General features: G+C 43.1%; 3 protein-coding genes across 4 annotated transcripts; 2 read left to right on the plus strand and 1 right to left on the minus strand.

Annotated features, from left to right (window-relative positions):
* Window positions 1–462: 462 nt before the first annotated feature.
* On the plus strand, window positions 463–50,815 carry LOC115156695 (serine/threonine-protein kinase N2). Of its 2 annotated transcripts, none has more exons than XM_029704275.1 (22): window positions 463–806; window positions 15,836–16,136; window positions 29,555–29,709; window positions 33,058–33,187; window positions 33,508–33,653; window positions 34,095–34,308; window positions 36,200–36,385; window positions 38,093–38,202; window positions 38,667–38,810; window positions 39,034–39,109; window positions 41,579–41,735; window positions 43,530–43,668; window positions 43,947–44,095; window positions 44,470–44,545; window positions 44,673–44,764; window positions 45,823–45,999; window positions 46,653–46,715; window positions 46,803–46,879; window positions 47,564–47,706; window positions 47,986–48,093; window positions 48,289–48,369; window positions 48,612–50,815. In XM_029704275.1, the coding sequence occupies exons 1-22, from the start codon at window positions 786–788 to the stop codon at window positions 48,813–48,815; spliced, it is 2,949 nt and encodes a 982-aa protein (XP_029560135.1). In that variant the 5' UTR covers window positions 463–785; the 3' UTR covers window positions 48,816–50,815. The 2 variants fall into 2 exon arrangements, with proteins under 2 accessions (XP_029560135.1, XP_029560134.1); XM_029704274.1 differs by lacking the exon at window positions 463–806 and adding an exon at window positions 9,564–9,894.
* Window positions 50,816–52,532: 1,717 nt separating this feature from the next.
* Window positions 52,533–62,269, minus strand: LOC115156696 (transcription initiation factor IIB). Its single transcript, XM_029704277.1, has 7 exons — window positions 62,173–62,269; window positions 60,701–60,813; window positions 54,769–54,902; window positions 54,329–54,475; window positions 54,032–54,161; window positions 53,413–53,694; window positions 52,533–53,090 (listed from the first exon to the last, which is right to left on the minus strand). The coding sequence occupies exons 1-7, from the start codon at window positions 62,187–62,189 to the stop codon at window positions 52,957–52,959; spliced, it is 957 nt and encodes a 318-aa protein (XP_029560137.1). The 5' UTR covers window positions 62,190–62,269; the 3' UTR covers window positions 52,533–52,956.
* A 17,702-nt stretch (window positions 62,270–79,971) lies between these two features.
* Window positions 79,972–86,153, plus strand: LOC115156697 (volume-regulated anion channel subunit LRRC8D). The gene is made up of 2 exons (XM_029704278.1): window positions 79,972–80,963; window positions 82,269–86,153. Exon 2 carries the CDS (start codon window positions 82,271–82,273, stop codon window positions 84,821–84,823), a length of 2,553 nt encoding a protein of 850 aa, XP_029560138.1. The 5' UTR covers window positions 79,972–80,963; window positions 82,269–82,270; the 3' UTR covers window positions 84,824–86,153.
* The last annotated feature ends 14,820 nt before the right edge of the window (window positions 86,154–100,973 follow it).

Consider the following 100,973-nt stretch of genomic DNA (forward strand, 5'->3'; position numbering starts at 1 on the left):
AGAATTGCAAGAAAATTTGATTTAAAACTGCTATATTTTATTTGGGCCCCATGACAAAATGTGTAGAATTGCAGGAAATAAACTTTAAACCTGCAAAATTAGGGGTGTGAATAGCTTGTATCATGAACAGTGCTTGTGCCCATGGAAATAGGGGGGCCCTGAGTGAAAAAGTTTGGGAACCCCTGTAGGCTATCACTATACTACTGCCGCTTTTTATATTTGGTATCCTATAATAAATTATGAAGATGATGTCATTGACGTTTCCTGCACTATTTTCAGCTACTATATCATAGTATAACCTTCTGCTCATAATCTTCATCGTTTTAATCTAGTCCTAGAATTGTCAAATTATTCCGTAAAGATTTTTTACAGGGGATTGCGGGGTTCGTGTGTGTGTGTGAAATGTATGATCACGTGAGAGAGTGTGACTATAATCTGGCCGCGAGAGTGGGCTATGGGTTGAGTGAGTGCATAGCTCCTATGGGCGGACGCTGATGTATTTCCACACAAACCACCGCTGCTCTCTCCCAAAGCACTGGGACAGATTTATGGTGCTACTTCACTTATGTGGACTATAGAACAACTTTTCGTGCCTTGGCCTAAGCGAAAAAAGACACAAGGATTCAAAGAAAGGCATGGAAAGTCAAGTATTTCCAAGATGACCGATGGTTTGGTCACCGAATAAGTTATTTTTGTCGCACGAGAGGGAAACTCAAAACAAGGCTGTTTTTGGAGTTCCACCTCCCCTCTCTCCGTAGAGTTTGATTCAAAAGTCGAAAGCCAAGATGGCCGCCGATTCCGTGCAGGTAGGAAAAGTTGACAACTGTTACAATAAACGCGTAAAGTTGTAATGCGCGTTTTCCAATGTAGTAGACTAACTTTATTTTATCGAACATTCGCAGTAGGTTCAAATCTTGAGTTTTATCAATTTCTGAGGGATTTATCCACCCTTTCCCGAAGGACTGGGAATCATGGATTGAGGCCTGGAAAACAATTAGAAGGGGGAAAAAAATCCAGTTTTGCATTATTGTGCACTTGAGCACGCAACATCTGAACTACTGAATTCATCTGCTATAGATGATTTAAATGTAAAATATATTATGATAGTAAAATGTTTTTTTTTTTACATTTTGGTAAACAAAATTGTTCAGAACGAATTGGAAGAACATTTTCCATTTCATATCCCATTTTAAACCGAGACGGTAAAAGTAATGTTCCATTTTAAACTCCTTTGTAAACAGGGACACACTTGAGTCAAGTGGGCGCGTGGTAAAGCCCAAAGGTGTCTATTAAAAAAAACATGGTTTACTTGGTTGGAGCCTAGATTTAACGTAGTTGAAAATAATGATGTTAGCTAAGCATTCATTCCCGTAAACATGCTTGAATTTGTAGCTAATCATACAATGCAACATTTAGAAACCTCAAGTGGCTGACTGAAAATAAATGAGAAAGTTTCAATCTGTTTTTCGCCTCTGAACTGTAACAAATTAGTCAGAAGAAAGGTTGTGGTCACCACTGCTGTCACTGGGATGACGTCACCTGTCAAATCTGCCAATTTGTATCGGAAAAAAAAGAATACATGTCCATCAAACAACAATGTAGCCTTGAAGCATAATGATGTTTTCTGACCATGCAATTTAGTAACTTTGTATGGTTCCAAACATAACTAAACTCTCTCCTAAACATTTACATTTGAAGACATTAACCTGTGAAAATGTTGCCTTTGTTTGCAGTTTCTATAATTAGATTGAAGCTGGAACACTGTTTGGAACCTTATTTGCACCCATGAATGCAGACTAGTCTTTGCAGACATGATTTCACAAGACTCATATTCTTAAATGGGTGACGGCTGAGATTGTTTGGACAGTGAGTGGAAGGCTCTTGTATTTGTCAAGTTAATTATGCTGCTATCGGCCACTAAACAAAATAGTCTATTTGGAAACTATTCAGACCCCTTGACTTTTTCCACATTTTGTTATAACGAAAAATAAATAATAATCAATCTTCACAAAATACCCCATAATGACAAAGCAATTTATTTTACATATATATATATATATATCTTATTTACATAAATATATATCTTATTTACATAAATATTCAGATGCTTTGCTATAATACTCTCAATTGAGCCCAGGTGCTTTCCGTTTCCATTGATCATCCTTGAAATGTTTCTACAACTTGATTGGAGTCCACCTGTGGTAAATGTAAATTGATTGGACATGATTTGGAAGGCACACCTGTCTATATAGGGTCCCACAGTTGACAGTGCATGTCAGAGCAAAATTCAGTCCATGAGGTCAAAGGAATTGTCCATAGAGCTCTGAGACAGGATTGTGTCAAGGCACAGATCTGGGGAAGGGTACCCCAAAATGTTTTGCAGCATTGAAGGTTCCCAAGAACTAAGTGGCCTCCATCATTCTTAAATGGAAGAAGTTTGGAACCACCAAGACTCTTCCTAGAGCTGGTTGCCCAGCCAAACTGAGCAATCGGCGGAGAAGGGCCTTAGTCAGGCAGGTGACCAGGAACCCGATTGTCACTCTGACTGAGCTCCAGAGTTCCTCTGTGGAGATGGTTGTCCTTCTAAAGGTTCTCCCTTCTCTGCAGCATTCCAGGAACCAGGCCTTTATGGTAGAGTGTGATCTGATCAGTGTCTGTGTTAGTAGGCCATCAATAGAAGAACAGGAACTGGCATTAGCAGCACCAGCAGTTAGCAGTGCACGCATTGGGTTAGGTAAAGTTAGTCTTACATAATAACCATAGAAAAATAAATGAAAATGGATTGCAATTTATGATCCTAAGGGGAATATAAAGAAATTAAAATAATCTGGGATAATAAAAAAAATCTGTCATGAATAAAAAATGGTCAACGTCACCCTTTGTTTAGAGAAATGCAACGAGTTAATGAGTTTACAGCAGCAAAACAATGGATTTGGGGGCATTTTGGGTTCAATAGTGGTCCAATGATAGCAAACATATGACATTGACAAAAGCACCTGAATGAAATGGTCTCTCGCCAATCTAGAGAAAATAACAAAAGCTGAGAGAAAAATGTACAAATGGCTCATTAACACTCTACCAAAAGGCACCTAAAGGACTCTCAGACCATGAGAAACAATATTCTCTGGTCTGATGAAACCAAGATTGAACTCTGGCCTGAATGCCAAGTGTCACGTTTGGAGGAAACCTGGCGCCATCCCTACGTTGAAGCATGGTGGCAGCATCGTGCTGTGGGGATGTTTTTCGGCGGCAGGTACTGGGAGACTAGTCAGGATCAAGGCGAAGATGAACGGAACAATGTACAGAGAGATCCTTGATGAAAACCTGCTCCAGAGCGCTCAGGACCTCAGACTGAGGCGACGGTTCACCTTCCAACAGTACAATAACCCTAAGCACACAGCCAAGACAAAACAGGAGTGGCTTCGGGACAAGTCCTTGAGTGGCCCAGCCAGAGCCCGGACTTGAACCCGACCGAAGAGACCTGAAAATAGCTGTGCAGCAATGCTCCCAATCCAACCTGACAGAGCTTGAGGATCTATGGGAGAAATTCCCCAAATACAGGTGTGCCAAGCTTGTAGCGTCATAGCCTCGAATCTTCTTGGATCACTGCCAAAGGTTCTTCAACAAAGTACTGAGTAAAGGGTCTGAATACTTATGTAAATGTGATATTTCATTTAAAAAAAATGTTTTTTATACATTTGCAAAAATTTCTACAACTATTTTTGCTTTGTCAATATGGGTTATTGTATGTATATTGATGAGGGGGAACCCCCACCCCCAATTTCATCAATTTTAGAATATGGCTGTAACGTATCGAAAAGTGGAAAAAGTCAAGGGGTCTGAATACTTTCCGAATGCACTGTAACTAGTGTAGGAGTGACGAAGTTGTGTTATTGCCAATAAACTATGGCCACAACCTCTTGCTCATCAGTAGTTTGTGTCTTGTCGTAATCCTGCCAAGAAAGACAGGCGAACCATGCACTATTCCCAGGTCTCACTGCACAGTTTGGCTTGTGACGTAAGAGCAACACATCCAGTTAGACATGTACCGAAACCTTGATGACAAGTACGTATTTTGTAAACCTCCCGCTTTGGGCTTAATGTGTCAGTGTGTAGTTCATATGTGTATTGTCAATAAGCAGAATTGCTGTCTTACCTCAATTAGCCATGAATTCCCTAGTTGGAAAGCGGCTGTTTTCTAGAAGCTGTGCGGTGCCATTTTCCCAAAATGTTCCCCCACTTGGGCCAGCCCCCTAGCACTTAGAGTTTCAGCCAATGAACTTCTGCCCCTCACCATTTGAGTGACAACTAGAAAGACACAGCACACACAGCAGAGAGAAAGCAATGACGTGGTGTGCATATCTGCACATACAGTACCAGTCCAAAGTTTGGACACACCTACTCATTCAAAGTAACCACCCTTTGCCTTGATGACAGCTTGGCATTTTCTCAACCAGCTTCATAGTGCCCTCAAAGCTCATCACTAAGCTAAGGACCCTGGGACTAAACACCTCCCTCTGCAACTGGATCCTGGACTTTCTGACGGGCTGCCCCCAGGTGGTAAGGGTAGGTAACAGCACATCTCCCACGCTGATCCTCAACACGGGGCCCCTCAGGGGTGCGTGCTCAGTCCCGTCCTGTACTCCCTGTTCACTCATGACTGCACGGCCAGGCACGACTCCAACACCATCATTAAGTTTGCCGATGACACAACAGTGGTAGGTCAGAGACTGGGCCGTGTGGTGCCAGGACAACATCCTCTTCCCTCACCATGTTCAAGACAAAGGAGATGATTGTGGACTACAGGACAAGAGGACCGAGCACGCCCCCATTCTCATCAACGGGGCTGCAGTGGAGCAGGTTGAGACGTTGAAGTTCCTTGGTGTCCACATCACCAACAAACTAACATGGTCCAAGCACAACAAGATAGTCGTGAAGAGAGCACGACAACACCCATTTCCCTCTCAGGAGACTGAAAAGATTTGGCATTGGTCCTCAGATGCTCAAAAGGTTCTACAGCCGCACCATCAAGAGCATCCTGACTGGTTGAATCACTGCCTGGTATGGCAACTGCAAGGCCTCCGACCGCAAGGCACAACAGAGGGTAGTGCGTACGGCAGAGTACATCACTGGGGCCAAGCTTCCTGCCATCCAGGCTTCTTAACAGGTTCTACCCCAAGCCTAAACTCCTGAACATCTAATCAAATGGCTTCCCAGACTATTTGCACCCCCCTCTTTTACGCTGCTGCTACTCTTATTATTTATGCATAGTCATTTTAATAACTCTACCTACATGTACATATTACCTCCAATTATCTCGTCTAACCAGTAACCCCTGCATATTGACTCTGTACTGGTACCCATGTATACAGTTGGTTAGGACATCTACTTTGTGCATGACACAAGTAATTTTTCCAACAATTGTTTACTGACAGATTATTTCACTTATAATTCACTGTATCACAATTCCAGTGGGTCAGAAGTTTACATACACTAAGTTGACTGTGCCTTTAAACAGCTTGGAAATTTCCAGAAAATTATGTCATGGCTTTAGACGCTTCTGATAGGCTAATTGACATCATTTGAGTCAATTGGAAGTGTACCTGTGGATGTATTTCAAGGCCTACCTTCAAACTCAGTGCCTCTTTGCTTGACATCATGGGATAATCAAAAGAAATCAGCCAAGACCTCAGAAAAAAAATGGTAGACCTCCACAAGTCTAGTTCATCCTTGGGAGCAATTTCCAAACGCCTGAAGGTACCACATTCATCTGTACAAACATTAGTACTCAAGTATAAACACCATGGGACCAGGCAGCTGTCATACCGCTCAGGAAGGAGACGCGTTCTGTCTCCTAGAAAGGGACGTACTTTGGTGCGAAATGTGCAAATCAATCCCAGAACAACAGCAAAGGACCTTGTGAAGATGCTGGAGGAAACAGGTACAAAAGTATCTATATCCACAGTAAAACAAGTCCTATATTGACATAACCTGAAAGGCTGCTCAGCAAGGAAGAAGCTACTGCTCCAAAACCGCCATAAAAAAGCCAGACTACGGTTTGCAACTGCACATGGGGACAAAGATCGTACTTTTTGGAGAAATGTCCTCTCGTCTGATGAAAAAAAATAAAATAGAATTGTTTGGCCATAATGACCATTATGTTTGGAGGAAAAAGGGGGAGGCTTGCAAGCCGAAGAACACCATCCCAACTGTGAAGCACAGGGGTGGCAGCATCATGTTGTGGGGGTGCTTTGGTGCAAGAGGGACTGGTGCACTTCACAAAATAGATGGCATCATGAGGAGGGGAAATTATGTGGATATATTGAAGCAACATCTCAAGACATCAGTCAGGAAGTTAAAGCTTGGTCGCTAATGGGTCTTCCAAATGGACAATAACCCCAAGCATACTTTCAAAGTTGTGGCAAAATGGCTTAAGGACAACAAAGTCAAGGTATTGGAGTGGCATCACAACGCCCTGACCTCAATCCTATAGAAAATGTGTGCGAGCAATGACGCCTACAAACCTGACTCAGTTACACAAGCCCTGTCAGGAGGAATTCACCCAATTTATTGTGTGAAGCTTGTGGAAGGCTACCCAAAACGTTGGACCCAAGTGAAACAATTTAAAGGCAATGCTACCAAATACTCATTGAGTGTCTGTACATTTCTGACCCACTGGGAATGTGATGAAAGAAATAAAAGCTGAAATAAATCATTCTCTCTACTATTATTCTGACATTTCACATTCTTAAAATAAAGTGGTGATCTTAACTGACCTAAGACAGGGAATTTTTACTAGGATTAAATGTCAGGAATTGTGAAAAACTGAGTTTAAATGTACTTGGCTAAGGTGTATGTAACCTTCCGACTTCAACTGTATATCCTCGCTATTGTTATTTTACTGCTGCTCTTTAATTATTTGTTACGTTTTTTTTCCTTCTTAACTGCTTTGTTGGTTAAGGGCTTGTAAGTAAGCATTTCACTGTAAGGTCTACACATGTTGTATTCGGCGTATGTGACAAATACAATTTGATTTCAATTAACAGTCAATCATTACTTTAAGACATGAAGGTCAGTCAATGCAGTAGCAAAAACCATCAAGCGCTATGATGAAACTGGCTCTCAGGACCGCCACAGGAAAGGAAGACCCAGAGTTACTTCTGCTGCAGATGATAAGTTTGTTAGAGTTACCAGCCTCAGATTGCAGCCCAAATAAATGCTTCAAGTAACAGACACATCTCAACATCAACTATTCAGAGCAGACTGTGTGAATCAGGCCTTCATGGTCAAATTTCTACAAAGAAACCACTACTAAAGGACACCAATAAGAAGGAGAGACTTGCTTGGGCAATGGACATCAGACCGGTGAAAATCTGTCCTTTGGTCTGATGAGTCCATTTTTTTGATTTTTGGTTCCAACCGCCGTGCCTTTGTGAGACGCAGAGTAGGTGAACGGATGATCTCCGCATGTGTGGTTCCCACCGTGAAGCATGGTGGAGGAGGTGTGATGGTGTGGGGGTGCTTTGCTGGTGACACTGGCAGTGATTTATTTAGAATTCAAGGCACACTTAACCAGCATGGCTACCACAGTATTCTGCAGTGATACACAGTTCCACTAAGTGAAAACCAGATGGGATCGACAGGGCAATGACTCAACACACTTCCAGGCTGTGTAAGGACTATTTGACCAAGAAGGAGAGTGATGGAGTGCTGCATCAGATGACCTGGCCTCCGCAATCACCCAACCTCAACCCAATTGAGATGGTTTGGGATGAGTTGGGCCGCAGAGTGAAGGAAAAGCAGCCAACAAGTGCTCAGCATATGTGGGAATTCCTTCAAGACTGTTGGAAAAGCATTCCAGGTGAAGCTGGTTGAGAGAATGCCAAGAGTGTGCAAAGCTGTCAAGGCAAAGGGTGACTTCTTTGGAGAATCAAAAATATATTTGGGTTTGTTTAACACTTTTTTTCCCGGTTGTTATTTCATAGTTTTGATTTCTTCACTATTATTCTTCAATGTAGAAAATAGTCAAAATGAAGAGAAACCCTTGAATGACTAGGTGTATCCTAACTTTTGACTGGTACTGTACATGTGATGACATATACATTTATCGGGGACCACTTTTGGCTACTTTCAGAACTACTGGCTAAAAGGTAATATACAAAAGTATCAGAGAATCTCTCTAAACTGACCAGGGTTGTAAATTACACCTGTCATCTATGTATTTGTGATGGACCATCATTTCCAAGCACTGTAGTCTTTTAAATGCTTTAGCCTGGCCTGGAAGTGAGGTTGTTGACCTGATGTAGCCTATGTGACATTTCTGTTTTAAATGCAGCTATCAAACCAAATGTGTTGAAGCCGGTTTAGGGTAATACATTGTGTAAAGGTTGAATGGTGTTCAAGGTTAGTCAGGATTTAAAAAATAAATAACTAAAAACAGTTACCATCGCGCTCTACCATAATCCCAATAGTCTTGGTTTCTAAAGTCAGGCTTTTGGCATAAGTTAATGTCTGCCTTACCAGCTTTTCCATTGTCCCTCAAATTTAATTGAGCTTTTGTTGACATTTGAGTTGAAGACTATTTAGCCTGCTAATAGTGGAAATTCATACTTTTTATGTTAGCTTTGGTTTCGCTGCATGTTTTAAGGTGACATTATTTTAGGTGCGTGAGAAATAGGCTATTCTAACATATTAATGAGTAAGGACACAAGCTTTTATCATTTTCGATGATTAAAACTCCTATGCAAGCCTGTCAAATTTCAGTGTTCTCCTCGGTCAGTTCGATTTTCTTAGCTATTTTGTTGCTTAGAGGGAAGAATAAGGCTGGTCTGCGTCTTTGTATTGTGTTCAGTGGTAGCCTAGTCAAACAGAGTTACGGCAAAACCAATTGGGTTGAGCTGTCTTTTTACCTCTTCCAGGAGTTGAGTTGTTTACCTATGAGTCATACAAGGAGGCGGAGCCTGTCTCCCTCTGGACTGGAATGTACTATAGGCCTCAGCATTGCATATTTCCTCTGTAAAGCACCTTTATGGGAGGAAAGGGTGGAGTTAAAGATGGAGAAGTTTTGGCCACTAGCCAGCCAAAACAGGGAACTACCGTGCACTCTAATGCCAAACACACACTAAGCCAGTTTTTTTTTTAACTCTAACTGGGTCAATCAGTGCATATCAATTAGGCAAAATAAATGTTGGCTACTTTGACACAAATACAATAGCTCAACGTTATTCCATTGGCTGTTGGTTGAAACGCGGTGCTTGCTTGCACTACCAAAGTAGTGGACTAGATTCTTTCATTAGCCATACACTGAACAATTATCAGTACTAAAAGCTGTAGACGGCGTTGGGAAGCGACCTTGGCAAAAAATGACGTTACGAACTCTTTCCCAGGCTCCCAATCTTAACCTTACAAGAAGCCATTTACATGTAGCTGTACACAACTGCAAGCCACCTCCCACTCCCTCACACGTCGCTCCATGGGGGAGGCCATTGGACCGCTGGCATTTTTTTTTATACCAATGTTTATTTTAAGACTCAGCTCTCTCCCCGGAGTGAGATTAGGTCCCATTCTCGTCTCCTGTGACCTCACAGAGCGCGAGGCTAAGCAGGATTTTGTTGTCCCTCAGACGGTTTGTGTGTGTGTCTGTCTTTCTGTCTGTCTGTCTGTCTGTGAGAGTGGGAAGGGTTGGACATAGAGAGTATGTGTCCAACTGACTTTTGCTTTTGAGTCACCCAGACATGTTGCTGTTGTAGAGGATAACTGTTTTAGAAAAGAAGAGAACTTTACTTATGATATTGTCATGAGAGGAAGAACAAAGCAGAACTTCAAAACATGCATGGACGGGCTTCTGTTGCAGATGTGATGGAGACAAGGTTGATGGAAATCGATGATGTTATGGTAAGGAACATAGATTTGTGTAGGAATAGTAAACTATAGGGATGAGCATTTGAAATGATTTCAGTATTCGAATAATATATTTTTGGGGATATCCGGATAGTTGAAATATATTTGTTTTTTTAAAGAAGTTTTATTTTTGTATAACCAAATCTTTCCTTTTTAATGTAAATGGCATGTTATAGAAGGTTCCAGACACCTTTTTTGTGATTTCACATTTTAGAGAAACGTACAGCAAACAACTTCCTCATCCTTGTTCTGTAGTATGGGGGCCCCCCCAATTTTTTTTTTTTAGCAAAGGCTCCAAAAACACCCTAATACATCAGTTTGGAAACGGTAAAGCTCTCAGTATAGTGATACAAGTCTTTAGCTGTTGTATATATGAAATTGTGTCATTCCGAACTGCAATGTTAAATTCCATTTTGTTGCGACTACCTAGCTAAAGTAGCATTGCTAATTGAGGCTATTTTCCTGCGCTCCCCTTCCAGTGTCTACAACAGCTCCATTCATATGAAACAACAGCCTACCTATTGGTTGGTCTTTCTGATTTAGCCAACTTAATTCCGTAATTTTAATTACATTTTGCTAGTGTTGCACGGTATACCGGTACCACGGTAATATCATGGTACCAAAACGTCATGATACTTATGATACCAACATTTTAGAATACCGTAGTACCGTTTCATATGATACTACTGACTTTTTCAGACCTACCGATATAAAGAACCTGCTGGATTCTATTATAAAATGTTTATAAATTCAGTTTTGTTTGTAGATAATAATATCCACTTCACTTTCATGCACATATCACGTGTGGCAGCTGTAATCAGCCAGCTGCATCCCCTACATGCCCTTACCTAAATCAAATCAAATATATTTGTATTTGTCACATACACATGGTTAGCAGATGTTAATGCGAGTGTAGCTAAATGCTTGTGCTTCTAGTTCCGACCATGCAGTAATATCTAACAAGTAATCTAACCTAACAATTTCACAACAACTACCTTATACACACAAGTGTAAAGGAATGAATAAGAATATGTTCATAAAAATATATGAATGAGCGATGGCTGGACGGCATAGGCAAGATGCAGTAGATGGTATAGAGTACAGTATATACATATGAGATGAGTAATGTAGGGCATGTAAACATTATATAAAGTGGCATTGTTTAAAGTGGCTAGTGATACATTTATTACATCAATTTGTCATTATTAAAGTGGCTAGAGATGAGTCGGTATGTTGGCAGCAGCCTCTCTATGTTAGTGATGGCTGTTTAACAGTCTGATGGCCTTGAGATAGAAGCTGTTTTTCAGTCTCTCGGCCCCTGCTTTGATGCACCTGTACTGACCTCGCCTTCTGGATGATAGCGGGGGGAACAGGCAGTGGCTCGGGTGGTTGTTGTCCTTGATGATCTTTTTGGCCTTCCTGTGACATCAGGTGGTGTAGGTGTCCTGAAGGGCAGGTAGTTTGCCCCCGGTGATGCGTTCTGCAGACCTCACTACCCTCCGGAGAGCGTTACGGTTGTGGGCGGAGCAGTTGCCGTACCAGGTGGTGATACAGTCCGACAGGATGCTCTCGATTGTGCATCTGTAAAAGTTTGAGTGTTTTTGGTGACCAGCCAAATTTCTTCAGCCTCCTGAGGTTGAAGAGGCGCTGCTGCGCCTTTTTCACCACGCTGTCTGTGTGGGTAGACCATTTCAGTTTGTCTGTGATGTGTACGCCGAGGAACTTAACTTTCCACCTTCTCCACTACTGTCCCGTCAATGTGGATAGGGGGCTGCTCCCTCTGCGGTTTCTTGAAGTCCACAAACATCTTCTTTGTTTTGTTGACATTGAGTGTGAGGTTATTTTCCTGACACCACACTCCGAGGGCCCTCACCTCCTCCCTGTAGTAGGCCATCTCGTCATTGTTGGTAATCAAGCCTACCACTGTAGTGTCATCTGCAAACTTCATGATTGAGTTGGAGGCGTGCAAGGCCACGCAGTCATGGGTGAACAGGGAGTACAGCAGCGGGCTGAGAACTCACCCTTGTGGGGACCCAGTGTTGAGGATCAGCGGGGTGGAGATGTTGTTACCTACCCTCACCACCTGGGGGCGGCCCATCAGGAAGTCCAGGACCCAGTTGCACAGGGCGGGGTCGAGACCCAGGGTCTCGAACTTAATGACGAGTTTGGAGGGTACTATGGTGTTAAATGCTGAGCTGTAGTCAATGAACAGCATTCTTACATAGGTATTCCTCTTGTCCAGATGGGTTAGGGGAGTGTGCAGTGTGATTGCGTCATCTGTGGACCTATTAGGGCGGTAAGCAAATTGGAGTGGGTGTCAGGTAGGGTAGAGGTGATATGGTCCTTGATTAGTCTCTCAAAGCACTTCATGATGACGGAAGTGAGTGCTACGGGGCGATAGTCATTTAGCTCAGTTACATTCGCTTTCTTGGGAACAGGAACAATGGTGGCCTTCTTGAAGCATGTGGGAACAGCAGACTGGGATAAGGATTGATTGAATATGTTCCGTAAACACACCAGCCAGCTGGTCTGCGCATGCTCTGAGGACGCGGCTGGAGATGCCGTCTGGGCCGGCAGCCTTGCGAGGGTTAACACGTTTAAATGTTTTACTCACGTTGGCTGCAGTGAAGGAGAGCCTGCAGGTTTTGGTAGCGGGCCGTGTCAGTGGCACTGTGTTGTCCTCAAAGCGAGCAAAGAAGTTGTTTAGTTTGTCTGGGAGCAAGACATCGTGGTCCGTGACGGGGCTGGTTTTCCTTTTGTAGTCCATGATTGACTGTAGACCCTGCCACATACCTCTCGTGTCTGAGCCGTTCAATTGCAACTCTACTTTGTCTCTATACTGACGCTACCTGCTTCTCTCCGTCCGCTCTTCACGTGCGTCTATTCCTCCCGTCAGTTAAAAAAATATATAATTCAGCCTTGATGGCGAGCGGGGATGCAGACCAAGACCCTGATGAGTTTTCAGTAGATTTGTACATTTGTTACATTGGAGCAGCACACAAAGCCAGCAATGTTGATACATTATATAATTTCATCGCCTGTTATAACCAAGAGCACAGACCAGTCTGAGTACACTTTGCAAGTTCACTGTCATGCAGTCTCTGAGTGTCAGAGAGAGAAATGGAGCACCGCTTCGCAACAGGCATGCTTGCACCTTTACAGCAAAGAAAACGTCTTGTCTCTAAAAACTAAAATATGACCCATATTACCTGAGATGCCTTTTTTTTCTTTATTGCGCATTTTATATAATTTCACAAACCAAGTCGCAGGCCATTTTTTTAAAGTCATCCTGGGTCACTAATTATTGGTTTGATAACAAAACAACGTTGTTCAGTCATGTTACCTAGCTAGCTAACAACCTGGCAACTTGACAGTAGGTTTAGGCTAATTTGATTGGAACAGGAAGAAAGGAAAAGGGTCTGCTACTCATGAGATGTGCTTCAAAAGGTATGATTCATATAGGTCTAAAATATACTGAACAAACATATAAACAAAACATGTAAAGTGTTGGTCCTATTTTTCATGAGCTGAAATAAAAGATCCCAGAAATATACCATACGCAGAAAAAGTGTGTTTCTCTCAAATTTTGAGCACAAATTTGTGTACATCCCGGTTACTGAGCATTTCTCCTTTGCCAAGGTAATCCATCCACCTGACAGGTGTGGGTTATCAAGAAGCTGATTAAACAGCATGATCATTACACAGGTGCACCTTTTGCTGGGGACAATAAAAAGTACTAAGGAGTATTTATGTCTGTAATAAAGTCCTTTTGTGGGTTAAAACTCATTCTGATTGGCTGGGCATAGCTCCCCAGTGGGTGGACCTGGCTCCCAAGTAGGTGGGTCTATGTTGCTGGAGGGACCTCCTGACTCCATATACAGTGCATTCGGAAAGTATTCAGACCCCCTGACTTTTTCCACATTTTGTTACGTTACAGCCTTATTCTAAAATGGATTAAATAAAACATTTTCCTCATCAATCTGTCTATATAAGGTCCCACAGTTGACAGTGCATATCAGAGCAAAAACCAAGTCATGAGGTCGAAGAAATTGTCTGTATTGCTCTGAGAGGATTATATCGAGGCACAGATCTGGGGAAGGGTACTAAAACATTTCTGCAACATTGAAGGTCCCCAAGAACACAGTTGCCTCCATCATTCTTAAATGGAAGAAGCTTGGAACCACCAAGACTATTCCTAGAGCTGGCTGCCCGGCCAAACTGAGCAATCAGGGGAGAAGGGCCTTGGTCAGGGAGATGACCAAGAACACGATGGTCACTCTGACAGAGCTCCAGAGTTCCTCTGGAGATGGGAGATCCTTCCAGAAGGACAACCATCTCTGCAGCACTCTACCAATCAGGCCTTTATGGTAGAGTGGCCAGACGGAAGCCACTCCTCAGTGAAAGGCACATGACAGTCGCTTGGGGTTTGCCAAAAGGCACCTAAATGACTCTGACCATGAGAAAGCTCTTTGGCCTGAATGCCAAGTGTCAAGTCTGGAGTAAACCTGGCACCATCCCTATGGTGAAGCATGGTAGTGGCAGCACCATTCTGTGGGGATGTTTTTCAGCAGCAGGAACTGGGAGACTAGTCAGGCTCGAGGGAAAGGTGAACGGAGCAAAGTACAGAGAGATCCTTGATGAAAACCTGCTCAGGACATTTGCCCTAAGCATAAAGCCAAGACAATGCAGAAGTGGCTTCGGGACAAGTCTCTGAATGTCTTTGAGTGGCCCAGCCAGAGCCCAGACTTGAACCTGATCGAACATCTCTGGAGACCTGAAATAACTGTGCAGTGATGCTCCCCATCCAACTTGACAGTGCTTGAGAGGATCTACAGAAAAGAATGGGAGAAACTCCCCAAATAACGGTGTGCCAAGCTTGTAACGTCATATCCAAGAATACTCGAGGCTGTAATCGCTGCCAAAGGTGCTTCAATAAAGTATTGAGTAAAGGGTCTGAATACTCATGTAAATGTGCTATGTTTTTTGATGTTATAAATTTTCACCAAATTTTGAAAAACCTGTTTTTGCTTTGTCGTTATGGGGTATTTTGTGTAGATTGATGGGGGAAGAAATCTATTTAATCCATTTTAGAAGAAGGCTGTAATGTAACAAAGTGGAAAAAGTGAAGGGATCTGAATACTTTCCGAATGCACTGTAGGTTGACCTTTCATTGTAATTCCATTCAAGAAGACTCTCTAAACCTTCCCCAGTTAAGACTGGCCATAATGATGCAGGTCAAGGCCCGTACTAATGCCCAATTCCAAAACAACTCCAAGCTACTAACCCCTAGTCACTTGTGTAGATCTGAAATGATTGGATAGGTATGGGGCCAGAAGTTGTTCCACAGCCTTTAATTTGGGCTCACAATAGCCTAATTTCCCTAGTCGGATCATGTGGTAAAGGAAAAACTCCTGGCCAGCAATGGTGAACATTTCACCTAGCCTGTCAGAGGTCACAGAGCTATAACAATATTGCAATGTAATCATCCTATCCAGTCCTTTCATATCACCACGTGTGATTAAGTGGCAAAGGTGGCCCAATGACCTGTGTTCCATCTTTTGGTTCTTGTTAAAATATAATAAATCCTAGCCATTGACTCAGCTGACCAAAAAAACTGTTAGAGGTTTAGTGGGAGTGAGATTGCTCCTAACCCCAGATCTAGGGTCAGATTATCCTACTGAAAGGCCAAGGTGGGATGAAAAAATATCTGACCACTTATCAGTGGTTAGGGGGCTTACAACCTAACCACTACTTCAAGATGAAGTTCAGCTTCAGGTGGTACTAACCAGAAATGTAGTCTTGATCTCTTGAGAACCGTCGAGACTACATAAATGTTGTCTCAGTCTAGGGCTTCGGTCTTGACTCTATCTATACTACTATTCTCCTTCCAGAGCATCCATTCTAATCCCCACCTCTCTTCTCTGTTGTCCCCCAGGGTGATGCCAGGGGCCAGCTGGTGTCTGAGCGGCTGGGCCTGGGCCACAATCTGGACCTGTCGGACACCATGGTGCAGCAGAAGCTGGACGAGATCAAGGAGCAGATTCGCCGCGAGATTCGCAAGGAGCTGAAAATCAAGGAGGGCGCGGAGAACCTGCGCAAGGTCACCACAGACAAGAAGAGCCTGGCCTACGTGGACAACATGCTGAAGAAGTCCAACAAGAAGGTGGAGGAGCTCCACCAGGAGCTCCAGGAGCTCAATGCCCACATTGTGGTCAAGGACCCCGATGAACTGCTAGGTATGCTTCTTGTTCACTGGGCATGGAGAGGAATTAAGGTTGCAAAACTCTGGAAGCTTTTCCAGGTTTTTCAGAGATCCCGGTTAGAGTATTCCTAGTTAAAGGATTTCCTCCCTGCTTATTTTCTCCAGATTCCAGGAATCCTTCAACAGAAATTTCTGAAAAACCTGGGAATTTTGAACGTGAAACTTATTTTTTTGATATGAGGTGTATGCACTGAACTAAATGCCCCCCTCTTCCCTCCTCAGTCCTGTTTCAGTTCACATTGTGGTTAATGACCCTAACAAACTGCTAGGGACTGTATGGTCCACTGATTCATGGTGAGAAGTGAATTGGGTGGAGTACAGTACCCAAATTCACTTTAGTTTAGGGCTGGGCGGTATACTGTATTTTGCTACAGTATATACCAGTATAGAGGTATTTCAGTGTTTGGTTTGTTCAATGTGACACGCTACTCCGCCGTGTGTAGCGTTCATTTTTCTAGTTTACTCCGCTGTTTGAGTTGTCTATATCCTCTCGCTCTCTCTCCATGAGGCTTTCCACACAGACCAAGCCCCGCGCCGATCAATCAAGGATCGCAGTTAGTGTTGCTCGACCAGAAGACCGCTTGTTCAGTCTGCATGGTCAATGCAGTACATGCAGCATGATGGAAATGATGCAGACAATTACATTGATGGAAACTACAATCTATCTGCAACATTAAATCTGATCTACCCCCTATAATATAAAAAAATGTTAATAAAAAAGGTAAATTGTTGTAGCCGCTAATGCTAACCGCTTGTTAGTGGGCTAGCACGCTAATATATGTACTGATTCAGAGAATCGCAGCTAGTTAATAAAGCCTGATACTAGTGATGGTGGAGGCCTAAATCGGCATGTTTTTTATGCAACATTATATTCTAAATCAAAGAAGAAGAGATGAAGCATGAATAAGGTAGCTACATGAAGTAGCTAAGAGAACATTGAATGTAGCCAAAGGTTATAGGGTCCCCTAGGAAACGGTGACCAACACTTTGGTTCTTAATAACACCTCCCTGGCTTTTTCATTTGTTGTCATGTCACACAACACTGTATTCAAAGTGGCTGTTATTATATTCTAACTATAGAATTATAATAATCATTATATTTCCATGATTCCTACAGTTTCACCCAATTGTTTTGATCTAAATCGCAAGTCAAATTGCAATTGAAATATTTGGTTAAAAATAAGGCCTCTGTTTTTTTTTAGGCCCATATCGTGCAGCCCTACGTGGCAGTGTGGAAATGATCTGAAATGAGTGCAGGAAATGCAGAAATTGAAAATGCTGGGGGAAAAAAAATGTGGGTTGAAGTTTGATTGAAAAGTATAAAACAATCAGAATGCCCCATTTGAAAACACTTAGAATGTACTGAATGTGTTGCCACCCTAGGGTCATGCACTACTTAAAAAAAGCAAATTTAGCAAAACATAAAATGCCATCATAACGTCAAATCAAAAAATATAGTGATATGATATTTTGGCAGCATCCTACTTCAGCTGTGGTATTTCTTGGTACAAGGACACTCACTACATGATACAGCACATAATTACTCATTTGACAGCACCAACACAAGTCTACACAATGCATGACAAATGCACAGGATACACAAATAGGACCTACACACAATGAATGCACTCTTTTGTGGTGAGTCATCTTCTAGGAGCTGACACTGATACATCCCACATTCCTTATTGTGTTATTGCCTCCGTTAGTTACTTTCGAGGCTGTTGGAACCTGCTGTTGTGAATTTGTGCGCAACAATGTTATTTTTTTTTACCGTGTTACTGGAACTGGGGAAATTCATTATTGTGTTGCAGTGGATGGGCAGGGAATAGTTTCTCAAATTGATAATGGGAGAGAAGGAATGGGTTTCTCTGCTGCTATTGCATATTCTACTAGACATTGGAAATGGGGGGGACTTTTCTCTATATAATACTAGTCTTAAGTGGGAACAAATTTAGCCTGACTCATTGATCCCTTATCTGATGAGAAAGGGCTTTTGTTAACTGACTCATGGCCAGTGGAATGTCATAAGGCGTCTTGGAACTAGGAACTGACCTCAGGTCATCTCCTCAGCAGCCAAGTTCTGGTTAACGTCTGCTCTTGATAACTGATGTCAGATCAGCTCCCCCTTCACTCCCAACATAACCAGCAGAATTACAAAACATTAAACAGGTCTTGGGTCAGTTGTTAAATGGCATGATGTCACTGTATACATTACATGACCAAAAGTATGTGGACACCTGCTCGTTGTTACATCTCCGTTCAAAATCATGGTCATTAATATGGAGTTGGTCCCCCCTTTGCTTCTATAACAGCCTCTACTCTTCTGGGAAGGCTTTCCACTAAATGTTGGAACATTGCTGCGGGGACCTGCTTCCATTCAGCCACAAGAGCATTATTGAGGTCAGGCACTGATGTTGGATGATTAGGCCTGGCTCACAGTTGGCGTTCCAATTCATCCCTAAGGTGTTCAATGGGGTTGAGGTCAGGGCTCTATGCAGGCCAGTCAAGTTCTTCCACACCGATCTCGACAAACCATTTCTGTATGGACCTCGCTTTGTGCACGGAGGCATTGTCATGCTGAAACAGGAAAGGGCCTTCCCCAAACTGTTGCCACAAAGTTGGATGCACAGAATCGTCTAGAATGTTATTGTATGCTGTAGCGTTACCCCTCCCATGAGAAACAGCCCCAGACCATTATTCCTCCTCCACCAAACTTTACATTTGCCACTATGCATTGGGGCAGGTCGTGCTCCCCTGCCATCCGCCAAACCCAGATTTGTCCGTCAGACTGCCAGATAGTGAAGTGTGATTCATCACTCCAGAGAACGCGTTTCCACTGCTCCAGAGTCCAATGGAGGCGAGCTTTACACCACTCCAGCCGACGCTTGGCATTGCGCATGGTGATCTTAGGCTTGTGTGCGGCTGCTCGGCCATGGAAACGCATTTGTTGAAGCTCCCGATGAACAGTTCTTGTGCTGACGTTGCTCCCAGAGGCAGTTTGGAACTCGATAGTGAGTGTTGTAACCGAGGACAGACGATTTTTACGCACTACACGCTTCAGCACTCGGCGGTCCCATTCTTTGAGCTTGTGTGGCCTACCACTTCGTGGTTGAGCCATTGTTGCTCCTTAACGTTTCCACTTCACAATAACAGCACTTACAGTTGACCGTGGCAGATCTAGCAGGGCAGAAATTTCACGAACTGATTTGTTGGAAAGGTGGCATCCTATGACGGTACCACGTTGAAAGTCACTGAGCTCTTCAGTAAGGCCATTCTACTGTCAACTTTTGTCTTTGGAGATTGCATGGCTGTGTGCTCAATTTTATACACCTGTCAGCAACAGGTGTGACTGAAATAGCCAAATCCACTAATTTGAAGGAGTGTCCACATACTTTTTATATTTACACTGCTCAAAAAAATAAAGGGAACACTAAAATAACACATCCTAGATCTGAATGAATGAAATAATTTTATTAAATACTTTTTTCTTTACATAGTTGAATGTGCTGACAACAAAATCACACAAAAATAATCAATGGAAATCCAATTTATCAACCCATGGAGGTCTGGATTTGGAGTCACACCCAAATTAAAGTGGAAAACCACACTACAGGCTGATCCAACTTTGATGTAATGTCCTTAAAACAAGTCAAAATGAGGCTCAGTAGTGTGTGTGGCCTCCACGTGCCTGTTTCACCTCCCTACAACGCCTGGGCATGCTCCTGATGAGGTGGCGGATGGTCTCCTGAGGGATCTCCTCCCAGACCTGGACTAAAGCATCCGCCAACTCCTGGACAGTCTGTGGTGCAACATGGCGTTGGTGGATGGAGCGAGACATGATGTCCCAGATGTGCTCAATTGGATTCAGGTCTGGGGAACGGGTGGGCCAGTCCATAGCATCAATGCCTTCCTCTTGCAGGAACTGCTGACACACTCCAGACACATGAGGTCTAGCATTGTCTTGCATTAGGAGGAACCCAGGGCCAACCGTACCAGCATATGGTCTCACAAAGGGTCTGAGGATCTCATCTCGGTACCTAATGGCAGTCAGGCTACCTCAGGCGAGCACATGGAGGGCTGTGCGGCCCCCCAAAGAAATGCCACCCCACACCATGACTGACCCACCGCCAAACCGGTCATGCTGGAGGATGTTGCAGGCAGCAGAACGTTCTCCACGGCGTCTCCAGACTCTGTCACGTCTGTCACATGTGCTCAGTGTGAACCTGCTTTCATCTGTGAAGAGCACAGGGCGCCAGTGGCGAATTTGCCAATCTTGGTGTTCTCTGGCAAATGCCAAACGTCCTGCACGGTGTTGGGCTGTAAGCACAACCCCCACCTGTGGACGTCGGGCCCTCATACCACCCTCGTGGAGTCTGTTTCTGACCGTTTGAGCAGACACATGCACATTTGTGGCCTGCTGGAGGTAATTTTGCAGGGCTCTGGCAGTGCTCCTCCTGCTCCTCTTTGCACAAAGGCGGCGGTAGCGGTCCTGCTGCTGGGTTGTTGCCCTCCTACGGCCTCCTCCACGTCTCCTCATGTACTGGCCTGTCTCCTGGTAGCAGCTCCATGCTCTGGACACTACGCTGACAGACACGGCAAACCTTGCCACAGCTCGCATTGATGTGCCATCCTGGATGAGCTGCACTACCTGAGTCACTTGTGTGTGTTGTAGACTCCGTCTCATGCTACCACTAGAGTGAAAGCACCGCCAGCATTCAAAAGTGACCAAAACATCAGCCAGGAAGCATAGGAACTGAGAAGTGGTCTGTGGTCACCACCTGCAGAACCACTCCTTTATTGGGGGTGTCTTGCTAATTGCCTATAATTTCCACCTGTTGTCTATTCCATTTGCACAACAGCATATGAACTTTATTGTCAATCAGTGTTGCTTCCTAAGTGGACAGTTTAATTTCACAGAAGTGTGATTGACTTGGAGTTACATTGTGTTGTTTAAGTGTTTTTTTGAGCAGTGTGTGTGTGTGTGTGTATGTATATATGTATGTGTGTGTATGTATATATGTATGTGTATATATGTATGTGTATATATGTATGTATGTATGTATGTATGTGTATATATATGTGAGGTCGACCGATTTATGATTTTTCGATACCGATTATTGGAGGGCCAAAACCCCCAATACCGATTAATCGGCCGTTTTAAAAAACATATATTATTATTTATTTATTTATTTATTTGTAATAATGACAATTACAACAATACTGAATGAACACTTATTTTAACTTAATATAATCCATCAATAAAATCAATTTAGCCTCAAATAAATAGTGAAACATGTTCAATTTGGTTTAAATAATGCAAAAACAAAGTGTTGGAGAAGAAAGTAAAAGTGCAATATGTGCCATGTAAAAAAGCTAACGTTTAAGTTCCTTGCTCAGAACATGAGAACATATGAAAGCTGGTGGTTCCTTTTAACATGAGTCTTCAATATTCCTAGGTAAGATGTTGTAGTTATTATAGGAATTATAGGACTATTTCTCTCTATACGATTTGTATTTCATATACCTTTGACTATTGGATGTTCTTATAGGCACTTTAGTATTGCCAGTGTAACAGTATAGCTTCCGTCCCTCTCCTCGCTCCTACCTGGGCTTGAACCAGGAACACATCGACAAAAGCCACCCTCGAAGCAGCGTTACCCATGTAGAGCAAGGGGAAACAACTACTCCAAGTCTCAGAGCGAGTGACGTTTGAAACGCTATTAGCGCGCACCCAGCTAACTAGCTAGCCATTTCGCATCGGTTACACCAGCCTAATCTTGGGAGTTGACAGGCTTGAAGTCATAAACAGCGCAATGCATTGCGAAGGGCTGCTGGCAAAACGCACGAAAGTGCTATTTTGAATGAATGCTTACGAGCCTGCTGCTGCCTACCATCGCTCAGTCAGACTGCTCTATCAAATCATAGGCTTAATTATAACATAATAACACACAGAAATACGAGCCATAGGTCATTAATATGGTCGAATCCGGAAACAATCATCTCGAAAACAAATAGTTATTCCTGTTACTTTGCACAACCTTCAATGTTATGTCATAATTACTTAAAAATCTGGCAAATTAGTTCGCAACGAGCCAGGCTTCCCAAACTGTTGCATATACCCTGACTGCGTGCAATGAACGCAAAATGACACAATTTCACCTGGTTAATATTGCCTGCTAACCTGGATTTCTTTTAGCTAAATATGCAGGTTTAAAAATATATACTTCTGTGTATTGATTTTAAGAAAGGCATTGATGTTTATGGTTAGGTACAGTCGTGCAACGATTGTGCTTTTTTCGCAAATGCGCTTTTGTTAAATCATCCCCCATTTGGTGAAGTCGGCTGTCTTTGTTAGGAAGAAATAGTCTTCACAGTTCGCAACGAGCCAGGCGGCCCAAACTGCTGCATATACCCTGACTCTGTTTGCAAGAGAATTGACACATTTTCCCTAGTTAAAATAAATTCATGTTAGCAGGTAATATTAACTAAATATGCAGGTTTAAAAATATATACTTGTGTATTGATTTTAAGAAAGGCATTGATGTTTATGGTTGGAGCAACGTGTACCTAAGCGATTATATGCAACGCAGGACAGGCTAGATAAACTAGTAATATCATCAACCATGTGTAGTTAACTAGTGATTATGATTCATTGTTTTTTATAAGATAAGTTTAATGCTAGCTAGCAACTTACCTTGGCTTCTTACTGCATTCGCGTAACAGGCAGGCTCCTCGTGGAGTGCAATGTAAAGCAGGTGGTTAGAGCGTTGGACTAGTTAACCGTAAGGTTGCAAGATTGAATCCCTGAGCTGACAAGGTAAAAATCTGTCGTTCTGCCCCTGAACAAGGCAGTTAACCCACCGTTCCTAGGCCGTCATTGAAAATAAGAATGTGTTCTTAACTGACTTGCCTAGTTAAATAAAGATCTAAAATCGGCGTCCAAAAATACCGATTTCCGATTGTTATGAAAACTTGAAATCGGCCCTAATTAATCGTCCATTCCGATTAATCGGTCGACCTCTAATATATAATATATATGTTTTTGTATTATTTTACCTTTATTTATACAGGTTTTTTTCTGATTGAGAACATCTCTTTTCCAAGAGAGACCTGGTCCAATAGCAGCAGAGGGAACAATGTTTCAGACAAAACAACTTACATACACTAACACAACATTAAACAAAACTATAAACACACATACAGTGCAACAAAAACATTTTGTTAAAAACACAAACATCTTGACTAAAAACAGCTGGCCTAAAAACAATTACACTCTTCTATGATATATACATAGATCCAGTGTTTAAACTCCACGAACGAAACTAGATCATCACATTTTAAAATGTTAAGGAGAGAATTCCAGGACAACAGTGCTAAGTAACTAAAACTGTTTTTACCATGACCTGTTCTAATTTTTGGTACTGTTAGAAGCAAATCAGAATGGGATCGTAATTTATATTTATTTACTGACCTGACTAAAAAGGAACAGAGATAAAATGGCATTTTACCCAATATGGCCTTATAAATCAGTGTATACCAGTGTTTAAGCCTACGCAAGGTCAATATATAGTGTATGTCGAGGGCTCCCCTATCTGTGGCTGACCTGGGATTAGGCATTTGTCTTGGGGAGTGTTCCCCTGTCAGCGCTCCAGGAGTGACATCACCCTGCTTGCTATTCAGTGACTCAGCACTTGTCGGCCGGCCCAGCGTGGGCTGTGGAGAGGAGGAGGCCATTGACTGGTCCTGACCCTCGACCAAACCCCTCTCCTCTGGAGGGAAGCCCTGGTTCACAGGCACACGTGTGGCTACACACTCAGATGCACACGAGATGCGCGTACACACAGATGGTCAAATGTCAGTGTGGACTGCTTTAGTGACTGCAATACTCACACAGATGATCAAATGTCAGTTGGGACTGCAATGGTGACTGCAATACATTCTATATATATATATATACACACACACACACACACACACACACACACACACACACACACACACACACACACACACACACACACACACACAACATGGCTGAGTATCCACCATCTATATTTGCATCTGCTGACATTCCGTTTATCTGATGTTGAACACAGTTCAGTCATATTGTCTGAGGAACCTTGCGGACCCGTAATCATTCTCATTAGCGTCAGACTTTATGACTGGTGTTGCCTAGAGCAACTTGACGTACTCTTCTTTCATCTCCCCTATTTAAAGCAACCACAGAGATTCACTGCCAGCTTAATGGGTGATTAAATGAATCAGGCTGTGTTTGAATGAATCTGCGACCCCTGAGGCGTTATAAAGATTCTGCAGAGACCTCAATGTTTAACAGGATGCTCTTCTCATTAAGGTGTTGTGTGATAATTGAATGCTAACTGGTTAGTGCTGTTGACTGGGTATAGGCCTAGAGCTTGTCAGCTGTGGTGCCATTTCAATGTAGCGTTGCAGGGGGGATGTGATGCTATGGGGTCAAGTCAATTCCACTTTCTAAGCTTTTAATTGGACCTGTTATTGCTCATTTTTAAATTTTACCAGAAAAATGAAATTTAGCCCTCAAACTGTCACGAGCCAGGAAAAGCCAGTCAGGCAGTCAGGTTTATTTTCCCACGTGTATGATGAAGCAGTGTTCACTCGGTTCTCTTCGGGGTATAGAGGAGGTGTTCAGCTCAGCAGCCATTCGAGCCCAGGCACGAAAAGCAGTGAGCTCATGCCTTAGCACCGCAGCTTGACTGAAGTTATACACTTTTGTTTTTGTGAGTGAGTGGGTTGCACACACAGCTGGAGACCCAACAGCTCCTTGGGCAGGAGGAGAGCATGGAGCTCCTGGGTGGTGTTCATTTGGGTTCACCGTAGCAAAACACTGACAAAAACACGGCGGGACTACTTGAAGTCGTCCAGCACGAAACGCTTCATTTTCCGTAGCAATTTTCTTCTGTTTTGTGCCTAATGAACAAGACCCCGACTTTAACTGCTCTCACAACTGTGGCAAAACACCCTGAGAGACATCGGGGGCATTGAGCAAAAAGGGCCTCTCAGTCATACCATAAACAGGCATGTCGTATTTGCATGTACAGTACCGTCACATGTAGTTTTCAGCTAGTTCACGCTTGTTTTACTCCGGAGACTGCCATGGCGGGTTCCCCTAACTTCTGTACAGTTCGAAACAAATCCCAATGCTTTAAGTCATTTTGTCACTTCCTCATATTAGGGATGGGTAACTCCAGTCGTTGGGGGCCGGAGTGGTGACACTTGGTGCCTGCGCTCTCCAAATTCACCAAAGGAATGTGCTTTGTCTCAACAGACCTTTTTCCTGCTGAAACTCTTAACACATTCAAAAGCAGATACTGGAACAATATTTCTAACAGAGAACGTGGGGAATGGTCAGAGGCGATCTATAGAACACTAATGTAATTTTGTTTATTTTGTGACGTCATAAAAAAATGTATGCAGTAAATACTGTAACTTGGAAAGTATACCCACTGCATATATTTTACGATGCCTTGTGCATGTAAAATGAAAGATTATGAAAGTGTTTTTGTTAGGAGAGGGATGTGATTTGAGAAGTTATAAGAGTTGTTTTCCATGACTTTGCACAGTGAGTAATCACCGCCCCAGAGTGTGATCAGGGAGCGTGCCAGCCTGCCGGAACCGCCACTCTCGAGCAAACTGTATAAATGCGGAATGGTGAAGATGTAAGAGGTTAACTCTTCAGTTGTGTTCTGTGGGTGTCACCGAGTAGACTGATGCCCCATTTCATTTCTTCACATTCCAACCTTGTTTAAAACCTCTTACATCTAGACGTTCCGCTAGCGGAACACCTGCTCCAATATCCAATGATGGGCGTGGCGCGAAATACAAACTCCTCTAAAATCCGAAAACTTCACTTTTTCAAACATATGACTATTTTACAGCATTTTAAAGACAAGACTCTCGTTAATCTAACCACACTGTCCGATTTCAAAAAGGCTTTACAGCGAAAGCAAAACATTAGATTATGTCAGCAGAGTACCCAGCCAGAAATAATCAGACACCCATTTTTCAAGCTAGCATATAATGTCACAAAAAACGAAACCACAGCTAAATGCAGCACTAACCTTTGATGATCTTCATCAGATGATAACCCTAGGACATTATGTTATACAATGCATGCATGTTTTGTTCAATCAAGTTCATATTTATATCAAAAACCAGCTTTTTTACATTAGCATGTGACGTTCAGAACTAGCATACCCCCCGCAAACATCCGGTGAATTTACTAAATTACTCACGATAAACGTTCACAAAAAACATAACAATTATTTTAAGAATTATAGATACAGAACTCCTCTATGCACTCGATATGTCCGATTTTAAAATAGCTTTTCGGTGAAAGCACATTTTGCAATATTCTCAGTAGATAGCCCAGCCATCACGGCTAGCCATTTAGACACCGACCAAGTTTAGCCCTGACCAAACTCCGATTTACTATTAGAAAAGTTTGATTACCTTTGGTGTTCTTCGTCAGAATGCACTCCCAGGACTGCTACTTCAATAACAAATGTTGGTTTGGTTCAAAATACTCCATTGTTAAATCCAAATAGCGGCGTTTTGTTCGTGCGTTCAAGACACTATCCGAAGTGTAAATAAGGGTCACGAGCATGGCGCATTTCGTGACAAATGATTTCAAATATTCCATTACCGTACTTCGAAGCATGTCAACCGCTGTTTAAAATCAATTTTTATGCCACTTTTCTCGTAAAAAAGCGATAAATATTCTGACCGGCAAAGAGTGTATACGTACAAAGAGAGAGAAAATAAAAGCATGCTATCCCCTCGTGCACGAGCCTGAGTTTCATAGTACTGTGACTGGCCACTATCCAAACGCGCTACTTTTTTTCAGCCAGTGCCTGCAAAGCCACGATTCAGCTTTTTGCCGCCTTCTGAGATCCCATGGGAGCCGTAGGAAGTGTCACGTAACAGCAGAGATCCACTGTAATGGATAGAGATAATCAAGAAGGGCAAGAAATGGTCAGACAGGGTACTTCCTGTACATAATCTTCTCATGTTTTGGCCTGCCAAATGAGTTCTGTTATACTCACAGACACCATTCAAACAGTTTTAGAAACTTTGGAGTGTTTTCTATCCAAAGCTAATAATTATATGCATATTCTAGTTTCTGGGCAGGAGTAATAATCAGATTAAATCTGGTACGTTTTTTATCCGGCCGTGAAAATACTGCCCCCTAGCCATAACAGGTTAACATTATCTAGTCTAAATATGGCATGATTCCAACAATTGTAACCTTCTGCATCACTTCCAAAGAGGTACTTTTATTTTGAAGGCAAACTGCAAATTCCACTATTGTGCCTAATCCTTATTGTGGCTAACTTCACAACACATAGCCCGGTTAGGTCGAGCCTCACTAGCCAGATGAAGCTAGCTGGCTGCTTATAACTTTAGCTTTGGGCAACAGGGTTAAGTAGCTGGCTAGCTATTTATTTTCATGAACTGAAGTTCAATTTCAATAGACAAACAACAAGTCAAGTCAAATCAAATTTATTTGTCACATACAGATGGTTAGCAGATGTTAATGCAAGTGTAGCGAAATGCTTGTGCTTCTAGTTCCGACCATGCAGTAATATCTAACAAGTAATATAACCTAACAATTCCACAACAACTACCTTATACACACAAGTGTAAAGGAATGAATACGAATATGTACATAAAAATATATAAATGAGTGATGGCCGAACGGCATAGGCAAGATGCAGTAGATGGTATAGAGTACAGTATATACATATGAGATGAGTAATGTAGGGCATGTAAACATTATATAAAGTGGCATTGTTTAAAGTGGCTAGTGATACATTACATCAAGATGGCAAGATGTAATAGATTGTATAGAATACAGTATATACATATGAGATGAGTAATGTAGGGCATGTAAACATTATATAAAGTGGCATTGTTTAAAGTGGCTAGTGATACATTTAATTGCATCAAGATGGCAAGGTGCAGTAGATGGTATAGAGTACAGTATATACATATGAGATGAGTAATGTAGGGTATGAAACATATAAAGCGGCATTGTTTAAAGTGGCTAGTGATACATTACATTAAGATGGCAAGATGCAGTAGATGTTATAGAGTACAGTATATACATATTAGATGAGTAATGTAGGGTATGAAAACATTATATGAAGTGGCATTGTTTAAAGTGGCTATTGATACATTTAATTATGGCAAGATGCAGTAGATGGTATAGCGTACAATATATATATACATATGGGATGAGTAATGTATGTAAACATTATATAAAGTGGCTAGTGATAAATTGATTACATAAATTTTTCCATTATTAAAGTGGCTGGAGTTGAGTCAGTATGTTGGCAGCAGCCACTCAATGTTAGTGATGGCTGTTTAACAGTCTGATGGCCTTGATATAGAAGCAACCTAGCTAATACTTACTTACAAGGATTCCTAAATCATTGCTAAGAATAGTGAAAATTACAGCAGTTTCTACTGGTTTTTGTTTTCAGGCTGGTTGGTGCTAGCTAGGGACCAAGCTAAAGCTAGCTAGCTACCCCAGAAGTTGCGGTCGAACAAATAATGCTTTATTACCAACGCGGTATTGTAAACATATAGTTCGTGGCCGGTGTTTGCTTGTTTGCAGACTTTTTTGTACAGCTTTGACAGTGCTACTGATAGTAGTGGTGGCACGTGGCTTGCATGTGCAAATTCAGAAAGCACAACGTTCTAATAGAACTGGGTTATTTGACATGTAAAATTAAAAGCTTATTTAACATGTCAAATAGTGTTATTTGACATGCATCTTTTTTGACACGCAAAGACCCAAACGGTGTTCCATAGTATGTTGTGAAGCTAATAGCAGGGATGCTATTACTGTGTAACTCTGGTAGGACAACATCTGATCGATAGCGCACTTGGTAACGTTAGTGTGTACCAGTGCTCGACCAATCGCGAAAGCCAACATGACCCACGACAGAGAACGGTTGATTGTCAAGGGCAATGAATTCCATTATCTGAAAGTTTCTTACTCTTTCAAATGACTGCTCGACTTGTTGGCTGCTCAATCCACACAGCAGACATTGTGGGCTAGGTTAGGAATGCTGTGTTGCACGTGTAGCGGCAAATTTTACATGGCGTCATTACGTCATGTACCTACGTTATATAGGTATGCATGTCAGCTTTGACATCGGTTTTTCACATCGGCATTAAACGAGACATCGGGCCGATACCGATGTTGGCATTTTTAGCTAATATCGTCCGATTCCGATATGTTCACCGATATGTCGTACATCCCTTGCTAAAAGTATCGGAGAATCACTTTTTAAAGTTTTAATAGCCCAGCTTCATATCTTCCCTTCTGATCTTCTACCTTGTTTTTAGAGTGCCCTTTGACCCCGGACACCCCGGCCAGCGAGATAAGGATTTGCACCAGCAGCAGCCGCTTGGCCGCCCTGAAGAAGCAGAACGACATTGAGCTAAAGGTCAAGCAGGGGGCAGAGAACATGATCCAGATGTACTCCAATGGCTCCTCCAAGGTACGACCTCTAACCTTTTGACTTTCATAAAGTCATTTTCAGTAGGGAACTCAGGGGACATGTTCATTAGGGCTCTCAACTTTTTTTTTTTTTTAAATGAGTGTGTCTTATTGGTCAAGTCCAGGTAGTCCCTCCCTGCAGTCTCTTGTTCACTTGACCATTCTTGTAAATAATCAGGTAGGGTTTTTCCAAAGCTTAAGAGACCACAAAAGCCATTATTCAAAATGTTGAGCTCAGCTACCACCATTCTAAATATGCAGGAATGCAATCTCGTCACTTTTCAGCGATGTTTGCCATTTTGATCCCAAAATAGGCCATTGTGTAGGTCTGTAAACAAAAAACTTTGGGGTGTGGAGGTCTGACGAAGAGTGTATCACCCATTGAGCTATAAAAGAGAGGCGCGAACAGATTGTTTCCCTGTGTAATCACTACTTCCTCTCTTGAAATGAATGACTGAGCACAGAATGCATCCCTACGCGTCCTACAAATAGAATGTCAGTTCAGAGTGTTTATGCCAGATACAGTGCCTTCAGAATGTGTTCACACCCCTTGACTTTTTCCACATTTTGTTATGTTACAAAGTGGAATTTAATTGACATTTTTGTCAACGATGTACACCAAATACTCTGTCAAAGGGGAAGAAATTATATATTTTTTGTAATAATGGAAAATATAACACTATCTTGGTTTAGATAAGTATTCAACCCCCCTGAGCCAATACATGTTGGTCCCTTGCCCATTTCAAAAATGTTATGGAGGATCAATATGATGTTGTCTGTGATTGTTTCTGTTGAATTGTTTCTTTTGAATTGTGTCTTTGTTGTATGTTTGAAATGTTCTTGTCTGTATGCCTAAAACTGTACATGTCAACATGTTTACACAGGGCACAGCCGTAAAAGAGATCCAGGTCTCAGTCTGTTTTCCCTGTTAAAATAAAGATTTAAAAAAAAATAAAACAAATGTTCGAATCACTTTGGCAGCGATTACAGCTGCGAGTCTTCCTGGGTAAGACTCTCAGAACTTTGCACACCTGGATTGTACAATATTTTCCCGTTTATCCTCAAAAAATTGTCAATTTCTGTCAAGTTGATCATTGCTAGACATTCTTTTTCAAATCTTGCCATAGATTTTCAAGACAATTTTTGTCAAAACTGTAACTAAGCCACCCAGGAATGTGTTTTAGGTTATTCTCTTGCTGAAAGGGGAATTTGTCTCCCAGTGTCTGTTGGAAAGCAGACTGCCTGTCCTTAGCTCTATTTGGTTTCTTGTTAACCTAAAAAAAACATAACATGATGCAGCCACCAAATCCTTAAAAATATAAAGAGTAGTACTCAGTGACATGTTGTGTTTGCCCCAAACATAACGCTTTGTATTCTCTCTCTCTCTCACACATATATTTATTTATGTAGCCAACCCTTATGCTGAGGGAGACTACCTAGTTAGTTACCACCAACCCTGCACAAACCCGTGGCTAACTCTGCTGCTGTACTTTGACTTTCTGGTTGTTCTGCCCTCTCTACCTCATTCACTGCTGCCCCAACCTTTTTTTTGCCACTCGGAAGTAGTTCAGAATATCCAGATTCTGACTGAGTGACAAGCGGTTTGCTGAGTGATGACAGTGACATCTAACCGGTGCTGTAAGGGTGGGAAAAGGGGTCAAGGGACGTGAGCGGTCCACTGCGTTGGGATATCTCGACCAGGCACTACGTCACTCCAGGGGCTTCTTGCGGTGCCTACTGCTTAGCGCAGTATATAGATTTTTTTTTTTATCATTAAAATGTCAGTATATATTTTTATACTGCAAAGCGCAAGTGGTGTGTGGTTATGGAAACTCATATTAGACCTGGAAGCCCAGGTCTAATGATGCCACTGGGCCCGCGGGCCACCCCCTTTTGTAGGCCTGCCGATCAATTTCCCCCCAAAACATTGTATAAAAAAAATAAGTACTCAGTCCGAGTCTCAACTTGCAGTTGAGAGATTTAGAATCGTACAATAGACAAGGTGCATTTTTCGAAATTTGGTTGTGCATCAGCAGTTTCTCTGGTTATGTGTCACTGACAGTCACTCAGTTGGCCCATGTCAGCTAAAACATTTTTGATCGCTAAATTAGTCTAGCCAGCTCTCTAACCTATGTCAGAATTACAGGAAATGCAAAATCCTCTCTCCGCCACATGGGAAAATGTGTAGAATTGCAGCAAAGTTGCTTTAAAACAGCAACATTTTCTCTATGTCCATGGCAAAATGTGTAGAATTGCAGGAAATTAACTTTAAAACTTTATTTTCAATTAGGGCCCTCAAAAGGCTAGGGCAGGCTCTGACTGTTTGTGTGGGTATGGATGTGGGTACGCAGACCCGCAAGCCACTGCGGCCCCTCATGATTTGAGATGTTTTTGTTGTGGCCCTCAAAGTTCCCCATCCCTAAAGCTTAGAATTTTGGTGACCCCAGTGCTAAAATCAGCCATAGCTGACCCTGTGTGAGCTAACCGCTGTATAATAAGGTGTGGAATGTTGACGACCCTCGGTCAGTGGTCCCCTGCCGGAGCGCTTGTAGAGATTGGCACCATCCTGTGGGAAATAGCAGTGCCTGATGTCAGCCAGGAAATGCCTGTCAGACGGAAGCCTTTCCTGCCCGCTACACCGGCATAGCATAGCATGCGCTGCCAGAGGAATTCTGGGTGGAGTCGACTAGTTTACTCCACGGGCCAGTGTGTACATGCTTCGAAGGTCACTGATAACACAATGACATTCTACTTTCATCTGCAGTGAATAACTTTTTCCATCCGCACGTTGAAAAATGTTACTCCAATTAAGGTCGAGATTTGAAGAGAAATGGGCTACTTTTGTAGATGTGGAATTTGGGTCAGGTGTGTTGTGTTGTTTTATTCATGTTTTCCCATGAAGCTGTTTGAATCAGATACTAATGAACGTCACACTGTACAGTTACCCTGTATGCTAGATGTGGACAGTTAGCCTGTATGCTAGATGTGGACAGTTAGCCTGTATGCTAGATGTGGACAGTTAGCCTGTATGCTAGATGTGGACAGTTAGCCTGTATGCTAGATGTGGACAGTTAGCCTGTATGCTAGATAGGGGTGGCAGCGTAGCCTAGTGGTTAGAGCGTTGGACTAGTAACCGAAAGGTTGCAACATCAAATCCCCGAGCTGACAAGGTACAAATCTGTCTTTCTGCCCCTGAACAAGGCAGTTAACTCACTGTTCCTTGGCCATCATTGAAAATAAGAATTTGTTCTTAACTGATTTGCATAGTAAAATAAAATGTGGACAGTTAGTCTGTATGCTAGATGTGTATACCTATTAGTGATAGTGTGTGTTTTAATTTTTCTAACAGGACCGGAAATTGTTAGCGACCGCTCAACAGATGCTCCAGGACAGCAAAACAAAGATCGAGTTCATCAGGATGCAGATCCTCAAAGGCAGCCAGGCCAGCGAGTTGAGCTTTGACAACAATGACGTCATGGGTGAGACACACACACACACACACACACACACACACACACACACACACACACACACACACACACACACACACACACCTGCCTGTGACTCATTGAGTCTGTGGCCTCTCCTGTCCTGTGTAATCCCCTTTGACGCATATGGACACACACACAGTGTGTATTTGAGAACAACTACATTGCAGTCGAACTACGCAGAATTGCTGATCTACAAATGGCCTTCCATCCGAAATAACTATTCATTATGTGATCAAGATGAGCGATTCTGCTGAAATTGATCGCCGAAAACGTGCTGATAAGACTCTAACGAGGTCCTCTTTCTCCAGCCAAGCCCATCATCAGCCCGTTGGACCTACGGGTGGAGGAGCTGTGTCACCACGCCAGGATAGAGTCAGCCGTGGCCGAGGGCGCCAAGAATGTCATGAAGCTCCTGGGCTCTGGCAAGGTCACAGAGAAGAGGGCACACTCAGAGGTACAGACCAAAGCCATACTTGAGTAAGAGTGCTGATCTCGGATCACCCCCCCCCCCCCTCGTCTATATAATTATGATCTTAAAGGCTAAACTGATCCTAGGTCAACACTCCTACCCTGGCCCCAAGAACAATTAGACCAAAAAAGGTATTCTAAGCTATTGCTAAACTGTTAGGCAACTCACTACTCAACAAACTTATACCCAAAATGGGAGCAAACACTTTCAAATGTCTGGGATGAACTCAAGGATTAAAAATACCTTTTCTGTTTGTTAACGTGTTTTTCCTGGATCATGCTCTGTAAAAACAAGTATGGGAGCAAACACATTTTTTTTTTTTACTGAAAACAAAAATGAGTACCTGCACCGTTTCAGAGCTTTCACCCATTTTGTGCCTACTGAAGATTTTCCTGTTCTGACCTTTAACCTTGCTGTTCTCCCCAGGCCCAGGCCCGCTTCAATGAGTCCAGTCAGAAGCTGGACCTACTCAAGTACTCCCTGGAGGAGAGGCTGAGCGAGTTGCCCAAAAACCACCCTCGCAGCAGCAGCATAGTGGAGGAGCTGTCCCTTATGGCCTCGCCTGCCCTCAGCCCGCGCTCCAGCATCATCTCCACCCAGAACCAGTACAGTACCGTGGCCAAGCCCGCCGCGCTCACAGGTAACGGGCCGATATATCCCACAGCAGTGGTCACCATTTTCATGCTGTAAACCTCTCTGAATTTAGGGCTGAATGTTAACTTGGGATATGCGTGCTTAATTTGACGATAGTGTTAATCATGTATTAATGTCAATGGAAGATCTGTGCAAAAACTTGTTCAAGTTCTAGCGTTTTACATACTGGCATCTGGATTTCAGTCTTTAAAAAAGTATGTCGTTACCAATATATCAAGACAGCAGACCTGCCGACCTGCACGCATTTTGCGTACCATGCACGCAATTTGAGGTCAAAGCACGTTGGTACGAAAAACAACCATAAAATCGGCAAAAATAGGCTTCTAGTTAGCACATTGTGGTTTTGAAGTTGGCGCTGAGCCAATCAGAGGACTTGACTTGGGCCAGGAGAAAAAAAATCTCTAACTCTCCACTCCGGACCAACCCCCGTAGTTGTTGTCCTATCAAGGATGGTGGATAAATTAAGATAGTTCACTCAGGGTGTTTATTGTTGGAGAAAAAAATATGTGCCTTGTTTACTTAAGGGGGTGGCTCTCCCATAGACATTAATGCAATAACAGCTGGGTCTGGTCAAGTTAGTTCATTCCTCTTCTGTCTCTGGAACTATTTTCCTCCCTTGAGCTGGTTGGCAGCTCTCTACTTCGTCCGTTGATACCACTGATGTGTGAGGAAAAAGGGTAGGGAAAGTGGAGAACAAACTGTTTGCCAAATACATTTTCCAAAGTTGTATGTGATTGTCAAGCACATAACCAGTATTATTTCATAGTTCGCTTCTCAACTAAGGCGTCATTACAATGAAGGTAGTTAGCTGCAGCGTTGTTTAGTCAACTAAGCGAGAACGCTTTCTTGCCCGCACATCCTTTGATGGCCGCAACGGTAGTAGGCGCAAGCGCCTTGATGAGCAAGGAAACGCGCGATGGTGAGGTAGTTCAGTGCGCATTGCTGCGTGGATGAAACCGACATGGCAGAGAGAGCTGTTCCACTAATACCATCCTTCACAGAAAGTTATGTTAGACTGTTTAAAGATTAGTAGGCCTATGTTAATGAATCCATTCTTAATCTGTCCTATTGATGTCGTTGTATGTCAACAGTAGGCTGCTAACGATGTGATCGTAGTGAGTTCACCAATGATGACAAGGCATGTTGAATGAATGGCAGCCTAGTAGTCGGACCTAACTTGGTGGAGGAGGTCAGAGATGGAGCTCATATCGGCCTAGTTCAGTTGTTTCATATTCCAAATAGCCTACTGTAAGCTAGACTACTACATTGCATCCAGTAATTGAATTATTTAGAATTTTCTCCCCAAACACAATTTCAGCAGCCAGTTTACATTTTCACTAGACTATCCACATAAAGACACCTATTCACTAGAATAATCATTACCCTGAAATGTAACCCCAAAAAATGTGAGTGTCATTGATACCACCTCAATTTAATTTAGGCTCAAACACAAGACTTCTGTGTTGGCTAAATTGTTTGATATAATTTAAGGTTTGACTAACCCCATCCGGACATTTCCCCTACCTCACCTTAGGCCAACATCAGCACCACCTTGTTAAAAAATCCTAGGCAGAGCCCTGTTTGTCCATTTAAAACGTGTTTCTAGTTAGCTACTGAAAAGCAGCCAATTACCAAGTACCCATAAGTCTGTAGTCTACCATTTCTACTGAGGCAGTCTGCTAACATCATTATCAGGTTAAAAAAGGTGTATTTGTCTATGATTTGAGCAGTGGGGGTGTCGCATGCACGCCGTCATGGGTGCCGCTGCCTCGCTGAAGTGGTACTCATAAAAAATGACCATAAGTTGGTAGGTCTCGGACAGTATTTCTGTAGTACTGTGCTTTGCCCATCCTCTCAAAATCTCTCGTCTTCCCCAGGCACATTAGACGTCAGGCTCATGGGCTGCCAGGACCTGCTTGAGAATGTTCCAGGTCGTTCAAAAGCCGGTTCCGTGCCACTGCCTGGCTGGAGCCCCAGCGAGACCCGCTCCTCCTTCATGAGCCGGGGGAACCGCAACCGAGGCGCCAGTGCACGGAACCTCTCCAAGAGTGAAGATCTTTCTTGTGAGTCTCCTAACACCAGCAGTCTCTCCTACTATCAGCCCTCGATCAATAAGTGAATCCATTTATCTATTTTTTTTATCACCATCTGAAATCCAGGGATTTACAATGTTACAATATTTATACATATACTGAACAAAAATGCTAAGTGTTGGTCTCATGTTTCATAAGCTCTCCTAAATGTTCCATACGCACAAAAAGCGTATTTCTCAAAAATGTTGTGAATAAATATGTTTACATCCCTGTTAGTGAGCATTTCTCCTTTGCCAAGACGATCAATCCACCTGACAGGTGTGGCATATTAAGAAGCTGATTAAACAGCGTAATCATTACACAGGTGTACATTGTGCTGTAGACAATGAAAGGACACTCTTGAAAATGTCCAATTTTGTCACACAACACAATGCCACAGATGCCTCAAGTTTTTAGGGAGGAGGCAATTGGTATGCTGACTGCAGGAATGTTGCCAGAGAATTGAATGTTAATTTCTCTACCATAAGCTGCCTCCAATGCAATTTTAGAGAATTTGGCAGTATGGCCAACCAGGTTCACAACCGCAGACCACGTGTAACCACGCCAGCCCAGGACCTCCTCATCTGGTTTCTTCATCTGAGGGATCATCTGAGACCAGCCACCTGGACAGCTGATGAAACTGTCTCAGGGAAGCTCATCTGCATGCTCGTCGTTCTCACCAGGGTCTTCACCTGACTGCAGTTCGGCGACGTAACCAACTTTAGTGGGCATATGCTCACCTTCAATGGCCACTGGCACCTGGAGAAGTGTGCTCTGAATGGATGAATCCCGGTTTTAACTGTACCGGGCAGATGGCAGACAGCGTGTAAGGCGTTGAGTGGGTGAGCGGTTTGCTGAACATTGTGAACAGAGTGCCCCATGGTGGCGGTGGGGTTATGGTATGGGCAGACATGAGCTACAGACAACGAACCCAATTGCACCTTATCGATGGCCATTTCAATACACAGAGATACCGTGATGAGATCCTGAGGCCCATTGTCGTGCCATTTATCTCATGTTTCAGCATGATAATGCAGAGCCCCATACACAATTCCTGGAAGCTGAAAATGTCCCAGTTTTTCCATGGCCTGCATACTCACCAGACATGTCACCTCATTGAGCATGTTTGGGATGTTCTGGATCAACGTGTACGACAGCATGTTCCTGTTCCCGCCAATATCCAGCAACTTCGCACAGCCATTGAAGAGGAGGGGAACAACATTCCACAGGTCACAATCAACAGCCATAGATTAGGGCCTAATGCATGTATTTAAATTGACTGATTTCCTTCTATAAACTGACTCAGTAGAGTTTTTGAAATTGTATGTTGGGTTTTATATTTTTAGTCAGTGTTGTTGCTTCTGAAATGGAACCTATTCCATATATAGTGCACTATTTCTGACCAGGGCCCATTTCCGACGCAGCTATATGCATACTTGACAAAAAAAAACACATTAGAGAAACCTTAAACCTGTCCAGTGACTGATTTTCCCCTGCCATCATCCCCTCAGCTTAAGAGTATGGATTGGAGCAAAACTATAAATATACAGAGCCGCAGCACTCTATGTAGTTTATCCTAAAGAAAGAACACCATGTTAATTTAAATGTCATGTCATTTGAACAATGTATGTATGAACAATACTGTAATATGTCGATTTTTGACTGGAAATGGTATTTCGTCTTTGTGTTCCTCTCCAGGTGAGATCAGTGCTGTGCTGAAGTTGGACAACACAGTGGTGGGACAGACCAGCTGGAGACCTGTCAGTAACCAGTCATGGGATCAGAAGTTTACACTGGAGCTAGACAGGGTATGACACACAGACAGACATACTTTTTTTGTGTTCTTTTGATTAGTGAATGATGGTAAACTTTTGCCTTTTTTAAATACCCTAGTGTGTGTGTTTTTTCACTTATTGTGCTTGCTAACTACTATGGGCAAATTTTCTTGATGCAAAAGAGCGCAGATCTGTGCGAAAAATATAGCAAAACCTGATCTGGCAGCGCAATTTAAATTTGGGTATTTTCAACAACAATATGTTTTACGGAGACTACTATTTATGCATTGCTCAGTTCACCAGACGAGTTAACTAATTGCCTTCTAGTAATGCACATTGTTGAAGAAAGGTTTAAATTCAATCACGCTGCCACATTATAATGACGTTGATGGTATTTGTCTGCCCAGATCTATTTGCACCATGAACATGTCGCATGGGTTTTTAACTCTGCTTGCATATGTGTGTGCTTAACCTTGTGTGCGTTGTTTGACCTGCAGTCTCGTGAGCTGGAGATCTCGGTGTACTGGAGAGACTGGCGCTCGCTTTGTGCCGTCAAGTTCCTGCGACTGGAGGACTTCCTGGACAACCAGCGTCACGGAATGTGTCTCTACCTGGAGCCCCAGGGAACCCTGTTTGCAGAGGTAGCCCACTTTGACACTACACCAGGGTTGTGTTCAGAGCAGACTGAAACAGGGAGGGACTACCTCTGGACCTGTACAATTAAGAAATGTTCCTCTTTGTTTTCGGTGCTAGCGGTTTAAAATGTTTTCCATTGCTTGCCCTAATGAACATGACCCAGTTATCGATACCCTCCTATGATGAAGACTGTTTACTTGGTAGGCCTAACTATTGCTTTTTGTTCAGGTCACATTTTTCAACCCTGTCATTGAGAGGCGACCCAAACTGCAGAGACAAAAAAAGATATTCTCAAAGCAGCAAGGTAAATCATTGTTTTCTGAAGAAAAAAAAATATATATAACTGGGCCCAAAGTAGAAGACATCTTCTTTGATATTCAATAGGAAGTCCACACAAAGATTATTATATTTTTGTTTTTATATTCGTTTTTATTTCTATTTGTTTTTTCTATTTTTCTTTTAAATTCTGTTTTCATTTGAGTTAGTTTTCAGACCTGATTTGCTTGTTTCTATTTAGTTAAAGTTGTATAAAAAATATATTTATATTTCGTTTTTATGTTATTTAGTGTTAGGGACAGAAAGCATGCCTGGGAGGCTAGGAAGCATTTGTGTTGTATAGTTTTTTGGGGATGTCACATCTTCCAACTAGGGGGCAGTAATACAATGTGCAAGTGACGTCTTCATACTTCCGGTTCCTGTCCCCTAATCTGTTGAATGGGCTTGATGATTATATCATCATTTGTGAAAACGCGGTCATTTTAAGATGTACAGTGCCGTTGGAAAGTATTCAGACCCCTTGGCTTTTTCCACATTTTATTACGTTACAGCCTTATTCTATGGATTAAATACAATTTCCTCAGCAATCTACACACAATAGCCCATAATGACAAAGCAAAAACAGATTTTTAGAAATGTTAGCAAATGTATAAGAAACATCACTTATATACCTAAGTATTCAGACCCTTTCGCCTCCCGAGTGGCGCAGTGGTCTAAGGCACTGCATCACAGTGCTAGAGGCATCACTACAGACCCTGGTTCAATAACAGGCTGAGTCGCAGCCGGCCGTGACCGGGAGACCCATGAGGCGGCGCACAATTGGCCCAGCGTCGTCCTGGTTACGGAAGGGTTTTGGCCGGCCAGGATGTCCTTTTCCCATCACGGTCTCTCGAGCGACTCCTTGTTGCGGGCTGGGCGCATGCACGCTGACTTTGGTCGCCAGTTGTATGGTGTTTCCTCCGTCACATTGGTGCGGCTGGCTTCCGTGTCAAGAAGCAGTGTGGGTCTGAATACTTATGTAAATGTTTTTTTTATACATTTGCAAAAAATCTAAAAACCAGTTTTTGCTTTGTCATTATGGGGTATTGTGTGAAGATTGATGAGGGGGGAAAAAACTATTTAATACATTTTAGAATAAAGCTGTAACGTAACAATGTGGAAAAAGTCAAGGGGTCTGAATACTTTCCGAATGCACTGTATATCGAATTATTTTCATGGTTGTGGATGAATTTACTTCTGCCAGATGCCTTTTATTAGCGGTCCAGTACAGTCAAAAACCAAGATTTTATTTTTTTATTTCCACACTCTGCGGTTGGAATAATGTGCGACAATGTGTGCAATTCTTGAGAAATTGCTCTTTGTAAAGAAGCAATTTTTTCTTATTTTTACCATTTTAATTGAAAACAATTAAGGTCCTTTCCCAGAAATGATTTTATATTGATATTAAAATGGCTGTTTTTGCACTTTTTGAAAACTATTCAAAAAGCCTACGAAAGTTTAAAAAAACTACAAGGCTACTTCCTGGTAAATTACGTCACTTTCATAAGGGGTGCACTCAGCAGAACGCAACGTTTTGGAACGTTCCGATAGAAATAGCCTATGTAGAACAAACATGTATTTTTGATATGTAGAATAGGGAATCACATCAGCTTTATTCATGGCATTTCAATCTGCAATGTTTGAGAATGTTTGGCATCTGAACGTAGCCAAGGTCACAGGTTAGGTGAGGTTGAAATGATAAATTCAATCTCAATGTGACTTGGATTTAGAAGGACTAACACAGGGACTGGTGCAAAAAATGTGGCGGAAAGAAGCTCTCTCTCGCCCATGTTCACACCAGTAGGGGTTTACACCAATCCAATGCTTTTTAACTTTAGTAGTACATGTAAGAAGAATCAAGTTAGCTACCTAGCAGAGTTTTTTTCCTTGATAGCTAGTGATAGTGAAACATCACCATCTCCTGGCAGCATTTACCTGCCAGATTCATTAGCTTGAAACCCCTTTTTGGCATTTTTTGCCAAAGCCGAGGGCAAAAACATAACATAATTCATAATGGTTTTTATTTTTGTTAGTTTTGGAGTCGAAGGTAATAGTTTCAGTATAGTTTTAGTTTTTCAAACAGGTTTGTTCATTATTTTATATTAGATTACTAAATAGTTTTTTTTTATCATGATTAGGTTTAGTTTACTATAATAACCTTGGCCCAAACAGAGAGAAACTTTATATGTTTTTATGGAAAATATACATTCATTTCACGTTACTCTGAGAAATCAAACAGTTGTCTTCAGTTTTCGTTGTCCACTTTGGATGGTTTAATTAGGTATTTTACACTAAATATAGTTAATCAAATTGTGGTGAGGTGATGATCTCCATGGTCACCCAGGGGTCATAAGGTCATGCCCTGTAGGGGTGTTGTGATGATTAGTGTTCCCCGTCCGGCTTTGTGACCGGCGTTGAGGTTAGTGTGTCACTTACCTATCCTGCGTTCCCTCCTCAGGGAAGACGTTCCTGCGTGCTCCTCAGATGAACATCAACATCGCCACCTGGGGCCGCCTGGTCAGAAGGGCCATACCTACAGTCAGCACTAACTCCTACAGCCCACAGGTGCCTGAGATCGGGCCCAGCAGTCTTCCAGGATCTCCAACACCCACCAGGTATATATAGAACAGGCGTGAACACACACACACATACATAGACACAAACACGCACATAGGTCCAACAGACTGCACTTGGCAACCTGGGCCACACACACACTGTCACATGCCTTCTTAATGTCTTTATCCCACATGCAAACAGTGTGTAATACAGACATATACAATGCCTTGCGAAAGTATTCAGACCCCTTGGATTTCTTCACATTTTGTTACAAAGTGGGATTAAAATGCATTTAATTGTCATTTTTGTTGTCTACAATCTACACAAAATACTTTGTCAAAGCGGAATGTATTTATTTATTTAAGATTTTTTTAAATCACATCTTAAATATAGTCGTTGCATAAGTATTCAGCTCCTTAGTTTAGGCAAGCCAAAATTGGCTCAGGAGTCAAATGTGGCTTAACAAATCACATAATAAGACACGTGGACTCACTCTGTGTGAAATAATGTTGGTTGACTCGTGTGGCTCAGTTGGCAGAGCATGGTGTTTGCAACTCCAGGGTTGTGGGTTCAATTCCCACGGGGGACCAGTATGAAAATATATTAACTCACCACTGTAAGTCGTTCTGGATAAGAGCGTCTGGTAAATACATTTACATTTACGTCATTTAGCAGACGCTCTTATCCAGAGCGACTTACAAATTGGTGCATTCACCTTATGATATCCATGACTACAATGTAAAAAGTATTGGATTTCAAGCAAAGATTAAACCACAAAGACCAGGGAGCTTTTCAAAAGACTCATAAAGAAGGGCAGTGATTGGTAGATGGGTAACAATAACAAATCTGATATTGAATATCTCTTTAAGCATGGTCAAGTTAATAATTATGCTGTGGATGATGTATTAAACCACCCAGACACATCAAAGGTACAGTGATCCTGCTGAACTGAGCCGCAGGACAGGAATGAAACTGCTCAGGGATGTTACCATGAGGCCATTGGTGATTTTAAAACAGGTACAGAGTTAAATGGCTGTGACGGAAGAAAATGTAGGATCAACAACATTGTAGTGACTCCACAATAAGGACCTAAATGAGAGAGTGAAAAGAAGAATACAAATATACACAATAAAAATATTCCAAAACATGTATTGTATGCAATAAGCCACTAAAGTAATACTGCAACAAAAACACCGCAAAGGAATACACTTTTTGGCTTAAATGCAAAGCCTTATTTATGGGCAAACAGAACACATCACTGAGTAACTGCTATTTTCAAGCATTGGTGGTGGCTGCATCATGGTATGGGTATGCTTGACATTGGCAAATACTGGGGACTTTTTCAGGATGAAAAGAAACAGGATGGCGCTAAGCACAGGCAAAATCCTAGAGGAAAACCTGCTTCAGTCTGCTTTACACCAGAGACTAGGAGAGGAATTCATCTTTCAGCAGGACAATAACCTACAACACAAGGCCAAATCTACACTGGAGTTGCTTACCAAAAGAGACCGTGAATGTTCCTGAGTGGACTTACATCTGCTTGAAAATCTATTTTGATAAGAATTATGGGCAAATATTGTACAATCTAGGTGTGCAAAGCTCTTATAGACTTACCCAAAAAGACTCACAGCTGTAATCGATGTTAAATGTGGTTCTAACATGTATTGGCTCAGGGAGCCAAATACTTATGCATTGACTATTTCAAATTTCTTCCAATTTTACATTCAAGTATTTTGTGTTATTTGTTGACAAAAATGACAAATACATTTTAATCCCACTATGTGAAGGGGTCTGAATCATTTTGCAAGGCGCTGTATTCCTCTGTAATTAAGATGTGGCACCTTCCCTTCCAGTGACATTAGTGACCCGTTGGTGACCAAGCTGGACTTTGACAAAGAGCCCACCTCGGGACCCAAGCACTACCCTTTACCCGCTGGCATCAGAGAACCAATGGCACAGGACAACAAACTGCCCGACAAGGAGGAAGTACAGGTACGGACATGGGGTTACCATGGAGATGCCCGATTTGGAGGAAGTAGTGACATGTAGTCATATGGTAATGTTCATCCCAGTTCAAGTGAATTAAAACATGAAACAACTGTCAATGGAAACCCGAGTCGTGTTCAGTAAAATAACAATACAAACGCTAAACGGGGGGGATGTACTGAACCTGAACATTTTTCCGTTGCAAAACATTTTACTACAGTTTGCCATACTGAACACAACCCCACTGCCCCCATCCTCCTAAGAAGTGTGCTCTGTCTTTGCAGGATGCACTGGCATCGTTTGACTTCTTGAACAAGAGGAACAGCATAGCGGTGAAGTCGTCGGACCTAGACAGACGAGACAACGTAGTAGAGCCGGAGATCCAGCCTCCAGACCTGGAGCTCACAGCCATACAGAATGACACGGAGATAAGGTACGGCTCACTTAACAATGTGCACGCTTGGGAGAACGACTACGTTGCGGTTGGACTGCGCAGAATCACTCATCTACAGATCACCTTGCATCCCAAATAACTACTCGGTATGTGATCAAGATCAGCGATTCTGTGCCTCTTAAAAACTGGTCCTCTCAAATAGGCTGAATATCTGCGACTCCAATGCTGTTTGGGGAGAAACTCGGGTGCATGCATGACTTGCTTTTAATCGGTTTTTGATTGGTTACAGTTAATGTATTGGGGCAGTGTATTTTGCCCAGCTTCCATGAGAACGTGCATGATTTCTTTGGGGGCTTATTGAAAGCAATAGTTTGTATTTTTCCATGTAATATGATATCTACCTCCATTTCCAGGGAAGAAGAACAATTTCAGTTTAGTCTCAAAGACTTCAAATGTGTTGCAGTCCTTGGTCGTGGTCATTTCGGAAAGGTACATAGTACACACCCAACCCATTTCTCGATCCTTTTCACAGCCCTTCTAGAGAAATGAGCTGTTTCTGAAAATAAAAAAACCTAGCTTACCTAAAATGTCTCCTCTCTTCCCTCACTCCACACAGGTATTGTTAGCCGAGTATAAAAGCACGGGAGAGATGTTTGCCATCAAAGCCCTGAAGAAAGGAGACATTGTGGCTCGTGACGAGGTGGACAGGTAAGGGGCTCAACCTGAGCACTTAAACCAATTAGGGCTGATACTGATGCCTTTTTAACTGTTTACTGAGCATAACAGCTTACCTTTGTTCAACCGTGTTATTCAGTTCAGAGTTGACTACGGCTTTCAGTTTTGTATATCACCTTCAAACAGCTGAAAATACTATGACGTACTCTGACAGTGTGATTAGTAGTAATATAACTATCAGTAGGAATCAACAGGGTTAAAGTATGGTTTTGTCTGTCAGTGAAGAGTAGGTATAAATGTAAAGTTGAAGGCTCATAAAGGATTTTTGTATTCTTCTTTTTGTGTATTTTTTAATGGATAGTCAGTTTCCTTGTGTTACGTACAGGACCCTAATGTATTCTCTAAAAGCCTTCAAAGAATGTCAGAAATTCAATGTGTCCTCACAAATATATTCCTGGAAAATCCATCAAATGTTTCTAGAGACCGAGTTGGAAGATGCAAACTGACAGAATTCTTTTTAAGGCCCGGTGGGGGTTAGCAAAAGAAATGTACTGCTGTAGTAAATTGTACATCAGCTTCAAACAGCCGGAAGTATAATATTTTTGGTTATTAAAAATATATAATGATTCTTTGCTTGTTTTGTCACCTAAACTGAAATTAGGCAAACATTTTAAGAATTTTAGCAACCATGTAATGGCAGAGTGATTTCTACATATTTGCTTCTGTAACAGTTTGTCGTTTTCCACCTGGGGAATAAGATATTAGCTTAGCTTTCTGACCCAAGAGTTTGGGCTGATTTTATTTTCTGGTCCTCTGTTGCTCAGTTGGTAGAGCATGGCTCTTTCAACGCCAAGATAGTTTGTTCTATTCCACGGGGCGCCTATACGTAACAAATGTGTGCACTCATATCTGTAGGTCGCGTTGGGATAAAAGCGTCTGGTAAATGACTTATTGTATATTATGCATTTTCATTTCAGGAATTGATTTACACATGGGATTTGAGTAGCGTTGAATTCCTTTTGTAATCTAAGAAGTGCCTTGCTCAGGTATCAGGGGCTTACATTTTTGTTTCTCTGTCTCCCCCCCCCCAGTCTGATGTGTGAGAAACGTATCTTTGAGACGGTGAACAGCGTGCGCCACCCGTTCCTGGTCAACCTCTTCGCCTGCTTCCAGACGCAGGAACACGTGTGCTTCGTCATGGAGTACGCTGCCGGAGGAGACCTGATGATGCACATCCACGCTGACGTCTTCTCCGAGCCCAGGGCCATGTGAGTGTGACACCAGGGTCCTGTTCATTTGACATTTTTAGTCATTTAGCAGATGCTCTTTTTCAGAGTGACTTACATGAGAAATTAGGGTTCAGTGCCTTGCTCAAGGGCACGTTGTCAGATTGTTCACCTAGTTGTTGTTTTTTTTACCTTTTGGTTACTGGCCCGACGCTCTTAAAACCACTTGGCTACCCGTCGCCCTGTTCAATAGGCAGACAACTTTTTGATGCAGAGCGAAACAGGGAGGAACTACCTGGATTTGTCCAATAGGAACACTGATTTTCATTTTCCTTTTGCAAAAGTTTTTGCTACAGTGTACCTTAGTCAATATACAAATATTATGCAAAGCAACCCATAAAATCATGACTTGCCTTTTTGTTGTTTTGGGGGGTTTAAAGGCTCACTTGCTTTGTGAACACTGATGTTTTGCTGCTGCACTGAGATTATTTTCAGGAGCCCCCTCACCAATAATGCTGGCGCAATTGGCTTTGAACTCGTGTCTTAACTGCTCACCCACATATCCAGTGTCTTGTATTCACTTGTACCCTACATCATATTATAAAAGTGTATATATTATAAAGTGGATTCTCTCCTGATTTGTCTGATTCTTTGCTGACTCCAACTGTTTATTTTTATTTTTTTGTCTTTGGTAGATTTTATGCAGCTTGTGTCGTATTGGGATTACAGTTTTTACATGAACATGAGATTGTGTACAGGTAAGCATATTTCCATTCACTGGGTGAGTATATGCTCCGATATGACACATATTGATGGTGATTCTCATGACTTTGTTTCACTTTCAGAGATCTGAAGCTTGACAATCTGCTATTGGACACTGAGGGCTATGTAAAAATCGCTGACTTTGGCCTTTGCAAAGAGGGTAAGTGGGACAAACACAACCTCAACTTCATGTCACTTTTCCAACACCATTGAATGTAAAAATAAATGTATCATATCCTACATCTGACTCAGTCAAAACCATAACTCTATCTAAGGTCTCTGCTGATCTGAACCTTATGTTGGTGTCAAACGTACATGCCTGGTGGCTCCCGAGTGGCGCAGCAGTCTAAGGCACTGCGTCGCAGCGCTAGAGGCCTCACTACAGATCCGGGTTCGATCCCGGGCTGTGTCGCGACCGGGAGACCCATGAGGCGGCGCACAATTGGCCCAGCGTCGTCCGGGTTAGGGGAGGGTTTTGCCGATGGTTTTGCCATTGTGCTCTAGCGACTCTTTGTGGCGGCCGGGCGCGTGCACGCTGACTTCGGTCGCCAGCTGTACCGTACAGGTGCGGCTGGCTTCCGGGTTAAGCTGTTAGTGTGTCAAGAAACAGTGCAGCATGGCGGGGTCATGTTTCGGAGGACGCATAGCTCTTGACCTTCGCCTCTTCCGAGTCCGTACGGGAGTTGCAGCGATGAGACAAGAATGTAACTACCAATTGGATATCACGAAATTGGGGAAGAAAAAGGGGTAAAAAAAAGTACCCAAAAATAAATATAATAATTTACATGTCTGGGTGTAAAGTCTCTGTACTAAACATGTGTCATGGTTATGTGTATTCTGGCAGGAATGGGGTTCAGGGACCGCACCAGTACGTTCTGTGGCACGCCAGAGTTCCTGGCCCCCGAGGTTCTGACGGAGACGTCGTACACGCGTGCTGTGGACTGGTGGGGTCTGGGGGTCCTCATCTTTGAGATGCTGGTTGGAGAGGTTAGTGGGTCTCACCTTCACACCTGTTATATGGATACCTACTCAGTGTTATGACTGATCAATACTTTGTCAGCTCTGAGAACAGAATATTTTAGAATATTGGCATTGAATTGACAAGATTATGATTTTTTGGTTTGTTGCCTTGATCACAATTGTCATGACCTTTCTAACATTATATACATAGCCGGTCTGGTCAGTGCATTCCATGTAACAAAAATATATATATTATATATCATTGACTGTATGTTGGGAAAAAAAACTTTTTTGCCCGCCCCACAGTCTCCCTTCCCTGGGGATGATGAAGAGGAGGTGTTTGACAGCATCGTCAACGATGAAGTCCGCTACCCAAGGTTCCTCTCAACGGAGGCTATCTCCGTCATGAGAAGGGTGGGTTCTGGATCTCTTAATAAACTCACCTCAAATAGTGCACTAACCTCAGATTGATCCTAATGAAACACAACACCTCAAACTACTGCCATCAGAAATCGGACCGCGTGAAATGAGAAGAAGCAAAAGATCGTTGCGTCATTGAATTACAGCTTCAGTGTTTATTCTACTTTGTTAAGCTCTTTTTGTTTGTAGCTTTTGAGGAGGAGTCCAGAAAGACGTCTGGGGGCAGGAGAGCGAGACGCAGAGGAAGTCAAAAAACATCTGTTCTTCAGAGTAAGTAAAAAATGTTCTACTTTCTCATATTTAATGTCTTTCAACATTCTAAACACAGCCACAATTTTAGGCAATGTGGATACCACAAAATGACATATGTAGTCTCCTGTTCATTAGACTTGCCTAATCTTGGTTATTGTCGCAAACAGTTTTTCTCATGAGGTGGATGATACAGTACAAGTCTATCCTGAGAGTTTAAATAAATTCACTACTTCCTCACCCATTTTCTCTCTCCCCCCCAGAATATGGATTGGAACGGACTACTGGCCAAGAAGGTTAAGCCTCCATTTGTCCCGACCATCCAGGACTCCAACGACGTCAGCAACTTCGATGACGAATTTACCTCAGAAGCGCCAATCCTGACCCCACCCAGAGAACCTAGGGCGCTCAGCGGGGACGAGCAGGACATGTTCTCTGACTTTGACTACATCGCAGACTGGTGTTAGCCCCCCCTTCTCCCTCCTCCTCCAAATGTGTTAAACAAACACACACTGTGAACCAACCAACACAGCGCTGACTGACTGTAGCTCACCATTTTTAAAACGCCTCTTTTCGACCAACGTCGCAAGACAGGGGAACAAACCTCACTCTGCCATTTAAAGATCCCCCCCCCCCACCCCGCTCCCACAACTGAACCCCCGAGGTTATTCTTTAACAGAAAGAGAACAACATTTTTCTTCTCTTTAGAAACTTCGGGGGGGAAAAGAGGAGGAGTGAGGCCTCCAGCGCATGTCGTGTCTATTGTCTGACCACTGAGAATGTTGTCAAGTGAACTCTGTCAAAGGAAATGCCGGCAATATAACCGTGATATTGAATAACATGATTGTTACGTTTTTTTTTAATCATGTACAGAATAGTATTCCTCTGTATTTTTAACAAGTCATTTCGCAAGCCCACTGCCATAACTAAATGACTTATCTCTCTGTAAGGGTTAACATGTATGCCATGTTGTATTACGCATTATGAGTGCTTTGAGCATTTTATCACTGAACCGTCACTTAAGGTTAAAGACAACAAACATCTTGACTACTACTGCCTCGTCACTTGAAACCCAAGGTCTCCTTTTTAGTTTATCCTGGTCTTTCTCTCCCCCAGTTGTTTTTAAATTTTTTTTATTTTAAAGATGCCTTAAAATGTTCCTGTTTCTACCAAAGCTTAGAGCTACGTCTAAGAATAGAGCCCAGAAAACCGTTCTTTTTAAACGGATGATCATTACACAAAAGCAGTGCATCTAGTGTTAGTCCTCGTGGTATTACAGAAACCCTATCCCTCATGTACTGTGCCCATGCCAGTTTTACATGAGCTTTAACTGTATCGTTTTAAGGGTTTCTTTATGTAGTGCTGTATGGTTGTTGAAATACAGTGTCATTATTGCGGTAGAACAGTTCTAGACTACACAGCATACCACACATCAACGGAGACGGCACCATTTTAAACGTGGTCATTTGTAACACACACTACGGAGACCTATCCTGACATGGCTCCTTCTGGTGGGTTCCTAGCACCAAAAAGCACTGGCCATATGTATCAAGCGTCTTGGAGTAAAGTGCCGATTTAGGATCAGTTTTGCCTTTTGGATTACAAATCATTTTATATGGGACCTGATTCAGAATCGGCACTCCTACTCTGAGACCCTTGATATATACGGCCCCAGATCTAATTCTTGAGGGGTAACAATGCATTCAGCTAGCAATGTTGTACTCTTGAGGGTAGAATCAATTCCTCTAGCATTTCTAACAGAGTTTATCAGTTCCGTTCCAATCGAATTGAAGCCGAGAGTGAATTTAGTATTTCTGTCGACTTTCCATTCACTCCCCGAATTGACTGAGTAGAAATAGAATTGATCCCAACCTCAATACTGCAATCGTTCTCTTAACTGAAGAAGATACAAGAGCAAGGGGATCTCACAGCCTGCAATGATTGGACATGGTCAAATGGTGGATCTGAAGTGACTGATACAGAACAGCTGAACAGCTACCAAAACCCATCCCTCCGGTCCTGACAGTGGGACTATGGAAAACCGTGATGGGTGAAGTTGCCTCTTGGTTAAAGTTAGGATTGGGTAAGGGGGGACCTAATTCTAGGGGAAACTTGACTCTGGAGTGTAAACTAAGCTCAGTGCCAGTTTGTGCAGACAATATGTAAATGAATCACTACAAGGGAGGGCAGGGTATATTTTATATATATGTACACACAATTAAGCTGAAAGTACTAATTTTATCAAGATATTTTTGAATTATCTATGTTTAGCGTAATTATGAAAAAAGATTGTACAGTTTTTTTGGGGGGGGCTGTTTGAGCATGTTACAGACATACAACCTTTTTTTAATGGTACACCACATTGAAGTTACACAAGACTGTTGAATCTGGCGTAAAGAAGCATTTTGCAGTCGTCGTTTGTCGCCTATCATGAATGCACAAATTAAACGTCGTTGGAGTGGTGTTACTTCCTTTGCATATCGTATTCTATTGGTGTCAGCACATCACTCACACAACTCTGCTGTCTTTGCTTTAAGAATCTCCCGTAGAACTGGCCATCAACATACTATGGCAGTCCACTGTCCATCCATGTCCCAGAGACTATATATCTTACTGAACTCAGACCATAGAGGACTCATCTGTGCCATTTTATAGCGTATTGGACAGCATAAGGCAGCGCCTTTCAGGTTACAACCCATAGGAATTCCCACGCAGTGTATATGTTAAAATGGCGCTGCCACATGCTTAAACAGCCTTTTGGCCACTAGAGGCCTCTATCATTCTCTATAGCCCCTTTTATACCTGGTTCTACCATGCATCCTTTGTCCTGATCTTGTCCTCCATTCTGATTGTGCCCACATTTTCAGACGGGGGTAGATGATTAAAAGACGCATTTTGATCAGATTGTGATGTTCCTGGCCACCCTCAGAGGTAGTCGGGCATGCATTGTGCCTTGATATCTTACAAATGTAGATGGTGAAAACATTTAAATGGCATCAATATCTTTGAAAGAATAGCTGTTAAAAAATTTGCATACAGGGATGAACCAGGAACTTGTCAGAGGACGAATATGAGACACATTTTAATAGGCTACCACCATGTGAAAATATGGGCACAATCAGAATGTGGACAAGATCGGGACAAAGGATACATATTAGCGGCAGGTATAAACGAGGCTTACGACTCAGACCAAGCTGGGGCTGGAATTTGAGAAATAGCATGGAAATATACTGAACAAAAATATAAATGCAATATCCAACAATTTCAAAGATTTTACTGAGTTACAATTCATAAGGAAATCAGTCAATTGAAATAAATGAATTAGGCCCTAATCTATGGATTTCACAACTAGGCAGGGGTGCAGGCATGGGTGGCTCTGGGAGAGCATAGGCCCACCCACTGGGGAGCCAGGCCCAGCCAATCAGAATTTGTTTTTTCCCAACAAAAGGGCTTTATTAGACAGAAATACTCCTCAGCACCCTTTTATTGCCACCAGCACAAGGTGCACCTGTCTAATGATCATGCTGTTTAATCAGCTTCTTGATATACCACCCCGTTAGGTGGATGGATTATCTTGGCAAAAGGAGAAATGCTCACTAACAGGGATATAAACAAATTTGTGCACAAAATTTGAGAGAAATAGAACATTTCTGGGATTTTTTGGGACCAACACTTTACATGTTGCATTTATATTTTTGTTCAGTGCATGGTCCTTTGAAGTCAAGGTAAGTGGATAACTAAAATGTGATCTGTCTTATAAGTATCTACACCTCTGGCAGCAGAGTAGTTGGCACTAATTTATCTTCATTAATCCAGGAGAAGCATTGAAAGCAAGTTCCCCTTATTAAGCTACAGTGTAACGTTCAGTCATGTTCAACTTTGCAACTATGTGATGTAATGAAAGCCAGATGACCTTTGACTCCCTTAAAATACTTTTTTGTTTTTGTTTAAAGATGCAATGCTGTGTTGAACGCTTGCTTTATTTGCTATGCTAGGCCCACAACTGTACACCAGGCAGTGGGAACGAGACTAGCTGAAACTAGATCAACTTGGGCTATCCTCAAAGGCCAGAGAGGTACTGATCAATGTACTCAATGGAACTTCAGCTTAGTAATAGAGAAAAGTTTCTTAATACTCCAAATGGTACATAAGCAGTATTAGAGTCAACACACAGAAAAAAGCTCATTCTGTAAACAAAGTTTAATGTTAATCAATGCATGAGGTGTTCAACATGCTTTTCAGAAAAGCATTTCATTTACTTAATACAAAGCAAACAAGCTAACAAAATAGAACCTGCATTTCCTACAAAAGAAAATGTATATGGTATGAAACCAGTCTAATATTGCAAGCACCAATTACATTTTCTCACTTGGACATATATATATATATATACAGTATATATACACTCAAATGAAATACTGTAAGTACAGTTTGCAATCTCATTTTTTTAAGTATTGGAATGTGTGTCCTGTACTTGTCTGTATTCCAGCAAAAAGTGCCTTCACAATGGCCTGAAGTCTTAAGTTAATTAACAAGGGGGGGAAAAATCTCTAATAGAATAAAAACTAGAAAGAGAACCTTTAAAATGTCGTCGGAGCGAGTGGGTCTTCACAGCTGGGGCAGTTTGTCCACGGGGGTGTCGAATCTGAAGTCCGGGGGGAAGAGGTCGGCTGCGCGGGGGTAGATGAGTCGGTACGACTGTCTGATTGTGACGTCTGCCACACCGGCGATGTCTCCAATCTCTGTCCAAAAAGGGAGAGGATTTGCAGAAATGACTACTGGTGCTTTAAGTCTTCAGACCATTGGTGATAATTGTGTTCTCAGAACTATCAGAAATATAAGTTCCTGAACATTCAGAAAGAGTTTGTGTGAGCTCTCAAGTCAGAAATACAAGTGTGGACCACAAACGGCCCACTGTTGTGCTGTTGTTCGTGCCTGAAATTTACTGAACCATGTTTTAAAGTTTATAGACAAACACAAATAGTTCAGATTCAGCCCATCAAGAAGACCTTAAAAAGACAACCACCACCACTATCTCCACCATCCTCCCACCCACAACCTCACCTTTCTGGGTCTTCTTCTCGGCGGAGGCCTGAGAGGCCATGTAGATGGCGGCGGCGGCCACAGAGATGGGGCTCCTGCCGGGCACCAGGTCCTGCTCCACGGCCTTCCGGGCGATGTAGGTGGCCGCCATCTGCACCTGCTTAGGCAGACCCAGGTTGGAGCAGAAGCGGGACATGAAGTCTCCGGTGGTGATGAGGTCCACGCTGGTCTCCAGGGCCTTGAGGATCAGCTTGAAGCAGCGGCCGATCTCCTTCTTGGAGATGCGGGACACGGCGCAGATCTCTGCGGGGGATGGATGACAACAAGGGAGTCATTAGTGAAACCTTCAGGGTCGTTTTAATAAGACATGCAAGGGAAAACATTTGAAAACGAAAGACGAAAATAAAAATCCCTGTTTCAGTCAGTTTTCTTCTGTTTGGTGCCTAATGAACACGATCCAGGTAAATTTCATAACCGTGAAGTCTTGATTTAAACTTTGTAGCGCCCGAAAGAACCAGCACAAGCACTCACTCTCCAAGATGTTGCTTGGAACATGCTAATATGATCTTAAAACCATATATGATATAGATGATTCGATATGTAATTCCATGCTCTAAACATCCTCTTTAGAGGAGCTCACCTTTAAACGTCCGAGGCACGCCCTCTTGTCTGCAGGCGATGTAAAGGCAGGCTGATGCGATGGCGTCGTTGGCCCGCCCCTTCAGGCTCTTCTGTTCGTACACTTGCTTAAATAAGTTATTTGTTCGGTCCTGTGGGTCAAAGACACCATTTACCCTCAGTTTGCTGTGAACATTCATATAGTTTAGTTCAGAGAAAATCTGCCAAAGAACTTGAGTTTTGGAAATAGATGAATCAGTTAGCTACTAGGTTCCACAAAAGCTAAACAAATGAAAGTAGAAGAGAGAACGGGACTCACTATGATGTTCCTTGGTAGGTTGATCCGGTCGGCCATGGTGGTAATCTCTTTGAAGGCGTTTAGCATGGCACGGTCTGAACTGCTCATGGTCCGCCGGTTCTGGTACTTGGAGTTGCCGAACTCGTCAAAACTAGCCGCGCCTGTTCCCTATGGTGACAACAGAATTGTTGGAACCATTAGTGATATAGACTTACTACCTGGTAAATCTTAAGACAATTAAGTATCTTATGGAAACCTGTGGAACCTGATGAAGACCATATCACACAAAAAAAGGGGAGCAGACATTTTATTTTCATTGAATTTCTTTGTCTGGCACCACTAAGACCACAAACATAAAAATAGTTTTAAGCATCTTTCTCTGTAAGTGGTGACTTTAGCTAGGTGGCAGGGACTCTGTGCCAGTTGTGGCGCCAGGTAAGATGGCCAAAGTGTGTACTTACCTTGCTGATCATGGTGGTCAAGTCTCCCCCGTTGAGGAGTGGGTTCTGGGCGTCGCCCACTCTAGACGGGTCTTTTGTGGCTTTCTCATTGGTGAAGGTCCTCCACTCTGAGCCGACGTCAATCACCCTGTCACCTGGGGAACCACACAAATTACAGGGCTCCCGAGTGGCGCAGCGGTCTAAGTGGTAGAGGTGTCACTACAGACCATGGTTCGATTCCAGGCTGTATCACAACCAGCCGTGATTGGGAGTCCCATAGTGCGGCGCACAATTGGCCCAGCATCGTCCTTGTTAGGGTTTGGCCGGGGTAGGCCGTCATTGTAAATAAGAATTTGTTCTTTACTGACTTGCCTAGTTAAATAAAGGTTAAATAAATAAATAAAACTACATGGGGCTAAGCTCAAATATGTTTAAACAACTTCCTTTCACCATTTACCTTACTTTATCTCCTTGAGCACTTACATGAATACATAAAGGAGGTAAAAGCGATAAACATCAAGCACCCACTGTATTGATTTCACCATCATAGCATAATAGCGTGATGTATTGTTGTCTCTACTTTCCTGCCCTTTGTGCTGTTGTCCGTGCAAAATAATGTTTGTACCATGTGTTGTGCTGCTACCATGTTGTATTGCTATCATGTTGTGTTGCTACCATGCAGTGTTTTCATGTGCTGCTGCCATGCTATGTTGTTTTCTTAGGTCTCTCTTTGTGTGGTGTTGTGGTGTCTCTCTTGTCGTGATGTGTGTTTTGTCCTATATTTTTATTTTATGTTTAATCCCACCCCTGTCCCCGCAGGAGGCCTTTTACCTTCTGGTAGGCCGTTTGTTCTTAACTGACTTGTCTTGTTAAATAAAATAACTTGGTGGATGCATTATTTTATTTATTTAAGTCCTTCCTTTTGTGACATAAAGAGAAGAGGAAATTCAATATTAGGAAGGGAAGCGGTATTCAGTGACATTGGGACCAGGGCCAACACTTCATAAATGTAAATAAGAATAGTATCTACAGTTGAAGTCGGAAGTTTACATACACTTAGGTTGGAGTCATTAAAACTCGTTTTTTCAACCACTCCACAAATCCGTCATACCGCTCAGGAAGGAGACGCGTTCTGTCTCCTAGAGATGAACTTACTTTGGTGCGAAAAGTGAAAATCAATCCCAGAACAACAGCAAAGGACTTTGTGAAGATGCTAGAGGAAACAGGTACAAAAGTATCTATATCCACAGTAAAACGAGTCCTATATTGACATAACCTGAAAGGCCACTCAGCAAGGAAGAAGCCACTGCTCCAAAACCGCCATAAAAAAGCCAGACTACGGTTTGCAACTGCACATGGGGACAAAAATCGTACTTTTTGGAGAAATGTCCTCTGGTCTGATGAAACAAAAATAGAACTGTTTGGCCATAATGACCATCATTATGTTTGGAGGAAAAAGGGGGAGGCTTGCAAGCCGATGAACACCATCCCAACCATGAAGCACGGGGTGGCAGCATCATGTTGTGGGGGTGCTTTGCTGCAGGAGGGACTGGTACAATTCACAAAATAGATGGTATCATGAGGGAGGAAAATGATGTGGATATATTGAAGCAATATCTCAAGACATCAGACAGGAAGTTAAAGCTTGGTCGCAAATGGGTCTTCCAAATGGACAATGACCCCAAGCATACTTCAAAGTTGTGGTAAAATGGCTTAAGGACAACAAAGTCAAGGTATTGGAGTGGCCATCACAACGCCCTGACCTCAATTCCATAGAAAATTTGTGGTCAGAACTGAAAAGGCGTGTGCGAGCAAGGAGGCCTACAAACCTGACTCAGTTACACCAGTTCTGTCAGGAGGAATGGGACAAAATTCCCCCAACTTATTGTGGGAAGCTTGTGGAAGGCTACCCGAAACATTTAACCTAAGTTTACAATTTAAAGGCAATGCTACCAAATACTAATTGAGTGTATGTAAACTTCTGACCCACTGAGAATGTGATGAAAGAAATAAAAGCTGAAATAAATCATTCTCTAAACTATTATTCTGACATTACACATTCTTAAAATAAAGTGGTGATCCTAACTGACCTAAGACAGGGAATTTTTACTAGGATTAAATGTCAGGAATTGTGAAAAACTGAGTTTAAATGTATTTGGCTAAGGTGTATGTAAGTTACAACTTCAACCGTACATATTCAGACCCTTTGCTTTGAGACTCAGGTCCATCCTGTTTCCATTGATCATCCTTGAGATGTTTCTACAACTTGATTGGAGTCCACCTGTGCTAAATTCAATTGATTGGACATGATTTGAAAAGGCACACACCTGTCTATATAAGGTTCCACAGTTGACAGTGCGTGTCAGAGCATAAACTAAGCCATGAGGTCGAAGGAATTGACCGTAGAGCTCCGAGACAGGATTATGTTGAGGCACAGATCTGGGTAAGAGTACCAAAACATTTCTGCAGCATTGAAGGTCCCAAAGAACACAGTGACATCCATCATTCTTAAATGGAAGAAGTTTGGAACCACCAACACTCTTCTTAGAGCTGGCAGCCTGGCCAAACCAAGCAATCGGTGAAGAAGGGCCTTGGTCAGGGAGGTGACCAAGAACCCGATGGTCACTCTTACAGAGCTCTAGACTTCCTCTGTGGAGATGGGAGAACCTTCCAGAAGGACAACCACCTCTGCAGCACTCCACCAATCAGGCCTTTATGGTAGAGTGACCAGACGGAAGCCACTCCTCAGTGGCTGTGGCAGCGTCATGCTGCTGGGATGTTTTTCAGCGGCAGGTACTGGGAGACTAGTCAGGATCGAGGGAAAGATGAAAGGACCAAAGTACAGAGAGATCCTTGATGAAAACCCAAGCTCCCGAGTGGTGCAGCGGTCTAAGGCACTGCATCTCAGTGCTAGAGGCGTCATTACAGACCCTTGTTCGATCCTGGGCTGTATCACAACCGGCCATGATCGGGAGTCCCATAGGGTGGCGCACAATTGGCCCAGCGTCGTCCGGGTTAGGGGAGGGTTTGGCAGTCATTGTAAAATAAGAATTTGTTCTTAACTGACTTGCCAAGTTAAATAAAGTTTAACAACACTAAGCACACAGCCAAGACAACGCAGAAGTGGCTTTGGGACAAGTCTCTGAATGTCCTTGAGTCACCCAGCCAAAGCCGGGGCCTTGAACCCAGTCGAACATCTCTGGAGAGACCTGAAAATAGCTGTGCAGTGATGCTCCCCATCAAACCTGACAGTGTCAGAGAAGAATGGGAGAAACTCCCCAAATACAGGTATGCCAAGCTTGTAGCGTCATACCCAAGAAGACTCGAGGCTGTAATCGCTGCCAAAGGTGCTTCAACAAAGTACTGAGTAAAGGGTCTGAATACTTATGTAACTGTAATATTTCCTTTTTTTTATACATTTGCAAAAAATCTAAAAACATGTCTTTGCTTTGTCATTATGGGGTATTGTGTGTAGATTGATGGGGGGGGGGACGATTTAATCCATTTGAGAAAAAAGGCTATACTTTCCGAATGGGACTCAAAATGGGAGTCCCATAGGACTGTTATGTTCAGATAGAGGCCTGTAATGCAATCTGTTGCTCTAACTAGGATGGCTTTCCAAGGCCGTCTAAGGAAGGCGTGGACAGATTTGATTCTATTGTATCTTTGAGAGGATGTTATGTTTCTATCTTTTCCTGGTATTATGCACTCTAGCTATGTGACAGGTCATACATGACGTCTTTAGTCCCCCTCTGCTCCCAATTTCTTTTTTTACCCTTTCGTGTGTGTACTTTACTGTATTTACACTTGGGATATATCTTTTCAACATGAACAATTCAAAAATCGCTGGAGGACATCTGTAAGGGCCTTGCTACTCAAGTCACATGTCATAATAACAGCACAAACACATCACTCCCCCTGAACTAGAGGTTAGGACTGTGTCTATAGAAGTGTAGGCCCAGAAGTTTCAAGTTTTAATGTCACGGGCACAAGTACAGTGAAATGCCTTTCTAAACCCAACAATCCAGCGATCAATAGCAATGTAGTACTAACAAATAACACAAGGAAGAACAACAACACACAATAAATAAAGAAAATAAGAAAACGAGAAAGTAAGGTCAGTTCCAATACCATATAGAACAACGTGCAGGAATACTGGAGTGATAGAGGTAAATATGTATAGGGGTAAGGTGACTAGGCATCAGGATGTATGATAAACAGAGTAGCAGCAGCGTAATTGAGGAAATAAAAATGCATTAAAGGGTCAACTCAGTCCGGGTAGCCATTTTGTCAAGATGCTCTCGATGGTGTAGCTGTAGAACTTTAAGGATCTGAGGGCCCATGCCAAACTTCCTGAGGGGGAGAGCCGCTGTCACGCCTTCTTCACGACTGTGCGCTTGAACCATTTTAAGTCCTCAGTGATTTGGACCCCGAGGAACTTGAAGCTTTCGACCCGCTCCATTGCAGCCCTGTCGATGTGGATGGGGTCGTGCTCGCCCCCCCCGTTTCCTGTAGTCCACGATCAGCTCCTTGGTGACGTTGAGGGAGAGGTTGTTGTACTTGTTCCTGTCCTCAGCCGTAGCATCAGGGTTGTCTGCGATGGCTCTATGTGCAGTAGCCCTGTCCTTTAGTTTAGCGCCAACCTCTGTGTTACTCCAGGGGCTTTTGAATGGGGAAGCAGCGAACCTTCACTGTTGGGACGTCGCCAATGCATTTCCTTATGAAGCCAGTGACAGAGGTGGTTAGCTCATCGATGTTATAGACGGAGTATCGGAACATACTCCAATCAGCGCTAGCAAAGCAATCCTGTAGCATAATCTCTGATTCTGATGACCATTTCTCAAAGGAACGAGTCACGGGTATTGTTTGAGCTTCTGCTTGCAAACAGGAAGCAGGAGTCATGATCTGACTTGCCGAATCGCGAACGAGGGAGGGCTTTGTATGCTTGCTTGTGGGTAGAGTAACAGTGGTCTAGGACTATCGCCCCTAGTGGCAAAGGAGACATGTTCATGGAAGTTGGGCATCACATGTCTTAATGACGTGGAATTAACAAGGCAGCCAGCTTCCGGATGTAAGTTTTCTTGCTTGTTTACAGCCTCGTACAGTTGGTTAAGTGCCAGCTTGTTAGATTTCATGTCCTGAGGTGGAATTTATCCAACAGTCACGATAACAGCTGAAAACTCCCTCGGGATGTAGAAGGGTCGGCATTTGACAATCAGGTATTCCAAGACTTGTGAACAATGGGTTGAGGGATACCACTGCGCTCGAGTCAGAACGCCATTTGTTGTTGATTAAAAGGCTCATCGCTCCCCTCTCGATTTCCCTGACTCTACTGTCCTGTCCGCTCGGTTAATGGAGAATTCATCGAGTTGGATAGCCATGGGGGGTCTTGTCCGAAAGCAATGTTTTAAAAAAGCAGAGAATATTGCAGGTTCGAGGAAAAAAAGCTGAGAATATTGCAGGTTCGAGAGTCCCGTTGGTAGCAAAGCCGTGATCGGAGGTCATCTATCTTATTATCAATTGGCCAATAGAATGAAGGGAAGAGGTAGCCGGTTCTCCTTTCACCTTAATCTCGCCAGGATGTCCCCCTCTCATGCCTCTAACACTGGTGGTTTCTCTTGGGTACCCCGAAAATTGGGTCGGAATTACAGAAAGAACCCAGGGCAGATCAGTCAAAGTTGAAGCCGGAATTAGGGTAAGTAACTGCTGATCCGATGTTCAAAAGTTATTGTCGGTTATAAGAAATGAAAGCGAATTAGAGAAAATAAAGTACATAAGGCCTCTGTGTATGTTATGTTACGCTATTTACCTACCGCAAAGGGGTTAGGTTTAGAATAAGGGTTAGGTTTAGGGGTTAAGGTTAGGGAACACAGGATTTTGAATGGAAATATATTTTAGGTCCCCACAAGGATAGTAAAACATATGCTGTGTGTGTGTGCAACCTATCACTCACCAACTACAAGGCCACACTCGGGGCAGATCATATCCCCTGCTCTGTAGTCTTCTACAAGCATGGCGTCTGGGTGGTTGGGGCACTGCACCTTAGGAAGGGCCAGGGCGTCTCCACTGCAAGTAAAGAATACATCCCAGAGGTCAGCCAACAGTGACCTCTTACCTTTGACCCTGCCTAGTGAGAGTTAACCCAGCACTGGGTGTGATTGTACTTATCTCCATAAACTGGTTTACTGCCAACGACATGGTATTCATTTACTTAACTCTATACACTCCTGTGAACACTGCACAGTGGATAAAGCCGGTTGACACTGCTCAAGGTGAGAAAGTATGTTGTTTAGTGAGTTGTCAAATTATGATAACAATAGGGAAATCTTATAGGCCTGTTAAAATTGTACACAAATTGTTAAACATGTCAGACTGTCTTTCCCTTAATCTGAGAAATATGAGGATCATATTTACCTTTAATAATATAAAAACAAAAGGCACTTCTGAAAATGACATACAATGTTGCAAAAGCAATTCTGGCTGCTTGTTTTACAACAGTAACTGTTCACAAGCATTAACACCAGTCATAATGTTACTTGTTTATTGGTCGAATATGTATATGCATACCAAGATAAATGGACTGGGAAGTAGGCCTACTACAAGACTAATACAGAAAAGCCACTGCAGAGATTGTGTCAACATAATGTAAATGAGTTTCCAAGCTAAATTATGATTTAGTGGTGATGTGGCCAAAAAACGTTGGACAATGGGACCCAAAAAATGGGCTTCCAGCGTTTCAGACAATTATCCTCGACACCAATTCGATTCTACAATACGAAAACATAACCCATTTAGCGAACGGACTTTGTGGCAACCTTTCACAAGTGAAAACAAGTTATTTTGAGACAGCCAGTGAAATAAATTGCTGGTTAAACAACCCAATCAACTTGCAGTGTCCTTGTGACAATTATCTATTCAATGGCTGAAAACTTCTCATGATTAAATCACTGTCTAGGTGTCCGTTGACACTCGGCTACTGTAAATACATTAATGTTGCTAGCAAATTGGATTTAGCCAGCTGCGCTGGCCAGACATCACCTTGCGAAGTTGCGACATCACCCATCCCTAAAAACATTGCTTATTGACACACGCGTTTGCATCATGATTTGGAAGTTAGATATCATGTTGCGCTACCTAACGTTATATCGGATGTTTACAAACAGTATGATCAAGTTGACGTGATATACGATCGAGACAATGTGTAAAAATGTGATTTGATAACGTTAGTGTTTTTGGTAGGCTAGCGAAGGTTAGCTAAAAGTCAGTAATGGACATTCCGGCGGCTATGATGGAAAACACTTAGAAACAAGCGTCTCTCCGTGTTGCTCGCCATCACCACCCATTGTTCAATAACTTTCACTTTCCCATATGAAAAGACAGTGATGCAAAACACAGAAAACAGCTTGGGATACATATTGTACACACCGGCTTGTTGACGCCATGTTCGCTAACTACTTCTTTATATCGCGAACAATGGCTTCTTCTACCTTTTATACATGTATTTTGGCCCACGTGGTTAAATGACGACGGAAGGGCAAAAGGCTCAAACTTTAAAAAAAAGCGATTCAAATATGAGGACTGGACGTAGGCTACTTGTAAAAGTATAATGTACTGTCGCAGACCAATGCTTTTGACCCTTCAAAATGGATAAAATTACTATCATTATCAAATGAAATCATATTACTTCCTAAACGTGTCACCTTTAGTCACTGAGCATAACATGGAAGTGAATAAAGATAATCAAGTGCAACCAAAAGGCAAAACCATTTTAACAAACGTGTGGATTTTTGTGTGTTTGTGTGTCTCAAACTTTACTTTTTCTTTATAATCTTATTATTACATGCTTACTTATTTTTGCAATGAATACTAGCCCACACCTCTTCAAGCTGGGCAGCTGGAACAAATCCCCCAACCCTGTTCCCATCAGAGACTAATATTCCACTTGCCAGCCACTAAAGAAAAAAAGCACTTACATGCTGGGTTATGTGTACCGTGTTGCCTACATGGGAAAACATAATTGGAAAATGTGCTCAAACAGCAATGGTAGTGGCATAACCTTACTTAACCCCATTCAACAAACTGACTCAACTCCGAGCAGCCAATACAGCAGTCTCACTTTGTAAGAGCCGTAGCAGACAGGCCTGTCTATGAAGCTGTCAGAGATGGCATTGTCTCTGCGTGCCAGCCTGTGCCCCTATCCTCGTGCTAGTCTCGCACTGTATTGCCTTGATTCTCTCTCGCCGACACAACCCCTGTACTATTGACCTCAATCTCTGGTTGGACAACCACCACATAATGAGTCATTGGCAAGACATCCATTGACAGAGAATTTAAAGAGAAATCAAGTGTTTCACAAATCATTTATGACTGTATTACATTGACTGTGGCATGCACCTTGAGCTGTTTGGATTACATTGATTAATGGATTACATTGCCATAAATAAACAAGCCTTGTCAGCAGCACAAATTTTATTCAATTGCACGATGTCCAATGACATTGAAGACTAGTAATTTGTAAGTCGCTCTGGATAAGAGTGTCTGCTAAATGACTTAAATGTAAATGTAGTAGGAGGTGAATAGAATTATTCTCCTTTAACCTGTAAGACAACAGCAGGTGGCGCTAAATCCAAAAATGTCAGATATGGCCATTATTAAAGGCTCTTTCAGGCTTTCAAATGCTAAATACTAAATATTATTATTATTGTAGTCTCATGATGAATCAACATACAGAAGGAATTTATATCAATTATGTAAAGATTCATTCCTCTGAATATCTGAGATTCTCAAAGGTAAGGCATTGCTGACGCCTGCCAGATCTTACAACACCAGGACGCCTGGATATGTATTTTACGTATCAGTCAACCACATCACATTGTTCATGTGCTTGTCGGAACTAGTGCCGCGATCAACCACGTGGCATATACTATAGCAATCTGTCAGTCGATGACACAGTCAACGCAACCATTGGTTGATGCAAGCAACACACTAGTGACACATTAGTGGCACACTAGTGATGATGTCACACTAATGGCGATGCATCATCCTGGTGAGCAACCTCATCCAACTGTTGCTAATGCTGCCAGCACTGTGTGGTGTGAGTCCCTGAGTCCCATCTGAGGGACCTCTGTTGGATCCTCTGCCCATAGCCACAGCAGCACAATGGTTAGTATCTCATCTGCACTGATAAACACAAACAACACTCTCAATGAGTCACACAGAACACCATACAGGTAGACAGTACATGGAAAGTGGTACCGCAGCGCCAAGTCTAGGTCCAAGAGGCTTCTAAACAGCTTCTACCCCCAAGCCATAAGACTCCTGAACATCTAATCAAATGGCTACCTAGACTATTTGCATTGCCCCCCCCCCCCCCTTTTTTTACACTGCTGTTACTCTCTGTTATTATCTATGCATAGTCACTTTAATAACTCTACCCACATGTACATATTACCTCAATTACCTCGACTAACCGCTGCCCCCGCACATTGACTCTGTACCGGTATCCCCTGTATATAGCCTCGCTATATTACTGCTACTCTTTAATTATTTGTTACTTTTATTTCTTATTCCTATATTTATTTGTAAGTTTATTATATATATATATATATATATATATATTTTTTTTTTAACTGCATTGTTGGTTTGGGCTTGTAAGTAAGCATTTAACTGTAAGGTGTACACCTGTTGTATTCGCCGCATGTGACAAATTCAATTTGATTTGATTTACATGTTCTTACCATTGCAGGCTGCTGAGGGTAGGATGACTCATGATAATGTCCGGAATGGAGTAAATGGAATGGTATCAAAGACATAATGTGTTTGAAACTATTCCATTCACTCCATTCCAGCCATTATATTGCATTCCAGCCATTATTATGTGCCGTCCTCCCCTCAGCAGCCTCCATTGGTTCTTACATCAGCCTACATCAACTGACTGTTCCTCACCTGAGCCCCCCCAGGCTGTTGACATTCTTTATCAGCCATGATTACTGATTCAGACTGTCTCAGGCACTGTCTCAGGCACTGTCTCAGGCACTGTCTCAGGCACTGTCTCAGGCAGCCTCATTCGAAGAACGTGAATATGCACAGACATATCAGTAACCGTGAATATAAGGCTGTAGCTGTAGTCACTTGGTGTTATTACTTATCATATTACAATCTGGTATCCTGGGATTGGGGACATGTCGTGCTTACTAGTCATCAACTGTCATGGAAAGAGGTGTGTCTGGGATTGTGTTTGCATCTGGGAAGTTCATGCAAATTCAGGAGGGACTAGGCTACGAACTAGGTAGTTATAATGTTGGCACTAAAATCATGAACTGTTATGATTACCTCAGGTGTTCCTCAAGGGATGATGGGTGAAGGGTGTTGTTGTATGAGATTTTCTTTGGTAAGGGAAAGAGGGATCTCTAGCTTTTGAGTAATTTACTATGTGTTCAGCCCTTTGTCAACACATGACCTGGTTGCTAAGGATATGTGGTGGGTACATCTGTACGTCTGCTGTCGCCCCATGGGGGCCGGTCCTCATTACACAACGGCTCCACCCATTCCCCATTGCTGTGACCACGACCACAACCCTGTATGCGAAATTTCCTTTTGTAAGATAGCCGGAGGCAAAGTCATTAATATTCATGAGTTATGCCTTTTTGGGTGAATGAGGTCACACAGATGCACTGCAGAGCCATCTGATTGGGCGCATTTCTTTGCCCAGGCGTTGCTGACGTATGCCAGATCTTACAACACCTGGATAGGTATTTTACGTATTAGCAAACCACATCATATGTTATAGCAATCTGTCAGTCGATGACAGTCGATGACGTGGCATGCAACGTCTGAGCAGGGGAATGCAACCTTTAGCTTGCTTGCTGGCATGAGCAGTGAACACTCTCCGTGTACTTTTAAGGGCCAGCCGTGCTGCCCTGTTCTGAGCCAACTGCAATTTTCCCAAGTCCCTCTTTGTGGCACCTGACTACACTACCGAACAGTAGTCTAGGTGCAACAAAACTAGGGCCTGTAGGACCTGTCTTGTTGACAGTGATGTTAAGAAGGCAGAGCAACACTTTATTATGGACAGACTTCTCCCCATCTTAGCTACTGTTGAATCAATATGTTTTGACCATGACAGTTTATAATCCAGGGTTACTCCAAGCAGTTTAGTCACCTCAACTTGCTCAATTTCCACATTATTCATTACGAGGCATAGTTGAGGTTTAGGGTTTAGTGAATGATTTGTCCCAAGTACAATGCTTTTAGTTTCGGAAATATTTAGGACGAACATATTCCTTACTACCCATTCCGAAACTAACTACAGCTCTTTGTTAAGTGTTGCAGTCATTTCAGTCACTGTAGTAGTTAACATGTATAGTGTTGAGTCATCCGTATACATAGACACAATGGCTTTACTCAAAGCCAGAGGTATGTCCTTAGTGAAGATTGAAAAAAGCAAGGGGCCTAAACAGCTACCCTGGGGAATTCCTGATTCTACATGGTTTATGTTTGAGAGGCTTCCATTAAAAAACACCCTCTGTGTTTCTGTTAGACAAGTAACTTTTTATCCACATTATAGCAGGGGGTGTAAATCCATAACACATACGTTTTTCCAGCGCAGACTATGATCGATAATGTCAAAAGCTGCACTGAAGTCTAGCAAGACAGCCCCCACAATCATTCGATCATAATTTTCTCTCAACCAATCATCAGTCATTTGTGTAAGTGCTGTGCTTGTTGAGTGTCCTTCACTATAAGCGTGCTGAAAGTCTGTTGTCAATTTGTCTACTGTGAAATAACATTGTATCAGGTCAAACACCATTTTTTCCAGAAGTTTACTAAGGGTTGGTAATAGGCTGATTGGTCGGCTATATGAGCCAGTAAAGGGGGCTTTACCATTTTTGGGTAGTGGGATGACTTTGGCTTCCCTCCAGGAGCCGAGTTGGCTTTTTTCCCAAAATGTCATTTAAGGTGCTCCAAAGCTTTTTACTACCATTATTTATATCATTCATCTTTGATTCATAATATAGTTTATTTAAATTTTGTTTAGTCACATGATTTCTGAATTGGCAGTACATTTGCCAATCAGTTGGGCTGCCAGACATATTTGCCATACCTATTTCCTCATCCCTCTCAACCATACACTTTTCAATTCCTCATCAATCCAAGGGGATTTAACAGTTATTACAGTAATTTTCTTAATGGGTGCTTGCTTATTAGTAACTGGAATAAGCAATTTCATAAATGTGTCAAGTGCAACGTCTGGTTTCTCCTCATCTTTACTAGATGCAGTTCTTCTACTAATCTCACTGCAACTCCCCTCCAAGTCTCCGACCACTACCTTGTATCCTTTTCTGTCTCGCTCTCCTTCAACACTACTCACTCTGCCCCTACTCAGATGGTATTGCGCCGTCGCAACCTTCGCTCTCTCTCTCCTGCTACTCTCTCCTCTTCCATCCTATCATCTCTTGCCTCTGTTCAATCCTTCTCCAACCAATCTCCTGATTCTGCCTCCTCAACCCTTCTCTCCTCCCTTTCTGCATCCTTTGACTCTCTATGTCCCCTATCCTCCTGGCCGGCTCGGTCCTCCCCTCCTGCTCCGTGGCTTGACGACTCATTGCGAGCTCACAGAACAGGGCTCCGGGCAGCCGAGCGAAAATGGAGGAAAACTAGCCTCCCTGCGGACCTGGCATCTTTTCACTCCCTCCTCTCCACATTTTCTTCCTCTGTTTCTGCTGCTAAAGCCACTTACTACCATTCTAAATTCCAAGCATCTGCCTCTAACCCTAGGAAGCTCTTTGCCACCTTCTCCTCCCTCCTGAATCCTCCACCCCCTCCCCCCCTCCTCCCTCTCTGCGGATGACTTCGTCAACCATTTGAAAAGAAGGTTGACGACATCCGATCCTCGTTTGTTAAGTCAAACGACACCGCTGGTCCTGCTCACATTGCCCTACCCTATTCTTTGACCTCTTTCTCCCCTCTCTCTCCAGATGAAATCTTGCGACTTGTGACGGCCAGCCGCCCAACAACCTGCCCGCTTGACCCTATCCCCTCTCTTCTCCAGACCATTTCCGGAGACCTTCTCCCTTACCTCACCTCGCTCATCAACTCATCCTTGACCGCTGGCTACGTCCCTTCCGTCTTCAAGAGAGCGAGAGTTGCACCCCTTCTCAAAAAACCTACACTCGATCCCTCCGATGTCAACAACTACAGACCAGTATCCCTTCTTTCTTTTCTCTCAAACTCTTGAGCGTGCCGTCCTTGGCCAGCTCTCTTGCTATCTCTCTCAGAATGACCTTCTTGATCCAAATCAGTCAGGTTTCAAGACTGGTCATTCAACTGAGACTGCTCTTCTCTGTGTCACGGAGGCTCTCCGCACTGCTAAAGCTAACTCTCTCTCCTCTGCTCTCATCCTTCTAGACCTATCTGCTGCCTTTGATACTGTGAACCATCAGATCCTCCTCTCCACCCTCTCCGAGTTGGGCATCTCCGGCGCGGCTCACTCTTGGATTGCGTCCCACCTGACAGGTCGCTCCTACCAGGTGGTGTGGCGAGAATCCGTCTCGTGCTCTCACCACTGGTGTCCCCCAGGGCTCAGTTCTAGGCCCTCTCCTATTCTCGCTATACACCAAATCACTTGGCTCTGTCATATCCTCACATGGTCTCTCCTATCATTGCTACGCAGACGACACACAATTAATATTCTCCTTTCCCCTTTCTGATAACCAGGTGGCGAATCGCATCTCTGCATGTCTGGCAGACATATCAGTGTGGATGACGGATCACCACCTCAAGCTGAACCTCGGCAAGACGGAGCTGCTCTTCCTCCCGGGGAAGGACTGCCCGTTCCATGATCTCGCCATCACGGTTGACAACTCCATTGTGTCCTCCTCCCAGAGTGCTAAGAGTCTTGGCGTGATCCTGGACAACACCCTGTCGTTTTCCGCTAACATCAAGGCGGTGATCCGATCCTGTAGGTTCATGCTCTACAACATTCGCAGAGTACGACCCTGCCTTACACAGGAAGCGGCGCAGGTCCTAATCCAGGCACTTGTCATCTCCCGTCTGGATTACGGCAACTCGCTGTTGGCGGGGCTCCCTGCCTGTGCCATTAAACCCCTACAACTCATCCAGAACGCCGCAGCCCGTCTGGTGTTCAACCTTCCCAAGTTCTCTCACGTCACCCCGCTCCTCCGCACACTCCACTGGCTTCCAGTTGAAGCTCGCATCTGCTACAAGACCATGGTGCTTGCCTACGGAGCTGTGAGGGGAACGGCACCTCCGTACCTTCAGGCTCTGATCAGTCCCTACACCCAAAGAAGGGCACTGCGTTCATCCACCTCTGGCCTGCTTGCCTCCCTACCTCTGCGGAAGCACAGTTCCCGCTCTGCCCAGTCAAAACTGTTCGCTGCTCTGGCAACCCAATGGTGGAACAAACTCCCTCCCTCCCATCCTTCTAACCCCCCCTACCCTCTCCCCCCAAAAAAATATATAGATGTACTACTGTAAAGTGGTTGTTCCACTGGATATCATAAGGTGAATGCACCAATTTGTAAGTCGCTCTGGATAAGAGCGTCTGCTAAATGACGTAAATGTAAATGTAAATTACACGCTACAGCTCATGTAACCCAATATTGCATGCTCTGATATTGCAAAAAATTGGAATACAAGTAGTCAGTTATCGGGTTCAAGTCCGGGCTCTTGCTGGGCCACTCAAGGCCATTCAGTGACTTGTCCCGAAGCCACTCCTGCATTGTCTTGGCTGTGTGCTTAGGGTCGTTGTCCTGTTGGAAGGTGAACCTTCGCCCCCAGTCTGAGGTCCTGAGCTCTCTGGTTCTCCAATCTCCACAGAGGATCTCTAGAGCTCTGTCTTAGTGACCATCTGTGTCACGATTCTCTAAGACAGAACCCAGAAGCAGACCAGGACAAGGTGAGTAAAATGAAGGTGAGTATTTATTGGTAGTCTTGATGTGTAAATTGAATAATCCAGGAGACGGAGCGGCAGCGGAGGTGAGTTGATGAGAGTAAATGGGTTGATCCAATGCAGTCACTGTATCCACCGACGGCCAGGCAAGGGAGTTGAACGTTCCTGGAGAATGACTGTAGACAGAGTAAACGGGAGTGAGTAACCGGCAACAAGTACAGAATAACAAAACAAACTCAGGAAACATGAGGCTGATACGCTGGCACAACATACTGTAATCAAAAATTCTCCCGCCTAGCTTCGTCGCCTGGCAACCAGACAGGGTGCGTTCAGGAACCTCAGACAAAAGACTCCAAAACAAAAAAACAGTCAGCTCAGGCAGAAAACAGACTCAGGAAGCGGGATTCCTGACAATCTGGTTCTTGTTCACCTCCCTGATCGAGGCCTTTCTCTCCCGATTTCTCAGTTTGGCCAGGCGGCCAGCTCTAGGAAGAGTCTTCATGGTTCCGAACTTCTTCCATTTAAAAATGATAGAGGCCACTGTGTTCTTGGGGGACCTTCAATGCTGCATAAATGTTTTGGTACCCTTACCCAGATCTGTGCCTCGATACAATCTTGTCTCAGAGCTCTACGGACAATTCCTTTGACCTCACGGCTTGGTTTTTGCACTGACATGCACTGTCAACTGTGGGACCTTATATAGACAGGTGTGTGCCTTTCCAAATCATGTCCAATCAATTAAATTTACCGCAGGTGGACTCCAATCAAGTTGTAGAAATATCTCAAGAATGATCAATGGAAACAGGATGCACCTGAGCTCAATTTCAAGTCTCATAGCAATAGTTTTAAAAACCTGTTTTTGCTTTGTCATTATGAGGTATTGTATGTAGATTGCTGAGTATTTATTTTATTTAATCCATTTTAGAATAAGGCTGTAACCTAACAAAATGTGGAAAAAGTCAAGGGGTCTGAATACTTTCCGAAGGCAATGTACACATACTGTAAGCAACCTTAGGATATCTTAATGCATCTTGGAAATATAGACCTGTAAACACAGAGAGAGCGATACACTAGGCAGAATTATCAACTATGAATATTTATGATGAATGTAAGCTTAACTTTTTGGTAGACAGCCTTTCATGTCAAAATTAGCTCTCATTCAGTGCTGTATGGCTGTGCCTGACAAAAATACATACAGTTACACAAGTGGGCTGAGACAGTCAAAGGTTTCTCTGTGGATGTAATATGTTCAGCCTCTTGCAATTACATTACCCCCCCCCCACAGAGTTGATTCCAAATCCATTATGGCATCCCAAATCGAATATGGCTGCCTGTATATTTAAATGAGAGACATATTTTAGATGTGTGTACTGTACTTATGTACTTCATACAATTTTTGTGTAATTCAACTATGTTAGGAATCCAATAGGCCTATCATAATTACACTCAAACACCATTGTCTGGATATACTGTAGAAAAGACAGCAGATTGCTTGGCAACACCATGCATTCCAAGTCACGAGCCTTTGAGGATCAAGGAAAGAGAACTCTGGACACACTACCTAGCACTGCAACTTGCAGTATACCAAACTGTGGTATAACTTGTGCCTCCAGGATTGGGCTCTTAAGTAACCTCATTATTTAGAAGTAAGCTTTAATTCATTGCTAGTCCAATACGGCTGCCTGGATTCAACATGACTTTCCTCTGGCTCAGTGCATAAATGTCCACGATCCTGACTGTCTGTCCTGGAGTTGTTGATTTGGTGACATTAGTATAGGTTGGCTGCAACTACACATGACGACAAGCGCATAAGGCAGGTGTTCACTACAATAAACAAACACAACCTGACAGTCAGTGACAAGCAAAAGGCCCCTGAGGATGGTCAAACATAAACAAAGCTGCTGTATGTGATCGTGTATGGTGACTGGGGATTGACTGTGATGACTGGTCTTTGTGCACCATGCTTGATCAGTTCCGCCACCTCGGCAACCCCTTTACTTTCCATCGATGCCCAGGGATCATCTTCAAATGTATATGTGTGGAGCTGTGCAACGTCTCTCATAATCGTGGTCTACGACCTATACTCGAAGTAACCTCCTAGGTCACCCTCACAGGTTCTGTCACTCTCCTTATCTCCTGCTGGGCCTGCCCCAGAACGTAATCACAGCCAGCTACTCACCGTAAATATCGGCCAAATAATCATACCTGACTTAAAAATTATTATACAGGAATATGTATCATCTGAACACCACAACTTTTTACCACATTCAGCATAAAAAAAAACACTGGTCCATTAGGTGTTGGAAAGATCTAAGGGCAGGTCTGTTTGTGACAGCCCTTTCACATTCTCTCCTTCACAACCAGACAACCAACCATTCCACTCCTGGTGTATCCCATGCATAATTCAGGCTAAGATAACATTCCAGTTAGTAAATGGGTCTCGGCCTGCACCCAACTGTTGTAGAAATTAAAACTGATCACCACACAGCCCTGAATACCCTGCCAGTCATGCAGAAAGGATACTACCCTTGTCGCTGCAGCTTGCCCAGAATGACCAGTTAACTGTGCAACCTGGTTAGGCCCCAGAACTACAACCACTACTGACTGTTGTGTCTCCTCAACCTGTTAGGACACACTCATGTCATGCTCACCTCAAAGACTTAGAATCCACCTTGCACACTTAGTTTCAGTGGGGAAAAGAGGGGAGATGTTAGAGCTGTACATATAAGCTACTAGAATGGCTGACTGCTGTATTACAGGTTGATTTCCTGTAACTTGGTTACTCTACTATTTGCTTGTATCCTAAAAAAAACATGAACACACATTGAAAAACGAGTTAGCGTCAGCTATTCAAACACAACAGTGGCATGGCGGTACCACTCATAGTCCTAGTTGTACCAAGAGCAGTATGAAGCATTTTGAAAGACAGAATAACACAATACTAAATTAACCAGGGCAATTTATATGCTGGCACAGGGCACAAAATCCTTCAAGGAACCTTGGACCCCCAAAAAATGAAATTTTAATGTCTGAGCCCACTTGTTGTCCTTAGTGCCGATTACAATAGCCAAAACATCAACAGGTGTGTAACCGTATTTTTGTCAGGCAGGACCATACAGCACTGAATAAGAGCACATTTGACTTGGAAAGCTGTCAATAAATCAGCTACTAAAATGTTAAGCCTACACAATTATTAATAGTTGATATTTCCACCTATTGAATCTCTGTGTTAACAGGTCTATCTTTCCAAGAAGCTTTAAGGTATCCTAATGCTGTTTGTTTGTGTATGTGGGACAGACAACTGTCTATATCAGAGCTTGCAATATCGGGTTACATGAGTTTCTGGCCCATCTCCCCTTAAGCCGCAAATTATTCTGCACTTCTAGAGGTAAGGGGTGTATCACAATATCGATCAACTTAACCACTTTTGCAGATCCATTTTGTAAATGGGAGACATTAGAGATGTTAAAAAAATATGTTTGTTTTGTTCTACCTTGTGTAGGGGTATCTCAAAAATGTACGTGGCGTCAGATCTCTGCTGTTACACAATCACAATCCATCTCAGGTCCCTGTAGAATTCTCTCTTTGTTATGTTATAACAGTATCCCCCACATTCTGAAATTGCATTTTTGTCCCCCCCCCCCAGTTTTATCATTGGAATGTGATACAAAACGAGGCTACAGTGTGCTTTAGGACCATGTGGACGCCTCCGAGCATCGGGTAGGCTGTGTTTATCCGACAATGTTTTTGTTTTGTCCCCCCACTTCTAAAACCAAAGTTGTGCCCCCGTAATAAACAATAATAATACAAAATGTTTAAAAAAAATTCAGGCTGATTTTTTTCTTGTTGCAATTTCTCTGTCATAATAATATATTTGAGTATGTCTGCTCATTGGGCAATGGCTGCTAGGATCATGGATTGGAAAAAAACGATAGGTGGTGTTTAGAAAGTTAGAGAGACCAAAAAAAGGCTTGAGGGCAACGCTGCTAAATGTGTCAAATTAACCCACTTTTTTTTCTAAAAGTTCTGGTTCTGCTGGTCCAAATGCTATGACCTTGTCTGTGCTGAGAAATGATGCTAGGTTTAGCACCGACAGACCAGCTGCTACTGCAGAAGACAGTGCAGTCGAGGTAGGGAGAAAACAGAAAAAGAGAGACACTGACAGATTTAGCCTACTGCTGCCAGTTAATATTCTGGATGTATATCGTATGAAATAGTAGGCTAATTAACACTTAGGCCCAATTTAGGGAAGGGGGGATTCAGGGAAACTCATATGACAGGCACTAACTAGCAATAGCCTAAAAAGTAATTAGATTGGATTTTATAACACATAAGCCAATAGCCATCTATTAGACATTAAATACAGTGCTACTGCTTTTTATCAAATACAAGTCATTATGTATTACAATGAAACACTGAATTAATGCATAATATTTGCTAAATAATCTCTGTTAAAGGTCAATTCAGGGACTGTGTATTTTAAATGTTTATTTTCTTCTGAATCTCAGTTTCTTCAGCCAGCGAGTGGGTCTTATGAGCTGTAGTAATGGCTGACCCTGGTGTCAAATTACATTACACAGCCACTGCAGGCTGGAAAGCACTGCCTATATCCTGTCTATTTCCTTTGATGAAAGGCCTGTCACGCGGCACTGTCAAACGAAGCGCAACGCTGGAAATCTATCTTCATAAACTAGTCCCGGCATCATTCTATGAGAGAGAGAGAGAGAGAGAGAGAGAGAGAGAGAGAGAGAGAGAGAGAGAGAGAGAGAGAGAGAGAGAGAGAGAGAGAGAGAGAGAGAGAGAGAGAGAGAGAGAGAGAGAGAAGAGAGAGAGAGAGAGAGAGGAGAGAGAGAGAGAGGAGAGAGAGAGAGAGAGAGAGAGAGAGAGAGAGAGAGAGAGAGAGAGAGGAGAGAGAGAGAGAGAGAGAGAGAGAGAGAGAGAGAAGAGAGAGAAGAGAGAGAGAGAGAGAGAGAGAGAGAGAGAGAGAAGAGAGAGAGAGAGAGAGAGAGAGAGAGAGAGAGAGAGAGAGAGAGAGAGAGAGAGAGAGAGGAGAGAGAGAGAGAGAGAGAGAGAGAGAGAGACTCAGTCATGGGACCAGGAACCACCAGCCTGAGAAGGGAGACATGAAAGGAAGGTTAGATAGTTACTGGGGAGCTGTAATCTATACGTCGTCTTGTTGACCCTCCGGAGAACCTTGAACAGCCCCATAAACCGGGGGCTCAGCTTCTTGCAGGGCAGGCAGAGTGGGAGGTTCCTGGTGGAGAGCCAGACACGATCACCAGGATGGAAGAAGAGAGTCTTACTGTGGTGGCGATCCGCCTGCTCCTTCTGACAGTGGACGGCGCGCTGGAGTCTCACGTGGTCATCACTTCACACTTCTGCACGCCTGAACCACACGTCTCAGACCACAGGGGCTATGACCCAAGAGGGAGAAATTATGGGTGCATTCAGGACCCTCTCCTGAATCGTAGAGATGGGACAGGGCATCGGCTTTGGTGTTCTTTGAAACTGGGTGATAGGTCAGCGTGAAGTCAAATCTAGTAAAGAAAAGGGCCCACCTTGCTTGGCACGGGTTCAGCCGCATCGCTCTCCGTATGTACTCCAGGTTCTGATGGTCGGTGAGTATGACGAATGGGTCCTTGGCACCCTCCAGCCTGTGTCTCCACTCCTCTAATGCCAACTTCACCGCCAGGAGCTCTCGATCGCCGATGTCATCATTTCTCTGCAGGAGATTATTTCTTAGAGTAATATGCACAGAAATACAATTTCTGGGGATTACCTTGTCATTGAGACAGGACAGCTCCCACACCCACCTCTGAAGTGTCCACCTTCACCACAAAGGGTAGCGTCGAATCAGGGTGTTTGAGCAATGGGGCAGAGGTGAAACGCCCCTTCAGTAGGCGGAAGGCCTTGTCAGCTGCTGCACTCCACACCAACCTATGGGGACCACCCTTGAGGAGAGAGGTGAGAGGAGAGGCGATGGAGCTAAAGTTCCTGATGAAATTGGGGATAGAAGTTGGCAAACCCCAAAAACCGTTGTAACCCCTTTATGGTGGTTGGGACTGGCCATGACTGGTTGATCTGGCTGATCTGGTAGCCTAGAAAGGAAACAGCTTCCTGATGAAATTGGCACTTCTCTGCCTTGACATATAGTTGGTTGGCCAGGAGGCATTCCAGAACTACTCGGACGTGAGCGATGTGATCCTCCAAGGTAACGTAAACTCACCCCATTCCGTACAAATGTGCGCAACCGCGACATTCAAAAGAGGCTACAAAGAAAACTAGTGGGACTGTGTTGACTTCAAAATCTGGGGTGTGAACAACGTTTCTATTCAAGCGTTGATCGACATGGTAATGGCTATATAGTATTGGAGAAAAGTAGAAAAAACTGACCCTCCGTTACATCGTGACGTGTCATGCCGTAACTTACAGCACGCATAAAACAACTATTTCTGTCTTACAATCTCTCTCCACCAGGTGTAGCACTTCTCTCATCGTTTAAAACAAGAAATGGACAGTGACTGGGTAAGGGGGATACCTAGTAGTTTTTGGGGATACCTAGCTGTTTACTTCTGAAGATCACTTTAGCGCCGCCCTAAAAACCCAATTCAAATTCGACACAAACCTTCAAATAGGTATGTAATGACACATTATATAAACTATTTATAGTGTTTTATTTACATTTTAGAGGCGATAAGGTGATAAGTTGGACAGATCAAGTGAAAAAAAGCCGTTTTACCATACATCTCCTCTCCTTCTCACTATCACACATTAGTTTCGCTTCCCCACCCGCCATTTTTAAAAAGACCCGACGGAGCTCATTGCCTTCTTGAATCATGCAGAAACGGGCAGCGTGGATGTCATGTCACTGATTCTGTTGGAAAGGGGAGAAATTGTGCTTTACAATGGTATTGACATTACAGTTGATCTGGAAGTATTACGTTTTTGGGGCGCTAAAATAAGGTCAATTGTACGGACCAAGGCGATGTACAAAAGTGAGTGAGTTTACGTTAGCAGAGATGTCGTCGATATACACGACCACCTGGCGTCCGAGCATGTCCCGGAACACCTCGTTAACGAATGCCTGGAACACAGAGAGCATTGGCTAAGCCAAAAGGCATCACCAAGTACTCGTAGTGACCAGATATCATGCTGAAAGCTGTCTTCCATTCATCCCCCTCCCAGATGCGGATGAGATTGTATGCACTCCGCAGCTCTGTAATCAATACATGGGTGTAATCCTCCATCCTTCTTTGCCACGAAAAAGAAGCCTGCAGACGCAGGAGAGGTGGACGTGCGGATGAATCCCTGTTGGAGCGCCTCATGGATGTACTCCTCCATGGCCTTAGTTTTAGCCACCGACAGAGGGTAGATGCGTCTGCGCGAGGGTGCAGAGCCTGCAAGCAGGTCGATTGCATATTACCTCCCGCAGGTCCTGGTATACCTCCGGGAGGTTGGGCTGAAGGGCAACCACAGGACTCTCAACCGACATGGAACCACCGGGGATGGGAAAGTAGGTCCTCCGGTATTCGGGTTATGGAATTGGAGCCATGGGAGGCCGAGGATGATCTTGTGAGCTGGTGCACTAATAACGAAGAAGGGAATGTTCTCCTGATGGATGGACTCCACGGTGAGGGTGAGTGGTGTGGTGATGTGTCTGATGGTCCCAGAGCCTGGTGGCCGATTTATCAAGGTCTGGAACAGGAAACGGAGAGGAGAGCGGGTATGAGGTGATGTTATGAGAGGAGGCAAGCGTTTTGGTCAATAAAGTAGGCATTTATTTTCTTCTTTGTCTAATCGTACCGGATGGGTAACAATGTAGTTCAATGGTCCATAATAAACCATTTACAGGGCATTTATAAATTGTGTGTTCACCAAGTCTTTTTGCGGTCCCTAATCTAAAGTAAGTGCTATTTATAATACTTAATAAATGTCTGAGTGACCAGTAATAATTTCTCACAAAAAGATTGGCATGCCATTAGTAGACATTCCTGCAGTACCTGCAGTGGCGACTCGTCATTCAGGATAGGTGGGGCATTCCTCCCTTTGTGATGGCTTTAGAAGCTTTGGGGGGGGGGGGGGTGTTGCATATTATTTTGGCATTAATACGTGTCACATATCAGTTTGCAAACAATGTAGAAACTAATATTTGTGTTAATAAAGCTGCATGCAAACATGGTCTCTTTTTTGCTTTCTTGAGTAATGCATCTCCAAAATGCAGGTGTTTCAGCCTAGCTCAGTGCTTTCTGTGGTGGTGGGGCAGCCAGCAGAAAATACGGAGCGTAGCGGTTGGTGATGTTGTCTAGTTGCGCCATGATTGGCTCAGTGTTCTGTCACTCATTGGGACACTACGTCACCTGCAAAACCGGAAAAAAATGGGGAGCGCTCGAAAATTCAAGCCCCTTGGGTGCTGCCATAGATTTAAAATGAGAAGTGCCCATTCAAGAAGGCTCAAGGTCACTGGCCACAGACAAAATGACGTCAAATCACGTTATATCTACCGTAGCTTTGATTGGACTGATCATATCAACATCATACTTTCAAAATCTTAGCTAGCAAGCAGTCATCATCATGAATCAATTTGACAAATTACTGGCAAATCCTTTTCAATCCTTGTCATATGATGAGAAATTATAGCTAAAACATATCGGTGCTCATTGGCCATTGGACATAAACATTACACAACAAGTTGGAAATCGCAAATTCAACAATGATTGGTTGGTAGGAATCAGTGGCTAACTGCAAGCTTTGCAAAGCAATCGTTAGCCTGCTATTCAGTGGAGAGGGTGTGTGGTTTAAGGGTCTCTTAACAATTAACTCGCAACACACCATAGGTCAGAAAAGGTTGAATACATTGGCCGTGCTGTCAATCCAGCATGACTTCTGCCACGTACAATACAGCTGGGAACTCGGGGGGAAAACGAGCTCTGACTGGGAAAATACGTTTTAAACTGTCATCCAATTCGGAATTCCAAGTCGGAAACCCGGGCCTCTTTCTAGAGCTACGACCTGAAGATCACTGATATCATGATTCCTTGTTTTTTCTGAGTTCCCAGTGTTCTTGAAAGCACCATAAATCCAGAGAATGCCAGACTTTGATGACAAAGTTTGATGACAAAATTTGCCCACAAGAAGGACCACTTTCCTGCACCACCTTCCTGTTCAAGTGAGCACAGCACCAAAAGGTGAGTCCAAACATTTTTTATGCTGCTGCATAAATTATTGCCTCTTATTTGCTCGTCGTTTCCTTATGCCATAGTTTGTATATCTCAATTGTCAGTAGAAACCACATTTGTTTAAGCAAGTCAGCCATATCACCTATGTTTTTTAAGGCTGAATGAACTGTTTCACTGCCAGACAAGGCTCCGCTGATAGCCAGATGTAGTAGTGGTAAGGAGTCACTCTATGGTGCTGAAATGAAAGCTCTGCTGTTGGGACAGCTTTATGTAGGTCATAACAGTTTGTGGGCACCGTTTGTCACCATTATAATGCAATTTATGTATTGTTTACTGTTTTTCTGTGTAGTGGCTTTGCTGGCATGCATCTAAAAACATTTTTTTGGAGTTTGCCCCACCAAGATTTACTAAACTCACCACTGAGTACCTGTTAAAAGAATAGTAAGCAGCTCAGGTCATGTTGTAATATTTTGGCTCTATATTATATATGCAATAGTAATTAACCCTTAGGATATATATATCTTTTTTCAACCATTATTTAACTAGGCAGGTCAGTTAAGAACAAAATCTCATTTACAATGACGGCCTACCCCGGCCAAACCTGGACGATGTTGGGCCAATTGTGCACTGCCCTATGGGACTCCCAATCACAGCCAGATGTGAACCGGGGACTACAGTGATGCCTCTTACACTGAGAGGCAGTGCCTTAGACCATCGCGCCACTCGGGAGCCCCATAAGGATAGGGGGGACATGTATGAAATCCAGGAATTTATATTTTCAATATAAGTAGTTAGCCTTACATGATGTATTATGAGCCAATTGTAATCTATTAGGCATTTATTCAGTAAACAGAGAGATACAGTTCAGTTAACTTCGGAGTGATATACAGACAACATTCGAGAACAAGGAGAAGCAAAGACAGACAGAGTGACAGACAGAAAGAGACAGAGTGACAGCAGAGAAGATACAGAGACAGACTGCACAACAGGCAGGCAAGATGCACAGTTATAGTGGTGAGTTGTATCTCCAGTGATGTTTTTACATGTTGTATTTGTCTTTTAAACATGAGCTGGTTAAAAAAAAGGAGGAGGACTATGTTTCACCGCTGACTGGTAAAGTAAAAGTTGCAAGGGGATGTGGGCTGGTGTGGCTAAAATGCCAGGGCTGAATTTGTGTTCCAGTCCGCCCCTGCCTGGCACTCCATGGACTTGTTTTTATTCACTTCCTCTGAGAGTACAAGGGTTGAGAGGAGGGTAGCCCACTCTTTTTACATGATCTAGCCTGGACCGGTTGGAACCTGTACCATACTCAAGAGACACTTCCTCAACAGTGTGCAGTGCACCGGTGCAGCAAGCAACCAAATCCAGACATAGCTGGAAATCCAGCATGACTTCAGTCGATAGCGAGTTACACCAAAAGGGTTCTAGATTCCTGACGTCTTCATATTTCACAATTAGGCTGGCTATCTAGCCTAACTACAGACAGACAGACAGGACGAGAGGGAGAGAGCTAGCAAGGATTGTTACATTGTGTAGCTTACTGGGACAGCAGATATGATGTTCCAAATACAATGTATTCATTTACAGACTGAAAAGTAGTAATTGCTACATAGTTACTGAACAGATGGTTACAGTTCAAAGCTTCTGAATGAGCTATATTGTAACAGAATGTTCACGCGGGAGAAACATTCGATCAAGTCGTAGTAGAGTAGGTGGTGCCCTAGTTTTCATTATTCGGCCTATCTCGAATTTGGTGGCATCTGAGACAACCACGTTGTGTCTTTGGGACGTTGATCTGTGGCATCCACCATCTCATAAACGCCGGTAATAGCGCTTTAATGTTAAAGTTGGACTATCCTTTACTTTGAATTACATGCGTACGGAGGCAGACGTTCTGCGCATATTGTTCAAGTAGCTAGTGTTTATCAGGTAGCCAATGCAGAACCGCGGTTATTGAGAATGGTGCTGACATTCGCACTGTCACGAACATAATATTCTTGGTCACAAGCTTTATTCTATAGATGATGGTTTAATTATTTGATCTGAACCGTCGGAAGGAACTGTATTGACCGTAAAAGTGGAATGGAGTGCCAGAAATCTTATTGAGAAGAGATAACTTCACCAAGATAGTAAGTATGGTATTTTTTTTCTCGCATTTACCACGCTGTAAAAACTGTAAAATCCTAATTTATATTTGTTTGATGTTGATTGTCATAATGTGCGGTTATCCCAGGGTAGTTTATTTAGGCTGTGGCAAGATAATACAAATTGTTAAGGAAACGCACCGTAAATGTTTTAACTCTGGGCACAAGCTGTAGTTGAGTTACAGTTTAAGTTTACCCCACGTTACAGCAAGTCACCTGACCTCAGTCAGACAGCAACAGAAAAATGAATGCGCAAGATCTCTAGAAGATTCTCAAGAGTTTAACATGTGTCTAATAGTTTATATTTCCTAAATGAAATGACTGTAAATATGTTCGATCAGTAGCCTAGGTGTATTCCAGAACTGGTCTCTCTGCTCTTCTCTTTTTTAGACCAGGGCTGTCTCTATACGGTCTACTACACGCTCTCGCCTACAGATCTTCTGCTTTGATTATATGCAAAACGTCTTTAATGATGTCTTACTCTTACTGGGATGTCACCTTGAAGCATTTTTTTTATTAATATTATACTATAGTTATAAATATAGCCTATAGGCTACTAGCCTATAATGTCAAAATATGTATTGATATTACTGTAATTCTTTAGTTCAACTATGAAAGGAAATTATGAATGAAAAAAAATATCATCAAGTTTTATTGGTTGGTAAAGCGTACCATATTTGTTTTAGAATACTGGTAAGGAAAAGTGTATGCCATAAAATCACTCTTAATAGTGTTGTAACAGTTACAAATATTAACAGTAGTGATCATTATCTAGGCTACCTAGATCTAAGCTACCTAGGCAATGTATCTTCACTGTCATAAAACAATTGTAAACATAATTTTTACCGTGGGAGAAAAGGATCAGAGAAGGAAGTGCTCCCACATGTTGAATCTGGGCACAATTACCATTGCTTCTTAAAACGGCACACCAACATCATAAACTTCTCAATGACATACAATAGTTTGTAGACTCAGATGTTTTCAAATTCTTTATAGAGATGCATGAGAGAGAGTAATAAGCCAATGTCATTACTAATGCTGTTTTGTCTTTTATAAGCCACTTTGACATGGAGAGCCAATCAATTTAGTTCATAAAAATAATGGCGTCAACCTTTATTACCTTTTTAACCTTTATAACCATACCAAGTACAAACATTTACCAACAAAAATCGATTTGATTCCAAACAAAAACACACATTTGAAGTGCTTGTTTTATTTATTTATAATTTGATTGTTTGAGAAATAAGTGCTTTCCATACTAGCTAAATGCCCGGTCTTCTTCTATTGCAGGAATGTTTACCATCACTGAGTTAGCATCGCTGAATGACATCCAGCCGACCTACCGCATCCTAAAACCATGGTGGGACGTCTTCATGGACTACCTGGGGGTGGTCATGCTCATGTTGTCCATCTTCGCCATGACGATGCAGATCACAAAGGACCAGGTGGCGTGCCTTCCCTACCTGGAGGAAGCGGAGGAGGCGGCAGGGCCAAACTCTTGTACAACCCAATGTCAGCAAGAAACCACCTCATCAACAGTTAGTATGACGACAGTGCTTGCTACACCAATGGCCACTAAAGATCTACCAGACAGTGCAGTACACGAGATCCACAACACCCAACCCATCGTTGTGAAGCGAGAGAGCAAAATGCAGCAACCTGAGCCCACAGGAATCCAAACCAACTTAGATTATCAGCAGTACATCTTTGTCAACCAAATGTGTTACCATGTTGCCTTGCCCTGGTACTCAAAGTACTTCCCGTACCTCACCCTCATCCACACCCTTGTGCTTATGGTCAGTAGTAACTTCTGGTTCAAATACCCTAAGACAAGCTCAAAGATTGAACACTTTGTGTCCATTCTCGGACGGTGCTTTGAGTCTCCATGGACTACAAAGGCTTTGTCCGAGACAGCCTGTGAGGATTCTGAGGAGAACAAACAGAGACTGACTGGCACCACTTCAGCACCGACACAGGTATCACAGGAAAATAAAGACGAAAATGCTGCCAACACATCTACTCCTATGCTTGGGAATACAGGAGTCAAGTTCTCAGCAGATACGCCCGTTGCTGAGGCACCAAGTATGACTATCTTGGACAAGAAGGATGGAGAGCAGGCCAAGGCTCTTTTTGAGAAGGTGAGAAAATTCCGTGCCCATGTGGAGGACAGCGATTTCATCTACAAGCTCTACGTAGCTCAGACCGTGGTCAAAACGGTCAAGTTCATTTTGATTCTGTCATATACGTCAACTTTTATGGCTGCCATCAACTTTCGCCACAAATGTGAGCCCGATATCAAACACTTAACCGGATATAAGCAGTTCTTTTGTACCCACAACATGGCGTTCATGCTGAGAAAGCTCCTCCTCAGCTACATGGCCCTCATATTGATCTATGGGATGGTGTGCTTGTATTCCCTCCACTGGCTTTTCAGGCGCCCCCTTAAAGAGTACTCATTTGAGAAAGTCAGAGAGGAGAGTAGCTTCAGTGACATTCCTGACGTGAAGAACGATTTTGCGTTCCTCCTGCACATGGTCGATCAGTACGACCAGCTGTATTCCAAACGGTTTGGTGTATTCCTCTCAGAGGTCAGCGAGAACAAGCTGAGGGAGATCAGTCTGAACCACGAGTGGACATTTGAGAAGCTCAGACAGCTTGTGATCCGAAATGCCCAAGACCAGCAGGAGCTCCACCTCTTCATGCTCTCTGGTCTCCCCAATGCAGTGTTTGATCTCACCGACCTGGAAATACTTAAACTAGAACTAATTCCTGAGGTCAGGTTTTCGGCAAAGATTTCCCAAATGACCAGTATGCATGAGCTGCACCTCTGCCACTGCCCTGCCAAAGTTGAGCAGACAGCCTTTGTCTTTCTCCGTGACCACCTCCGCTGCCTTCACGTCAAGTTCACAGACGTCGCTGAGATCCCCACATGGGTTTACTTGTTGAGAAGTTTGAGGGAGCTTAACTTGGTAGGGAATTTAAGCTCAGAACACAACAAAATGATAGGACTAGAGTCCATGCGAGATTTGAAACATCTAAAGACATTGTATCTGAAGAGCAACCTCACCAAGATGCCTTCAAGCCTAACTGAGCTGTCCCCACACCTGATCAAACTGGTGGTGCACAATGATGGTACTAAACTACTGGTACTGAACAGCCTCAAGAAGATGACAAACCTTGCCGATCTGGAGTTGCACAACTGTGAGCTGGAGAGGATCCCCCATGCTATTTTCAGCTTAACCAACCTTCAAGAGCTGGACCTCAAATCCAACAACATTCGCACCATTGAGGAGATCATCAGCTTTCAGCACCTCAAGAGGTTGACCTGCCTCAAACTGTGGCACAACAAAATCATCACAATTCCAGCCTCCATAGGCCAGGTCAAGTGTTTGGAGTCACTTCACCTTTCGCACAACAAACTGGAGACGCTCCCGCCGGCGCTGTTCCACCTCCCCAAGCTGAGGCAGCTGGACGTCAGTCAGAACTCCATCACAGTGATCCCGTCGGACGTGGGTCTCCTGCAGAACCTCCAGCACTTCGCCATTAATGCAAACAAGGTGGAGGTGCTGCCCAAGCAGCTGTTCAGGTGCACCAAGCTGAAGGTCCTGTGTCTGAGCAACAATGGCCTCACCACCTTGCCTGAGACAGTGGGTCAGTTGGTGCAGCTCACTCAGCTGGAGCTGAGGGGGAACAGTCTGGACCGCCTTCCCTCGCTACTGGGGAACTGTCGCCTTCTACGTAAAAACTGCCTCATTGTCGAGGACCACCTTTTTGACACTTTACCCGTAGAGGTAAAGGAGAGCATCAGTCGGGAGACCAATGTGTCCTTTGCGAGTGGCTTATAATCTCTGATATCTTAAACCCTTACGGTAGAGTGATTAACTGAAATGTATATTATAACTCACTGAAGCAATACGCCATGAAATTGAGATGTAATTCACCAGGAAGTAGCCTTGTAGTTTTTGAACTTTTGGGCAAAAACATGGCAGAATGGTCTTCAAGTCAAATACTTCATAAAAGGCATCTGGCAGAAGTAAATTCTTCCATAACATGAATATGATTTGGTGTATTTCTTAAAGGATCCTGTTTTCACGAATTTGATTATATAACTTCAAGCCCATTGAAAAGATATGGGGACATGACCCGGAAGTAAAACGGAAGGGGTGGTTACTTTCACAGGGTATTGAACCACATTTTATTGATTCTAAATTGCACTATATGGTTTGTTCCTTGACACTTTTAACTTAATAAAGTGAGAGAGAATGCTTCTCCTCAACGCAGACTGCAGAGCTCTGTAATCACGTAATGACTTTTTGCAATTATCGTTTCAAAGTAGTATATTTTTCAAATATTTAAGAATGTTCAGGATAAAAAACGCTTTCAGTTGCTTCCTAGGGTATTATCGCATAATATTGTTAACGGGAATTGAATTTTTGACTTATTAATATATATCGTATTAGCTACTCAGGTATAATGTTAACCATGGGGAATAGATTTTCAACCTTAACTGCTGCTATTTCTCAGTGAGGGCTTTAATAAGAAAGGACCATACAGCATGTTTGTCTAAACATTCACTGTCATTATTCACATCACCATTCAATGACAGAACAAATTCTCTCTTTTCAGTAGTAATTCACTTTTATTTAAATAACGTTTCATTCATTTGCTTCAATGACGTCCTGCAGCCAAGACATGGTCTGTCAGCAGAGTGACAGTTGTTGTGTGTTGATAAGAGGTGGGATCCTCAGTCTACCGGGAACTGTTTAAAACTGCTTCGTCACAGTCTTGCCTATGTGATCATACTAAGTTCACTGGGGGAATAGAAGATACAGTCTGAACTTTTACCCCCTCTTGGGGATTACGCTTGAAGTTGGGTGTTCTTTGCACAACCAATATTTGCTTTTCTCATAGATTGTTGAATGTTTTCTATGGATTACACTCGCCTATCACAGACCATACTAAACCTAATTTATTTTTTAAAGATGTGTGATTGAAAAGGGATGAGGTTTGACAAAAGGGAGAGAACAATGGGACAAAGATTGTTATAGCTTGTTTTTCTATGTATTTCTGTACTGTACATGAACTGTTCACATTTGCCACCATACCAAATTACTGATCATACGCTCAAAGTCCATTAATTTATGGCACAATAAAACTAGATTTTAGATACATTTTTCAAATTCTTGTCACTCTCTGTTTCGATGCATTTGTCAATGGTAATTGGACATTAGTTATGGGACCCAGGTCTCACAGCCCACCAACACAACCAACTTGAGAAGATCCAACGATTCCAACGATGTGCAACCTGGCCTTGCAGCCCCCGGAGTCCCGCCATACCTACCTCTGCAGATCCTTTGCACAGAAGCTTGCAAAATCCCAGGATTACAACAAATGGCTGCCTCAGATGAGAGGCCATGTTACTGGCAGATCTACCCGATTCATCTCGGACTGACAGATTCTACAACAGCCCTATGCCTTACTTTGTGAGACTGCTTAATGCTGCTTAACTGTGATATTGTACGCCACTTCAAATATAAATATATATATATATATATATATATATATATATATATATATATATATATATACACACATTATTTTCTGTACTTAATTACATGTTCTGCAATTTAGCTTTTAGCTGAAAATGTGTAAAATTCTAAATAAACCTTAAATATATTATATACAGTATGTACAAAGGTGCTCCTGTGGCATCTAGTCTTTATGCAGTTATAGCTGTATAAAGAATTAGATCATCAGCTGCCGTACAAAATTATTTGATGAGGGTTTGTTATCACATGTGCATTACATTAACTGAATTTCCTTGATCAAGCAAAGGTACAATGTACACAACATATTTAGGGATGATGACATGCCAAAACAATAGGGCAATTTGAATAGGGCAAAAGAAGAAGAAGAATTTGCAACTTTTGAAATACAATCTGGAAGTTAATGCCTGTAATTCTGACAACAGGGCAGATGAGATCAATTCAGGCTCTGCAGAGAACACTATCTTGCCAGTACTTTGGTAATTCAATATCATAGTCAAGTTTAGTTTTGTGTGTGACTTTCTTTATCTCCTTTCAAGGATGATGGCAAAAAATTCCAGCACTTTGTTGGACATTTCCATGCTGCTGCGCCTGGTTACACTTTAATGTCGCTAATAATGGCATTAAAAGCAAGCCACAGATAGCCTGGCATATGGAGATCTCTTGACATTTTAATTCATAGTCTACATACCTTTTACCAGGGCCATTGTGGCTAACAAGTTCAATCATCAATAAAAAGCTGTTGTTTGGAAATTTGGAACTGGAATAGAAATCACTGGTTTCATTACAGAGTAGTCTAAATAGTCTAGCATGATAGGTGGCAGTAATCATTCATAGTTTAGAGCCTAGAAGCAGCTTCTTTGCAGCATCTTCGTTGACTAGCTACAGTCGTGGCCAAAAGTTTTGAGAATGACACAAATATAGATTTTCACAAAGTTTGCTGCCTCAGTTTGTATGATGGCAATTTGCATATACTCCAGAATGTTATGAAGAGTGATCAGATGAATTGCAATTAATTGCAAAGTCCCTCTTTGCCATGCAAATGAACTGAATCCCTTAAAAACATTTCCACTGCATTTCAGCCCTGCCACAAAAGGACCAGCTGACATCATGTCAGTGATTCTCTCGTTAACACAGGTGTGAGTGTTGACGAGGACGAGGCTGGAGATCACTCTGTCATGCTGATTGAGTTCGAATAACAGACTGGAAGCTTCAAAAGGAGGGTGGTAATTGGAATCATTGTTCTTCCTCTGTCAACCATGGTTACCTGCAAGGAAACACGTGCCGTCATCATTGCTTTGCACAAAAAGGGCTTTGCAGGCAATTTTATTGCTGCCAGTAAGATTGCACCTAAATTAACCATTTATCGGATCATCAAGAACTTCAAGGAGAGTGGTTCAGTTGTTGTGAAGAAGGCTTCAGGGCACCCAAGAAAGTCCAGCAAGCGCCAGGACCGTCTCCTAAAGTTGATTCAGCTGCAGGATCGGGGCACCACACCAGTAATGTGCTTGCACAGGAATGGCAGCAGGCAGGTGTGAGTGCATCTGCACGCACAGTGAGGCGAAGACTTTTGGAGGATAGCCTGGTGTCAAGAAGGGCAGCAAAGAAGCTACTTCTCTCCAGGAAAAACATCAGGGACAGACTGATATTCTGCAAAAGGTTCAGGGATTGGACTGCTGAGGACTGGGGTAAAGTAATTTTCTCTGATGAATCCCCTTATCAATTGTTAGGGGCATCCGGAAAAAAGCTTGTCCGGAGAAGACAAGGTGAGCTCTACCATCAGTCCTGTGTCATGCCAACAGTAAAGCATCCTGAGACCATTCATGTGTGGGGTTGCTTCTCAGCCAAGGGAGTGGGCTCACTCACAATTTTGCCTAAGAACACAGCCATGAATAAAGAATGGTACCAACACATCCTCCGAGAGCAACTTCCCCCAACCATCCAGGGACAGTTTGGTGATGAACAATGCCTTTTCCAGCATGATGGAGCACCATGCCATAAGGCAAACGTGATAACTAAGTGGCTTGGGGAACAATACATTGATATTTTGTGTCCATGGCAAGGAAACTCCCCAGACCTTAATCCCATTGAGAACTTGTGGTCAATCCTCAAGAGGCGGGTGGACAAACAAAAACCCACATCCATCAGTCAGGATGTGGCCCAGAAGTTAATTGACAGCATGCCAGGGCGGATTGCAGAGGTCTTGAAAAAGAAAGGTCAACACTACAAATATTGACTCTTTGCATCAACTTCATGTAATTGTCAATAAAAGCCTTTGACACTTATGAAATGCTTGTAATTATACAATTATACTTCAGTATTCCATAGTAACATCTGACAAAAATATCTAAAGACACTGAGGCAGCAAACTTTGTGAAAATTAATATTTGTGTCATTCTCAAAACTTTTGGCCACGACTGTACTATCACATAGTAGCAAAATCCTGCTCCCACCCATAGAGAATGATAGAGGCCTCTAGTGGCCATAAGGACGTTTTAGCATGTGCAGCACTATGGAGGGCTTCCACCATTTTTATGTAGTCAGCTGGGTGGAACTTCCAACTTCATTGGCTGATCCCTCCTGGTGACCCTGTTGGAGTCATGTCCAATTGGGTCATCAGGAGGGATCAGCCAATCGTGAAAAATCAAATGGACTACTTTAAAATGGAGATTGCCTCAATTCACTTAATTCACCCGACATGACACGTCACTTCCAGCTGAATGAATGGGAAACAGAGGCCGGAAACCTAGGCAACATAGTCAAAAGTTGTACTGCTGCGTCCCTGGATGTAACTCCTACAAAAGGAGGGAGTGATGCAGAGAATGAACTTTTCACAGTTTCCCCAAAGACTGCAATCCGACGTCAATGAGTGGTGAAAATAAAGAGAGTTGTCAAACCACATTATAAGGCAAGTTAAGATTTTTGAATTTAATGTTGCTAGTTAGCTTAGCTAGTTAGCTAGCTATCTACTGACCAGCCAGGCTAACAGCACAGCCACCAGTTAGTTGAGAAATGCTAACATTGGTTAACTTAGTACCTATTTTTGCATCTCTAACCAATATAGGAAGTTATAATGCTTGATAACTAAACTGGATCAATATTTCCCTACACAGTTAACTGACAACAACCAAAGTGTGTTCAAAACACTTTGTTGTGGACTCCTTTTTAAAGACCATAAGTGGGAAACGGATGCTAAAGGAGCAGGTTGTGTCGACTGTGTTCACCTGGATGTTCACCCCAAAGCCTGGCAGGAAGACCATCATCAGAAAAGCAGCAAGGTAGGCCTTCTAGCGTAGCTTACCCCTAAACGAGCTAACTACTAGTTTATTAAACAACTTGTCAGGTAGAATCATTAATCAACTGTAACTTCTTTTTTCTGTTTTACAGTGAGGCTACCCGTCATGGAAAGGATGCACCTGCTGAGGAGCCAGATGAGCTAAGGTAGTTGTTTATTATTACATATGTATCTTTTCTGTAATTTTCAATAGTTCATACCAGGTATATGTAACCGAATCTTGTATCTACAGTGACCCACTGGATCAGGATCCTCAAGCTGAGAACATGGCTTGCCAAATCATGGTCAGGTATAAACTTGCTATCTGAACTTCAGTCACTTTAGTGTTTTTGTGAGTTTACAATATTTGGTTTAACCTCGGTCACTAGCTCCCATTTACAATCATTCACAATGAATACATCAGTATCTGCCCGTCTACTCTACATAAAGGCCATGCAAGTTCATTTTGAGTTGTTTTTCTGTAAGCGTTCTACTAACAGAAAAGGAACATGTATTCATTTGCATGGCCTGTACTTGGAATAGAAGATGTAGAGCTGATAGTATTTATTTTAAGAGCATATAGATGGGCTTTTAAAGCAGCTTGAAGAGGCACGCAACGAGTTCGCTCGTCAAGCCGAGGAAATTGTGAAGCCTCAGGCAAACCACTTCCTCCTTCAATGCTTCCTGTGTGACAAGAAGAACAACACATTTTACACGGGATTTAGGGACTACAGTACTCTAAAAGGTGTTTTTCTGGCATTACACCCAACAGCAGAGACCATGGTTAGATGGAGTCAGGTACAGCGCTTAAACAAAACAGATGAACACACACTTAGAGTTGGAATGAGAAGCTTCCTTATTTTCCCACCCTCGTTTTGGCGTCATTCAATATGGCTGCTAGCTGCATTAAGCTAATGGCGCTGCCAGTGCTTTCACAGATGTTATAAATGGCACAGATATAAAAATGTGTTCTCTGTCTGTCTTTATGCTGCTTAGACCTCTGGTCCACACTCCAGTCCTGTTGGTGGCGGTAATGCACTTTAAAGTTGGTTGCCAACTGCCAAAAAAATACACAGAAGAAGAAAAATAATCTCTATACTTCCACCTCCGTGCTCCTGCAGGGAGAAATTGAAAGTGGTGTTGTCTAATGTAGTTTATTTGTAGCATGAGGAAAGCTTGCTAGACTTTTAGCCACCTGCAGCCACGTAAACGAGACAGTAATGGAATAGAAATATGAATATCCGTAATGCTTCGATCCGCAACTACGATGTTGAAGGGACATTGGGCACATAATGTTGTTAGCTAGTTAATCAAAAATTCTTAAAAGCCATGTAGTTGATGATAAAGATGTCGATAGTTTGTTTTTTTTCGTTGAAAATGCAAACATGCCAGCAAAAATAATTAATACAATAACATTAACTGTCAGCTAGCTAGTTATTATTATGAATGGCCAGCTAGCTAACGTAAACTATAGTCAGCACCGGCCTGTACCCTACCTGCATTAAGCTCTCTCCTGGCCCCTTAAACTAAATCTGAATTTGTCCTGCTAGGTGACCTAAACTGGGACATGCTTAAACCACCTTAACATGTCCTAAAGCAATGGGACTCAATAAATCTTTCTCAGATTATTACCAATCCCACAAGGTATGACTCCAAAACCCCAGAAAAGGCTACTCTCCTCGATGTTATCCTCACAAATAATCCTGATAGGTATCAGTCTGGTGTTTTCTGTAATGACCTTAGTGATCACTGTTTTACAGTGTCACGTGTGGAGGACCAAGGCGCAGCGGGTTGCGTGCTCATCATTATTTTATTTATAGGTGAACACGAAAAAACAATAAATAAAGAACGACAGTTTCGCAGGCTATACACAGCAATGCAAAAACAATCTCCCACAAAGGGACAGGTGGGAAAACAGGCTCCCTAAGTATGACTCTCAATCAGAAACAACGATGTACAGCTGTTCCTGATTGAGAGCCACACCAGGCCAACAAAGAAATACACAACATAGAAACCCTAGAATACAAAACAAGAACATAAACCAAAAGCCCCGGAACACATAAATCCAACACCCCTCTACATACACACACACCCCGAACCATATAAAACAAATACCCCTCTACCTAAATACATAGCCCAAACCACATGAAACAAACACCTCCTGCCACGTCCTGACCAAACTATAATAACAAATAACCCCTATTACTGGTCAGGACGTGACATACAGCCTGTGTTCGTAATGGCTCCTCAGTGAAACTGTCCTGATTTGTCATAGACGCTTGCTAAAAAACTTTCATGAGCAAGCCTTTCTTCATGACCTGGCTTCTGTAAATCGGTATAGAATCAGCTTGATCCTCTCTGTCTAGGAGGCTTGGACCTTCTTTTTTGATATTTTCAGTGATATTGTTAACAAACACACCCCCATAAAGAAAATGAGAATTAAAAACAGGTTCAGACCCTGGTTCGACCGTGGTCTTGCAGAGTTACTCCACCTCAAGAATTGCATTTGGTGAAGGGCTCAGCACTCACATACTCAGGCTGACTTGCTCTCGTTCAGACAAATGACAAATAAGTGCACTCGGGCTATCCGGAAGGCCAAAGTTAGTTACTTTAAGGAGCAGTTCTCTCTCTGTGGGTCTAACCCCAAGAAGTTCTGGAAAACGGTTAAAGACCTGGAGAATAAACCCTCTTCCTCACAGCTGCCCATGTCCCTTAAAGTTGATGATGTGATTGTTACTGACAAGAAGCACATGGCTGAGCTTTATAATCACCACTTCATAAAGTCAGGATTCCTATTTGACTCAGCCATGCCTCCTTGCCCATCCAACGTTTCCTTATCTCCCACCCCTTCTAATGCGACTAGCCCCGATGCCCCTCTCTCTTTTTCCCCCACTACAAAGTTTCTCCCTGCAGGCGGTCATTGAGTTCGAGGTGCTAAAGGATTAAACTTGACCCCAAAAAACATCTGAATCAGATGGTTTAGACCCTTTCTTCTTTAAGGTTGCTGCCCCTCTAATCGCCCAGTCTATCTCTGACCTTTTTAACCTGTCTCTCCTCTCTGGGGAGGTTCCCATTGCTTGGAAGGCAGCCACGGTTTGTTCTTTATTTAAAGGGGGAGATCAAGATTAATCTAACTGTTATAGGCCTATTTCTATTTTGCCCTGTTTATCAAAAGTGTTGGAAAAACTGAATTAACTGACGGGCTTTCTTGATGTCTATAGTATTCTCTCTGGTATGCAATCTGGTTTCCGCTCAGGTTATGGATGTGTCACTGTAACCTTAAAGGTCCTAAATGATGTCACCATTGCCCTTGATTCTACCCAATGTTGTGCTGCTATTTTTATGGACTTGGCCAAAGCTTTTGAGACGGTAGACCATTCCATTCTTGTGAGTATTGGTGTCTCTGAGGGGTCTTTGGCCTGGTTTGCTAACTACCTTTCTTAAAGAGTGCAGTGTATAAAATCAGAACATTTGCTGTCTCAGCCACTGCCTGTCACCAAGGGTGTACCCCATGTCTCGATACTTGGCCCCACGCTCTTCTCAATTTACATCAACAACATAGATCAGGTAGTAGAAGGCTCTCTCATCCATTTATATGCAGATGATACAGTCTTATACTCAGCTGGCCCCTCTCCGGATTTTGTGTAAAATGCTCTACAACAAAACTTTCTTAGTGTCCAACAAACTTTCTCTGCCCTTAATCTTGTTCTGAACACCTCCAAAACAAATGTCATGTGGTTTGGTAAGAAGAATGCCCCTCTCCCCACAGGTGTGATTACTACCGCTGAGGGTTTAGAGCTTGAGGTAGTCACCTCATACAAGTACTTGGGAGTATGGCTAGATGGTCCTTCTGTCAGCACATATCAAAGCTGCAGGCTAAAGTTAAATCTAGACTTGGTTTCCTCTGTCGTAATCGCTCCTTTTTCACCCCAGCTGCCAAACTAACCCTGATTCAGATGACCATCCTACCCAGGCTAGATTACGGAGAAGTAATTTATACATCGGCAGGTACAGTTCCACTCTAGCGGCTAGATGTTCTTTACTATTCGGCCATCAGATTTGCCACCAATGCTCCTTATAGGACATCACTGCACTCTATACTCCTCTGTAAACTGGTCATCTCTGTATACCCGTCGCAAGACCCACTGATTGATGCTTATTTATAAAACCCTTTTAGGCCTCACTCCCCCCTATCTCAGATATCTACTGCAGCCCTCATCCTCCACATACAACACCAGTTCTGCCAGTCACATTCTGTAAAAGGTCCCAACAGCACACGCATCCCTGGGTCACTCCTCTTTTCAGTTCGCTGCAGCTAGCGACTGGAATGAGCTGCAACAAACATACAAACTGGACAGTTTTATCTCAATCTCTTCATTCAAAGACTCAATTATGGACAGTCTTACTGACAGTTGTGGCTGCTTTGCGTGATGTATTGTTGTCTCTACCTACTTGCCCTTTGTGCTGTTGTCTGTGCCCAAGAATGTTTGTACCCTGTTTTGTGCTTCTACCATGTTATGCTGCTGCCATGTTGTGCTTCTACCATGTTGTTGTCATGTTGTGTTGCTACCATGCTGTGTTGTCATGTGTTGCTGCCATGCTATGTTGACCTGCTACCATGTATTGTTGTCTCTCTTGTCGTGATGTGTGTTTTGTCCTATATTTTTATAAAGGTAAAAAAAATAAAGGTTAAATAAAAAAATGATGTATTGTGTTTGAGAGGATTCACTTGGCTAATATAATTTCTTTATTCGAGTACAGCATCACACCAACCCAGAAAAGTGGAGGTAGGTCTACATAGCTTTGGTCCAATATTGGCAATACATTGGCAATACCTGTCTGATATGGACAGGAAACCCGATTACTTAATGATTGCCTACAATGTGTTATTGTTAATCACTTCAATAAAGAAAGCACATTTTATTCCACACAGAAACAACCCATGGTTATACCCACCACACAAGACATTCGACTGTAAGCCCAGCATCTTACAACTCTCAGTAAACAAGCAACTCAGAAAAGTAACATATTCACTTTTGCTTTTGATGTACCCATTCTAAATGTATCAAGCAGAGGATCTCCTGCAAAATGTGATTTAGACTTGTTTGGAAAATCGCTTGGTATATTAAATAGCTATTGAAGACACGGCCTAGTTCTAGTGTAAGGGAACACCCCCCTGAAATGGACAAAATATGTATGTAAGGCCTCCTTAAAAGTGGTACCATATACTGTAGAAATGTGGAGACCTGAAAATCGTGAAATACTTGTTGTTTTCTCCAGGGCTGAGCTCTACGACCTGTATGACCCTGGCTCATCATCAGACTCATCAGTGGAGCCTTCCAAAGACAGGGAAGACCATCACAGACAAAGAGTCATTGGACGGAGCAGCTGCCTGAGTACTGGATATCAAGGCTCCGCTTCAGTAGCTGGGCATCATGAAAGCCTCATCTGGGACTTGTCATAATCTTGTTCTGTCACCAGACATGAGCAGTCGACCCATGGCACCAGACATGAGCAGTCGACCCATGGCACCAGACATGAGCAGTCAATCCATGGCACCAGACATCAGCAGTCGAGCCATGGCTCAAGCCATGACCACCCAGCCTGGCCATTGCCCACGACAGAAACGACACTATTCCCCCTCAATGCATATGGGGGGCGGGGGAAAAATGGGAGAGAAATGTCCACAACCACAGTACCTGACAAAGTGGTAAGAGGTTCAGCGGTTCCCTGCAGTCAGGTTATTACTTGGGGAAAAGTGTCAAAACATGTTGCTGAGGCTTGCGTCGGTGCTGCGTTGTGAGGTACAGTCGAAGTCGGACGTTTACATACACCTTAGCCAAATACATTTAAACTCAGTTTTTCACAATTCCTGACATTTAATCCTAGTCAATATTCCCTGTCTTAGGTCAGTTAGGATCACCACTTTATTTTAAGAATGTGAAATGTCAGAATAATAGTAGCGAGAATGATTCATTTCAGCTTTTATTTCTTTCATCACATTCCCAGTGGGTCAGAAGTTTACATACACTCAATTAGTATTTGGTAGCATTGCCTTTAAATTGTTTAACTTGGGTCAAACGTTTCGGGTAGCCTTCCACAAGCTTCCCACAATAAGTTGGGTGAATTTTGTCCCATTCTTCCTGACAGAGTTGGTGTAACTGAGTCAGGTTTGTAAGCCTCCATGCTCGAACACGCTTTTTCAGTTCTGCCCACAAATTTTCTATGGAATTGAGATCAGGGCTTTGTGATGGCCACTCCAATACCTTGGATTTGTTGTCCTTAAGCCATTTTGTCACAACTTTGGAAGTATGCTTTCTCCAAAAAGTACGATCTTTGTCCCCATGTGTAGTTGCAAACCGTAGTCTGGCTTTTTTATGGCGGTTTTGAAGCAGTGGCTTCTTCCTTGCTGAGCGGCCTTTCAGGTTATGTCGATATAGGACTCGTTTTACTGTGGATAGCGATACTTTTGTACCTGTTTCCTCCAGCATCTTCACAAGGTCCTTTGCCGTTGTTCTGGGATTGATTTGCACTTTTCGCACCAAAGTACGTTCGTCTCTAGGAGACAGAACGCGTCTCCTTCCTGAGTGGTATGATGGCTGCGTGGTCCCATGGTGTTTATACTTGCGTACTATTGTTTGTACAGATGAACGTGGTACCTTCAGGCATTTGGAAATTGCTCCCAAGGATGAACCAGACTACAATTCTACAACAACAAAAAATTCAGAGGTCTTGGCTGATTTCTTTTGGTTTTCCCATGATGTCAAGCAGAGGCACTGAGTTTGAAGGTAGGCCTTGAAATATATCTACAGGTACACCTCCAATTGACTCAAATTATGTCAATTAGCCTATCAGAAGCTTCTAAAGCCATGACATAATTTTCTTGAATTTTCCAAGCTGTTTAAAGGCACAGTCAACTTAGTGTACAGTCGTGGCCAAAAGTTTTGAGAATGACACAAATATTAATTTTCACAAAGTTTGCTGCCTCAGTGTCTTTAGATATTTTTGTCAGGTGTTACTATGGAATACTGAAGTATAATTACAAGCATTTCATAAGTGTCAAAGGCTTTTATTGACAATTACATGAAGTTGATGCAAAGAGTCAATATTTGCAGTGTTGACCCTTCTTTTTCAAGACCTCTGCAATCCGCCCTGGCATGCTGTCAATTAACTTCTGGGCCACATCCTGACTGATGGCAGCCCATTCTTGCATAATCAATGCTTGGAGTTTGTCAGAATTTGTGGGGTTTTGTTTGTCCATCCGCCACTTGAGGATTGACCACAAGTTCTCAATGGGACTAAGATCTGGGGAGTTTCCTGGCCATGGACCCAAAATATCAATGTTTTGTTCCCCAAGCCACTTAGTTATTACTTTTGCCTTATGGCAAGGTGCTCCATCATGCTGGAAAAGGTATTGTTCGTCACCAAACTGTTCCTGGATGGTTGGGAGAAGTTGCTCTTGGAGAATGTGTTGGTAGCATTCTTTATTCATGGCTGTGTTCTTAGGCAAAATTGTGAGTGGTCTTAGGATGCTTTACTGTTGGCATGACACAGGACTGATGGTAGCGCTCACCTTGTCTTCGATTGCCCCAAACAATCGGAAAGGGGACTCATCAGAGAAAATGACTTTACCCCAGCCCTCAGCAGGCCAATCCCTGTACCTTTTGCAAAATATTAGTCTCTCCCTGATGTTTTTCCTGGAGAGAAGTGGCTTCTTTGCTGCCCTTGTTGACACCAGGCCATCCTCCAAAAGTCTTTGCCTCACTGTGCGTGCAGATGTACTCACACCTGCCTGCTGCCATTTCTGAGCAAGCTCTGCAAAGCATTGATGACGGCACGTGTTTCCTTGCAGGTAAGAGGAAGAACAATGATTCCAAGCACCACCCTCCTTTTGAAGCTTCCAGTCTGTTGTTCGAACTCAATCAGCTTGACAGTGTAACATCCGTTGTTGGAATGAGACCAAGGCGCAGCGTGGGTTGGGTTCATCATACTTTAATATAAACGGTGAACCAGCAAAAACCAAAACAAGAAGCAATACAACGAACAAACAGTTTCGCAGGCTTCTCACAGCAATGCACAAACAACTTCCCACACCAGACAGGTGGAAAAAGGGCTACCTAAGTATGGCTCCCAATCAGCGACAACGATGTACAGCCATACCAGGCCAAAACACAGAAATACAAAACATAGATAGGGAACATAGAATGCCCACCCCAACTCACGCCCTGACCAAACCAAAATAGAGACATAAAAAGGAACTCTAAGGTCAGGGTGTGACAGTACCCCCCCAAAGGTGCGGACTCCGGCCGCAAAACCTAAACCTATAGGGGAGGGTCCGGGTGGGCATCTATTCGCGGTGGCGGCTCAGGGGCGGGACGCAGACCCCACTCCACCACTTGCGCCTCCAAAGCAGGGTCCCTCGCCGCCGACCCTGGCGGGCAACTCTGGCTGTTCCGGACAGGCGGGCGGCTCTGGCGGCTCCGGACTGGCGGGCGGCTCTGGCGGCTCCGGACTGGCGGGCGGCTCTGGCGGCTCCGGACTGGTGGGACTTGCAGTAGGCCTGGCTCTGGGCGCAGGCACAGGACTCACCAGACTGGGGAGACATGCAGGAGGCCTGGCTCTGGGAGCAGGCACAGGATAGACCGGATCTCGAAGATGTACTGGAGGTCTGGAGCGCACAGCCTGCACAACCCATCCTGGCTGGGTTGTAACTGTAGCCCTGCACGGGCGGAGTGCTGGCACAGGGCGAACAGGGCTGTGCTGAGGACTGATGCCTGCCGTGCGTAGAGCAGGCGCAGGGTAGCCTGGGCCTAGGAGATGCACTGGTGGCCAGATGTGCTGCGCAGGCATACTCCTTCCTGGCTGGATGCCCACTCTAGCACGGCACTTGCGGGGAGCTGGGATGTAACGTCCCGGGCTGTGACCGCGCACCTTGGACTCCAGACCAAAGGACACATTTCCACCAGTCTAATGTCCATTGCTCATGTTTCTTGGCCCAAGCAAGTCTTCTTCTTATTGGTGTCCTTTAGTAGTGGTTTCTTTGCAGCAATTTGACCGTGAACCATGACCTCTGAACAGTTGATGTTGAGATGTGTCTGTTACCTGAGCTCTGTGAAGCATTTATTTGGGCTGCAGACTGAGGTGCAGTTAATTGCCGATTTCTGAGGTTGGTAACTCTAATGAACTTATCCTCTGCAGCAGAGGTAACTCCTTTCCTGTGGCGGTACTCATGAGAGCCAGTTTCATCATAGCGCTTGATGGTTTTTGCAACTCCACTTGAAGAAACTTTCAACGTTTTTGAAATTTTCCGGATTGACTGACCTTCATGTCTTAATGTAATGATGGACTGTCATTTCTCTTTGCTTATTTGAGCTGTTCTTGCCAGGATATGGACTTGGTCTTTTACCAAATAGGGCTATCTTCTGTATACCAACCCTACCTTGTCACAACACAACTACAAAGCCTGAAAATATGGCACTGAAAGAGAGGGCATTCTCGCTTCTAGTCCTTAGGAAACTTTGCAGTATTTCGTTTTTTTCTCTGTATTGTTTCTTACATTGTTAGCCCTGAAAATCTTAAGTGTTATTATTTACAGCCGGGAAGAACTATTGGATATCAGAGCGATGTCAACTTACCAGCACTACGACCAGGAATACAACTTTCCTGAAGTGGATCCTTTGTCTGAACTACCCAGGGCATTTTAACTGATTCCAGAGGCTGACCCAAAACAACGCAGCTGGAAAAGAGAAAGACAGAGGCGCGCCCACCACCCACCGCTTCCGAGTATATTACTCGCTAATGTCCAGTCTCTAGAGAACAAGGTTGACGAAATCAGGGCACGGGTTGCTTTCCAGAGAGACATCAGGGATTGTAACATACTCTGTTTCACAGAAACATGGCTCTCTCAGTATATGCTGTCGTAGTCGATACAGCCACCTGGATTCTTTTCGCGTCGCGCCGACAGGAATAAACATATCTCTGGGAAGGAGAAGTGTGGGGGTGTATGTTTCATGAATAACAACTCATGGTGTAATTGTAACAACATACAGGAACTCAAGTCCTTTTGCTCACCTGACCTAGAATTCCTCACAATCAAATGCCGGCCATATTATCTCCCAAGGGAATTCTCTTGGGTTATTGTCACAGCCGTGTATATCCCCCCTCAAGCCGATACCACGACAGCCCTCAAGGAACTTCATTGGACTTTATGCAAACTGGAAACCATATATCCTGAGGCTGCATTTATTGTAGCTGTGGATTTTAACAAAGCAATTTTGAGAACAAGGCTACCTAAATTCTATCAGCATATTGACTGTAGCACTCGTGTTGGAAAAACCCTGGATCACTGCTACTCTAACTTCCGCAATGCATACAAGGCCCTCCCCCGCCCTCCTTTCGGAAAATCTGACCATGACTCCATTTTGCTCCTCCCTTCCTATAGGCAGAAACTCAAACAGGAAGTACCCGTGCTCAGGACTATTCAACGCTGGTCTGACCAATCAGAATCCACGCTTCAAGATTGTTTTGATCACACGGACCAGGATATGTTCCGGTTAGCCTCAGAGAATAATGTTGACGTATACGCTGATTCTGTGAGTGAGTTTATAAGGAAGTGTATAGGAGATGTTGTACCCACTGTGACTATTAAAACCTACCCTAACCAGAAACTGTGGATAGATGGTGGCATTCGTGCAAAATTGAAAGAGTGAACCACCGCATTTAACCATGGAAAGGTGACTAGGAATATGGCTGAATACAAACAGTGTAGTTATTCCCTCTGCAAGGCAATCAAACAAGCAAAATGTCTGTATAGAGACAAAGTGGCGTCGTAAGTCAACGACTCAGACACGAGACGTATGTGGCAGGGTCTACACACAATCACGGACTACAAAAGGAAAACCAGCCACGTCACGGACACCGACGTCTTGCTTGCTTTTCAATCTCTCCCTATCCCAGTCTGCTGTCCCCACATGCTTCAAAATGGCCACCATTGTCCCTGTACCCAAGAATGCAAAGGTAACTGAACTAAATGTCTATCGCCCCGTAACACTCACTTCTGTCATCATGAAGTGCTTTGTGAGACTAGTCAAGGATCATATCACCTCCACCTTACCTGTCACTCTAGACACACTTCAATTTGTTTACCTCCCCAATAGGTCCACAGACGATGCAATC

Source organism: Salmo trutta, chromosome 21 (genome assembly GCF_901001165.1).
Source record: "Salmo trutta chromosome 21, fSalTru1.1, whole genome shotgun sequence".
Classification (NCBI taxonomy): Eukaryota; Metazoa; Chordata; class Actinopteri; order Salmoniformes; family Salmonidae; genus Salmo; species Salmo trutta.

Excerpts from the sequence above, each read along its gene's own strand:
- LOC115156695 (XM_029704274.1), top strand. The coding sequence starts at position 9,829 with ATGCATGGACGGGCTTCTGTTGCAGATGTGATGGAGACAAGGTTGATG. Across the intron at positions 33,188-33,507 it reads TGACAACAATGACGTCATGG|CCAAGCCCATCATCAGCCCG; the intron begins GTGAGACACACA and ends CTCTTTCTCCAG. Across the intron at positions 44,096-44,469 it reads CAGAATGACACGGAGATAAG|GGAAGAAGAACAATTTCAGT; the intron begins GTACGGCTCACT and ends CTCCATTTCCAG.
- LOC115156696 (XM_029704277.1), bottom strand. Across the intron at positions 54,903-60,700 it reads CGAGTGTGGCCTTGTAGTTG|GTGACAGGGTGATTGACGTC; the intron begins GTGAGTGATAGG and ends GTGGTTCCCCAG. Across the intron at positions 53,695-54,031 it reads CGTGCCTCGGACGTTTAAAG|AGATCTGCGCCGTGTCCCGC; the intron begins GTGAGCTCCTCT and ends CATCCCCCGCAG.
- LOC115156697 (XM_029704278.1), top strand. The coding sequence starts at position 82,271 with ATGTTTACCATCACTGAGTTAGCATCGCTGAATGACATCCAGCCGACC.